This window comes from Anopheles stephensi, chromosome X (assembly GCF_013141755.1).
Source record: "Anopheles stephensi strain Indian chromosome X, UCI_ANSTEP_V1.0, whole genome shotgun sequence".
Classification (NCBI taxonomy): domain Eukaryota; kingdom Metazoa; phylum Arthropoda; class Insecta; order Diptera; family Culicidae; genus Anopheles; species Anopheles stephensi.
In genome coordinates, this window is record NC_050201.1 from 11,724,424 (window position 1) to 11,865,822 (window position 141,399).

Sequence of the window (141,399 nt, forward strand, 5' to 3'; positions counted from 1 at the left end):
GCAGAAGCTTATCAAAAGATCGAGCGTGCCGCACAGAATCTCCAGCCCTGCAAATTAACACTGATTTACGCAGGGGTGATGTACAGATAGGTGACCGCACCTGCGAAGCCGTCCAAAACTCAAAAAGGTCAAAAATCAGCACCGACAACATCGATGTTGAGTTACGCGCACGGGTGTTTACGCTAGCGTCATACTACAGCCTGAGGAAACTTCTCCACTCTAAATACCTGTCGCGACGAAGGAAGTTGGGACTGTGCAGAACATTTATAGTCCCAATAATCACATACGCCTCTGAGACATAGACTCTGTCCAAAACTGACGAAGCCCTCTTAGCCGCGTTCGAGAGGAAGATGCTCAGAAGCATTTATGGATGGAGGAGCCGGTACAATGACGATCTTACCATCCTGCAGAGAATTAGACTCGCCAGGCTCTGCTGAGCTGCTCATTGCCGTGAGAATCATCGTCATCCACACGGACAGACGAGGCGTGATTAGTCCAAACTTAGATGGAGTGATGGTGTTGATGGGTCTGCCAGAATGGCCGGGATAATCGATTGGCAGACGAAGGAGTTGGACCGTGAGTGGTATCGAGGATTGTTGCAGTAGGCCACGACCGCAAAGCGGTTGTAGCGCCGGATAAATAAATAAGCTGGACTATGCTGGTGGAGAACACCAATGGAGGACGCCATTTTCGAGCGACATCCTGACGGTTGCCACAGCCGGAAGGATACGCTAGTTGGGGCACGTGATGAGGATGCTGGGAGCTCGCCAGCGACCCCGTTCCGTACGAGGTTTAAATGAAGTCAGACCTGAGGGAGATCAGATGCAGCCGGGGTGGTGGATGAGTGCAGCCATGAAGACCATGTCCATGACCATGACCAAGACATTGGACACCAGGCCATGTCTTTAAGCCGTGCTCCATAAGAGCAGAGCAAGTTTACCTCGAATACTTCCAACCCACCAAAGACAAAAAATCATTTAACAAAAAAACGTGTTATTTTTTCACATCGTTTCTTCTTCATCTTATTACATTTATTTCTCTTCTTCTGCGTGTGTGTGTGTGTCTATTTTTATGCCATTAAATACTTTCCTAATATCGCTTGATTGTAAAGTGGGATTTTGGGCTTCATTCCAGGCATTCCATGTAAAATGGCCGGTGAACCTGGCGCTGCTCTAAGGTGGTCTACACCTTCTTGATATATATCTATTTTTTATAATACACAAAGAAAAGAAAGAAAAAAAACCAAATCAACCATGTAAAGAGTGTGTGTGTGTGTGTGTGTGTGTGTGTGTGTGTTTAAGGTCTCACAGATATATCAGTCTTCCACTCCAAGCACCGGCAGCCAATTGCTGTTGCTCAGCCCACCTATTCACAGTTCACAGTTTTTCACAAGTGGCGCATTGCTTCCGGTAGGGTATTTTAAAAGCAACCATTAGAAGCAGTTAATGGGATTTTTCCCATCAACCACCTCCCCCCATCCCCCAAACGATCAAATCAAAATTTAAAAAATTTCATAATTTTCCCATTGACCATTACATTTTTTCCTTTTCCGTACTAAAAAAGTGGCTTAAAACAAATGGACTATGCAATTCAAAGTAGAAAACAATTGTTTAAAAAAAAAGTTCAACCACTCATCGGGGGGTGTTTTCATCCCTTCTATTGCTCATTACAATGGGGACGGAACATGCTCATCGTGGGGCGGGTGTGGAAAATTAGGAAAACGAAACAACGAGTGGTGCGCTAGTATTGGTGGTAGCAGTAGCAGCAGAAGTAGCGTGGGATGGATGTGTGAAGATGTGTGAGAGTAGTGTGTATACATCAATATATATTAGCCGATTTTTTTAAAGATTAGCTTAAATTTCATAGGAACCAAATGTTGACAATATATGTATATATGTGTGTGTATTGTAAATTTCTGTGTATTACACATTGTTATGCATTTTTCGTATCTGTGTGTGTGTTGGTTTTTCGATTTCATTTCTTTTTTCTGTAAATGACGATTGCTTGGCGTGATAAAATACATGCATTTTTTATATATAATAGAGGTTGTATATTTCATAAAATTTTGATCATCTTTTCCCAACGGTGACCACACACACACACACACACGCGGTCACCAATAATAAAAAGAAAGGCACCAACAACTCTCCTCTTTTGCCAGTAATAAATAGTATTCCCCGTCTGCTTCAAGCGTCGTTGCTTTTTTGTTTCCTTTTTCGCCCTATGCCCTATGTGTGTGTGTGTATGGGGGAGAGGATTGGCGTGGAAATTGGGGTAGTTCACCACCCCACTCTACCTATCTCTCCCACTGTCATTTGTTCGCTTTTTTTGTTTGCTTCTCTTCCCGTTAAGCGTTTCGTGTTCTTCTCTTACATCTAACCTTGTTCATACAGTGCGCCATCTCATTTGTTCATAATCGCTTTTAAAAAAAATATGTCTTTTCGCAAAACGATTTTATTTTTCGTTCGGTTTTTTCCCCCCCCGTTAACATTACGTAAGGCGTGCGTGTTTTCTTTTTTCTTTTTGTTCCTTCTTCGTTAATCCATATGAGATAATTTTTCGGGTACCGCGATTCCCCTTTTTCTTTCCTCTGATTTGCGTATTACAAAAATGTCAGTTCTGTTTCGTTATGCGGAAGCGTTTCTCTTGGAATCTTTTTTCCCAGCTTTGAAGAGCATAAGCTAGGAAAATTTTTATATAATAGTAAACGCGTTTTTCCCCCCATCAGCTACAACACTTGCCTCTCCCGCGCAACGCATAATCAGTGTATACAAAAATAATCGTTAGCTCATTACAACACAGAACACAGTTTTAATAATGCCAGCATAATATAATATCTGTTTATATATAAAGGATAATATAACTATTCGTTTTCCGCTTTCTTTTTAAAGGCGTAATTTAACTCACGGGTCCGCTTTATCGTTCTAATCGATTTTCCCTCGGCGTTGTTTTCGACTCCTCATCCTCCATCCTCCTTTTTACGTAAGTGTGTGCATGTACGTGGGTAAGTATTTAAAAAAAAAGTATACAAAACAACAACAAATAAAGAACATATCCAAACGAATATAGAATTATCGCACATTATGGCATTTGATATACCGCTAATAGAGAGTGAGAGTGAAAGGCCTTTCTGCTTGCTGCATTGTATAGAAAGTGTCGAAACGTCTTTTCTTTTTTTTTAGCTATTACTATTACTTTTTCTTTACGATCGCTTTTGTTTTTTGATCGCAGTTAGATACATTTTTTCTTCCCCCATAAATCTCTCACTCTCTCTCTCTGTCTCTCCAGTCTTTTTCGTGTTTTTTGCTTGTTTGTTTGTAATTTTTTCGGTCGGTTCAAGTCACGTTTGGTGCGATAATTCGAATAAAATAAGGTTTCCTCTGCCTATACGCGATGTAAGGGTTACTATATTAAGGAGATGTGTGTCTGTGTGTGTGTGTTTCACTATCTTCGTATATTCGTTTCTATACGTTCTCTTCGTTCACGATGCGTTGTTTTGTTTTACGAGTGTTTAATATTGTGTCTGTGAATAATACTGATGCTTGGAACATACATATCGCCCCGCCGTCCCACTTTCTTATTAACCCTCCTTTTCAACATACTTCCTCCCTTTCTTTAAACCTATAAAAAGTGTTCTACCCCGCTTTTATTAACATATTTTGGATGGAATATTAAAAAAAAAATGCGGGAAAACTTTAAAATTCGTTGCTGCTTTCAATACCGGAAGATTTCCCGCGCGCCGCGTTTTTGTTTCCTCTCTCTCCTTTTCCCCTTCTCTTCTTAATACTGGACCCATCGCGTGTAAGTAAAAGAAGAAAAAAAAACTTCGTTCCCGCGTTCGCATATGGGGACTTTTTAATTGTACTCTAAGCCTGTAATTTTGGTCCAACATCGTGTCGTGTATGCGGCAGTTTGGAATGGTTTGTTTGTTTTCGTTTTTGCTAAATAATACGCCCCAAAACAGGCTGGACCTACTACTGCGGCCGAAAGAAGTTGAGCACAATTTTTGAGCTTGTTTGTTTGGTTTTTTTTTGTATAACAAAAAGAGATTAATAAAATTTGGCGAAATCCTTACACACGCAGCATTTGTTTCGTTGCATGTATGCATTTGTTTGCCCTTTTGCTCGGTGAAGGAAGACATACAGTGCGTGTGGATTACAACCTGGACGACGACGCTTAACGACCAACGCGGTACCTATAACCCTAAAGAGAGCACACAATCTAGGCCAAACAAACAAAAAAAAGAAGTACTAAAACGTACTTTAAAACATTGCAAAGAAAAATGAAAATATTTGAGAGTTTCTGTCACGATGTCTATACCCATCGGACAGACAGAGGGGTGCGTATATACGAGAGATTTGCTACTTTGCTATTTGCTTAAATTTTCTCTTCCACATTAAACAGCTTCACTTTCACCGGCGCGCACACACACACACACCCAATCTTCTTCTTCTTCTTCCTTGGCACTACAACCTCGTGAGGTCTCGGGCCTGCCAATTTCTGGCTTTCTGTGACTTAATTTTACCCGTAGCAAAGTAGTCAGGTACTGTGTACGGGGAGGTGGTCTGGATGGGATTTGAACCCCGGTCCTGCCGTTATCGCCTCGGCCACCGAACAGCTCCAACACCCAATAGTTGACACCAAAAAAAAAACTCCTAATGGCCTATGCAAACTCTAACCAATCACACCAATCGAAGTCAGGAAATGGCTGGTGGTGGTCCCTGATGGTTATTTACGGTTGTATGTGTTGCACTCAATTGTTCAAATTACATTTTTATTATTTTCCTCCAGTTTACAATTCTTTTTCAACACGTGATTTTGTTGGAAAATGCAAGAAAAAAAAAAGAAAGAAAACGAAAAAGCAAATTTTTGTTTCATACGGATCACAATTTCAAAGCTAATGTGTGTATGTGTTTGTGGTTTCTGTTTGTCTCTGTGTGTGTGTGTGTGTGTGTGTTTCACAGAGTGCTATTGTAATAAGAGGCACTACTGCTGCCGTTTTGTAAACGTTCGTTGTATATACTGTTAGGCACTCGTTATGGTGGTTGCAATGTGAGAGTATATGTGTGTTTGTGTGTGTCTTTTTTTTTAAATGTGAGCATTATTTTACATTATTTAAGCGTCATTTTAGTAATGAAATGTGTGTGTTTTTTTTTCACTGGACGTTGTACGACATTCGAGCTTCGGTAGTTTAAATCGTTTCACACACACACACACACAATATGAATGAGTTCATTATGGGGACACATTATGAGTTCAAAATTATAACCTCAAGGACACTTTATCTCCCCCCTCTTTTCGCCTTAATAAATTGTTCTGTTGTAAGTACTTTTATTTTTCAAGCATAAAACAATTGTTTGAAAAAATTAAACAAACAAAAAACCAACCCACAATTTAGCTGGTTTCCTCCAGGCACTGCTTTACCGGTAATTTCCCTACTGTTCCATATATTGTTTATATAGGTGTTGAAAATCAAAAATATTATTTCATGAATTGTGGTATGCATTTTGAGACACTGAATGCAGTATCAAGTTTTCTATAAAACATACACTCACACACGCAACCAACCATCGTTTTAGTCAGATATTTGTTCAGAAATTCGTTTCGTTCTCGTATTGGTGTGTAGGTGTGCAGCACGATTTGCAGCATGACTGTATTTTTGTTCTTGTTTTGCATCCTATTACAACCACGTCTAGATGTGTGTAGTGGGTGAGTGGGTACAGATTTGTCATAGAGGTGTACGTGTGGGTGCGTGTGCGTGTGCTGCAGTAGTTGTCATTTGTCTCTGTGTTTGCGCATTCCGTCTGTTCCGTACTATGCATTAATACTATATATCCTAACCTACTACACAAGCGCCTAAATCACACTCGTTCGTATTTTACAGTTCGCATTGACGCTCAATGATGCCGGTTAGATGTGTTATTTACATTAGGAAGAGATTAGCATAAAAAAAAAATTGGGGTGTATGTATAAGAAAAGATAAACCTAGATCAGATCCTGTTTTGCTGCGCATCCCCCCCATCATGCTCTTCCTTCCTGCTTTCCTTCGTGTTATAAGTATATATATTCTTTAAGACTGGATCCTCTCTAACTGCTTCGGTTAGGAGACCTTAATTAAACGTATTTTTCTTCCAGCTTTTTTTCTTCTCTCTTTTCCATATGTTCACAGCTGCTGGCGCTTATGTTTTGTGTAGCGCAGTTAGGTGGGAGAAGAAAAAACAAAATACTACTTAAGGGGTAAGGAATTGTAATTGAGAATACGTTACGCGTGTGCGTAACCCTGCATTTGAGCACGATAATCGAAGTCACGCGCATCATCCTCCCCACTCTCTCTCTCTCTCCTCTCTTTCTCACTCTGTCACTCGATATATTTGTTTGTTTAAAAAAAAAATTAATAAAGATCAACTTAAGTGTATTCGAATCGAAACATTCGAACCGTTTTGCTATGCGCTGTGTTTCGAACGTGCAGGGCAAACGCTCCACCACATCTCGTACCACAGAACGGTGCTGCGCTTGACGGTAAGGGTGGTGGTGCGCTGGCACCCCGGCACGCTCTAGCCCCTGTTCAGACACGCCAAACCATTACCAGTGTTTGGCCCGGGATGGTGATGGGTTTGGTCTGAACGTGAATCCAAGATCGGATCGGTAATTGAAACGCTTGTTTGGGGTAGGATGGGACATACCAATTACGGGGTTTGGCTCCACTATTGACGCTGGTCCGAACCGACCCCGGGCGGTGGTGTCGGGCACCGGGATGAGACGTCCCGGGTCCCGCTACCGTCGCCCCGGATCACTGGTGTCGCCGCCGACGCCGTCGACGTTACCGTCGCCGCCGCCAGCGCCGCCGCCATCCGCGTTCGCTAGCGGCAATGGTTGAGCCAGTGCAGATAGTAGAACACAGCCAGCACTACCATCATGGCAAGAAATGCCCCGTAATACATGCTCGCCGTTTCGATGTGTATCTTCGGCTTGCGCATGCTCAGGTAGGTCCCATCCAGGTACTTTGACTCACATCGTTCACCCATGAAACCGTCCGCACACTCGCACGTGGGCATGGTTGAGTTCGCGATCGTGAAGTTGTAACACTTGCCACCGTTCAGGCAGTAGTTCTCCTCGAACAGCTGCGAACACTTGCCCATCCGCATCAGCAGCTGATCCTTCTCGTTGCCGACGCGCCCACCGCCGCCGCCGCCGCCCGCATCCTGCCGGCCCGGTGGTATGCCGCCACCGTGCCGTTGCGACGGTTGCTGTTCGCCACCGTTCGCTTTCGTTGCCGCGCTGCCGGTGCTGCTGATACCACGGCCGAGACTGCCAGCGCCCGTGCCACCACTGCCACCGGTCAGGCGCGAGTCCGTCCCCGTCGAAACTGTGTCGGGCGGTTCCCGGTTCGACGACGAGGTCGCGTCCGGCCGGATCACCGTTAAGGTGGTGGTGGCGGACGTCATCACACCGCGAAAGTGTGACACTGGCCTAGGTCTTGATTTTGGCATCGATCTGCTAGAACAGCAGTCTAGGGTTGGGGGAAGTGAAGAGAAAGAACGTGTTAATATCAGTAGGCTTAAATCGGATTCCGTAAATATAGGATAAACTACAGAAGCATGGAGCATCGCGCCACCACGGGAAAAGGCTCTCTTTTCGGGAAAAACACGATTTTTTCCAGCCGTTTTAATACGGATGACCAAAATGTAACAACAATTAACCACCTTGGATACGTTTTCCTATCCGTTAATTTCATAAATATGATCAATATAGACCTGTTTGGAGCGGCACGGTAGTAGAAACGAAAACGGCCTTCATAGACAGGACTCGGGGTTCAAATCCCATCCGGACCGTTCCCCCGTAGTGAGGATTGACTCTCCAACTTCGTGGCATCAGTAAGTCTAGTAAGCCAGAAATGGTATCCATGACCCTAAGAAGCCTTATGTGAATCTGATAAATAAATGTTCAATGTAACATTTGCTGTCAAAAAAATAATTAGAATGTTTTCTGAGGATTCAAACAGAAAGATTATTTGGGGCACAAACGAACGAACTTATAGAGTAGTATAAAATCTTCCCTCAGCGTATTCACCGTAGTAGTGGAAGCCATGGATGTCATGGATGAGTCCGATCCGATTCCGAAAGAATGATCTGAGCAATCATTTTGATTCCGGAATCGATTTTGATTCCGGACGCTTTTTATTCCTGGCTCGTTTTGATTCCGGAATCGTTTTTGATTGTAGAATTGTTTTTCATTCCGCAATCGTTTTTGAATCCGAACTCGTGCTGATTCCGGACTCGTTTTTGAATCCGGATTCGTTTTGATTCCGAACTCGTGTTGATTCCGGACTCCAGATTCTCGTTTAAGTTGCAAATCAATCTCGAACACATTGTTCCATGTTCGGTGCAGCAATCTAACCTTTGGGTTTGGAGGCGATCCGGTAGGCGTTAGTGGCATCGATCTTCACACGTCTGGTCCGGGGATCAAATCCCATCCAGACCCATCCCCCATTCGTGTTCAACTCTTGAAGTTAGTTAACCCTTTCACATTGTTGTCGAAGAGAAAGCGAGGTGTTCTTTGACTGCTTTATTGCTCTTCAACAAACTTTATAAACAGTAAATTTTTTTTTTTGATTTAAACCAAAATCTGTGCAAAAATTACATTCATTGACTGTGAGAAGCCAACGCGCAGGGGTTCATCATTCCGGAGCGCGGATGCGTGGGCCGGACTCGACTCAGACGGGCAGATCAGATTCAACAAATGGTTGATGGATGGATGTTGATGGATGAGCAAATTCGATCTTTACTCCAGATGCTACTTCTTTTTCTTCTTCCTTGGCTCTACAACCTCGAGAGGTCTCGGCCTGCCATTTCTGGCTTTTTGTGACTTAATTTTACCAGTAGTAAAGTATTCACCCTTACGTACGGGGAGGCGCGGTCTGGATGGGATTTGAACTTAGGCCCTGCCGTGTGAAAACCGGCGCCACTGTCGCCTCGGCCACCGGACCGCCCCTCCAGAATCGGAAAAACTGGCTTAAAGGAGGTGCTATGACTATTTTTCATGCATCTCAAATAATGCCGAAAACCGATTAAAATTTCGATTTCTTGATTAAAGATTAAAAACTGTGGCCCCCCAAAAAAACTTATCAGACTCGGCGCCCATTTAGTCTGCTATTGCACAGATATTTTTCTGCAAAAACTGGAGCATGTTGCACCCATACGTGTTACTGTGTTAATTGAATCACACTTTGAAATCATTGATTTCCATACGATAGAACAACACGGCAAACATATAATCAAACATTTTGCGTGTTAAACGTTTTTCTAATAAATCAAATCAACCTTCGGTTATTGCTCGATTAACGATAGAGAAGAAAAAAAAAAGCTCGTAACACGCACACTGAAACGCATTGTGCACCACTAAACAAACCCACACGCTGGCTGTAAAGCGACTCACAATCCCACTGTCTGCCGCTCTTTTTTTCCCACGATTTCTTTCGCTCCGTTTATGCAGTTTGTCATGGAGAGAAGAATTAAATAAAAAAAAGAAGCAGCGTAGCACGATTGAAAACTCCCACCCCCAAAGAACTACCCTGTGCGTTTCTCTGTGGTCACTGCTTCCTCTTCTTCTGGCGCGAAATTTCGGCCAGCGTTTCGATTTTGGGGCGTGTGATAAAGTAACAGTGATGGCGCGCGCGCGCGCTCAGATCCCCAAATGGATTGTTTCTGCTGCCAGGTCGCTAATTATGTTGATTGCAAGTCTGCCAATTGGGTTGGTTCGGTGGAGCACAACACTGTGTCACCCCCCTCCCCCTCCCAAACTGTTTTCTTCATTTTCGCGACTTCATAAGCCGCCGGACAATTTCTTCCTTTAACCGTCCAAATTTATTCCGACGACCAATCTTTCCGAAACCTCCGAAAAAAAAAAAACAATTGCCCACAGATGATGGCGGGATAATTAGTCTTAGCCCCCACCCCACCCCCCTCATTTTAGTAGCACCAAATTACGGCAACAAAAAAAAACTTCCCCCGGCACGCCACACCAACGACAAACAATTTGGTTGTGAACACACCAAACCATTGTTCACACAAAATGAAACCAACAAGAGAAAAAAAAAGATGAACCAAGCAACCAAACATCCAAATACAGCGCGTACCGATTTCTTCCAATTAAAATCTTGCTCCATCATTGCTCGGCAGCGTTAAAAAATATAGGTGTATTTATACATCGGCATATTCGGGGAGCTTTCGGTGCGGCGGCAGGATTATCCCTTCCCACATTGTAACCCAGTGACATTATACATGCTGTGCATTCACAGTTTCTATTGTGCCTTGGCCTCCAAAAGTACAACATCGCCCCCCTCCCTTTGGTGAGGTGGGTCGATACTTCTTTCACCGCTCGCCGGCAGCAGCATAACAACTGCAGACAGCTTCCTATTCTTCCGTACTTTCTATCGTTAATTAATCTGCAAGATCAATGGCAACCGGGAAACAAACGGACGGGAATCAAAAGCGAACCTCCGTGTGTCTGTCTGCCGGTGTGTGCTTCTATGTGTTCAGCCAACCGTTACAAACACGCTGCCCATCGGAATGGTTGACGGGCTGGGACGGAAGAAAAAGCGCTTCTTAATACATCGCCACAGATTCCACGAGAGTCCCGCGGTCAGCTCAGCGTGTTTTTTTTTTAATCGATCTTTGGATTTATATTTTTAACATTTAATAAGCAAAAATGCAAACAATTAATTAGCAATCGAGCGGCTAAGGAGTGGAATACGCTCACGAGTTGTAACTGCATGTGTATGAGCATGTAGGACACAAAAGTAATATTTAAACTAACCGTTAATTATGTAGCTAAAATATATTAAAAGTTATTTTAGTTTGTCACGAAAACTTGTTAAAGTAATCATTAGACATTTTAGATTAGAATCATTAGACTGTTGCAATGTTTTCAATACGTTGCTGTCATTTTTAATAGTTTAAAAATATTAATCAATTTTGTATTTGGATATGTTTTAACTAAATAGTTTATAAAATTGTTAGAACAGTTCAAAAACTTGATGAAATAGCAATTTGTTGGATTTATAAAAAATATTCATATAAATTTGCTTAATCACAAAATAGTTAAATATCAATAATTTGAGTTCAAAATTTCTATAAAATTGCATTCAAAACCATTACTACATTCCACAACGCCAAATGAGAATGATTTACATAATTTAGATATAAATTTAACTGTGAGTTTAAATTACATTATTTTGTCCTATCTCATCCTGTTCTCTTTCCACAGTGCACTCCCCCACGAACGCTTGCGTACGACTGTGTTCCATGCAACCTGTCGGTCGTTTCCTACTCCTTAGCGCCATCCGAAGCTCCGATTACAAATAGCCGTGATTGCCTTACCTGTGTGAACCACAACTGATGACAGCATTATTAGTAGTATAGCACAAAATTTTACTGCACTTGATTTCATTGCTTCCAAGTGTGTTGGTGCCGCGGATGTATCATGCACGGGAGACCGGTCCCTCTTTCCCTTCTTCTCTCCCTCTCTCGCTCTCTTCACTCTCCTGGAGTCCGTACGTCCGAGTGTTGCTGCTTACGTTGCTGCTGGGTGGGTTGGAAGTTCCAATCGTAGATACCTAGAGAGAAAAAAAAAAGCACAAACGCAGGGAATTAGCTGGCAGAATGGAAATGTCATTGCATTCCGGTTCGGTGAGTGGGATTTGCGGAGGAACTAAATCGTTCGAATGGGAATTCTAATTTGCAAACCCGTATGCAAATCCCTGCGCACCGACACCATGGCCTTTTTTTTATTGCACAATTATGCACACAATGCGTTTAACACCGTGCGCCATACGTATATGGGGAGCTTAAAATTGCTGATAATCTGCGGTCAGAAAGTAAACAGTTTGCATAAGCGCGCGCCGGGTAATTTTATGCGCGTAAACAAAGCAATAAAATTTTCAATTTCTTAATTGGCAAGCTTAAAGCGCTAAAGACAAATTTTATGGGCGACAGTAAAAGAGCGTGGATATTAGCAAACAGACAGACGGACGCAAAGGATTAAAATTTGCGTTCATCCTGCGATGGCCTTCGTCGGCACTTTCAAACTGCAGATGAACAATTTAATTTTGCCTTTATTGCACAGCTTCCACAGCTGGTGCATTTGGCAATTATTCGCAAAACTCTTCCGCCAATTTGGCCCATGCTTTGGGCGTCGCTCTGTCACGATAGCATCAAACGCGATGCGCTTAATTTGCCTGGTCTGCTTTATCTGCTGCACATTCTCCGCTCGCATCGAATGCTGGGCCGAAAGCTTACCAAAGAAAAAAGCATCATTTATTTTTAAATCTCCAACCATCACAACAACGTTGTAAAAGTCGTTGTAAAAATCAAATTAACGTGCACCATCTCTCGCAAGAACGCTCCGACGTGACCGGTTCCGTGTTAGGGTCAGCACACTGCACCTCAAAACACTTTGGTCCCGACAGGCAGGGCACCCCGAAACGGCCAGCTTGGAGCCCATCGGGTCGATCGTAAAAACCCTTACGAACAGCAATATTCCACCAAGCGCATCATAAAAATAAAACCCGGCCAGAGTTCGAACCCGAAGAACACTGCGGAGAACTCAGATTTTATTTATAATTATTCGGTTGTGGTTCGGACCGTTCGGTTTAATGATTTTGCAATCAAAGGTTCTGAACTCTCCCCGCTGAACGATTTATTGTTCCCAACGTCGCTTCATAAAACTTGGATATGACTGATGGGTTGGCAACCTCCAACACACACACACACATCATACATCAAACCGACCGGCGAAAGGAATGGTGTTTTAACGGAAAAAAAGCTTTTGGTTTATAATTTCTGGCTTTTTTTTGGTGTTGTTGTTGTGCAGCAAGTCACGATATAATTAAAGTTTCTCACAGCTTTGATGCCGTTGTTGTTTTGGGGATTTTTTTTTTTATAAAACAAGCGTCCGCATAATTAACATTTTAACGTTCGTTATTTCGCACGTCGCCGGCTAGCCGGTTGCTCAGCTCAATTCGTTTAATGATTTTTAATAATTTAATGTCCAAAAACTCACAATTGTGTGATCGATTCTCTCAATAAAATATGCGGGCCATTACATCACTGTAATCGACCGTCTAAAATTGTTAAAACACAGTGTTCGGCCTCGAGAACACTGAAGCTCGTAGATGGTTATGACTTTTGTTTTATCCGGATTGTTTTAGCTATATGGACGTTTGTTTGGAATTAAATCAATCACACTATTATGCCTTGCAAAAATGTCTAGAAGTGCATTATTACTAGTGCAATCCCCCAACATTCGTAACAGATGTCAGTCAAATGTCCGTAATCTTGAATGTTATCTTATGTTTAAAAAACGCTTTGATTGCTTATTCGCATTCATATCTGCAAGAATTGATACCTTATGATGTCCCTCAACCGTCAGGCCGTTGGGCGGCCCCGGTGGAAGAGGCGACAAGGACGCTGATCTTCATTCGGCAGGACTTGGACGGTTCAAATCCCATCCGGGTCCGTTTCCCCCGTAGTGAGGAGGACTTGAGTATCCAACTACTACGTGATAGCCAGAAATGGCAGACATGAACGTAAAAGAGGTCATTAGACCGAGAAGAAAGAGAGAGAGAGAGATGTCCCTCAACAAGTCTGCGGGGGCTGACAACTCATAGTCAAACAAAAAACAAAAAAGTACAATATTCCCTCTATCCATTTGAAACATTCCCCTAAGTGATTCTAAAATTCTATTCATCGGATCAAAATCCTGTAAATCCCATCCCCGGTGGATGGAGTAATGGACTATTCATTTAGGGATAAAATAAATCGAACAGGAATGACTGATCAAATAAGAAAGATTTCCTGAGGTGTTGGATATGGTGCACAGAGGATTATCCGACGACTGATGTGATGTGTACCTCAGCAAATTTGAAGTTTATACAGGGTTTTCGGGATAAACTAGCAAGTGTACTCTCCGTACAAGATGAAGCGGAACATTTTTAGGGTAGAATTGGATTTTCACAACACTTTTCAAGCTACTCCGTACAAAGATCAAGCAGAATCTTTTCAGCAAATCCCGTAATTGCGGTTGCTAATCTATGGCGATTTTAAACGATTTAAATCTTTCCCCTTTTTAATCTTATCAGAGAACAATTTTGATTGCATATTCTCTTTGCCGTGCTCTCGTTCTATGAGCTTCTTCAACATCGAGAGGTCTTGCCCTTGGACATCACAGGCTATACTTGACTAGATAGTCAGTTCTGTCTTACCGGGGCACGGTCCCCGGACGGGTTCTACCTCATAAAGATAGGTTACGCCCTCGCGGTTTACTATTACCGGCCCTCGTCCCTAAGCTACAAATAAAATTTGCAGTGTTACGTTGTCTATTGTCCAGTCTTATTTAGCTTAAAACGCATCTTACCTCCAAAACGGAAAACGACGATTGCTGATGGATGTGTCGGAAGTGGTGGTGGTGGTGGCGGTGTTGTGTGCACACACAAAACCCCACACGCACGACGCACCTGTGTTGATCGACGAAGCGCACAGCTCCTTTTGACCGATTGATATTGGTTGATCGAGCTAAGGGGTCAAGAAGCGGAACAGCTAAACGAGCCGTTCTCTAAACGCCTTTAGTGTCCTTCTTTCGCACGTGTGTATCCTGACGATGTGATGGGTGAGGAAGGTGTTAAGGCACCACAGCTAGAATAAGGTAAGGCACACGACTCTGGCTCCTGGTGGCTCACCTGCTGCTGCTGTATTTGATTGGGAGTGGTTGAATTGATGCAACAAGCACCTGGTCGGGTAGAACGTACGTATACACCAAATGCACACACACACACGCGTCACTACAGGACACAGCACACGCGCGTTTCGAATGACCGGAATCGAGAGCTGTGTTGCCGTGTGTCGCCGACGTTGTTCCCGTCAGTCACACCACCTGGTGCAGAGAGGAGACAGCACCAGGGGACAGGCACACAGAATGCTACTACACACGCACGCTTGCTTCTCCCTTTTTTCTCCTTGCTTTCGTTTCGCGGAACAGGCAGCGAGCAACCACGGACGTTTGTGCGTGGTCAAGGAACACACACGATCTAGGCGCGTTCAACACACGCACGGCGCACTTCACTTATAACCGAACAGAACACGATTTGAAAAACCGCGCAAATTCCTTCACCAAAAAGAACAATAATAATCGATTGCCTTGGAAACAAAACTGTCTGTTTCCTCACTGAGGGATAAAGAGTCACTACTGAATTTGCTCGCACTTTGCCCCGTTTTCTTTATACAATACCCACCAACGAAGGAGGGGGGGGCGGAGGGGGCATGGGGACAATCACACAGAGAGCCACAAAACTACATGCACACAAACATTCGCACAGAGAAACACACACACACACATGGATGTATATGGTAAGCCGGGTGGGGGTTGGTTTGCCCGGCAGAACCCGGGCGCTTCGTAGAACGCACACACGGCCGGCTGCTTCTGTGCTGTTGCTGCTTCCTGCTCGGGCACACTAGAGTAAAGCCCGTTTTATGGACGGGACGTTTCGCAACCGACAGCTGCTGCTGTGCGTGCCGTGGGCAGCTGGGGGGAGAAGCGGTGGCGATGGCGGTGCCGGACTGCTGCAACCCGATGCAACCAACAGCGGACCGGTGCTGCAACCGACCGCACCGTTTCGGCGTTGTCCTGCGTCCAGCGACGACGATACTGCTGCTGCTGCTGCTCACTGTAGTTGCGTAGCTCCGTCGTCGTCTGGTGGTGTTGGTGGCGATGGTAGTTATGATCGTACAAAACGCTGCTCGTAAACCGTACCCGATGATGGTGTATTTTCATCTTGTTTCTCCGATTCCTTTGCGCTTTCCTATTCTCCTCACTATATGGCCACAACAACCACCACACACGCTTGGCTGCCAAACTCTTAACGCCTACTAAAGGCACGCAAATGATGTCCCTACTAGACCGGTGCTGGTAACAACAAACACGTGTATCATACTGTCCTTAATCCTTGCCAACACGCACACATGCACACAGAAACTGTCACTTTGTTATTCGACTTCCGGGCAGGAGGGGGGGGAACTGGGGGTAAGAAACGCTTATGTCTTTTCGAACGCTTGACGCACTGTCACTGCCATCGAGGATGATACTGCCATCACTGCCGGGACGTTGAGTGACTCACGGTCCGGCTCCGGGTGCATATTCGGGACCGTGAGAACGCGGCTCAAGACGCTTTCCGGTGAAAAGACGACACGCCACCCAACAACAACAAAAACGGCGGCGCACACACGAAACAGAAGAAAAAAACGAGGTAAAACAATACCGAACGAGTTAGGTGGCGCTGTATGCGTGCGATGTATATGTTGGTGGAGACGACAAAACGCACTCGGCTCGCGATGGCTGGAAGATACGTAGTTCCGTCTCGTTCGCACGCTCTGTACCTCTCTCTATCTCTCCTGCCTTCTGTGTAAAAGGGGTATTGTGTTTTGTTGCGCCCAGGCTGTTGTTGCTACTTTCCAGTTCCGTTCGCTTGCCGAGAAAAACCAAAAATTTTCAACCTCTGGTCGGTGTTCTTCGCCCCTACTGCTGCTTCTTGGCTTCTCACTCACACCTCACACCACCGAATCAGCAATCCCGACCAAACAGCACAGAGAAATGCCGAGACGCAAAACCATATGCACACACAGGCAATGCCTTCAAGGGGTTCGTCGCTTGCGGTGTCGGGCCGGTCTACTGTTTGCGAGCGCGGGCTCAACTGTCACAGCGTACGAAATGGTGCAGGTTCGGGCTCCGCAACACTACTAACCACGGGGCGCGCTGCCGTTCTGCCAAAATGTCAGGCCGAACTATGGGTTCGCCGCGTTGAACTGCTGCCGTCTTTCGTTTCCTTTTTTTTTCTCTCTCTCCTTTCGAACGGCTGTTTCGCCCTTGTTGTTTTGCTGCCGCCCGCTCACCACTGTCGCTGACCGAGAAAGAAGGAACCAACGAAAAAAAAAAAACGCAAGCGAGGAGCGCGAGCTTTTTTCTTCTCAAATTCCGCCTTTTCGGTTTTTGATCTTCCCTTTTCTGCCCTGCTCTGTCTGCACGTCGAGACCCCGGTGGACCGGCGGATGACGACGCTCTGCCTGGGAGCGCGCGCGCGCTCGCGTGCACACACACACTCGATCCTCGGTTGACGATCGTAATCTTGTGCGCCCCCTCGTCTTCAAATGGGGGTGGGGGGAGGGGGGGTATATGATGCGTTGGAAATGCGTCCCGCTTCTTCCGTCTTGCGCCCGACAAGGTTCACTGTGCTTTGTTGTGTGTGCCCTTTGCCATCGAGAGATGTAGTCGGTTCGACGTCGCTTGCACTCCTCGCTACGTGTGTGTATGTGTGCGTCTTTTGCTCGCACAGCTCCGCAACACACAACACAACCCGGTAGTGCGGCTTCTTCTATTTTTCCACCTTAGCGAATCCGGCCGCCGCCGTTGCTTTCACCGCCCGTCCGTCCGCGCGGGCTTCCCTTCGCCTGCCGTCTCTAGCTTTTATGACCTTCTCTCTTCGCTCTCCGAGGAGGTCCCGCAAACCGGCCTGGACACCCCGGGGGTCGCGCGTTTTGTACGTGACGTTGTCTGACTAGCCACCCTCTGCTAGGGGTTTTTTTTTTGCTTCTACCAGAGCCTTCGCCTTGCTATCGCTGTCCGTCGCACGTACCTAGTCCTCTTTCGCCTGACTCTCTCTCTCGCTCTCGGTCTCGCCGATATACACGCTGATCTTCCCCTTGATGGCCAGTAGTAGGCTTCGTTTGTGCCCCCTTGTTTGCCTTTGCTCTCCCACGCACCCTAGGCAGTGTGTTTCCAACTGCACCAACACTCGCGTTCCGTATTTGCAACCCCACACACAGGCACACAGTCAGTCATACGCACACACACACCTCTCTCGGGGGTTGGTTTCGCCGTCGACTGGATATATATCGTTCTCCGTTCGTCGTCCGCTCGACAGAAAACTGCACCACACAAAGCGAAGTTCCTTTCTCCCTTTTTTTTTCAGGAGCAGCAGCACATTTGCCTTTAAATCAACTTCCACACACAACTCGACTTGCTGCTGCCTGCTAGGCGGGCGGTCTTGATGAAGCTGCTGCTGCTGTGCTTTTACGTCGGCATGAACCTGCTGCTGCTGCGCTCATGCATCCCACCGTGTACCGGCATGGTCCACTTCTTCCGTTGCTGTGCGCTCCTTCCTAGTTCCTTCTTCCTGAGGGATCGGGGGCCGATACTTTACTGTACTTTTTTTTCTGTCTTGTTCCGATGCTCTCTCCGTTTTGTGCTTCCTCTTCGCTCGTCGTCCGTTTTCTGCTCTCGCCCGTAGATTCGCCTCCTCTGGTGGTCCGACGTCGGTTTTTTTTTTGGGGAAGAAACATAGTTGTGTGTGCGCGACCATGTAAAAGGCAAGAGATAGAAGAGAAGAAAACGGGAGAGAAAGAGAGAGAGAGACAAAACAAATGGAATGAAAATAACGAACGAAGGTAACAGAGCCAGGTCAAGAAAAAGAGCACGTTAAGGTGTAACGCCAAACCAATAATAGCAACGGCAACATAAAGCCCAAGAAGGAGAAGCAAAATAGTATACCATAGAAAAAAAAAGAAAGAATGATCAAAACGCGCACGAACGTGAGACCCGAATTCGAACCAGAAAACCGGGCCCAAACGCAGAATAATGGTTAGGGGGCAAAGGTGGGATGGGGGTGGGTGGGTAGGTGGTAAACCAGGGAGAATGATATTGAAATGAAGAAAAGGCAGGAGGAGAAAACAAAAACGCATAAAACAAAACTAAAGAACCGAAAAATAAAACAAGACCTCCAACAACAACAAAAAAGACAACAACCCCCGACGCCGACGCCGCGGATGAGCTTTTGTGGCGATCTCTTCTGGGCGGTGGAGGTGGAGGAGAGGAGGTTTGGGATATTCGTGGGGAGCCAAGACGCACCAGCATCATACACACAACCCTACACCAAAAAAAGAAGGTGTCTTAGAGCGTAGGAGAGTCGAGGAAACACCACAAAAAAACACTGGTTCCATGTGAAGTCACGGGAAGGAATCGGGAAGCAAAAGCTCGAAAAACAGTACACCCAACCTGCTCTGCCAATGACATGATGAAGTTGGATGGAGAAAGAAAAGAGGGGAAGGATAATAGAGGGGACAGGTGTGTTGGTGTCTGCGAGGGAGTTATGCGCCTGTGAGCCTTGCACCTGGGCGGACCGGTGGCCGAGGCGATAACGGCGCCGATCTTCACACGACAGGACCGGGGTTCAAATCCCATCTAAACCGCCTCCCACATACGCGCTACGGTTAAAATCAAGTCACAGAAAGCCAGAAATGGCAGGCCGAGACCTCTCTCGAGGTTTAAGTGCCAGGGAGCAAACAGAAGAAGAAGAGCCTTGCGCCTTGCGAGAACGAGCGCGTACGAAGACCTCCACCAAGAAAGTCACTGTGACGTTCCGCAAAAGTCCGAAAACTTTAGAGCAAAACCGGGCAGAAAAAAAGGCTAAAGCTTAACGCCAAAGCAAATCAACACAAACCCCGCGCTTCGCCTCCAGCACATCTCTTCCGCCTCTTCCCTCACCTCACCCCCTTGGTGTGCATTCGCCTGGCTCCATCAACCCACATCGACGATCGCCGCGAAAAAGGTGAGAAAAAGGGTTAAAAAAGGCCCAAAACATCGCTCTCTTTCTGGTTCCGTCCCCGTCTTCCTTGTGCCGTTTGGTTTCTTCCCACTCCCACCGTGAACCCCCGTTTTTTTTTTCAACCCTTTTCAACCCCCGCTCACTTGGGTTGGTAGGATGATCTCTTGGGAACAACAGCAACAACAAAAAAACACCAGAGCCAAGTGAATAAACTCTTTCACGTTGGAGAAGTTGTGCACTGTTGTGGTGGTGGCGCGAGATATTATCTGGCAATTTTTCGGGCAACCTGGAACGCCAAAAACATTATGTGAAAAACTGTTGCACGAAAGCAACAGCATTCGCGGAGTGTTGGAGTGAGTCGGTAGAAAAAGAAAAACCCACCACCACCACCACCACCATCAAGATGAATTTTGGCTTCAGCACAGCCAAGCAAAAGCCGTGCCAGCGAAACAAGGGAATGCCACCACCAAATCGATCACAATCAACCTAATTACGCTAACTAGCGGGGGCCCGATAAGTTTAAACAACTTATGCCGCAAATAGCGCATCACAAAACCCGCGCGCAGGAAAATTGGCCGGAGGGGGGAGAGGGTTGAAAATAAGTGAAAGAGAGCGAGAAAGAATGAGGCTGAAACGTGGAGGGCGGGGAGGGGAGGCGTTGTTTTAGTGGCGTTAAACTTCCTGCAGTACGACTATGGCTTAATCCGGCGGCTGGTGTGTGAGAATGCGCAACAGAGACCGAAACATCCGCTCTTCGGGGGATGCTCTCTTGGGAACGATGCAATTAACAATATTTTCTACCATTCCGAGGCCATATTTAGACCAACACACTTGGGCTGGTGGGATGGACGTAGGAATGGGACGAGCGCGCGGTGGTTGCTGGTGAAGGTGAAGAAAAGCTCGGTGAGAAGTTACATGATCAATCAGTGTGACACAATTGATGGGGATTTTTTTTTTGGAAAACGCGCTCTGTTGATACAAAAAAAAATCAAACTTTCTTCCTCTAATGACATTTTGACAGATGTCAAAGCATAACTTTCGCCAAATGGGCACATTTTTCCCCTAGAAAGTTAAGTAAAACTAGAATTTTTTTCAAATACAGTAAAGTTTGTATTTTGACAGATGACCTAAGCTTCAACCTCGACATATGTGTATTTAGTGTTTTCATACTATTTTGATAGATGTCTTAAGCCATCGATTTCTACAAATGACACCATATGCCACCAGGATATAATTTTGATAGGTGCCAGTAGCTGCAAAAAAAAAAATACCACTAAAATGCAATTTTGACAGATATCTAGAAGAATTAGTGTAGCTAGACTGTCATTTTGACAGATATCTTGAACTATCCGTTTCAAAATGATTTTGCCAGATACTACTAGAATTTGTGATTTTTACAGATTTTTACTGAATTTCTAACAAAGTTTGAACTAATCACGAAATGTCATTTTGAAAAATGTTTAACAAACTTTAAGTTACTGCTACTAGAATGCTATTCCGGCAGATGTCTTTAGCTTCAGAATCCAACAAACTTCGAATTACTACATTATCTTCACGATTTCTTTTTGACAGATGTCAAAAACAAAGTAAGCCATCAAATCAAAGCAGCTTTCTTTTCAATGTCACACTGTCACGTTCTAAAATCGCTGCCCAATCAATGTGTCAAACAAACAGCATGGTACACCTTAATAATAATGTAATCTTAATGAACCGCTTCCTGGTCTGTAGGTAACAGGAGATAAAATGGAGGATACACCGAATTGAAAAAGAAACCCCTCCATCCCCCGCCGGCGTTGCGTCGCTTTCACGCCCACCCACATATTATTCAATCTCGCGTTCCCAAACACCCCACAGTGGTGAGCATGAAATATCTGAACGAAATTAAAAACGATAGAATATGAATAGAACGGATAATGAAGACCGACCCCGCAAGGAAGTCGCCAGGCGGCCGGTCGGTTCGTTGGTGAGGGAGAAAGTAAAAACGTATGTGCGTTAGCTAGGCGGCATGCGTGTGCAAGGATGTGCTGCACAGGTTGAGGAAACAACAGGCAGAAGAAAAATCTTGCCCAAAGAAAACTAAGGCGCAAACTTTAGAGGAACACACGATTAAAATCAGTATGAAACACAGCAACTACTGGAGGAAGGAAAAGTAATGCGCAAATGGACTGGTGTGTGTGTGTGTGTGTGTTTCCTTTGCCAGGGTTTGGTGGGGTGTTTTTCTTTTCGGGCTCTCTCATTGCTCCTGCTACTACTACACATCATATACCAGCGCTAAAATGAAGCTAGCCACCCGCGTGTGCATCGGCCAACCGCGCCCGCTTGCTGTTAACACGAATTAAAGCCGAAAAACCGGACCCAGAAGAGCGCACACAATTTTCTTCCGTCCTGTGGCGTCGACCGTCGGGTGGGCTCTCGATACATATGCCCATTTCCGATTCCAAACCCCCTGGAATCGGTTGCTGGCTGCTGGGCGAGATGTGTGATGGTGTGGTGCGGATGGATGCGGATGGTGTGTGGGAATAGGTTTCCCTTTCATCCACCCGCATATGAATGCATGGCCGCCTTGGTGAAGGTACGCCGCAAATTACACACCATCATCATCGCCGCCGCTTGCTACCCTCTGAGAGGTGGTTTTTGTGTGTGTGCGCGGCCTCTGCACCAGAAGAGGCCGCTTCTCACGACGCATCAACAGGTCATCCCGCAGCACCACCAACACCGAATATATACAGAGGGAGAGAGAGAGAAAAAAGAAGGAGAGGAGGGACCCGATAAGGGAACGGGGAGCAGGGAGCTACACCAAAATGCTTAGGAGAGTCTTGGATCGGACACGTCGGACGTTCGTTAGCCGCGCGCGTTCAGTTTTAGAGGGGCTTAACAACGAAAGCAGCAACAACAGCAAAAAAAAAAAACGAAGCATCTTTAACCATTGCGCGGCTTCTTCCCTTTACGACCCGACGCCGCCACCGCACCAACTACCAACCCCACACCTCCCCACCACTTCCACCTCCCTTCCCTGTTTTCCCGCATCGCATTATTGCGCCGAGGTCAGGCCGAGCGAAGTTTTGGTTTCCCACGGTTGCGGCCAGCCAGAGCCTGCCTCTAACCCGAAGCCCGAAACAACACACACACACGAGCGAGCGAGTTGTACGCCAGCAACACCAACAACAACGAGCCAGCCACAGACACAGCCTCCCATGGATAAATATTGGATGGTGGTTTTTAGGTGCAGAAGTAAGTTTTCTTGCTATTTCACATGTGCCGCCGCGCGCACGTATGGGCCCCTTTCGGTTGTCCGGCCACATTTCGCCCGCCAGCTTCTTTCCCCGTTTGCCGCCTGCACCCCCCCCCCCCACCCCTTTTATACGTACAATTGTATCATTCCATTAGATGGCCCGCTGGAACGGTGGTAGAACCTCCGATCGAAGGAAGATTTTTACTCATTTACGACCCTGCACTGTGGTTGGTTTTACAGTCTTCAGGCGGGGTCTTTACGCGATCGAGAAGTCAATAAAAACGGACGGATCCCTAATCCTGGCAAAATTATTTCAAACCCGTACGGGGGTGAGAGGTGCGGCTCTAAAAACATTGAGTTACCGAGAAGCTTGGGTTGATTTACAGCCCAGCAAACGATCGGATTGGACAATACGGCGTCAAGCCGTAATCCTAAAAATATAAAGAAATAAATAATAAACGATCGGATTCGATTTGCCATTTGATGGTCAGCATCATTTCGCAATCGTAAATTTAGCCCGAGTCGGCAAATGTTATTATCCAGTTCTGCGTTTTGATGCAAATGGCGTTGGGCGATGTGTCCGCAAAATTTGCACGATGTTTTGCAAAAGTTGTTAGGCGCTAGGCAAGATGAAAAAGAGGATATAGTTTATCGCGGGACCTGTAGAGCTGGGGTCCAGCATGGCGAAACACAAATAGACCTGGTATCGAATCTCTTTCAATCAAGTCTTAAATCTCTGGACAGTGAAGTAATTTAAATCTCTCGAGTGATCCTGACTCCATATAGTAGCGGTGACACGATCTTTCACATGACAAAAGGCAGAATTAACTATCCAAGCTTCGGTCAACTAGGTTAAGGAAGTCTTGTATGCCAAATCCATCTGCAGCTGCAGTGGATATAAAGGTAACGTAGCCTATCCAGGGGACTAGCAATTTAAGTCAAAGGAGTCATAAATTGCTAGCCTGGAGTGGGTGTAGGACTTTTAGCAGACTCTCCTGAAGGATTAAACCTTCGGAGGTTCAAGTGCCCATAGAGGTGGATGGAAACGATATTATATTACTTCTTCTTGCTGAGCGTTACGACCTCTAAAGGTCTCGGCCTGTCACCATTTCTGGCCCTCTGTGACTTGATTCTATCCGTAGCTGGATACTCAGTCCTGTGTGTACGGGGAGTGGTCCGCATGGGATTTGATCGTCCTACATGACCACGAATATAAGAATCCGAACGTAAACGATCAAACTTGCGCACACACCCAATTCAACCAATACACCCGCACTGACCCGCAACACTGATGGGTGTAAAATCAATCGATCCCACTTTACTAGTTGACATTTGGATTGTACGTCTTTGCCCGCTTCTCATCGCTCTCTCGAACTGATTTCATGTGTGCAATCTCATTCAGCTAGTTGCGCTGTGGTTGTGGTTTTGTTGTTGACTGCAAAACTATAACGATGCCATGCAGATTAACAACAGCTCTGCTCCGGCGCATAACAACGAGCTTGTAACCTTGGATGGAGTTCGGAGAGACCCTCCGCCGAGCCGCGCATCGCTATTCCGCGAGATGCGTTGCATTGTATAAATTCTTCCGCCTCACGCCTATCCCCCTTCTCTCTCTCTCTCTCTCTCTCTCTCTCTCTCTCTCTCTTTCACTTTCCATCCCTTTCCCACACTTTGGTTGTAATTATTGATGAGCATTGGATGAGCATTTTCCTCCACCATCATCATAGCTACTACTTGAACTGGGGTGAATGTTTTGTGCGCGGTAGAAAAAAATAGAATGGTGTTTGCGAATTCAAACCGAAAAAAATGAAAAGCCTTTCGTCGGCGATTAGTGGCGCAAGATAGCAAATACTGTCGAACTATAAAAGTAATTTGGCATCTCATTAAGCAAACTGTAAACCATATACATCCGCGTAAAGTGATAGTATCGCGCAGCTTTTCGGCGAAACAGTCGTTTCGTCGATCTGCGTCGCCGGAGATACTGCTCCTACCCCGGGGTACGGGGTACAGCAAAGAAAACTGTTATGTGGCTCATTTTCTTGATTAAAATTTAGTCAATTTGTATGTACTTTTTTAAGCGATAGTATGCGCTTTGGAGTACGTTCGCTGAAAGATATTTTTGCCTCTTTTTCTTCTGCTCTACAATCTTCATACAGGGGGCTTGACCTGCCTTTGCTGGCTTCTTAGACATCCGTAGCTGATTAGTTAGTCCTGCGTTTAGGGTTAGCTTCTCTCGTTTGAAGGCTGGCCCCGACTTGGTATTTAATTCCCCATCGGAATCGATCGGGGGTTTTCCATGCACAGGTGTTTTTACTTTCGCCCCCCTACTTTATTTGTGGGATACATCCTGGTTAACTATGGGAGAGTTCAGAGTCCAGAGAAGTAGATGGAAACGATATTATATCTCTTCTTCTTCTTGAGCACTACAACCTCGAGATGTCTCGGCATGCCATTTCTGGCTTTTTTTGATTTGAATTTTCTCGTAGCTAAATAGTCAGTCTTGCGTACGAGGAAGAGTAGTATGCACAGAATACTATTTGTCATATCTCCTAAGGCAGAACTTTAAATTACTGTCCTTGTATCGTTTCCAAGCGATAAATGAAGCAGAAGCCGAAGAAGAAGATGCGCATTAGATGAGTAAAGCATCTTCTCCTATCTAGGTACAACTCAGTTCGGTAAGGGAGAGGACCTGAAATTCTTGCGGCCTCCTATATCTGTGCGCGATATTGATATCACGCCCTTCAATGATCGTCTAAGTAGAAGAATTGGACCGGCTACTGGTGGTTACCTATCCTAAGGCAGGGTTTTAAATCACAGGACTTTAATTGTTTCCGAATCATAAATAAAATCAAGGCATCCTGAAATTCCATCATTCGACCAAGACCTCCTGTGGATTGCAGTTCCAGAGAAGAAACGTATTAGATAAATAAACTCCTATTCTCTTTGTGAGGATATATCCGGGTATGGACGATGCCACGATCTAAATAATCATCCAGTAATATTGGGACTGGCTAGTATTGGCCACACATCCCTGCATTGAGGTCTTTATGCATTCCTGAATGCAGTTTTAAAGAAAACGAAGATATAAAAAAGGGTATCAGAAAAGAATATATAGGATTTTAAAGAATCCTGAAGCCTCCGATATAAGTCCACAAAAGGTTCTTCCAACTCTCAAGTAATATTGGAGGCCTGGCTAGAGTTGATCACAATGTCCTTGGAAAGGGTTTGTGACTCACCGAACGTCAGACAATTCCGGGTGGGGTAAATGAAGTCAAACCGTCCAGAAATTCAATCATTCTGCTAGGACGTCCTGAGGTTTGCCGTTTCAAAGAAATAGGACAAGGACAAGTAGAAAAGGAAGAGCGTGTCAAGATCAGTAAAACGGATATAGAAAGGATAATTATGTGGTATGATGACAGCCTTCTTTCACCCATGTTTCAAGCCCAAAAATGTTTGTCGTTCGAAACATTACAGGGTTTTGCGAGTCATTTTGTGCTCTCAATAGCATATTTCGTCGGTCTTTACACGTATTTCTATTCCATCCGGATGTATTTCGATGGCTTCCATAGGACTTTCAAACGAACTCAAATGAAATGTAAACCAACCAAATTTTGTGGAGGTACTGCTTTTAGGAATTTCGTATTTTAATAGATTCATTGTAGTAAATTCATACCTTAAACATTACACTCAATTTTCAACGATTGCAAACTATTGGGTTCTGCGCGCTTGCGGGATTGCCGAGAAAACATATGGATGGAAAATAGATTCGGATGGAGTGGAATTATTCGACAAAAATGGAAACACAAATCAAGACCGACGAACTGTACCGTTCAAATCGCAACGTGACTAGGTAAACCCTGTATTGAGAAGATGCACCCACCAACAAATTTCTGCACACACACATCTTTCCTGTGTACAAATCCTCCTTTATGTCAGCTCTCCTCTCCATAAATCATCCTTCTTTTTCTTTGGTTTGGTTTCTCTGTGGGTTGGCTGTGGTGAACGATGTCTGGACTCCGGAATCGGAACGAAAAATCGAATGACCTCATGAGTAGAAGAGCATGAGCCGAACAATGGACTTTGGAAATATACTTGGAAACATTCCCTTCACGCACGTGCGTTAATTTTCGGCCGAAAACCGAACACAGGACACGCACGCACACACAGCGATCGTTTCCCTTGGTTTTCTTGTTTTTTTTTTTGGGGCGGCGTGCAAGTATCCGTTTGCTGCTATATTCTGCCAATTTCTTCTTTCGTTCCTTTCCCCCTCCCTTCCGCACACACCCTTTTTGGCGTGCGTGTTTCTGTGTTTACGTGCGTTGTTCATTGTACGGAATGTTGCATAAAATATTGAAAAATCTTTTACTCTTGCAAAAAGAAAAACACACCTCCCCGATGATCGTTGCGCACGTAGCAAACAACTCGATTACACATATCCGATGGTGTTTTGGAATCAAACGCACACACACACGCATACAACCATTTCCATTCCGCTTTGTGCGTGTGCACTTTCTCGGATGCAGCAACATCGCACGGCGCACAAAACGCCATCCCAACAGCAGCCAGCCGTCTCGGGCCGGTCGTGTTGAATTTTGCTGTTACAGCACATTTCTCTTCCCTTCCCTTCTTCAGCCTCCCTTTTCTGCCCCCAACCCATTACAATCGCTCGTGCAAGCTTTTGTGTGTATGTGTTTAAAACGTGGTATCCCGTTTCATGATCATATGCTCATCCTCGCGCTGCTGGTGTGCGGAAAGGCATGCGCGCGTGCGCACACACCGAGATTTAAGGAGCTTTTTAAGCGGCGAAACACTACTTACCACACACAGCAAGCGGCGATGACGGCGATGTGTGCAATTTGATGGCTGTCAGTTTCCGGTGTGCTCTCCGCCTGACTGACTGATCGATCGGTGCGCGGTGGTATTGGTTTACCGTACGGTGGCTGCTGCACACTTAGCGCTACCAACGTCGCCAATCGTGCTTTGCATTGCCAGCATGACGTCACTACTGGAGATCCGAGCCCGAAGAAAACTCTTCACCGGAAATTGGGCAACGGAGGGAAAGCAACAACAACAACAACAAAAAACGTTCGGCGATTGTTGTGTGTGCTGAGACATGCACGCACACACTCACACACCCAGGCTCGAGTGCAGAACTTTCTGACGCGTGCCTCAGCCGTCTGTATACGTATGGATGTGTACGCGCGCGTGTGTGTGTGTGGACGAGAGAAGCAAATTTGTAGTTGATCGTTCGCGGGTACTGGGAAAGTTGAGGGTAGGCCCTTACGCGAAGGAAAGCAGCAACAAAAAAACACACACAAGACGGCTGACTTCGCTTCGACGAAAGCGATGGCGTAGTGGGAGCGAAATCGCACTATTACAACGCTGGCTTGACCAATCCGTTTGGATGTAGAGTGTGGCGGCGATCACCGCCAATCGGTTTACGATGAAAACAATAGCAGCGGCGGTTGATGGTCTCGCACGACGTTGGACACGCACACGTACGCACACACATACAGACACACATCGAACGACAGAAGAAAAAGAAATACACACTCAAATACGCACACCACACGTACGGTCCAGGGTCCAGGAGGACGCGGCAAGAATGCAGATCGGAAAACGTTTCTACCAATAATAATTACACGGCGAGAATAGGACACAAAAAAACACACTTACACACTTACACACTCACTAGACCTCACAGTGTTCTTTGAGGCCACCGTTGCTCGTGCTGTAGCATAACGGTAACACGTTTTCGGGTACGATTGGACGGGACAAGTAAATTTCGCCTTCCAAAGGTACTGTGGATTGTGACGCAGACCGTGAATCACAACTGGTGGCCGCAAGAAGGCGCTGCGCTGCGTTTAAGCTGGCGCTCTGCTTAATTTTTCCAGCACAAGATTGAAGGCACGACCGTCTGAGCAATGCAGGGACATGCTTATGGATGGTGCTTTTGTATGCTCTTGTGCATATCTTCCACCGCTGCCGTTCTCTTTCCAACACGTACGCGCGTGTGGTGTTAGTATGAGTGTGTGGCTAATTGAACGGCAGTCTCGTACAAGTAGCGCTTCCCAAACTTGACATACCACCATGGCTGTTTCCGAAACGCTTGAAACGCTTAATAGTTTCAGCTGGTGATTGTTTTGGTTTTTTGATTTTTTATTCTAATGTTCATTATTTTAAGCAATTTCAAGAAGGATTTTACTTGCTTATTTAAATTATTTATTTATTTATTTATTTATTAAATATGACGGACCGACGCCGTATTGTCACCACCGCATGTGGTGACTGTGTATTACATTCACGCAAAGAACAATTAAAAAAATAACTTTACTAAATTAACCAAATTAACTAGGCATTTCCTCCTAGTTATTTGCCATATCCCGGGCATGCTCGGTTTACTTATTTAAACTATATTTATGATAATTTATATATACAATAAATAAATAATTATTTGCAGCAGACTCGTTGACGTTATTATTGTACAGTATCCTACAAACCTATTTTTTTGTTATTCTGTTTTCATACGCGAATATAAATACGCAGTTCAAGTCAACGGAGGATCGCTTAAAGTTTCAAATTGAGATCTACTGGTGGGGAACAGTCTTTCACTGTTTTTAAGGGTTTGTAAGTGTGATATTGTGGCCATATTGCTATTTTTTTCTTTTATTACACTATACAAAATTTGACTGAAACTATTATGAAAGCAGCGATGCATCAGTACTCAGATACACCTCTGGGACAGGTTCTCTGTCCAAAACAAACTTTCTCTTAGACGTGTTGAAGTTAGAAGTTGAAAATCGGACAGGACGTTTGACCCTGCATGTGTGGAAGGACAAAAGAGGACCCACGACAACGACGAGTTCTCTACGATCTCACCATCGTACAGCGAATTAGGCTCGTGAGATTCAGATGGGTTGGTCATGAAACTGGCACCGGGCGATACAGTAGAGTGTTTTTAGGCCGTCCTCTTATCTTAAGCAGCCAATTTCAGCACGCTAAAGATCGCTGATCTAATACTTCTTTTGCAGTAGATAAGCAGCGTCATAGTTCCTCGAACTTTTAACCGGGCCTTAAGCAGCTTTCGTTTATCGAGCTGTTAAAGAAAGTTTTTATGTGCTATTTATTTTCATGCAAGGCATCGGTTTGGGGATTTTAATCTGCTGATCATCTTCCGAACTAGAATTGTCGGATATATCGATTGGAATATCGATTATCTCGCAGTCGTCTTCTTTCTCAAATATTTCACGCATAATTTAAGCACGCTTTATATAAAATTTTCCCGATTTTTTTACACACATTCAACACATCTTTCCACACAATGTTTTTCTGACGACGTATGGCAGATAGAAAACAAACAACTTGAAGGGTCATCTTTCACTCTTAAATGGGCATAAAGTTCCATGAAGTACCGCATGCTTCTTAACAAGCCGCATAGTTCGGATGAACACTATGCATGGTTTCTAAATAAGCCTCATAGTTCCATCGAGTTCCAAGTGCAAGCAGAAAAGCTTCATAGTTCCATCAAGCTCCACGGTCTTTTTAACTTACCTCTTACCTCGGCGGTGGTACCTTTTTTTCTTTAAGCAGCCCTCTAGCAGCACGATAGTTTGATTTCATTATCTTTGGCTATTTGGGAGGAGTCGTGGTAGATGCAGTAGTAGAGTGATTGTATTGATACGATCGTCAGAAAGGCCAGGATATTCGATTGGAAGGTATCGAGGAATTCTGCAGCAGACCAAGACTACGAAGCAAACGTATAATTTGATGATTGGATGTAATCTCATGCGAGAACCATTCACTGTGATACAAGTTTCGGCTTAAAAATTGTTCTTGCTAACTGTGAATTTAAAATTTTAATTATTCGCAGCCATCGAAACGCTTCACACGGGCAAACGCTTCCGAACGGCTCGCACACACGCCCTCTAGCGGCCGGTACCGCAACCCACTGCTGCCAAGCAGCTGAAGCGTCAAGCGTTGCGACATCTACCCCAAAACGTCAATCGTCGGCTAGGTGAAGTCATTTAACAAGGTAATAAAACAAGCTAGAAAGGTGAAAAACATAATATAAGTTTATTAAAACCATCATCCAAACGATAACGAGTGCGGTGGTGGTTGTACAGACCGTAACCAAGCAGTGTACAGTGAAACAATAAAGCCATCCCCGAGACACCGACCGACACAGGAATCGATTGCTTGCTCACGGGCGATGCGCTTTCCACACAAGGCATCTATCAACAATCTGCCGTGAACATTCTGTCTGTGACTGGTCTTCTCCTGCTCTATCAGCCACCGCCACATCCGGGCACAAAGACGCTCCTTTCCCCGCAGGTTTCGGTGTCATCCATCATACATTCAGCCCGAAACCGTGTTGTGTTCTTTGCGACCGTCCCGTGCCGTGCGTGTGTGTGTGTGTGTACCAATCACGATCAAAACAATAGAATGAGTCAAGGGGAAAATCAAACAATCAAACAAATTTTACATTAATCATCAACGCAGACGGAAAGTTGTTTGCTTAGCCGAGTGACAATCTTCCCTCCGGCACTGCCGTTCGGTTGGTTTCGGTGGGTGGGTTGAACCGCGTCCCGAGCGACGGCTGGCATGCCCTTGCCCGCGCTGGTGCGCAATATGTGCCGTGCAACAGCAAACACCGGAACTATTGGCGTTTGTTTTCACAAGTAACACATTTGCTCGTTACGGGTGTTAAAGGTTCTCTCAACAGGTGGGTTTGCAGCGCGATAGATTCGTTAGAAAACCGGAAAAATAGTTTCCTGCTGCAACGATGCCTCGCATATCGTGTGATTTTGTAAATTGACTATAAAAATTAAAAAGAACCACAATGGAACGAATAACCTGAGTGTAAAGTTAATCACAACAAACTCTACTTCTTTTTAGACACACCAACCGGTTGTTCCCGCCCGCCTCACCTAGCCTCTCAACGCCTCACGGGGTACGCTTGCCGCCTGACGCTGGTACCGAGCGTTGGCATCACCGCATGCGTCAGCACAGCTAGCCGCCTTCGCCGCCGTTGCGTTTGCTATACCCGTGCGAACCAGTAAACCCACCCGTGTGCCTACCCGCCCATTGCTGGTATTGCGATATTTATGGTGCTTCGAACCCAAGTTCGAACCGATCGTAAAAACCGATATAAATAGTACGCTGCCGGGTGAGTACACGGCCGAACGTCTACTCGTTGCTCGTTTTGTTTTTTGTTGCTTTGTATCTTCCCCGTTTGTTTGCCGATACCTGACCGAGAGGTTGGCGCAGAATGCACCCGTGATAAATGTGAGATGAAGCGTACGACACAAAGACAAAGCAAAAAAGACTCATCACACTCAATCACACCACCCGCCCACGTACACCCGTCCGATCGGATGCAGTTTTGCTGATACGCAACGAGCGCGCGGGTGCATTGAACTCGATACTCGTCACTCGCGGTGCGGAATCTGAAATTGCAGTGCGCCCGGTGCCGGTGATCGTTTTTCGGGTGGTACCACAGCGATGGATAACTTACGACGGCTCATTCATCTTTCCAGGGACGAAACGGTAGTGGAGGCCGGGAATAACCGGACACCGGACAGTACCGTACGCTGCCGTAGCTCCCCGCCGGGTGCGGCGAGCGTTGCCAGCACGAGTGTAGCTGCTGCACCGGTTACGTCCGGGTCCGGATTTGTGGCACCGAAGGTGACGCGAACGGCGGGAATAGCCGACGAAACAGGCGACCAAACGCGCCGGCAAACGCAAACCGAGCAACGGTTACGGCCCGGCACGCTACGCACCATGTCCGGCACGACAGGGAAGCGCAAGGAGATCTACAAATATCTCGCCCCATGGCCGCTCTACTCGATGAACTGGTCCGTGCGGCCGGACAAACGGTTCCGGCTCGCGCTCGGCAGCTTCGTCGAGGAGTACAACAACAAGGTGCAGATCATCAGCCTCGACGAGGATACCAGCGAGTTCAGTGCTAAAAGGTATGTATCTTTCTTGCGGGTTAGTCGAAGAGTTTGTGAACGGCCAATCAAACATCGTTGGTAAAAAGTTGTTTAAAATTGTATCTTATGATTGGCGAAATGGTTTCCGTGTTGTGAGTAAAAATTCGTGAAAGTCTCTAGTATATAGCATTTCCGATTTCCTTGTAGCAAAGCTGACTATTGGGCTATGTTGATACGTAGAAGTGGTTGACATTGGCTTTGAAAGGTCGCTTGTTCATGATTGGTAATTGGTTGTGGATTATTCTCCCGACTAAAGGTGTCGTAAAGCAATTGTTCTGAAGCCCTCCATAAACGTGTTTTTACCGAGCCAAACATGCTCATTATCGGTCGATAAAACCTGTTTAACGCACAGTAAACAACTCAATAACCATAAAACTTTTTTTTTATTACAAACATAAAATGTCCGACTTCAACGCTACGTATATTCCATGCGGATTAAGACTTTTAATTGGGTCTTTTCAGATTGAAAATCTTTGATTTATAATTTGGTGTAGCCGGTAAAGTAACAGATTTATTTATTTATTTCTAATCATTGCTACGAGCATATCGTATTATAAATTACCCTTTCCTGACTGCATCAACTCAAGGCATTTTCCATAGGCGAGTTGGATTTTACGAAGTTGAAAGTCTGTTTTCCTATGTTGAAAAAGGTTAACAAGGTTAAATTGCATATCTTCTTCTTCCTTGGCACTACAACCTCGAGATCTCTCGGCCTTCCATTTCTGGCTTTCTGTGACTTAATTTTACCCGTAGTAAAGTAGTCCGCCTTACGTACGGAGAAGCGGTCTGGCTGGGATTTTAACCCCAGCCCTGCCTTGTGAAGAACGGCGCCGCTGTCGCCTCGGCCACCGGACCGTTTTAACCACAAATGAATAAAAAAAAAACTTTGCGGTGTGTCTTATCGCAAAACCCTGTTTTTTCATATAAAATGATCTGGTCGTATTGCAAAAAACAAAAAACGTGTAAAAGGCGAGCTTAACGCCGAAAAGATATCGTTAACAGCTAGTTGATTAAATTACTTCCACCTCCTTTTCAGCACCTTCGACCATCCCTATCCAACCACGAAGATCATGTGGATTCCGGACTCGAAGGGCGTGTATCCGGATCTGCTCGCCACCAGCGGCGACTATTTGCGGCTGTGGCGTGCCGGCGAACCTGACACACGGCTCGAGTGCGTGCTGAACAACAACAAAAACAGCGACTTCTGTGCACCGCTTACCTCGTTCGACTGGAACGAGGTGGACCTAAATCTCGTCGGCACATCCTCGATCGATACGACCTGCACGATCTGGGGCCTGGAAACGAGTCAACCGCTCGGGCGCGTCAATCTCGTGTCCGGCCACGTCAAAACGCAACTGATCGCCCACGACAAGGAGGTGTACGATATAGCGTTTTCGCGTGCGGGCGGTGGTCGCGACATGTTCGCGTCGGTCGGTGCGGACGGTAGCGTGCGCATGTTCGATCTGCGCCATCTCGAACACTCCACCATCATCTACGAGGATCCGGCCCACACGCCGCTGCTGCGGTTGGCGTGGAACAAGCAGGACCCGAACTATCTCGCGACCGTCGCGATGGATAGCTGCGAGGTGATCATACTGGACGTGCGCGTACCGTGCACACCGGTCGCCCGGCTCAGCAATCACCGTGCGTGCGTGAACGGTATTGCGTGGGCACCGCACAGCTCCTGCCACATCTGTACGGCGGGCGACGACCATCAGGCACTGATCTGGGACATCCAGCAGATGCCGCGGCCTATCGAAGATCCGATCCTCGCGTACACCGCGGCCGAGGGTGAGGTGAACCAGATACAGTGGGGCGCCACGCAACCGGACTGGATTGCCATCTGCTACAAGACGGCGTGCGAAATTTTGCGCGTCTAAGCGTGGTAAACGGTTCTGCACGGGGGCATCCTGTGTGCACACCTGGGACCGCCCCGTCATACATTGAGTAACGTTAGGTTATTTTACTTTCTTGAACTTCAGTTGTATAAGTTCAAGACGGTTGTACATTTTTTAGGTAGAAAGCGAAAATGATGCGTTTAGCCCATTTTTATATACCTTTTTTTTTTTTTGGTTTCTTTAATCGAAAGCTTTTTGATGCTTGATATTACACTAATGCATTTTTCTTATTTTCAAGCTCTTTTGTTCTTCAACTCTGCACTGATACTTACAAAACCGACCGACCTCCGTCGTAGCGAATTATTATCCTTTGTTCTTTTCTTCTGCTTTTTTGTTACGTTAAATGCAAGATTTGTTAATTTATTTACAATATATACACACATTCACATACTCAAAAAGGGAGGGTCCTCCTAATAATGGATAAACTAAAATACAAACACACATGCAGAACGGTGATAGGGTTCACTCAACACGTTTTGTTTCTGTCTTCGGCTACACATTAGCAAATTAGCCTAATTTTTAATTTAATCCTTAGTTAAATGACCTCCTAAAATACACTCACACACACACACACACCCACGTACAGTAGGTGTGTACGATATTTTGTACCATTGATTTATGGGGTTCACGCTACCTTCCTTTTGTTTAACGCATTAGGTAAGCCCTCTACTTACTCTGCAATGCACCGATTCCCCGCAACAACAACAAAATACTTAGTTTTGTAAAAATAAGGGAAGTAATATAGCTATTGCTTGTTTATTCGCAAATTATAACAAAAAAAGAAAACCATTATTTATACAACCGTGCGTGGTGTAAGGTCAGGATTGTAATGTTAAAACTTCCGGGCACAAGTATAAAATTTGCGCTTACGTTCGAGATTAACCGTATCATAAAACGCCGGCCTGAAGGTAAACGTAAAGACGGGGAAATCACGTTTCCGTTTTACGGCTTCAAATGAACGGCCTACAACAAGCAAAGGTGTCTGTGTGTGCGTATATCAGCATGTGGCGTTATACTCCGTTCAACTCATATTTGTGTGGAATTTTCAATTTTTATTGCGCAATTTCGATCGAGACAAAAAACAAATCGCACACAGACTTAGACGATTGGTTGCTAACCCACTCACAAGCCACTGCGCCATCCTGCCTGTGTAACATGAGATTATGATGTTTTAAGTTGTACTGTTGGTTGTGTTTGACGCTTCATCGGTGTAGCATCGTCTTGCAGCAGCAAAACATCGCAATTAAAGATTAGTTTTGCAACATAATTAGCATATCAATAGGAAGGATGAGAACGTGCGCCGGAACAGCACCGAACCGAATCACAAACAAAAGTCAGTAAGTTTTGCTCGAAACAAAAATGCAAGGAAAAAACAGAACAAACACTATTGTAAACGAGCCGCGTAAAGGACCGAAGATTGAGGGCGATCGAGCATATAGCAAAGGGTAAGCGAACGCGTTGTAAAGAAAGCGAGTAGACAAAAACAAACAAAAAAAAAAAAACGTTAAGGCGCGCACCAGACGCGCTTTGAGCCTTAAAATGTATAGCAATGGAAGCTGTTTTTCTTTTTGTTTCTCGGAAGGGATGTAGAACACATTTTGATCAACAAACCAAATGTATAAAAAAGAAAACAAAAAAGGCGAACATTTATATGGTCGGGCAGTAGTTAGCTTGGCGGGAAATTCATTTTCAAATCATTTCCACACACCATTTCAGAACGCATCTCCTATCAACGTTAACTGGGGCTAATCACTCCAACACACGAACCAAAAACATCAACTACCGAGCGCATTTGATGCATTTGATTTTGAGTTAGCCAATGGTATCGAGCTGACAGTGTTTTTTAGGCGGGTAGTATAACAAGTGTCCACAGAAAGTCCTTGGAAAGTGGAAAACAAAGGCTCGCCAGATTCCAGACACAGCGGACTCGGCCTGCCGGAAGTTACGCCGGCCGTCTAATGGCTTACTAGACTCACTGATAATCACGCAGTTGGCTAGTCAGTCCTTAATACGGGGCGACGGACTCTCTGGTGGGCTTATGGCATGTCATGAGAATGACACTGGCTGACGCAAAGACTTAAAATCTAGGGCACAACGTGAGGATGGGCGTTGATCCGTTTGCCGCGATATTAAATCGGTATTTAACCTAAAAAGGCGCTAGACCGTGATGCGGTTCAGAGCCCTTTACAGGTAGCTAGACCTTTTTCAGGTCGTATAACAAGTGTCCACACGTTTAAAACAATGCAGGGCTGCAAAGGCTGCAAAGGAATGCAAAGGCTCACCAGATTTTAGACTGACCAGACCTTTCTTCTTCTTCTTCTTTTTGGCTTAACGACCTGCCAGAGGTTACGCCGGCCGTCTAATGGCTTACTAGACTCACTGATAATGACGCAGTTGGCTAGTCAGTCCTTAATACGGGGCGACGGACTCTCTGGTGGGCTTATGGCATGTCATGAGAATGACACTGGCTGACACAAAGACTTAAAATCTAAGGCTCAACGTGAGGATGGGCGTCGATCCGTTCGCGGGGATATTAAAAAGGTAGCCAAAGGCGCTAGACCTTGATGGGGTTCAGAGTCCTTTATAGGTAGCTAGACCTTTTTCAGGTCGTATAACAAGTGTCCACACGTTTAAAACAATGTAGGGAAAATTTCTTAGAAAATGGAGTGCAAAGGCTCACCAGATTTTAGACACACCGGACTCGGCCTGCCGGAGGTTACGCCGGCCGTCTAATGGCTTACTAGACTCACTGATAATCACGCAGTTGGCTAGTCAGTCCTTAATACGGGGCGCCGGACTCTCTGGTGGGCTTATGGCATGTCATGAGAATGACACGGGATGATACAAAGACTTTGAAATCTAAGGCACAACGTGAGGATAGGCGTCGATCCGTTCACCGGGATATTAAATCGGTATGCTAAAAAGGCGCTAGACCGTGATGGGGTTCTTCCGAGTACTTTATTGGTAGGTCTTGCGAACTGCGATTTCAAAACGGTGCATTATTTAAAACATGTGGAAGCTTGTATTATTGGCCTTCGGGAAACACTGTACATTTCACCGATCACCACTTTTCCGTTCTACGTTTTTACAATCGTTAGGATGTAAGTTTAGGCCTCAGAAAATACCTCACAATTATTTAAATTCCCTCATTTGTCTCGGGACTTTATCCTGGGCAACGGAATTGGGCGTTTAGGGTGGGATATGCGGGATATATATTAGCATTTTACGCTCTTACCTCTTCTCACCAACACCCACAAACCTAAACGATTCGGAGCAATTTGTTAAATGAATTGTCTACAGATAGCGCACGGTGATGTGACGGTCCCACCATTCTACCTACTTCTGTTACCTACCAAGTAACAGCTAGAACTGCAGAGGCGGTGCGTAATCAGCCACTGCTTGGACATTTTTGACGAGAATTCGCTTGATTTATAATGAGTTACAGATACTGCACTGGTGCAGATTGTTTTAAGACATAACCCTTATCTAGTCTAGTCTACCGCATAGTTGTCAGTATAGGAAAGATGGCTATGTTTTTTTTTTTATTCTTTTGGATAACCATCCAAGTCGCGTTCGTCATCAATCAAGCGAGAAAAGGAGGAAAGAAAAAGGAAACCCAAAACCATTATCACACCATACGTTGAGGAGAAAGCAACACAGGGAATTCAGTTTTGCAGTATCGCCTAACGTATTTTTCAATAGTAAAACCACACCACATAAGAAGCTCTGGTACAGCTCGGAACAGACTTTCAACTAGCTCAGTAGTACGGATAGCAATAAGACTTAATGTATGGACGAAAGCAACAACAACAACAACAAAAAAACATGAATGGAAAAAACACAGGCAAGCCAATAATATTTAATAAAAAAAGAAAACATCAACAAAAAAAAACAACATATAAAATCATATTGAGGTAAGGTAATTGATAACAAAACAGAAAAAGAAGAAGAGAAAAAGAGATTTGTTAAAACACACACACACACAAAAATGGAAACAACCTAACAAACAATACTAACAACATAAACCAACGCAATAAAAAAAAAACATCAAAGAAACATACACAACACAAAAGGTGAATTAACAAAAAAAAGAGGTGAAAAGAAAAAAGAAACGAGTAGGGTATGCATTCTAAAACAAACAAAAAAGTTTAGAAATAAAACAAACAAGCAAACAAAGCGTACATGAAACAATTTACGATTATAATAAAGATTTTCTTAATGCACCAACATGTGTTTGCTACCGACGTAACTGTCGCTTCCCGACATCGGCAAGCCGGTATCGCGAAAGCAATCGTTTAAAAAGTTTGACAGGCGATCGTTAAATTTAAGACAGTCGTTTACAGCGAGCACCGGCTACTTCGTGAATTGGTGAATGTTGGTTGTCCTCTTTCAATGCGGGTTTCTAGGCAATGAGAAAGCAGACCGATTCACTCGGCTTTTCCTGCCGCTCACAGGGCCATGTATACCTCAAAGTCTCTCTGCGTGGCTCGGTGGCAGAGTATGTGGGACATAGAAAATCTGAGAGATTTTTATATCCAATCCCTCCTTAAGTGTGCTTCAAGCCTTAGAGCTATGGCGCGCATCTTCAGTGTATAGGGCAGGTTGACTCTAAAGTATGTGAAGCAGTTACCTCGGATAGCACGATCGTCAGACCATCTTTGAAGTCTTTTGTGAAGAACAAGTGATTGGCCTTTCTGGACGTAGTTGAAGGCATTGGAAGGTTGCCAAACGATCGAGCTGCGGGATCTAATGGTAGACGAAAACGAGGCATACCTGAGCTGTTTTTTTTTTAATTTTTGTCCAGATTCTTAATTCTTGAGGCCCCCAGGATCCACAACCAGCGTGTATATTTACAGAGCTCTCCATGACTGCTACGTGCGATTAAATCCGCTATTTCTAACGACTGTGATAGGAGTTGAAGTTATTTGCAGTTATTTGAGTCTAATGTACTACCTCCTATCCTAAATAAAAACAGAACGTATCGGTGACTCTGACAAGTCTAAGTTCGATTGGAGTTAAAATTGAATCTAAGGATAGACAAAAAGACAATCCTCCAATGACCATTAAAGAAATTATTTTTTGTCTCGACGATAGCGCGAGTTGCAACACAGACGGGAACATCTTTCAGGCATACATTTCTGTCTGGTATTGTAAGTCTTCCCCTTTCTTGGCACTACAACCTCGAGAGGTCTCGGCCTGCCATTTTTTTTCTTTCTGTGACTTAATTTCATCCGAAGTAAAGCAGTTAGTCCTACGTACGTGGAGCCGGTCTGGATGGGATTTGAACCCATTCCCCACTCGCCGGTTCTGACGTGTGAAGACTGGCGCCGTTATCGCCTCGGCCACCGGACCGCCTGGTTTTTTTTTCATTCGTGGGAACGGCCTGGCCGTATTGCTCCCTCAGTCCTAGCTCCCTCCGCTCCTCCAGGTACCACTCAAGCTACTGCGATATACTTTTCCAGCTTTATCGATGTAGAAGAAGTGGAAAAACGGTTTGCCGTCCTTAAAAACCTCTTACTCTCCCGGTCCGGACGGAATCATTCGTCCTCACTCCTCAAAAAATCAATGTACATTACTAGCCCCCATTCTCGTTAAATCATTCCGCTTGTCCTTGTCCTCGTCTACATACCCCTCATTGTGGAAACGTGCCTGGCTTGTCCCCATTCCCGAGAAAAGTAATCTCACGTGCGTCAGTAATTACCGCGGTTATCTCACGATATCCAAGGTATTTGAGTCAATTATGCATTCCTATCTCCTCAACTCATCCCAGTCTTTGATTATTCCTCAACAACATGGGTTTATTCCATGTGTCGTTTATCTCGTCCCAACTCGAGGTGGCATTGCAAGTCGATGCCATCTACACAGATGTTAAATCCGCCTTCGACCGTGTTCCCTACCGTCTCCTCCCGGGATAAATTATCCAAAATCGGCATACAGCCATCTTTTATTTGTTGGCTTTGTTCCTTCCTGTCCCACCGTTATTATAGTGTCAAGATTAATGCCTTCAGGCTCTGGCATACTACAGGGTAGTGTCCTTAGTCCCCTCCTGTTTGTCTTGTTTATTAACGATGTTAGTACTGTATTACTCCCTGACTGCTTCCTATGACTGCGACCTTAAAATATGTTATCCCATCTCCTCTTCTAATGACTGTTTTAACCTTCAATGTATCATTAATCCTTTTTCCTCTTGGTCCTTTCCGTCGTCAAGGATCTTGGTGTTTGGCTGGACACAGGTCTGACCTTCATTTACCATATAGAGCGGCTAATGTCTAGTGCAGTTAGGATTCTTGGTGTTTTCAGCGTGTAGCCCGTGATTTTAGCAACCCCAGATGCGTTAAAACCTTATTTTGCGCCTTGATCAGATCATCGTTGAAATACTGCTCAGAGATCTGATCTCCTAACGCCAGGACCCACATTGACCGCATTTGCAAGTCTCCTGGTGGTTGGTCTACTGGCTTGCCTTGGTATGAGGATAGATGTCGGTTACTTGGCCTGCAGTCGCTTGAAGTTCGCTTATCCTTTTCACAGTCCACCTTTGTTGCAGCGGTACTATTAAACACTATTGATGCACCTGTCCTATGCTCTCCGATTCCCTAATATGTTCCTTCGCGATTGCTCCGTTCACGTCCCCCTGTGTTTATACCCCCTCGTCGTACATCAGTGGGTAGGAGCGATCCGCTTCGTCAATTCCTTTTCCCATTTTTTTGATTACCACCTCTCGTTATCCTCTTTCCGTTCCCGTATATTTTCCTCGTCATAACACTTTCCCTTCTTCACCTGGTCTACTAGGTGATATCAAGTTAATTAAGTTTAGGTCGAGGTACTTGGGTAGGTTTGATTAGGTTATTTAGCATGTAAGGGAGCTTTTGTTAAGCCTTTAAGGCAAACAATAAAAGCAAATACATACATAAAAAAATACTACACCTGGTTGAAAAAAAAATCGTTGGAAATTAACAGAGTAGAATGATTGATGCTATGACGATCGCTAATTTTAACCGAAATGAACACCAGATGAATTTGATTGAACAAAAATGAACATTTAACGACTGGTTAAAATCTGTTAACTGCTTCGCGATACCGGCTACAGTTCAGTAGGGTTTTTTTTCATTCTTTGGCTGTTGGTGTATCTATAAGTTGTGTTTTTGCGTGAAGTGAAAAGAGAAACGGCTACGTATATTTTTAGACGCTATAACAGCGCTGTATAAGCCGCACCGGATCTGGTGCAACCCTCGGGGAGAACTTTCGTTCATCGTTTATTCCCGTTTACGACGCGAGTTTGCGGTTTTTGTTTTCGATTCCACGCTGTGTTGTGGTTTTGCTGTGACTTCCTTCGATGCGTTGCAGTGTGCGCTTTCTTCATCACTTTTTATTCTGTTACTTACAAACATTTGATTACGATAAGCTTCGGTATACTGTTTTCACACGTCTGCACTGTGAATTCTCACGCGTTAGAATTCGTATGCCCGGCGGCTTGAGAGTGGAGATCGTTGCGCCGCGATACGGCGTTGTTCTTGGTGGAGTTGGCTGCACGTTATCTGAGTCGGCTGACGATGAGAAGGTTGGTGGCGATTGTTTGTTGCCCGAGAGTGGATTATCATTTGTTTAACAAGTCAACGAGGCGAGAGTGGATAATCACTGGCCATGTTGTTGGGCGAGGGCTTTTGGAGTTGGAGGAGCTGTGGAAATGGCAATTTAGGATATGGGTTTTTGTGGCAGATGAGGTACGGGGTTTTGCATTCCTATCCTCTGCGCGCTGGGCTTTAAAACCAGAGGTTGTGATAAGCCACCGCAAGAAGCCTAGCCAGCCTGCAGGAAGAAGATTTTGTAAGTGATGTGATAAAGTGACTTTGCATTACGTTTGTTTGCTTTAGAAACAGATTTATCTTCAACGTGAATTAACGCACTACCAAGTTTGTATGAAATATTGTGACTGAGGTCCTCATACGACATCGCCAGTATGGTGGTTCACACGTGAAGAGCAGAACACTCTGTTTACTACCGCAAATTACAGCAAAGAATACATTCAACTTTTGGTTGAAAAAGGTTACTTTTTTAAGGAATTTCAGAATCCTCAGATTTTTTTCGTTTCCAATTTCTAGATTCTTGACTTATTACTTCCTTAGATAGTCGTGCTCCTGCTGTATTGATACAACTCAGTTCCAAGTAAAATACACTGATAAGTACAGGACCTATCCTGGTACCTATCAGGACAATACGCCTATAACGTCTCCTAAACAAATCCTCCAAGTTCATCGCCTCCAGATTCTAGAGTTCCTGGACTTATTACATCTGGATATTTGTAGTCCCTCTGTACTGGTTGGATGCTCCAGATGGGATTTGATCCCAATCCCAAATGAAATACACTGCTAAGTATAGCAGAAACAATATCAGAATATTTCGCATATAATGTCTCCTGAACAAATCCTCCGTAGTTCTTGGTCTCCAGATTCTAGATTTTCTTTACTTATTACATCTGCACCTGAATATTCGTAGTCCCTCTATACTGCTTAGGCACTCCAGACGGGATTTGACCCCAGTCCCAAATTAAATACACTGATGAGTACAGCTAAAGCAATATCAGGATATTTCGTCTATAACGTGTCCTTAACAAATACTCCGTAGTTCTTGGTCTTTGACTCAAAATTCTAGACTTCCTGGACTTATTACATCTGGATATTTGTTGTCACTCTGTACCGGTTAGACACTCCAAACGGGATTTGACCCCAGTCCCAAATTAAACACACTGATAAGTACAGCAAAACCAGAATCAGAATATTTCGTCTATAACGTATCCTAAACAAATCCTCCGTAGTTCTTGGTCTTAAATTTCTAGACTTTCTGGACTTTTAACATCCGCATCTGGATATTCGTAGTCCCTCTGTACTGGTTGGACGCTCCAGACGGGATTGAACCCGAGTCCGGCCAAAACAAACTAATTGCACTGATAAGTACAGTAAAAGCAAAATTAAGCTATACCTCCAACAACTCTTGCACCGGTCAGGTCTACAATGTCAAGGACTGGTTATGGAAATTCGCATCCATAATAAGAGCCGGCTTTCTCTTATGCCCCATCCAAAAGATATCCATCATTATTTCCCCTTTCATTTGCAGCGTCCAGAAAGCCGGAAGAAATTTGACAGTTCAGTATCGTTGTCGCAAGCCCAACGGAGCAGTTGTATTCGTAACGTGCTGTGCCAACAACTCCAGATGCCGACCCTATAAAAATGGGAAGATAAAGAGAGATCACGGACAAGATACGGGCTGTTGAGCCGCTGCAGCAAGCAACAAGAAGAAGAGATATGTGAGCGGCTGTCCCGAGGTTCGCCAACACAGAGTGGTTGCACACGGTACCCACACGGTGACGTGGTACCGACGTCTGAACGATCCCCGGTACTTGTTTAAACATCTTCTACCTTCTACCGCGAATAGAATACTCCTGGACTCTTGGCCAGGCATTCAGCCATCCAGGCATAGTGTTTCTCAAAAATGTTAACGATAACTTTACCATGATAACGAAATCTTGCCGTACGGCTCAGATCTCTCACATATGTCTCTACACCCACTCGATGCTTGGGGGGAGCGAGCAAACGGCAAGCCAGCTGTAATGTGTGAGTGAGTGAAAGAGGTGCCATGTTGGTTGGTATGGGAACGGTTGGGCTTGCCGTTGGCCATGCTTAGCACTAACGAGATAACAACCGATGCACGCTGCGTTAAATAAAATGCTTTGCTTCGTCAAGATTCGTTTGCAGTGTCCTCTCAGTTCTGATAGCGGTCTGACCTGACGGTGAGCATCGCACCCGTCAATTTTTCCCACAAGTGGATGGTGGATGTCTGGTGTCTATTAATAATCTGCGCACAGTGAGACAACGTTTACCAGCAAGAAGAATTGCCATCAAACAACTTCGATCAACCAAACACCTCGCGAGAGCTCACAGATATTTCCGAAAGTACTGAAAGGTGTCTTCAGCATCTCCAGCATCCCCAGCATCATCCGTACGATGTGTGAGCAGGGTTCGGAGTGTAACGCGAAGTATCAGGAATGGGAGGCGAACGAGGAAATTCAAATTTTCCGCGAATATCTGCGCATCCCAACGGTGCATCCGAATGTGAACTACGGTAATGGGCCTTGGGGGACTCCACACGATCTGCATTCCGTAATCCGAGCAGCAACAGCAACAAATTGACATAAATTGAGTCTAATTCGTTGACCGTTTGCCGGATGTTGAACGTGCCGGGTTTTTCGAATGCAGCCGCTCTCGTGTCCGATTCAATCGCAACCAATTAACTTCTTGCCGCTTGTTGTTTCTAGATGATTGTGTCGAGTTTCTGAAGCGTCAGGCGGCAGCGCTCGATCTTCCGGTGCGCGTGATCGAGGTTAATCCACGGAAACCGATCGTCATCATCACGTGGGAGGGTACGGATCCGCAGGAGAAATCCATCATCCTGAACTCGCACATGGATGTGGTGCCGGTGTACGAGTCCCACTGGACGCATGCACCGTTCGGTGCGGAGATGGACCACGAAGGACGCATCTATGCCCGGGGCGCCCAGGACATGAAGTGCGTGGGGATGCAGTTTCTGGCTGCGATTCGTGCGCTGCGTCGTGATGGGGTGCGGCTGAAGCGCACCATCCATGCGACGTTCGTGCCGGACGAGGAGATTGGTGGCAAGCTCGGGATGATGGAATGGGTGCACAAGGAATCGTTCCGGGAGCTGAACGCGGGCTTTTCGATCGACGAGGGTATTGCTGGGGAGGGCGAAACCTATCCGCTGTTCTACGGGGAGCGTAGTGTTTGGCGTAAGTCGATGTGGTGGAGGTTGAATAGTCTCAGAGGAGGACCGTTTTCGTTTCTGACCCTGTGCCGTTTGTAGATGTGTATTTCAACATTTCGGGAACTCCGGGACACGGTTCGTTGTTGCTGAAGGATACGGCAGGCCAGAAGGCACACTACATCATCGACAAGCTGATGCGATTCCGTGAGAATGAGGTGCAGCGGTTGGAAAACAATCCGGAGTTTACGATCGGTGATGTGACCACGGTTAACATCACGATCATGAAGGTAGGTGGTACTTCATACTCGGTATGATTTGATTCCCGATCGCTTAACTCAAACGTTCCTGTTTGCAGGGTGGTGTACAGGAAAACGTGGTACCACCGGAGCTGTCGGTTTGCTTCGACATTCGTCTGGCGGTCGATGTAAACCATCTGGAGTTTGAAAACCAGCTGCTCGACTGGTGCCGTGAAGCGGGCGGCGGTATTGAGCTCGAGTACGACCAGAAGTGTCCGTACGTAAAGCCGACCAAGCTGGACAGCTCCAACATCTACTGGGTCGCGTTCAAGGACGCACTGGACGAGATGGGCCTAAAGGTGCGGCCTCAGATCTTCCCGGGTGGTACGGACAGCCGGTACATCCGTGGTATCGGCATCCCGGCGATCGGATTTTCGCCGATGAATCACACCCCGGTGCGGCTCCACGATCACGACGAGTTTCTGAAAGCGGAAACATTCCTGGACGGCATTCGAATCTATCGTAAGATTATTGCTAACGTAGCGAACGCTTAGGGGGCGCATATCACCTGTTTTTCTACGAAAGATATTTCATACATGCAATGGATAAGAATAAACCAACCTTCAACTCAACTGTATCCACAAGGCTTTATACATCTTACAGTTGGCTTCGTTTTATTTCACCTTCCGGGAAGAAACAGACCAGCGTTCCTTTTTTCAGGTTAGGATGCTGGACACATCATCGCTAGTCTATGCAGGAACCAGCTTATCAATGTAAGCACCGGACATTAAATCTTCATCCGCAATTTCGAACAAACGCTTCATTTCCGCCACCACCGTCTGTCCATCCTCAATCGTTTGGTCGGGCGTCAGCACTACCTCGAACTCGAGGAAATGTCCCAGACCCTCAACAACGTCCAGGTGTATGCGTGTTTGACCGGCCAGGAACAGCAACCGCTTCTTGGCGACCGTGCCTCGCACACCGACCGTTTCCGCGAGTATTTGCTCCAACAGTTCCGGCTGATCGACGTCCAGTTTGGAGTAGAGCGATAGTTTCGGTCCCGCCACATCCGGCCGATCGTAACTGATGAGCTCGGATTTTTTCTCCTATTGGGAAGAGATCAGATTTACTGTTCAATCAACATCTTCTACATGGCTTATAACTGTGTGAACCTTACCGTAAGATACCGCAGCTTTAGACGTCCTTGGGAAGCTTTGAAAAACACATCCTTCTGCACGATTACCACACCATCCGTACCGGTAAGCTGCTTGGCAATGGACACACGATGGGCAAACGCATCCTCGTCGGCAATTTTCGCTTTTAGCTCAATATTTCGAAGCTTGTCCGAGTTGCTGCCGTCCGCTTCCATTGTGTGATGCGAGCTGGAGCTGTACAGCGGAATGTAAGTTACTGCCGCCTGTCCGGATTTGGCGCCAAAACATCCATCTGCCCCGTGCCGTCTTTTCGCGATTGTTTGTACGGTCAGTTCTCGAGATACGCATAGATTTCCGTAAGTTTGACAATTATAGGTAATTGTGTTCACAATAGTGATGGGCGAACCGGAGCGGACTTCATCCCGGAGCCGGCGTGTTGAGGTCTATGATGATCTAAGCCAGTTTTTTTTCTTGGTATGACTCACCTTCCCCTCCACATCTCCTGATCGTACGTTGTCGGAGTGGTGCCGGCGCCGGAGCCGTCGGAGCTAGCTTCAGTTTTTACTGGAGCCGATCGGAGCCAGCTCCGGCTGTTGAGCCGATTTTTTCATTAATTGTGTAGAAAGAGGGCCGTATTGGAGCGGAAATATGCTTCGTGGCTGCTTCGTTCTTGTGTTCCTGGGACAATCCCGATTCCAGCCACTTCCAACGAGACCTTTCCCGCCTTCGCATTGGTCACACCCACCTGACACACTCCTACCTTCTCGACGGATCCAGTCTTCCACTTTGCAGCTTCTGTGGCCTCGACATTACCGTCCGCCCTGCCAACTTGATACCGAACTAACCATCATACTATGCCGGCAAACAACAGCAGAACCGCCTCATACGATTTCTACACAGCAGCAACCTGTACAGAGAGATAGAATGTTCATAGCGCAATAGTTTTTACATTAGACGAACCATATTAGTTAAGCTAAACAATGTATGGCTTAACATTCAGTTAAAGTCTGAATAGATGCCCCCCCCCCCCCCACTCCCTTTCTCACGGCACTCACTCTATGAGCCGTATGACCTGTGAGGTAGGCAAAAATGCACCATTACCGAAGGCTCTATTGCTTGCATTACCAAAGCCGAAAAATCATTATCAGCCCATGCTTTCACCTCTTCACAATAAATCAGTAAAAACTTTTGTATCAAAAATAAAGTATCAATTAGAGAATCAAGAAAAAAAATTTAGCATCAAAACAAACTCCGGATTCGTTTTTGATTGCGGACTCGTTTTGATTCCGGACTCGTTTTGGTTCCGGACTCGTTTTGATTCCGGACTCGTTTTGATTCCGGACTCATTTTGGTTCCGGACTCGTTTCTGATCCCGCGCTCCGGATTCCCGTTCTGCTGCAAATGTATGCCGTGTACATTGTTCTGCGTTATCTCCTCTCTTCTTTGTCCTTGCCAGACGGTTGCTTGGTGATATAATTTAAGGGGAAGAATTTTGGAGGTGACGGAGGTTTCCTCTTCTTTTTTAACTTTTGCTTACTGTGTTTCTTTTTCATTACGCAGCGGCTACTTACTCCTATTTGGCAAATTTTTTTGGGTGTATAAATTCACACCTTCAAATGATTTTAAGTCCATGCCATTTTATAGCTCAACCAAAACGGAACCAAAACGAGTCTGGAATCAAAATGACTCCGGAACCAAAACGAGTCCGGAAACAAAACGAATCGAAAACGATTCCGGAACTGGTCGGAATCATTCTTTCGAATCGGATCGGAATCGTGATTCCGGACCGGAGCGCCCATCCCTACCACACATGTAACAATGGACAGGAAAGAGGCAAATGAGGTCTCAAAGACCCAAAGCCTCTATAAATAAACGATTAAATCAAGTTCCAACGTTCCGTGGGACCAGTATTCAGGACAACTCGCAGGACATCAAAATCTTCTCCAGCCGTACGCTGAGTCCTAGCCAGAGCCTCGAGCTAGCGATCCTGATTCTCTCAATTTACCGAAAAGTTGCAGTAGTTCGAGGTTCGTGCTTCTCCTCCAATCCCTATCCGTTTGGATTTCTGCAGATCACCGGTGTATCTAGACTTCTCCGGAACATATTATCCGCGAACGTTGAGACCTGACTGTACTTCACGCCCGTCGTGGAAAGCAAAACAAACTTGCTTTGATATTTGGAAACGTCAAAACATAACCTTAAAAACGGACCAAATAAGCAAACTTTCTATCAGCAGAAGATCGTAGAACCGTGATCGAAGCACGTCCGGAAATTGGTAAAGCAAGTTAAAAAAAAATGGGTGACACCGGGCAGGCAACCGAGCCCGACAGCAAAAAACCGAAACTCCAATCAACCGAACCGCCGGTAAGATGTAAACACTTCGTGCAGCGTAAGAAACGATACTGCAAAATGACGGTCGGCACCGGAAAGGAATACTGCGGTGAGCACGAACCGACTACCGGCAGCACCACCGAATCGCCCGCCAGCGATCGGATACCATGCCCGCTCGACCCGAAGCACACTATATCGGCCGCCAAGTTGGAGAAGCATCTGAAAATTTGTAACGCACGTCCACCGGCGGAACAGCAACCGTACATCGTGCCCGGAATTAATTGTACCTCGGACGGGGAAGAGCAACCATCGCCGGAGGACGGTTCCGGTTTGAAGCTATCGGACATACCGGCAGATAAGCTAACCGCACTGATAGCCAAAGTGAACGAGCTGTACGACGGTACGGTAGAACCGCTGCTGAAGGAACAATCACCACGGCACAGCATTCTAGCGCAGGAACTAACGATGGACCAGTACGGTCCGCAAACGCTCAAACACTTGACCCAGTCGTCGGCGCTGCTCGGTTTGCTGGAGCAGTACACGTTCCTAGTGAACGATACCGCGTTCGTCGAGTTCGGTGCCGGCAAGGGACAGGTGGCGTACTGGCTGGCGCGTATCGTTGAAACGCAGCTACAAAACTGCAAGGTGCTGCTCGTGGACCGTGCCTCCCACCGGCACAAGAAGGATAACAAAATCGAGACGCGCGAAATTGTGCAACGGGTCCGGGCGGACATAGCGGATCTGAAGCTGACGCAGGTTGAGCTGCTGGGTGCGAGCAAGCAGATCGTCGGCATCGGGAAGCATCTTTGCGGTAGCGCTACCGATCTGGCGTTACGATGTTTGGTGCGCAGTGGCAAGGGTGAATCGTCGTCCGTCCGTGCGAAAGGTTGCCTATTCGCTCTGTGCTGCCATCATCGGTGTGAGTGGCGAACGTTCGCCGGCAAACCGTTCCTACTGGCGAACGGGATTAATCGGACCGATTTTGAGTGTATCGTGCGGATGGTGAGCTGGGCGGTTTGTGGTACTGGGAGGAGTCGTGAGCGGCAACAAACCGGACCGGATGACGGTGACAAACAGGACCGGTGTGGATTGACACGATTGGCGCGTGAAACGGTTGGCCGGAAGTGCAAACGTGTGCTGGATGCTGCACGGCTGAACTATATGGCGCAGAATGGGTACGAAGCGCACCTGAGGTACTACGTGCCGAGTGAGATAACGCCGGAAAATGTTTGTCTTGTTTGTGTGGACAAATAAACGGGGATGCAAGCGGCAGGTATTATAACCCGGACAGGTTACGCAGGCATGTTCTTTTGCTTTGGCTCTACAATCTCAAGAGGACTTGGACTTCCATTAATGGCATCCTTGACTTGTTTGGCAAGGCTTCCCGTAGCTGAGCTAACCGGACTGCCTCTTACAGACCTACCTGCTAGGTCAAGCCGGCCATCTAATGGTTTAATAGACTCTCTGATACCACGTAGCTTGATCAGATAGATCGCCTTAATGCATGGAGTGTTCTTCTTTCTCTGCCAAACGGTCTCTTAGGTCATGCCTGCCATTTCTTGCTTACTGGACTTAATGATACCACGTAGTTGGATGGTCAGTCCTCGCTACAGGGAAACGGCTCCCAGATGCGATTTGAACCCCGGTGTGAAGACCGCTGCCGCTACCACCGTGTCGCCCTAAATGCAAAGCAGTATGATGATTAATTCTTTTGTAGTTAACCCCAACCGGCCACGTAGAATATTATCTATTCTGCTTTGTGCTATACATATACGTAAACATAAACCATTTCAATAGTACCTTTCCCCCACTAGATTTCCCTCCCACGGCATAACATAATGGCTAACGCGGTTCCAGAAGAACGTGATAATGAATTTAAAACAAAAAATCATTGCACAACGTAATAGTCGATCCAACAGGGTTGAGTGATTCGACTATGAAGCTAACCGGAAAGAAGAAGAAAATTATAACTACCGAATCCAGCGGTGTTAAGTCGTGGCGCTTGGCCCACGAATCAATTCATATCCCGGGCGCTAACCATATCCTGCGCCACCTCCGCCGTAATGTTGGCGGTAATGTGGGCCAGCATCCGGTTCACCACATCCCGCAGCAGGTGCGGCTTACAGTGTTCCTCCAGCCACGGTATAACGCCGGACGTCAGCTCGGCAAAATCGTTCATCGGCAGCTGCTCGAACGTGACGAACATTTCGTCCATAATCGCTTTAAACACCTGAAACTTGATGTCGTCGCTAAGTCTTGCCTCCGTCCGGCCGGGGGATGCTTGCTGGTGCTGCAGCATGTTTTCGTAATTCTTCTGTATGATGCGCAGCGCCATCACCTCCTTCTGCAGCGAGGCTCGTTCCTCCTCGAGCTTCTTTTTGCTCTGAAGCAGATAGCCGATGTAGTCGATCGATTTCTGGAGCACGGACGCTTTGCTTAGCTTGTAGCCGGATGCGTCGGTTTGCTGGCAGGTCGGTACCAGTTCCTGCAGCGAGTCGTAACCCTTCTTGATTGCGTCGCGCCGCTTCTGTTCCGCCTGGGTGTGTGCCTCCCGTCGCCGCTCCTTGTAGCTCATCGTGCTGCTTTTATTGTCGCCCGAATCTTCCTCATCCTCTGTCGATTGGTGGGGGGCGAAAAAAACACCCGAATGAGTGCGAATGTATGCATGTGTGGGTGCATGTCGGTGTCGCTTACCGGAATTGTGCGCGGATGACGTCGGTGTGTGTATGCTGCCCGCGCTCGAACACCGCGAGTACATGGTACGGTCCTTTTCCGGTGGGCTGGAAGGTTCCATCTTCATGTCCATCTCGTACTTGATGCCTGCAAGGGAAAGGAAATCGGTGTAAAGACAACAACAAAAAGGTTGCAGTCCTGCAGACCCATCCGTAACCTTACTGTCGTTCATTTGGTCCGTTCTTGTGTACGTGTGTGACTAAACGAAGGATCTGTTTTTCACCACCACCACAATGTTCCAGCTGCTTCCGAGTTTTCAGTCCGCTCTCGCTAGTATGGGTTGGAGTAGTTCACAAAGCAATGATCTCACTGATTTGATTATTAGCGCTGCGATGACGAACGGCTACGAGGGTAAAACGTCCCCACAGACGGCGTGTTGACGGCGCCTTAAGCTGATAAGACAAACCCACTGAACGAGAAGAAAAAGGTGCTTAGTTGTAGCACAATTAAGGACTGATAAATGCTACCCTCCCCCCCTCGTATCACCACCACCCCACCTCATCTTTCCCTTCACACTCACATGCCGTAGTATGCGGAACAGCTGTCGCGGGGACACTGGACCTCTCGATACTTCCTGCTAACCGCTGCTGCTGTTGCTACTGAGCGGTTCACCGTCGGAGTAGAAACCACGGGAAAAACTCGACATATGGTTTTGCTCGAACCCGTCCCTAATTCTTTATGATTCGGAAATCGTCAACAGGCCAGAACAAACAAAAAAAAAAAATAGTATGCAAATTTAGAATCGCAATGAAGCGAGGAAAGAAAAATAAACAAATGGAAAAAGGTTCTCTGGCGCCTTTGTTTTGCATCGCACGCATGTGACAGCTGATCGCAATTGCACAACGTGTAGCACAACTTTTATTTACATTATATGCTGCACATTAAGGCTGCTGCGTTAAAGATTTGGTGTGTCAAATAGGGATAATTTCTTTATTTCTTATTAGCATAAATTTAGAGAAAAAAAACAAACGTTTTTGTAAATAGAAATTTTGCAAAGGAAAAGTAAAATCCTTCCTTGCACAAGGTTTTTAAATGGTAAGGTGTGCTCATTTTAAAAAGGCCTTTTCGTGTTGCCATGTTTGATTTGAAGGAAAGTGCGGTTTTGCAGGGCTTTTCTGGTGATATTGCAATACCAGAGCATGATATGTTAGCAACCGGTAGCCGAGGTGATAGCGGTGCCGGCACACGGCAGAACCGGTGTTAAAACCCCCTCCAGACCGTCTCCCCGTACGCAGGACTGACTATCTAGTTACGGGTAAAATCAAGTCAAAGAAAGCCAGAAATGGCCAGAGACCTTTCAAGGTTGTAGTACCAAAGAATAAGAAGAAAAAGAAGTCTTTGATAAGTCGTTTCCGACTAGTCGTTCAAACATAGAATGGAATTTGACGAATAAGTTCAAATGACAGGTTTGGTTATACGATAGAAATCAAATTTGAAAAACCAAACCGAGCAATGTCATCAGTTTGAGTGAGATGCACAGTCCAGTCGCTCTTCGTGGAAGATAAATGTCAGAGATAGTAGAACAGCTTCCATAAGAAAAATATGGCACAAGCTGTTGTTCACATCAAATAGTACGGAGAGAAGCTGCTGATCGAATGTGCGATACACACTCCTTCAGGCTGAAGTCATTACTCGTGTAATCAAACTGTCATCCGACCTAATTTGTTAAATCGCATCTAAAGTTCATACTACTAGTCGTAAACGAGTAAGGAATGACACCAACCTCAAATTCCAACATAATGGTCGTATTGCTAACATATAATGTTGACCGACATGCAACTGCCTGGAAACCACTGTACATTCGAACCGCCATATAGACACCTCGGTTCCGTACAGGCCTTCGCGCCGGACCGTTTTCATCAGGCAACACACAAAAAGCTTCACCCCACGGGAAAGCCTTTTCCTTTGGCACACCAATCACACGAACACACACGCACACAGCTACATGAATACGCACGAAACGAAGAAGCGAACGAACGCTGCGAGGGAATGGTTGCTCACTAGGAAAATCGTACAGCATCATCATCACACGCGTCTTTTCGGCTAGATGCGAACAAACGACCGCGTCATGACACGGACCGTGCCACTGTAAACGTTGTGCATCGATATACGTACATCTATTCTGTAATTCAACCAAGTGCGTGTTTTGCGTCTTTTAGCTAGGTTAAGTGTTTTTCCCCGCTGTGTGTGTGTGTGCGTGTATGTGTGTGGCGCGCGTCAGTGTTTTCGTTGTTCGGTGGTAAAACATTGCGAAAACGGCGCTAGCGTGTTGCATCGCCACACAAGATCGAACAGGCACCGTGAAAGGATAGCACGCAGTTTCTTAGCAGTGTTTTTTCGTACGTGCGTGTGAGCGTGTATACGTGCGTGCGTTTTTTTGTGTGTTATTTTTGTGTGAATGCTGGAATCATCGCCACTGGAGGATACGCTACGAGGTGGTTTCCGTTTCGGTCCGTGTTGCTCCGTGTAAATCTGTTGTGTGTCCGAAACAGCGCGTAGGGGCGTTCCGATTGACCGTGTGTGTGTGAGTGTGTGTGCGCGCGCGGCTGCATTACACACGGGGGACAACACAACACAACAAAAAAGTGAGCACAGAAGGTATCTTTTTTGTTGTTGTTGTAATGCTCGCTGGGATGTTGATGATATGGTGGCGATGATGAGTTTGGTGTGCTGCGGCCGTCTGCTGTTCAACGCTCCGATGTGACAAAGAAGTGCGACGATTGTTGTTAGGAGAAGCAGCATTAGAAGAAGTGGAAGAAGCAGCAGCAGAAGTTGCGACGACGAGTGTGTTGTTGTGGTGTGCGTGCGTGTTGTCAGCGCTGCGAGTCAATAGAGAGGCACAAACGCACAAGTGTGTTTTCCTCCCCTCCCATCAACTCTCCCCACACCCCCACCCTCCCCGGCAATTCCTCCGACTTCCCCTTCTCGTCCGCCCCTCCCTCCTTCTAATCCCTCCCGTGTGGAGGGTTTGCTGGAGGCGTAGAAACGTGTAAAACGCAATACTGTGGTGTGTATTCGCATGTGTGACGATGCGCTAGTCATAGAGACACTGCGTTCCCGCGTGCGACGAAGCAACAGCAAACATTTGCAACAAAGCAACAACAAAACAGGCAACCGCACCGTATAAACAAACCGTAAAAAAAAATGGCGTCAACCGATCCATCGAAATCATTGTTTACCACGCAAACGGAAAAACCGAACCATTATACGTAAGTATCGAGGGACGAAACCCTCGGGAAAACAGCGTCTAGGCGAGATGCGCGTGTGTGATCACCCACACACAAGGCACACGGGTAGATGGTGGGCTGGTGGAGGTGCATGTGTGTGTGTGTGTGTGTGTGCGCGGTGGAGGGAATGGTGGAGATGTCGATAATGGCGACCACACGCGCGCATCCCGTTGCAACATACAAATGTACACATACACACACACACATACACATACATCTATGAGCAAGAGACACAAAGCGCCAAAATGTGTGCAAAATGAAGAGGATGCATTCCCATCCACCCATGCACATGCACAAACATGCAAGCTTCATGATCATATCTCCACTACCCCCCCCCCCCCCCCCCCCCAACACATACATACCACCCGCTTCGTGTGTTTTAGCGACCGCAAAACCGGAATTTGTAATCTTTTCTGCATAAAATGTGTGTTCCCGGTTTTAGTCACCAAACTAATGACGCTTCTTTCTATACCTTCCTTTTCCATTTTCCGACCTTCTGCAGCTACCTGAAGGAATTTCGCGTCGAACAGTGCCCATCGTTCCTGCAGCACAAATGCAACCAGCATCGGCCATTCGTCTGCTTTAACTGGCACTTTATGAATCAGCGGCGGCGGCGCCCGGTACGCCGACGGGACGGTTCCTTCAACTACAGTGCGGACAATTACTGTCCGAAGTATGACGAAACGACCGGTATCTGTCCGGACGGGGACGAGTAAGTAGAACGGAGCCGTAAGAGAAACGTTTTGCGTTAAACGTACAAGGCAGCCAGCGTGTCTTTACATTACAACACATACACAACAGTATCAAACAAAAAACTCCCAAAACGAAACAAAGCATTGCTTTAGACGTATAAAAGAACAAGCAGTAGCAGTTAACACGGAAAAGGGCCAGAGTACAGTAAAGCAGTAAAGCAACACTTCTCGTGAGGTTAAAATGACAGAGTAGAGTGTAGCTTGTAACAGCAAAAAATGTAACCAGTTGCTGAAGTACGTAGGAAGAGGAGAGCTCTAGAGGATGTGTATTGAAAATGAGTAATCCAATGTATATTAGCTAGTAAGAAACGAGGCAATGATGTTGTACTGTGTAATGCAGGGTATCGTATAGTGGGGAACCTATGAATCACTCTGTGGAATTGGTTAATACAATGTTGTACATTATATGATTCAAATCTCTGTAATCAAGCAATGTAGCGGTGTTGATAGTCCCGGAGCGGTCCAGCATACGCCTGGGGACCGTTTCGGACTATCTCAGCCTCAGGGTCGGAATCAGGTCAAAGGAAACCAGTAAATGGCGGGCCTCTCGAGGCTTTGTACCTCGTACTTCCAAACGCCTCAACATTTTTGCGCTACTTCTGGCAATGGGAATGATTCACCTGGCATGACAAACCCGTTATAAAATAGTTGTAAGACGATATTCGTAAGCAAAAATATCTATTCACCGACTGGGTTAGTGCTTGTTGTCGCGCACACCCGGTGGAGGAGATTTCTTTGCACCATGGAAATTTTCTTTCCCCCCATGAAGTGTGTGGAAAATTTTACCGAACTCATTGCCAAATCAACTCGCAAAAAAAAAACGAAACGTTTTGTGTTGAAGGTTGGTGCAGGTTGTTGTTGTTTTGATTGTAATAGGTGTTTGCCAACCATATGGTTATTAGGAGCGACTAGGGCAGTGTACGGTTTTCCAACGAAAAAAAAAACAGCATCTGTTTTTCAATCAAACAACAAAAAACGCTGACCAGCAGTAGGGTGTGTAGGGGGATCAAAGGTGAGAAAACAAATGGTTGACCATTTGGTGTGTGATGCTGTAATACCAAATAAACAACAAACTGTTTCTTGGCTGCTAGAGTGAATCGTCGTCCAACAAATACCCCACCACACACACACACACACACACACACGCATAACCTTCTGGTGACGAATCAATGCGCAGTACGTTTTTCGGTTGGCTACAATGCGAAAGGAAAGGGCGGAATAAGAGGATGGGTGGGGTGAGGCAAAAAATTTCCACGCGCAGTAAGAAATGGCTTTGTTTCTTTGTTATTGTTCACCAAAAATTTTGGCACCTACTTTTTACGTCCAATTGCCCTTCTTTATGTGGAACAAGCTGGAGAAAAGCGGTGTGTGCCTCTAGGTGTATATGTGTGTGTGTGTGTGCTGATCAAGAACAGTCAGTAAATAGCATGGAATCGTTCCTTCAGGTTTTTCTTTTCGTTTATTGCGTCGCTAGCAACGCGAACATCAATCCCTCCCCCCCCTCCCCTCCTTGCCACCACCTTCACTGCGCGGCATTTTCACAAAGTAACAGTATGTCAAATGCGTGTGCGCCATCTTTGTTATTTGTAAATTTATAATCTTTTTTTGTTGTTTTTTGTTTTGTGGGCTGGAGGAGGAGGGGGGGGGGGGTGGGCTTTGATTTAATCTTTTCCCCTTTTTCCATCTGTGTATGCACACGCACGTATGCTCGCGGCTCCCTTAAAACACACGTGCACATGCACAAACACCGTGCTGTTTGGATGTGTGTGTGTGTTTATGTATGCGTGTGCGCGCAGCTGTAAAGTTCCCAGTGTGACGAAACGAAACGGTGTAACGATGTGTGCGTAAATGGCGTATCAGAGAATGTGCCACGTAAAGGTGTGTGTGTGTGTATGCGTGTGTTGTAATCGACACAAAGTAAAGTACACAGTGCAATTGTTTGTTGGCATGTTGTTTGGAGGAAAACATTACTGCGTGCGAGTAAGTGTGTGTGTGTGTGCGCGTGCCCTTTCGGGAAAGTGCAGTTTCAAGAGCAAACATGTTTTATCCATGTTTACATCAAGGTTAACATAATAATAAACAAATGAAAAAAAAAACTAACAAACGAGGGTAGAAACACTCTACCTTACAATCAGGAAAAATTTAATGCAGTTTTCACTAAAGAATTACAAAATTAATACAAAAAAATAGTTAAAATGTGCAAAACAAAAAAAAACAACCCCAATGACATGCTAATTCAACAATCAAACTGAGGATTCTTGATATGGGGAAGCGTTCGGTGTGTCGAAGACCGTCGACAAGTGTTGCACACTTGTTGCCCTGCTAACTAGTAACGCGTCTGGTGTGTGTCATTCCGGTCGGTAGTTTAGTTAAGAGTTTGCAAAGCGCGGCACACAAATCTCAAACATTATCGCAATCAATCAACCGTAAATGGAATTTCATCAACAATCAACCCAAACAGCGTAGCAATGGTGTCCTATGCTTCCCTTGCAAAACACAATCAGACCCGTCGAGAGGACACTGTGCTGCTGTGGGTCAGTGGAGATTTCTGCATTACATGATAAGCGCGAACAAGCTAAGCAGTAGTGCGCGTTGCGATCACCGGCCCTATTGGAGTGAATCCGCGCAAGCTCGTTCCTTGTGTGCGCTTGCCTGCCGTCAATCAACCTATGCCAACGTTACGGAAGCTCCGGATGATTTTGCGCGTGAATCAGCGTGAAGCTGTAAAGTTCCGTGTGAGACGAACGTCGACGAAATGACTCAATGTATAATCTCAAAGTTTCAACCAACCAGCCAACATTTTCCCCTTCTCGTCGTGAGTCATCACAAGTCCCATCCGTATCGACCCGCGCCAACTCACACGTACTTCGCAGATTGACTTTACAGACGATTATCTTCTCTCTTGTTGGTCTGGTGCAACCGAGGTTTAGTGGCTTAAGTTATCTTAAACAACTCTAAAACACTTGGTCCCTCCCTATTCCTATTGTGCTTTAAGTTTCACCTACATTCTCTCCAAGTACACAAACAAAAAACAATAACAAGAATAATAGGAAAAATCGACAAAAAATAAGACATCTACAGAAATCTCTGGCCGTCGAGTGTCATTCTCATGACATGATAAGTAGTAACCCGCCAGACTCATCAATGTAAGGTCAGCACGAAGAACTGACTTTCTAGTTAAGGGTGAAATTATAAAACAAAAATGAGGGAAGCCAGTAACGGGATTGCAAGCGACAATAACCCCCCGCATTTATTGTCCCTTCGAAGTCCTAAGCGGAATGGACTTAGAGGGCTTCTATCATATCGATTTTGCTGATCGAAAGCGAGATCTTTGTACGTTCGTGGTCTCTCAAGATATCCCGAGGTAAAGGTCCAGGAAGACCATCTTCTTCTTCTTCTTTGTCGAGATAAATCCTCGGTACCGCAAAGGAATCCAGCTTCCAGGGGCTCCCCCAGTTACTTCGAGGTTCACTAGTGGTTTATGGCCCGGCTGCTGAGGTCATATTTACGCTGGAAGATCATCAACCACTCGAACTGAGACTAAGACATAAGTGCTTGTCTTGTAAGGATAAGGATATGGCTATCTGTTTTACTGGCCTGCGCCAATCAGTATGCAGTATCAGTAGCATCAGGCTGCTGATATGCTAAGAATTGGATAGGCTTAAAGGAGATGCTGTATACATTTACACCTTCGTGAGTCGTTGGTGGCATCATAAGTCTCACAGGCCCTAACTGATCAGGTCACCTTCACCAGGATTTCTAGAATGCTCATGGTGTCGTTTAGTTTAACTCTGGAGGTTCTAGTTATTATCTCATGTGTGAGATTTTAAAAAGAAGACATCGTAGGAAAGTCTTTGCCATCTTTTTCAACAATAGCAAGCGTTCTGGAAAAAAAATTAAGGGTGCAAGAAATCAAGTTCCAGTCCTGAGATCTGTAATGGCATTCAGCCTTATGAGGTTCCGATCCGGTGAAGAATAACCTAAGTAAAGAAAGAGATACATGACAGACACTGAAATCCTAAGGATCGGTTGTACAAGAACAAGAGTATCTAGCAATGTGAGCTCAGCGCGTGAAAGCGTGTTAATAGAGAAAAACGATTCGTAGAGCGCTTAGAAAGCAGGCTAGATCCTACGATAGAAGCGACACAATCGCAGTTCAAACAGAGTCACGGTAAAAAATGCGCGAACTCCATCCATCGCTCACACACCTTGATTCTCGTTTTAGCTGCCCATTCCTTCACCGTACGGCGGGCGATACCGAGCGGCGGTACCATCTGCGCTACTACAAAACATGCATGTGCGTGCACGATACTGATGCGCGCGGTTACTGCGTAAAGAATGGGCATCACTGTGCGTTTGCGCACGGCATCCATGACCAGCGGCCACCCGTGTACGATATCAAGGAGCTGGAAGCGCTCCAGAACGTGGAAGACCCGGGCGAAGGCCTTAACGGCCCGAACGTGCTCGACAAGGAGCGCAATCTGATGAACGAGGACCCGAAATGGCAGGACACGAACTATGTGCTGGCCCACTACAAGACGGAGCCGTGCAAACGTCCGCCCCGTCTATGCCGGCAGGGTTACGCCTGCCCGCAGTTCCACAACAGCAAGGATAAACGGCGCAGTCCGAGAAAGTTCAAGTATCGGTAGGTGGTGTTTTTTTTTACTGGTGCTGCTAATAAGCCGGGGTTTCTTAGAGCACTGTGAAGGAAGTTGAGACATTAACGCGTTTGGGGGGTGTTTTTTTTTCTTCTCAGATCTACACCGTGCCCGAACGTGAAGCATGGTGAGGAGTGGGGTGAACCGGCAAACTGTGAGGCCGGCGATAACTGTCAGTACTGTCATACGCGCACGGAGCAGCAATTTCATCCGGAAATCTACAAATCGACCAAGTGTAACGATGTGCAGCAGGCAGGCTACTGTCCCCGATCGGTGTTCTGTGCGTTCGCGCATGTTGAGCGTAAGTTCCGGACGGCATTCCCCCTGTTTGTGTGATCACAAGTGTAACCGTAACCTCCATACATTTGAACCTTACAGCGTACATCGTAATGGAGGAAGATTCGCAGGCAATCGCCCTGTCGGACATGCGCTCGTCCGTACTGTCGTCGGGCGATGGTGGTGGTGGTGGTGGTGGCGGCGGTGGTGGTGGACCACCCGGCGGAGGCGGTGGTAATGGTGGCGGTGGTGGCAACGGTGGCAATGTGCCGGGTGGTGGTGTCATTGCGCCGGGCGTTCTCGGCGGAAATGGTGCCGGTGTTCCCGGTGGCCCACTCGTGTCGGCTGTAGTCGGTTCCGGCAGTAAAAAGGATGCCCATGATTTAACGGTAAGCCGACGATTGTTTGCTTCCCAGTCGGGACCGTGTGTCTAATTCGAGCAGAACTTCTCCTACTTCCAGCTACTGCCGAATGGCAGTGCCGAGAGCAGCGAATCCGCTAGCACTAGCAGCCTCGGCTCGAACAACAGCTCGCACAACAAGGCGCCCGGTTCGCATCTACAGCAGCAGAAGCACAACGCCGCCCTGATCGGCAACGGCCACAACAATGCAGGCAACCCGCTCGGCGGGTTGGGTTTGCTGAGCAATGGTGGACCGACCGGCGTCAACAGTGGCAGCGCTAACACAGGCTCAATATTGTCCAGCCTGGACTTTAGTCAGGATCTACCGAAACAGGTATACTAGAGGGGATATCATTACTATAGCTTTAACCATTGTAGCTTTAGTGAGAGCTGCGTTACCTTCTTCTCTTACCTTCATCCTTGGCACTGCAACCCTGAAAAGTCCAGGCCTGCCGCTTCTGGCTCTCGGTGACTTGATTTACCCACAGCACGGTAGTCAGCCCTGATAGCTCCATCAACTAGGAAGTTACCATTGTCGAGTTGGAATTTTACGTAGTTGAAAGCCTGTATTCTGATGTTGAAAAGTGGTAACAAGGTTGAATTGCACATACGATGTCGGATAAGCGTTTTATGCTGTTGACATATGGCCTTAGAAACCCTGCAAGCCGATGGTGTAATGGCGATGCTAGCTAGTCTAAAGTCTTCCTTCACACTATAGATGATTTAATTGTGAGCAGTGAGCGGGTAACATTTAAATATTAAACCATATTTCTCTTTCTTCTCGCAGATGGTTGCCATGGACCATGAGCTCTCAATACATCCCCTCGAACGCGAACATCAGAAACGCGTTGCGTGCTTGACATTCAATATGTTCGGTGTAGAATCTCCTCTCGATGGTGGAATGTGTAAGTAGCAGAGCAAACACCGTGCTTTAGACCTTCACCGGGCCGGTTAATTCCAATTTTACTTCCTTTATGTGTTTCATTAGACGATCTGGCCAGACGTCAGGACAATATGCACGGTCTGGAAAGTTCGATGACCGGTCTGATGTCATCGGGACTGCTACCCAGCAGCTCGGCACCCGTGAACATTCCAGGCTCATCGATGGGTAATTCAATTTCCGGTAAGCAGCCGACGGGCTCGATTATCTTTGCGGCCTTTTAATGCATTCTGCTTCACTGCCCTCACACGCGTAGGCATCCTGCAAGGCACATCCGCACCGGTAAACATTCCTGGCAGCTCTCTCGGTCACAACTTTAGTCCGTCGTCCCATTCGAACCTGTTCGGTTTGCACGACCCGTTCGGGACGCACCATATAGGGAGCGGTTCGGCACCGAAGCTTAGCAACAACTCGTACGGCCACAACCATACCGACAACTTCTTCTTCCATTCGAACAACATCATCTCGCCCGTGCTCGGTGACGGACTATCCGCTAGCCCCGAAATAAGGTCCGTTGGGGAAAAAAATGGTGTCTTTTCACTGTTGTTTTTTTTTATTGCTTGCTAACGTTTCGCGCTACTGTCATTTTTCGGTTTTTGTAGACGAATGTCGGATCTGAATCCGCTCAGTAGTGAGCTAAGCAGTAACACAACGAATCTGCTGTTTGCCGATAATCAACATCACCAAGCACAGCAGCAGGCGCAACAGCCACAGCAGCAGCAGCAGCAGCAGCAACAGCAGCAACAGCATCATCTACATCACCAGGCGCAACAGGCACAACAGCAGCAACCTCCTTCCCAGCAGCAGCAACAGCAACAGCAAGCTCAAAAACAGCAAGTTCCACAGCAGCAGCAGCAGCAAGTGATCAATTGGGAGGAGCGTGTCCTGCAGGCAACAACTGCCTGCGAAGCATGGAAAGCACAAATGGAGGAAAGTAATCGCAAGGTAAGGTTGGGTGTGCTTTGGATCTGTGGATGTACTGAGACAAGCCGCCATTTTCTTTATTTTTCTCCCCGCCTACCTAGACGGCTATTGCGGAGCAGCAACGCGATGAAGCGCTCTCGCACGTGAAAGCCCTGACGGAAAAGCTGGAACAGATTAAAATGTCCGGCAACGGCTGTCCAACGAACTATCGTTCGTGCGATCTGCGCGGTATGCCGCTGGCCAAATTGAAAAGCATTCAGGTGGGATATACTTTATGGCGCTGCGTTTGTCTTTCCTCGGCAATAACTAATCCTTATCTTGCTCTCACCTACCAGGCAAAACTGCGGGAGGAAATCGAAGAGGTGGAAATAGTATTATACCAAGAGACGGCCAACAAGTGCATGAAGTGCGAGGAGAAGAATCGCTCGGTAACGCTCGTACCGTGCAATCACTATGTCGTCTGTGATACGTGCGCCACAACACAGCGCGAGTGTCCTTACTGTCAGACGCCTGTAACGCCGAAGGCGTAAAATGGCGGCGGACACCGGGGGACACCGTGCTTTTAGTGTGGAGCGGACAGAGATCAGTCCCATCCGGTGGGCCATACATTGGCAGACAAGACTTATGTTCACTACCAGTGTAGTCAGTCTCCGTAGGCTACGCAGACACAGGGACGGGAGACTGGGAAGATGGGTTGGGTGGAAGGGAGAGATGGCGAAGGGGATGAGAAAGGGTATCAGTCTTGCAGCACACACATTCACATACTATTTACAGGGTTTTACCGATGATAATGTAAATGCATTGATCGTTTTTAAAAATTATTTACATTAAATGGTAAACACAGCTAGATGACATTGGAAGGGCTTCATAACAGAGGAATCAAATACCTTTTATCGTGAAGTTACCAGATGATATTATAATCGAAGCACACCTTTTTTTCAGCGCTCGGTGAAATTCATAATTGACAGGTATAAACGCGGGTTGTGATTGCAATTTAGCAGCCCATGTTTGTTCCCCGTAGGTTATGCACTTACGCGAGTGCCGACTGGCTTCGATTACAATATCATCTGGTAACATCACAATACAAGATAATTGATTCGCCTGTCATCTGAAACCGTTTCCATGTCAATTAGCATTGTTTACCATTACAACGTAACGTGCTTATAAAAAAAAAAATGGATCAATGCTGCTAAATTATCAGCAGAAAAACCCTGTAAATTATTGTGTCTCAGAAATTCGTGTAAATGTTCTACCACCTGTTGAGGGGTTATTGTTTTTAACCAATTTATTTTCGAACTGTTTTAATTTGTCGTTTGCCTTATACACAAACATGTGTGTGTCTTTTTATATTTATTTCTGTGTTTTTGTGTTCATCAGTTTTAATATTTTTACTACTCCTTTGGGGGCAAACATTTGCCCCCATTTTTTTTATTGGTTTTAACATTGCTGCATCTCAACGCCCCTGTGGGATGGTGAATGTAGTTGCAGCTTTTGTGTGTGATAAACTCCTTCATTTTCTTGGCGTCGAATCGAACGTCTTCGCCCCCTCAGTCCTTCGCACCGTCCTCCGGTGCGCCCAACCTAACCTACCCACCTACTACAGAACCTCCCGAATGACAGAAAGGGTAGAAAACTAAAATGGCCGACTCAAGGTGCCGGGCATCCACTACGAGCAAAACAAAAAACAACCCAGAAGTACACCGAATCAGATAATTAAAAAGAAGAAGAAAAGGGAAAAATCCGGCATTGATATATGACGTAGATGTTTTAAAAACAAAACAAAAAAATATTCCAGTATAATACTTTAAGTGGGTCAGCTAAGATATATACGCTATATATATATATATATACATATATTTACCTTACCGAGTTTATTGACGAAAACTATCGTGCAACTATGACAAGAAACAAAAGTAGCATTACACAGCGGATAGTGTGCGTGAGTGGAAGAAGGCGAGCGATCGCCAGGCAGCATGAAAGCGATAGATAGAGAGCGAGATAGTTTTGTATGAGTGGGGAGCGAACGCGTACTAATTTCCAATCGGGGTTTTGTTTATCCTAAGTAAATGTGTGTTCTAAATGTTTTGCGATTTGCGACCGGCTAATCGGACATCTGTGGTATACAGCAGAGTAGTAGCAACAAAAAAGAAATAATAAAAAAAACAAACCCCGGGATAACTATAGCGATAGTGAACAAACAAAATCAGGAATTCAAACAAAAAACCCGGGCAGAATAGCATGGTAGCTAGTGGAGTGTGTATGTGTGTGTGTATGTAGTAGCTGCGACAGCGTATCATTTGATATAGGCACGCTGTTAAATTTAAACTCTAATGCAACCGCTTTTTAGCCACACGCTTTTTTGCAACCTTCGAAACCGTTAGTATATGCTCGAATATAAATCCATCTGCCGGAAACCCGCGAGTACCGTCAGTGTACAGTAAGAGTTGGACATGAGCAAACCGGAAATAAGTTCCAGCAAAAGAAGAAAAAAAAAGCGAACAAGAGAGAGAGTGTAAGGCAAAAGATATTTAGCGCTTAAGCGAAAAACTAAAAAAGGAACAAAGCCGGAAAATAATCCGCTGGTAGAAGGAAAAACGGGGGTATTAAAAAAACAGGCGAAGCAAAATTAATGCCGTAACAAATTTCGATGCGTCTGTGCGTGGTGTACTGTAACGATATATTTATATGTGTATGCGACGATGAACAATCACACGAATAATTCTTAATTTATGAAGTAGCAAACAAACAAAACAAAAATTCCGCAAGTTTATGCGAAGAAGCGGAGCAGCGATTTTCGGTTGTCGCCGTACCGCACTCTATGGTTACTGTGCGTACTACTGCTGGTTTTTAAAATTATTTAAATTCTATATAGCATAATCGATATTATAACTACAAGCCCTTTTGTTTTAGTCTTTCCTCGTGCGTCTTGGATTCTTATTTGGATTTTGTTTTTTTTTTAAATCTTATCTATGCTAATGCTCGGCGTGCGCGCTTTTTGGTTTTAGAATGCAATGCATAAAAGGTGCATTTGTGCGACAGACAGACTGTTAAATTGGTGACCCGATTATTTAAAAAAGCACTGATTTCTTGTACACGAAACGAAAAATTTAAACGAAACAAACGGGGGCAACAAATGAAAAGAAACCACAAGCCAGGCATGATCTCTCTGCTAGTTTTTGAGTCTACAAAAAGGTTCCCACAAACGTGTGTCAATTCGGATCTCATCGTTCACGCAAGCATCACACACCGAGTTGTGCTTTACCGAGCTCACCAATTACCGTTTGGCCGGCGGGCGGGAAAGCATAGAATCGAAGCAATAGCGACCACAGGTATATGTGTTGTGAAAATTGATAGGAAAATTTACCATTCGTACGCTTTAGTAGGTACACACCTGTGCTTTTTGTTTTTTGGTTTATCCTGATATGATTTTACCTTCCTAGTTAGGCTTTCACATGATATTCACTGATGTATGTAAAGCGATTAAAAAAAAAAGCTGGTGGGCAATATTTGTAACCCCTGTTTTTTTTTCTATGCAATTGTATTATTCCCTTTAGCTGGGTGCCGGATGAAGTGCATTTCGTAACGGAATTTGAAACAGAATGCATAACACGCTGAATCAAGTACTCTTCGGTGAGTGTAAATTAAAATCCCGCGTTTGTAAGAGAACATACTCCCCGTGTCTTGGAAGGTTTTCGGAACGGCACAAAACAATTGTCCACATGTTTGAAAGTATGCGCAATTTGAGACTGCTTTCCAAAAATGTGCGACATGTAAACAATGTAAACATGGGAACAGTTTTGTTATGAGCCGGAAAACCCTGTATGTCAACATTACAACGGGCAACCTGTACAGCAGCAGGTAGAGCCGGAATCGATTTGGAATGGATAGCTTAATTCTGTAATATTATAACTGGTTTACAAATTTACATTTATTATAAATCTTATTCTTATCATATTTTTTTCATCTCCTGCGTATTGTGACAACAGTGTTAGGAAGTGTAGTGATAATTTCTTCTTTTTGATATATGAGATAGCTATTACAACAACAAAACAAATAAGCAAGCACATTACATTCTTCTTACATTTGTACGTCCCAAGAGAAAAAAAGAAAGCGAAAGAAAGAGAGAGAGAGAGAGTAGCGACGCGCTAGCAAGTGGTTCAATAATAAACAGTGTTGATCAACTCGATGGCGATGAGACACATTCATTTAATAGGTATTTAAAGAAAAAAAATATTATTCCAAATTCATACCACTACGAGAAGAAAAAAAAAGAAAGTGATGCGACAATGATGAGAAACAGCATTAAGTGTAAATGTTACGCAAATCCACGATCCAAGCTTTATATTTATGAAAGGTATGCATGCGCACTTCTTTTTTCCATTTTTCATGTTCAACATTCGGTCGATCGACATGTAATGTGCAGTACGACGAAAAAACTATTTTTCTTTTGAGATCTTTCACAAAAAATCAAACAAAACAAAACAAGAAAGGTTAAAAAAAAAACCAAACGCAATAGGAAGAATAGCAATGCAGAGATGCGCAAATGATAAAGAACCCCGCAAATGGATAACAATAAAATCAACAGGAAAGATGCAACTAAATTACAAACCAGAAGAGCGAAAAGGAAACTATACCAATACTCAAACTACGCAGCAATTGCACTCTAATTTATTAAATAAGGAGATAACAACAACAAAAACAAAATACAAACTAACAACTGAATGTTAAAGAAATGACGTATATTTTCGATAACCTTTTTACTGAGCAAACTTTATCTACAGTGTAATAGTGTGCAAAACATAATACAAAAGTGGCGAAAAGCAGTGCAGCCGAAGGCAGAGAACAAATTTACTAGGGCGAAAGATGGAGAGTGGAGTGTAAAGCGTGTGTAACCCGGTAAGAAAACAAGCAAACTTAAGGTAAAATAGTAATCTATAGCCAGAAACAATATACTGGGCGCGCAAATGAAATCATAACGGTAAAAAGAAAAAAAAAAAACAACCACACAGTTTTCCATACAGTACGTAACAAAAGTCTTTGGCACAAAGGAAAAAGCTAACAGAGCAAAACCAAATACGTATTCAGCTAACCTCCCTTGTAAGCAACAAAACAAAGAGCGAGTGGAAAAAAAAACATTATATCAGGAACGTCGTGAAACATTTTTTTCTCTCTTCTGTGGATTAAATGAATAATTTATTTCAGGATTAAAAAAAACATTGGGTTTTTTTATTTGATATTTTTTAAATGCTTTTTATCGGAAATTTTCAGTTTAAATATTTTGTGTTTTTAGTCCCTGTAAAATGTATTATATTTTATTATATTTATTATTTTATTACATTTTATTATACTTTCTCTTTTATTTTATTTCAGTGCTTCACAAGGCGCCAAGAACAACTGTTTAGATGAACAACTGTTTATATTTCTACCGGGAAAAAAAAAGTCTCATACACACAAGAGGATAGTACCGTGTTTTTTTTTGTGTTTTGCTACCTATTTATAGCCATATCGCGTGTTGCTTTACGCCTCGGTTCTGGCTACTACTATTACTACTACTACTACTACAACAACTACTACTACTACTACCGAATAAAAAAGGTACAGTTCTGCGAAACCAATCACACCCGAGAAAGTCGGCATCAGAAACGAGAGTAGAAATCAACAGTGTACGTATGTAAAAGTAGACATTTTTGCCTCTTATATGTAAGCGAGTAAACGCTCCCGCCTGTAAGTGAACCGAAATTCTGAACTGGTGTGTGAAAACGAAAAATCGATTGGCCAGACTCTCCCATCCAAACCGGCTCTATCAACCTTCCCAGACGCACAAATGTCACAGCACCGTTGAACGGATTGAGCGGATTGAAATTTTCCTACACAAAAAAAAGAATCAAACCTTAAAAAAGATAACCCACCGTTTTGTGAAATTGTTACAACCCCAAAACCACTTCCCCCCAAGACAAGAGTAAAACAGGACGGTTTAATCAGGATTATAGAGAAGGTTGAAGAAGGAAAAAAACAAAACTAATTAGAAAAAAACAAAACAACAACAAATCAGGTATTATGTAAGTAAGAAGAATATTTAAAGAGAGGTGAAAGGAAAAGTGAATGGAAGGTAGTGCTTGCGTGTAACAGCCTGATTCAATTCAAATTGTGTGTGTTTTTGCATTCCTACGTACGACTAATAGCGCAACCCAATTGAAAGACACAGAAGCGAATTAGAAGCGTTTAAGCGAACGAACGTCACTTGGATGTCTATCTAGACGAAAAACCTTAAAAAACACACATTATATACAGACGCGAAGTTTTGGTTTCTCACCCCTGTACGCTTGTTTACTGTACACAAGTTCAATACTAATTGCACCGACTGCATTCTTTCGCGCAGTAGGCTTTGTGCTGTCAAAACATGTTAGTGGTAGTAGTGCACAGTGGTGTGCCACCTTTGGTCAATTATTGCTACACTGACAGATGGTTCAATCACTAGAACACTGGGGAAAAAAAACCTCATTGCGCAATTTTTGGTTTAGTTTCTTAGCTGTATGGATGAAGCACCACCATCGGCCATATTGTTGACTTCATTACAAGAAAAAATCATACAAACAAAGTAAAACCAATCTAGGTCATAAAGCAAGTAGAAGGCGCGGAAGGTTAGAAATAGGTTGGCAAAAGTGACTGATTCTCCTAAAATCCCCCATTTATCTCTCTCTCTCCATCCCCGCCTCATCACCCTAGAAGTGCTAGTTGAACTACATACACGCGCTAGTTGGCGTACATGTCTATTTAAATGCAGAAGAAGAAAAGAACATGGGAGCGTTTATTGAATCCTTAGAAGCAAACAACAAATTGATCTCTACTGTTAATAAGTGGAGCATATATGAACATATATATATTAGCTTTATCTGTACCATATTGATCATTTATGCAAGCATTCTCATATTTGTAAAAAAAAACAAAACAAATGTTTGTGGTTCTCTCACCTATTAGAATTGTATCTTTATATATATACATATATATTATGAAGAGATAAAATAAATTACATCATAATAATAGTTATGAACAAAACAAAAGAATAACAAAACACATACACACAAGTAAACATGCAATACAAAGATAGGAGAACAAATTCTGAGTGATCAGCATACTGTTGGTATTATACATATTATATATATTATATATAAATAGAAACCGAGAAAACTATAACAAATCAGCGCAGGGTCCGTACGTGCGTCTGTTGGGCGAGTATATCGATGTGTACTTTTTGGTTTAAAAAATTAGCAGCTTTTGATCCTGTAGTTAATGCTACAGTATTTAAATGAACAAAAAAAAGAACAGTAAAACATTAAAAGCACGCACACACACAAAAACCATAGTGAGCAAAAAAACTAACACTAATTCCATGGTATTAAATGCTAATTTAACGCACTTAGTAATAAATTGCATAAAAACCTCAATCCTCATCAGGTTCAGTATGGTAACGAGACCGTAGTAAGCATTCATATAGTATCGCTATGTTGGTAGTGCCGCGCGACTAGAGGGTTTCAAACTTTATTAGCTATTTATTTTTTTGAATTTAGCAAAAACAAAAAAAAAAACAAAACAAATACAATGTAATGTCATTTTGCACATCGGTTCTCTTCCTCTTTTTCCTGCTTTGAACATTCTCATTACAAAACCCTCGAGAACTGGTGGAAGACTTAAGACAATGGAACATGAAGAAGGTGGAGAAAAATCATAGGTGAAGAAGAACTGGAGAATAGAAAAAAAATTAAAACATTACAAAGAAAGAAGAAAAAACCCTATATTCTTACAAAAATTTAAAAGAAAAATAAAATCATATAAATGTAATTTAAAATGCTGACAGTGGGAGAAAATAATGAACGACACACAAAAAAGAAGGAAGATAAACCCAATTAGAATATGAAATTATATGATTGAACACATTTCCATTACATCTATTACATTATATATTTAAATCACGGGTGAGCAAGTGAAACAATGCAAAAGAAACAGAAAAACAAACGACATCACATACAGTAAAAGAAAAGAAAACAATCAAGAAATGTTAAAGTGCAGAACTAAAAATCAAGTAAGTAAAACAAAACCAGTAACAAAAGCAAAAACTTAACTGATTAACAAAAAAGAAAATACTAACAAATACTTCTTAGTAACGGCCGATTCGATTAAAAACATTGTCAAACTGATATGAAAGTGCAACGAGTATGAATGTAACATACGGGTGTGTATGTGTGTGTATGGAGAAGTTGTAGTTTTGCCTAAATCATAAGTAGGAACAGTAAACAAATGAAAGAAAACAAAAGAAAACAAACAAACGATGAGTAGGGGTTATGAAACAAATGGGAATGGAAGAAGAAACAATCTAAAATGACAAACCAGTTAGCATTATCTACCCGGTGTGATGGACGATATGAATGAAGGCCACATATACAGATGGGAGGTAGAGAACGTTATAATACTACAAAGAATAACAGAAGATATTTAAGACAAATAAAAGATATATATACACTAAATAGCTTTCAAATTTGGGTGTGGACGAATACATTTGCAATAATAAGAGGAATAGTACTAAAAAAGAGAACAGCATTTGTTTAGTTCTTTCTACGTGTGTGTGTATATTTTGGTGATCTAGTAACACTTAACTACTTTACAACATGCCTTTTTTTTAAGAATTGCTTAGTTTGGTTTGTTTTTTTTTTATTTTGCAATAAATGTTACGATTTGGCTAAATACTAAATGAATAATTAATTTTTTTATTAAGTAATATTCAAAAAAGCCTTTATAAAGAGATAAGTTTAACGGAAAAAAGCATTTTACTTTTAAAGTTTGTTTTTTTTGTTTTGGTTTAATTTAACAATCCAATCACGATTCTAACCCAGATACGGTATTAAGAGCTACTATATGACTACGTTGAGCTTCACGTATTTTAAAAGAAAGGAAACAATTCAACGTAAACTTAATGTCACGTTCACGCCAGTCTCAAGAAAAGATATCCCGACACTATATGCAATAGATATGAAAAGCTAACAAAAAGATTCTTATACTGAAACCGTTTAGCAGAAGAAGTATGGAACAAAATTATACACAAGCAGAAAACACACACAAACACTCTTACAAAACAAAAGTAGGGGGAAAAGAGAAAGTGAAACAAGAAGGCAAGAAAAAAGAAAGATGTGGAAGTAAGACAAACACTGAAATGAAACACAAATGGGAACGTTAACAAATAAAAAAAGGAATGAAGGAGAAGAAACAAATAAACACACACACACAGAAGGCAAGAACAATTGAAATATTTTATGTAGATATTGTAACAAATTCAAGAGAGTAGAAAGCGAACAATTTAAGCGCAAAACTATAATAGCAAAGCCACGAACCAAGGGGTATCGAGTACAGGCCAGGCAAGGAACGGTTGATAAAAGCTGAGTGAGAAGCTTAAGAAGGTACAACGGATGTGTGTGTGCGTTTATACAGCAAGTGTCTACATGGTTATAACAATGGGCGTGATTTGATATAACACTGGCAATCGTAAGCAATCCACGTCTTGTTGTTGTTATATTTCAAATCGTCTTTTTTTTAAACAAGAAGACCGTTGTTTTACGACCTGAGAAACCCTGCATTTTTTGCAAGATACGTAAGTTTTGATTTTTTGGAACAAAAGATTGCCTTGATTTCTAAAAAAAATTGTTTAATTTTCCTATCTTGATTTCTCCAAGTGTAACCTATTGCTGCAATCAATCATAATGGACTCTCTTTATGCGAGTGGAAGAAAAGGGAAATTGTTAATTGTTTCGTTACGGTAACAAATTGTAAACGCTCAGTTTATGTTGCCATATCAAGTGTAAAATGCATGACAAAGAAAGAGAGAGAGAAAAGAAAGAAAGAAGAAGGGTACAGAGAAAAAGAGAAAGCAAATAGATAGGAAGAAATGTTTGAAAGACACACTCCAAAAACTAAACTACAAACCTTTCCTGGTCGCTGCAAGATAGCGGAGAAAAGTACATAGCGTGCGTTGAGAGATGAGATGCGGCAAATTAGGCAGAGATAGGACAGAATTATTATAATATTCATTGCACACACTTAACAGACATTTTTATCCATTTCCTGTACATAACCATAAAACGACCCGGCGTTCAGATGACAGCAAATAAGAACAAAAAAACAACAACAAATCAATAATGATACAGGCGAATACTTCCTGAGGCGAGTGACGAATGAATGAATGCAGGTGTAGGCAAGCTAGAGCACAAATAATTGAAGAAAACAGTATTTAGGTTTTTGCAACAGGTCCTCCCAACAAAATCCATAAAGAAAGGAAACAAAATGCTACCCTAAGTACTAATGCTACAACTACTACTAATATTACTAAAATACTACTAGTTTTCTACCAAAATCCCATCCCTGCCTATGTTCATTCGTACATTTGATGAGTGCGTGGGCCGTACGCATGTCGGTGGGCTAAAGACAATTAATTGAAGTTGAGAATGATTGGCTCGGAATAGAAAAACAAAACTACTTTGAATTAGTGAAACTTTCCAACCCCCAAAATATAAACAAAAACTGCGCATTTATTATGCAAAGAGAGGTGTGCGTGTGTGTGTATGCTTGAAACAAAACTGAGATGGATTAAGATGGAAGGGTGATAATACTATATCTTGTAGAATAAACAAAACAACAACAAACAACAAAAAAACAAACAAACAAAAACACAAACGGAATTAAACGAACAGGTTATTCACTTGAACAAAATGTGTCATCGGGTTTTTTTTTTCCTTTCTTTCTTTGTGTGTAGTAAAGATGAGAATAACAATTTTTTTCAGTGAAATAATTCATTTTTACTCCTTCACCGTCGGGATTTGAATCTTTTAACAACTCTCTTTTGAGAGTCGTGTTATAATGAAACTCACTCTGAGTGAGTTGTTGAAAATCTCTGCGATTCGAATCTCAAACGAGTTCCAAAAAATCTTTGCAAAGAGTTGATGCAAATCATTCTTTAGAAAGCATTAACTCACTCTTTCACTCACTCTTACTCAGTACGCACAAAACTAGTGTGAAGTGTTCTATAAATATGTGTTGTTTTTATTGTATTTGTATTTGCATATTGTATCTCTAGCCTAGTCTCATGCTACTCTGCGTCACTTACTCACTAGAAACACTCATCGAACGGTGTCCAGTGACCGTTCGATTGACAGGTGATATCCACCGTGTGTTGATGACACCGCACCTTGAGTGAATCACCGTACAGGAATGAAGTACCCGCCAGTATATTCCCCATGGCTAAGTTTTTCGGTCGTCCACAAGAAATGCCTGCGAAGAAATAATGGTTTAGGTAAGGCTGCTGTCAACCTGAACAACTACATCAGAATACGTACGTGTGCAGCGTGCCATCATTGGCGTCCAGCGTCCATTAGGTTGACACTTCACGATCGGATGACCCTTGATCGTGTAGCCCGGCTCACACCGATACTCGATCTCATCGTCCACGTAGTACTGTCTGTCCCGGGATTCAGGCGCAATCAGCATATAAGGTCTGCTGGGTGGATTCTCGCATACCGCACCCTCACAGAACCCTTCCACCAAGTTCCACCGGCCATCCGTACCACACTCCGTCACGCCGGAACCACGCATACTGAAACCAGCATCACATCCATATTGGATGCGATCACCAGGATCTGCCTGCAGTCCACTGTATACCAAGCTCTCAAACCGCCATTCTTCCTGTTGGCGTTGGAAAGCCGTACGCAACTCAACCACCATGACGTGACTATCGATCGGAGGGCTTGGTAGCTGACTTAACGGGCAACGTTGCGGTGTCGCTGCAGTAGTTGTGGTGGTAGCGATCTTCGAACTACTCGTCCCCGCCGGCATTAAACCATCTGCCAGCTCGATGATCTTTTTCAGTGCCGCAGACTCTCGTGCATTGCGCTCTTCCAGCAGATGATGATACTGCTGGTAGACAACCTGCGCCACGTTTTTAAGCAAATGCTTAATCTTCGTGTTGGTGTTCTCCTCCTGCCGTATGTCCACCACCAGCTCGTCATCGTAGTTAAGCTCCCGATCCATCAGTATGATGTCGATAAACTGGCAGATGACGTACCGATACGCATTCTCGATATGTACCGGGTAGCGCATTTCCGGTGCTATCGGTTCAACCGTACCGTACAGTATGTAGTGGAGCAGATTTTCTGGCACCAGCCGACTCACGTCCGGTTTGACGGTGCGCATCAGAAACCCGAGCAGCTTCACGTCAATGTTTGTAACGGCTGGCGCATCCTTCTGCAGCGTAAAGCCGCTCAGATCCGTCCAGTTGTTGCCGGCAATGGTGCCGGAAGAGGAATAGCAAAACAGTGACAGCTGCCGTCCTGGTACGTTGGAAGGTATACAGCCGTGGAAGAGATAGTCTCGCAGGTGCTTCCAGAACTGTACGTCCGGTCGTCGGTTAACGCGTATGATTAGATTCGATTGGCGCTCGTTTGGTGGTGATGTGGTCGTCGGCGGAACTGGAACACACTCTGGTAGTGGCAGATCCCACTGGCCACTCTCCAGACACGTCAGAAGGTTATCATCGGTTAGGGCAAACTGTGGCAAGCATCGTACTTCTGCCAGCACGCCTACATCGTAGCTGGCGAGCGGACGTGGAATGGCTCCACGTTCGGTTGCGTAGATGATCGGTGCTCTGCCATCATTCTCCTCCAGCACCAATGGTGAACACTTGACGATGCTTATACACTCGGGGACAGAACCCGACCAGGTGCCTCGTGCTGTGCAGTGCAGAATATCTGGTCCATCTAGCAGGAAGCCTTCATCGCAGGTAAAGCGAGCCTCACCACCGAAACTGGTCTTCGATAGTATGACTTGCCCGTTCAGTGGAGCATTAATAGTACCACAGCGAGTTACTACAGAAGAGCAAAAAACTAGCTTAATCACACAAGAAGACTATATTTGCCTGACAGCATACTTACGCTTACAAAACGGTACACCAGCAGTCCACTGGGAGGTGCGTAAACATTCTACGAACGACGGTCCAATAAGTTCGTACCCTTCGTTACACCAGAACCGTGCCTTCATCCCTTCGTACCTAACCGAACCATTCGGCAGGGAATGGTTGCGTGGACAATCACGACAAAAACCTGAACTTACTACGCGTACCTGTCCAACGGTTTGCAGTCGCAAGTCTAGCCATCGTATCAGATTCCCACTGTAAGGCTCACAGGTTCGATAGTAGCGGCGGACTTCGATCAGCTCAAGCGGTCGGTTCCAGAGATCTACGTACGCCATGCGGCCTCGGAATGATTCCGTCTCACTGAAACCTCCTCCAAGTACATCTTGCTCCTGTCCGAACACGTACAGTCCTCCATGTTGGATCGGAACACCGTCGCTTAGATTCGATCCCTGTGCACTTAGCTCTCCGTCGAGGTAGAGTGTGTAGCGTCCTCCATCGCTTGTCCAGCTAACGCAAACAAAGTGCCAATCACCATCGTTTAGAGAGACGTTTGTGACGACATGTGCACCGTTCACGTACAGTACTAGTCCACTATAATCCGTCACTGTGAATGCATTGTCTGCTGTAGCTGTAGCGTAGGATAGTAGTGTACCGTAGTTGAAATCATCATCCGTCCGGTACCATCCACACATACCGATCGATCTCAGCGCCCCGTCTTGTTTCGTGTGTGCCGGCAGCCTAACGTAGGCATGTACACCACTACGCGGAAAGTCAAACTCAAAGGCGGCGGATAGCAAGAGATCACACCTGTTACCGTGGTACCCTGGTGGACAATGGCAGCGTACCGAGCGATAGCTCTCGTCGTCGTAGTCATCGGCAGTACTTTCGGTGAGATTACGCAGCTTGACAGCTTCACACGTTGCTCCATTTCGACAGTAATGTCGCTTTACCGTTTCACACGGATTGTCGATCTGAGTGCAGTTGTTGCCTCGCAGACCTATCGGACAAACGCACACGTAGCTTAGCGAGTACTGCATCGAGCTTTGCTGCTGTGTTTGCAGCACTACCGCGAACCTGTCATGGTGTCTGGTGTCAGTATCGTTCGCACCGTTCAAACACAACGCTCCGGTCGGGCAGGGTAAGTAGTCGCACGGTTCCAGATGGCAACGACGTCCTGTCTTTCCTCGTGGACACGCACAACTGTAACCCTCGTCGACGTTTACGCACACACCCTGGAACTCGCACGGATTGGGCGTACAAAAGTCCTTGGACCATTCGCATCGATCACCCTCGTAGCCTAGTGGACATTCGCAGAATGGGCTACCATCCGCTTCGACGCAGGTACCACCATGCAGGCAGTAGTCGGACCGACACGGATCAACGTAATACTCGCATAGGGGACCTCCGGTGTAGGGAGGCTGACAGTGACACACAAACCCCCCACTACTGTTGGCAGTAATGCACTGTCCTCCATTAAAACATGGTGCCGAACCGCAAGGATTCAACGCAATTTCGCAATGTTCACCAACAAAGTTCTCCTCGCAGACGCAACGGTAACCGAGCGGAGAGGCAGGTTCGGCGATACATCTCCCATATGCGCCACACACCTTGGAGCCACTATCGTTGCAAAGCTGCCCGCCGATAGGGAAACAGTCGACGGGTGACTTCGAACCACGTGGTGAGCTGTGATTAGCCGGACAAGGATGACATTGGGCCCGGTTATACTGCTCCTGATACTCTCCCGGTTCACAAGCCCGACAGAAGGGCATGAGGGTTTTGTGATACTTGATCGTCCCGGCGGCACCGCCGTTCGATTTCGACTTCTTCAACAGCTTCAACCGGGCCACCGTACCAGGCGGACACTGAGGTTTACATTCGTGGGCATGCTTGGCATTCAGCTTGCGTGTGGAATGATGCTCCGGACATGGCTGACACACTGTTTGGCCCGTTTGATCGTTGTACGAACCGATCGGACAGCTGACGCAGATGTTGGTGGTGTAGTTGTGATACGTTCCTCTAGGGCAGTGTACTGTAAGAAGAGCTCTAAATTGATTAAGATGTCCAGAAATTAGGAGCATGCAACATCCACTTACCACAAACGAGTTTCTTTGAGATACTCCCATTTGCACAGCGTATCTTCTCGTCCAGCTTCAGTACGCTGAGATCCAAATTGAGGGATCCCAGTCGACGGCGCAGTTTTTTCTTGCCATTAATCTTCTCAAGCTCCTCTTTTATACGCTACAGAAAAAAAGGAGACAGATTGAAGATGGACTACAGTCACACTGGAGTGTTCGATCTAAAGAAGCGGTCCTTACTTTAATGTTTTCCGATTGTTTCCCATCCGATCTCCACAGGCCAAGTTCCTGCGAGACGCGTTTGTAGACGATTATCTTCACCAACGCCCGATCGTTCGCGCGAACCGGTTCGGGCGTTGAGTAGCTTTGTGACTCTACGCTACGCTTCACGATACTGTACCGGACAGACTCGTCTGTATCAGTTTGTGATAAACTTTTGCCAGGCAAACAGGTCGGTAAGGTTGTCATGAGTGTGCAGTCCTGCTGCGCTCCGCACAGCTCCTCGCGCAGTCCGTCACTGAACGTTTCCGATACCTCGTTGATGGCGTCCGTATCGTTACAGAGCGCTGGATCCATATCGTCATCCAGCCGGATTGTGAGGATCTTTTCCACACCGGACGAACTGATCACCTTACTGCATTCCGGTACGTCTAGCTGTTCGCCCCACGTTGGCCGTGCACGGTCACAAACCATGCGGATAGTTTCCTCTGGCTGAAGGCTAAACATGTAGTCCTCCTTGCAGCCAATCTCACACCACACGTGCGAGACATTGTACGCACAGATCGAGAACCCGTTGCGAGGTTCCGGTATGTCATCGCAGGTGTACTGTTTAACCTCGACCGTCAGTACACATTCGGCTTCATTGCCGGAGAGATCTACTGCACGGTACTGTACCGCGTGTTTACCCGCTGGAAGATAGCCGAACGTAACGTTCTGCGTGATCGTAATGTTGCGCCCCGCATTATCGTACACCATCGGTTCCTCCCAGCGGACAAACGTTTCCTGTGGATTGCTTTTATCGCTGACGTAGTGTAGGGGAGCGTCTAGACAATTCTCGATGACGGGTGGTGTTTTATCGATCACGGTAACGGTAAAGCTACAGCGAGCCTTATTCTTGAACGCATCCATCGCTATATAGCTAAACTCGTGATCCCCTAGCCCGAGTCGGGTGCCCTCCTCTTTGATGCCGGGCTTCGACCAGTACGTGTAGTTGTCGCCACTGTTGTCGAACACGTACGGTTGCTGCAGTCGGCGTACAATGGCGTACGGGTAATCGTCGTCCATCAGTACGGTATAGTTGCCGGGACATTCGATGTACGGTGGCGCTATGTCGATGCACCGTGGCGTCTTCAGTTTGCTCCACGTGCCCGTCCTTTTGCCGGCGCACTGTTTGGTCGAGGGTCCTCCCTTCATCTCGAAGCCAAAGTCACAGATCAGTGTGCAGTTCGTACCGAAGGCTGACTTGGTATCGGCACAGTCGGTGGGGTCGTACGTCGCGAATGCTACCTTAGGTAATGCTGGACATAGGATCTCTTCAAGAGGAGAGTATAGAACGGATAGTGATTTTGTTGATATAGCTTGATAAAGATCCCTATTCTCAGAGGTATGACACTTACGTTTACAAGTCGTTTGTAAGCCATCCCACTTGGACAGTGGCAAACAGTTCCGGTTGTGTGATCCTTTCAGATAGAATCCCGGACCACAGGTAAACGAGCACTCGGTGTCGATTGGCATCTCTTCGGTAAAGCGTTCCGCTGACATACTGTAGTTTTGGAGAAAAGATTTGTTGCGTGGCGTGTAGTCGTACAGCAGATCCAGGTCAGGATTACTGCAGACGGCCATACCGTAGTAAGGTATGTTCAGTGGTGGACATTTCTTCACTTCAATCATTATAACCGACGAGATATTTAAAAAAAAAAACGAAAGCGATAGTTCAAGGTGGGCAGATTTGTGCATAATGTCTCCTATACTTACTCGTACACTTTGCCTCTGTGCCGGACCATTCTCCGTTCTCCTGACATAGCCGTATACTACTACCGGTTAGCTCATACCCCGGACGGCAACGCGTACCACAGGCAGCGTTCAGTACCTGACTGCAAGGTTTTGGCTCCATCACAAAGTATCCATTTTCCGGTGCTTGCAGCTCAGCACAGGTAATCGCAACACATCGCCCATCTTCATTCTCTTGGTAGCCGTGTGGACAGACGCACTCCTTCTCTGATGTAGCTGCGAGCGTGAGCGTAATATGACGTGCATGGGGACAGGACTCGCACACACCGTTCGCTGTCCAGTACGTCCCATTCGGACACGGATGACAGTCGCCACGCAAACCCGAACCCGTATATCCTGCCTCACACGAACATCGGTAGTGACCGGAGGTAGTAAGACATGTGCAGGTGGCGTGATCATCGCAACATCCGAGTGCCGCACTATTCTGCTCCTTCAGCTTCGTCTTATCACATAACCGATCACATAACGAAGCATTAGCCACCGGTACGGATGGTCCATGACGATAGTCGAGGTGCAGTGCCTGCCGGACAAGCGTTTCGAACTGCTCGAAGCTTGCCAACAAGTAGCGATGTTCGTTGGACGTTACGATACTTGCCAACTCCTCATCATTACCCGTTTCGATCCCGATGGTGATGATCTGGACGCCGCTACGCTTCAACCTTTGCGCTATCGGTATCGGACTCTGCCCGTTCGAATATCCGTCCGTGATGAGAAAGATGATGCGTTCCAAGCTGCCCGGACGGGATGTGGTGAATCGACTCTCGGTAAAGATTTCTTCCGCCTCCTTCAGTGCACCGTAGGTGTACGTTCCACCGCCACTATACTCGATGCTCGGTAGCTGATAGTTTAGCAGCAGACATTTATCATTCTCGGGCACTGGCCGTGACACTTGGTCCACGTGCCGGATCACCTTTTTGCGCGAACTAAACGTGACCACCGCAATCCGGGTACGGTTCACACTAACGTCAAAGCCAGCGAGAAGCTTTTTCACGAACCGTAGCTCACTTTGAAAATTGTTCGGCCCTACACTCGAGCTGGCATCGATCAGAAACACAATGTCCAGCCGCGCGCTACTATTCTTCATGCTGTGAATGTTGTCCTGAAAGCGTGCATTCACCAACTCGAACCGTCGAACCGTTGCGCTGGTTGTAGGCGATTGATTGAGGTCTTGTCCACTTGATGCCTGATTGATGCCGGCCGTCGTTCCAACATTGTCCAAATCCTGGTACTCTTCACGACCGATCGTGCTGGAGACTTCATCGTACCAAGTGGGCGAACTTTCCGGAGACTCTTCAGTGGTGTCGGACGTTTGTTGCCCGTTGGCTGACAGCAGCAGGACTATTATCACAAGTTTTACCACCCCACAATACATGGCTGGCCACACCGCAAACCAAACGTGTCGGATACTACTTTGCAGACATTACCTTCACCAGCGCAGAACTACACTCTAACTACAGCAGATCGGCGTAACGACGGGGCTATGGTTTTGCTTTGATCTAGTGTCTTACTTCCTGCTTCCTAATCACCCACGCTCTCATTCTCTTAGCACATGGCGTTTGAAAGGGCTTATCGCACGAGCATTGTGCTGCGCTCAGTCTACCCCGTTCTGATGGCCGTACGGCAAACGAACGATGCTCGACTATGTGGGCCACTGTCGCGGGGTACGATCAACCGACATTGTGAAACAACAGCAACCCCTCAAAACGGAACAGAGCATTTATTAGTCACTCTTAGGCCAAACTAGTAGGAACGAGTGAGCTGTGGTTTAAAGAAAACTCTAAGTTCGTTTAGAGTAGTGTAGATGTAGTTTGAAAGATAATCTAATAAGTCAACTCAACACGTGGTCGCTCGAAACGTTAACGTTCATTTTGAAGTAGAGCGATGGCGGTTCATGAGTCATTCGACGAGCGATGACAATTTACAATTTCCTAATTTCGAAGGCTATTTCCAAATTAAAATCTGTTTTATATTTTATAACAAGTTTTATAAGGTGTTGTGCTGTGTGATATAAAATGTGGCAAAATAATACTCGATCTTCAGTTTTTTTTATAGCAAATATAAAATCGCTCATACCGGTGCGCGTATGCGTAAGCGAGAAAGCAGACAGGTGAATAAGCGTCCGCTGTAGTCACCAACACACAGACAGCACCGTTTGACAGGTGCCGTTCACATTGTGCCGCTTGGTTCACGAACACCTTTATGACCTTGAATGTAGGCGTCACCATGGTGATGGTTGTTATGCCCGGAACGTAAACAAAGCCTGCTCACTGATAAACCTGCAAGCTTCACAAAGTTTAACGAAGGTTTGAAACGTAGTTTAGTGTATGAAAAGTTGAAAGTATTGTTAATTGAAACTGTTCGAAAGTGAACCGTAAGGCATGACGCTATACTTCGATACGAAGGTGCAGTTTCTCGACAGCGAGGCAATCAGCACGGTTAGCTCATGGCACCCGGTGGAACCGATATTCGCTGTTGCTTCGTACAGCAACGAACGAGGTGGCTCGGTTACAATATTCGATGATACGGTAAAGCCAGTGGAAGGATTTATCCAACAACCTTAACTTCATTTTTCCTTTGCTTTTAGGGAATTCCACTGAGGGATGTCTCGTTCCCGGTGCATGCCACTTCCCAGGCGACCGTGTTGACGTGGCACCCGGAACGGAAGATACTGCTCACCGGCTGGGAGAATGGAGAAATTCATGCCTGGTTTGAGGGGAAGCGTGATTTCGCCACGATAAACGGTCCACACAAGTCACCGATAATGTTGCTAGAGTTTAGCGAGAAGGGTGGCCGTGTTATTACGGCCGATGCGATGGGTGTGCTGACGGGTTGGCGGTTCGATGGGCAAACACAGTTTCTGACCATGTTTAATCACGATCTGAGGGACCCGTTGCTGCACATCACATTTAGGAAATCGATCCAAAGTGCTAGCAGTAAGGAGCTGACGAATCTGGCACGGTAAGCATGCTACTACGAGCGGTAAGACAGGGCAGCTAAGCAGTGACGTTTTGGTATTGCAGGGCAGCGGTTGCTGGTGATGAGGCGGCCCTGGATCAGTTGACTAGCTGGAGACCGAGGACGGCGGTGCGTAATCTCGCCCATGCAAGCGTACACGACAACTACTGCTTTTACGCGTGCACACAGGCCGGTATACTGTACTACATCAATCAAACTGGAACGTGCACGGAGATCGTGCGTGGTGACAGTATCCCGATCATGCAGATACTGTGGCATCCGAAGCAGTAAGTTGATGCTTTATTGATCGACTAATGTTCAACACTTACAAATCTTCATCCTTCTCGCTCTGATACAGAGACTCGATCGTAATACTGATGGAGGACATTACGATCGGACACTACGAGGTGGACACCAACGGGCAGATCACTGAGCTCGATCGGGTAAAGCTTTCCGGGAAGGTATCCGGTTCCAAGAGCGCTATAACGTGGGTTGCCGGCTGTGCACTCGCCATTCTAACCGGCGATCTGTCCGTGCGCATCTGGGACATTGAGACGAACGATAACTACGTCCTGTCGATGGAGCTATCGGCCGGTTCCGATCGGACCGGTACAGACCGACCCCCGGTAAGTGCTGTTGCGCTGGAAGCATTTACCTGTGTAGCGTACTGTGCGGACACACAGACGCTCAGTGCGGGCACCAGCCAGGGCAATCTCTATACCTGGCGCCGAGCGGCAGCCGGATATGGCCGTTCCTACACAAACTCCGAGAACCAGTGGCAGCTGACGAATGTGACACCGGTGCGAGGAACAATCAAGAGCCTCGTATGGGGCACTACCGAAGCGAACCGGCCCTGCATGATGGTAAACTGTCTGTCGAGTGTGTTCATCCTGAAGGAGCAATCGTTACTATCCGCCCACGCACGGAACGTTTGGGCGACGCAGAAAAAATCGAACGAACTGCTGGTGCGGCATGCCAACGGACGGGAAGTTATACTCCGCACGGACATATCGATCATCCATCTGGCGCTGAACGAACTACACATTGTGGTAACGAATGGGCGAACGATTGCTGTGTATCGGATCGATCAGGCTGGTACGATGCGGAGCAGTACAGGGAGGATGGCAGCTGCCGGTGGAGTGAGCAACGATACCGCGAACGGAGATCCGGACGGGAATACGTTGGTGGTTGCGTTTGTTGATAGTTTTGCCGTCGAGTGTGTGGCCGTTTATCTGTACGAGCAGAGTATTGTGGCGCTTGGGACGGAACAGGTGAAGATTTACTCGCTGAGCGGTATCATTCTGCAGGAGATTGTATTCAACGGTAATGAAGGTAGGTGATGTCCTGACAAAACTTCTCCCTAGGTAGCTTATTAACCTTGTTCATTTTTTGTTTGTGTTGCAGGAAAACCTATCGGGGTGGATCTAGTGGGTCCCTATCTGACCGTGTTCACCTTCCACGGCTACATCCGGCTGTATGACGTGTCCCGGCACGACATCCGCCTACTTCAGCCACCGAAAAATGCGTACGATCTGTTTGAAAAGTTTGGTGAAATCATCATGGCTCGGACGAACGCGAACGGGACGTATGTGGCGCTTACCATCGCCAACGAACAGCTGCTACCGGACGGCAAGCTGTACCTCTGGAACCTGGAGAGTAATGTGCTTAGCTCGCGAGAATTTCACACCCACGAACCGGCAGGACGTGGTCGGTGGTTGAAGGAGGCAGGCGAAAGCTCGACGACGACCGCATCCAGTGGGCATATCTGCTTACCTGTTGGATTTTTCTGGGATGCAGAAGACCCAAGGCTGTTGGCGTGTGAAAGTAAACCCTTACCGAGACAACAAACGTCCGTGAGAGCGTTGCAGCACGAATCACAAATACATGTCCTGTTTGTCGATGGACAGAAGTCGGAGCTGGCCGAGCTGGAGGTGCTGGAACCACGTACGGATGGTCCGGGTGAACAGCTGGAGCTGATTGGGTTGTGTGTGCCGCATCTGATCGTGTTGAGAAGAAATGAAATCGCCCGACTATCGTTGCGTGACTTTAAGGGATTGGATACGTGCGATCTGGCCACCCGGGAGATGGTGCTTAACTTTAGCCTGAATGTAGCGCAGGAGAACATGGACCAAGCGTTTAGCTGCATCCGATCGTTGCGCTCCGACACGGTGTGGGCAAATTTGGCCCGGCTTTGCGTGCAGACGGGTCGGTTGGATGTGGCGAAAGTTTGTCTTGGGCATTTGAGACGTGCCCGGTCGGTGAGGGCGTTGAGACGAGCGACGGAAGATGCAACGCTGGAACCGGAGGCACGCGTTGCCGTGCTGGCAATCGAGCTGGGGATGATGGATGAAGCGGAAGCACTGTACAAGCGGTGCGGTCGGTATGACCTGCTGAACAAGCTGTACCAAGCGTCGGGTAGGTTTGAGGAAGCGTTGGAGGTGGCGGAACACTTCGATCGGGTGCATCTGCGGAACACGTATCATCGGTACGCGGAGTGGTTGAAGGAGTGTGGCAAGACGCAGAAAGCGATACAGTACTACGAGAGGACGAGTAGCTTGATGCACAACATAAGCCAGCTGCTGATGGATGATCCGGCGGCCCTGAAGCAGTACATGCAGGGTACGAGCGATCCGGAACTGTTGCGGTGGTGGGCACAGTACGTCGAGAGCAGCGGTGATATGGAGGGTGCGTTTAAAATCTACCAACGGTCGGGCGATTGGTTCTCGCAGGTGCGCATCCTGTGCTTTATCGGGCAGGTTGGACGGGCGGATGAGATTGCGCGGGCGAGTGGTGATCGGGCCGCATGCTACCATTTGGGCAGATATTACGAGAACAGTGGGAAGTTACAGGAGGCTATACAGTTTTATACCCGCGCCCAAACGTACGGCAATGCGGTGCGCATCTGTAAGGAAAACGATCTGCCCGATGATCTGTGGACGGTGGCGTGTACTGCACGGTCCCGGGATAAAGCATCCGCTGCGGCGTACTTCGAAGAGTCGGGAGACTATAGGCGTGCGGTGGAACTGTACCATCGTGCCGGGATGTTGCACAAAGCGGTTGAGATGGCATTCCGATCACAGCAACCCGAATCACTGCAGGTGATCGCATCCGAGCTGGACGCTTCCTCAGACCCTGATCTGGTGGCGAGATGTGCTGACTTCTTCGTCGGCATCGAGCAACCGTACAAAGCGGTTCAGTTGCTTGCGAACGCCCGACAGCTATCGCGCGCCCTAGCTGTCTGCGCGGAACATCGTGTCCCAGTGACCGAAACGTTGGCAGAACTGTTAACACCCGGCAAGGAAGATCTACCGGAAGGGGAACGCATAGCGCTGCTACTGCGACTCGGCGACATACTGCAGGAGCAGGGCGATTATCATGCGGCGACGAAAAAGTTCACCCAGGCAGGTGATCGTGTGCGGGCGATGAAGAGTCTGCTAAAGTCGGGCGACACGGACAAGATCATCTTCTATGCCGGTATGTCCCGGCAGAAGGATGTTTACGTGATGGCGGCCAACTATCTGCAGGCACTGAACTGGCAGAACGATGCAAAGATCCTGAAGAACATAGTTACGTTCTACACGAAGGGTCAAGCGTACAGCCAGCTGGCAAACTTTTACGCCAACTGTGCCCAGGCCGAGATAGACGAGTTTCGGGACTACGATAAAGCGCTGAATGCGCTGCAGGAAGCGGTCAAGAGTTTATCGCGTGCCGCACCTGCGTCAAACGCTTCGCAACCGGCTGCACTCGACACGCTGCAGGTAGCGATGGCTGAGGTTAGACGGGTGATTGAGCTGCAGGATGCGACGGAACGGCGCGAGTACAGCAATGTGATCAAGCTGATCAAGGTCCGGTTGGAAGAGCGTCAAGATCCACCACCTCCGGTACGTGTATGGGATTTGCTAGCGTTGCTGGTAGAGTGTTTGGTCGCAACTGGACAGCACTCGGAAGCGCTCTACTACGTACGGGAGCTGGCGCAAAGGAAACCCGACTGGTATCATCAGGAACTGTTGGATAAGCCGGTACTCGATCGGTTGGTGGCGGAGACGGGCGTTAATCTCGAACCGTACGTAAACGTTGCGAGGGTGAAGCGCCCTACAACGGCCACCATCTCCACGATGAGTGATGATGAAGAGATTCAGGAGGTGTTTGAGTAGAGCGTCGTTCTTTTGAGATTTTATCTTTAAGTTATTTATGTATTTATTTGGTACTCTAGGACATTGGTGGACTTTGTGTCTCACAAAACCGTACATCAGAAGTTTGGTAGCTCTTATCTCATACCTTTAAAATTGTAAAGACCGCAAGGTCTCTCAAGAGGATAAAGAATTCTTGCCAGTTAAAAGCGAAAGCGAGTTTCCTTTCTAGCAAATGCTACTACATCCTATCGGATACTATTTCTTGGCATGCAGCATTGAAAGTAATTGTAATAAATCCGATATTTTAATTATAGTTCCTAGTAGTGGCCAGATGGTGCGTTTAATTCGAGTGCAAGTGTCAATATAAAGGGCCTTTTCTCACCTCATCCATAGCGAGCTAACGACAGGCAACTTCACTGATGAGCCAGTATTAGGTATTCAGTTTGCCCTTTCCTTTCAGTGAAAATGGGCCAACGAGTGTCGTGTTTGGAATGTCAAAACCTGTTGAGTGCAGTCCAGTGCAGCGGCAGGTCTTGCTGGTCGCAACAATAGTTAAAAGGTACTGCCGTACGTACTTTGATTCTTAAGATCAGTATCACCAGTCTGTCGGTGTGCCACCCCAGACAAGCGAGTGACGCCCCCGGGTTCCGTTGAAGTTGGGATGGAAATTATCGTCCGAATTCTTCGTACCAGCAGGAGCGGTCGTAGCTGAAGCCTGATGCCGACAGCTGGTGCCAGCCTCGCTCGCTCCGGCAATCATGGACGGGAGCATCACAAACACTTGCAAACAAACACGTACGTCTCACCAGCGCATTCGTTTGATGTGTGATAATTAAATTTAAACAGTTGTTACTTGTCGAGAATTAACATTCCAACATGCCAGTGGTGGGGTGGTGGGCGGCCCATGCTGCCGTCAACAGCATCGGTACGGGGTATGGGGCTGAGATCGGCTGACGGTACAAAACTTGGGATCGAGATTTTCGGATTTGAGAGCTACTGGGTAAGAGTGGGAGATTCAAGCCCGGAGGAAAAACACTCGACAAAGCAATTGAATTTGTTGAAAAGTTCCAGGAAGAAGGTGTTGTTCAAAAAGAAAACTCTTATTAGCTTGGTTTTTGGCTCGATTTAAGAGTAAAGTGTTGAAGTTTTATATTAAACTAACCTTCTCACTTGCGTACTTCCATAATCTCACTAACCCTGCTTTACAGCTAGCAAGCCGACCATTATAGGACCTTAGCCTCAGCAAGGCAAGGCGGATGCTACTGAGCTGCGGTATTTTTGGAGACCGGCAAAAAGTATGTACACCCTTCACGTTCAGCGGCACACCTTTTCAGTTTGATGTTGTTTGTTTAATCTTCTGCACGGGACCATTTATCGACCCGGGATGACGTGTCTTAGGCATAGGCCCGGTCGAGCTCGCTCCAGGCACAGGTGAGGTTTCGGGTCTCGAAAAAGCCCATCCGAAGAATCTACCCTACCACCCTTCGTGGTTGTCTAATCCTGACGTTGTCCTGGTTCCTTCTGCCACACAGCACTCAACAACCGCACCTGTCTGTGGTTGGCACACGTTTACGGTCCTTTTGTCCTTTCGGACGCACCCGTTCCCCGCCAAGAACAAGATGGACGAAGTAGCACTAGCAAGAAGAAGAAAAAAAACGAACCATGACATATAGTAAACTGCTTTTTGATAGAGTAGCATGAAACAGGACCAACCGGTGCATTGGACGACATGGGTTCTCCCACGGCCAACCACAACGCAAACTAAAGCACGGAGGTCTTCTCTAAGACGAACCTTCGGGCTACCGGTGACAAATCGGATACGAGCGAGTGAATGTGGGAAATCTGTTTTTATTTGACTAACAGCTTGAAGTTTACTCTGGATATAAGTATGGGTGAGTGTGTGTGTGAGAGATTTCTTTTGGTGTTATTGTTCTGTTCGTGTGCTGCTTCACACTCAACATTAGCACAACGTCACAAGGGAAACTATCTACCCGAATGCCTTGGTGGCGTGGTTATACTTCCGACAAGTTCGCCGGGATGAGGGCGTCAGTTGCTGACGTTCCCACCGTATCTTACAGGGCACGCGTTGATGAGCGTCCAGAGCGTAAGAAGCTGCGTCCCCGATATCTTCCAACACTGACGGACACACAGCGAAGGTGTGGTTGTTGCAGGCAACTTTTTAAGCACCCTCGGTGTGAGGCATCGCTGAGTATAAGTAGCCGTAAACTGGCCATTATTTGCGTGTTTAGCCAACCTTGCTTTGGTGGGAGTTAGGTTTTTTGTTCCTCAACCTCAGCCCAGGAGTTGGGGGACTGTACCTCAAACAAACAAACAGTCGCACACATACATATTATTGCAAATTAGTGAGCGTTATACAGACAGACGGGGCACAAAAGTTTTGCCGTTGGACGATTCTCGCCCAGTCTCGGCGAATGTTAGCTGATGGCTGGACTCTAATTTACATCGGCCAGAAATTAACCAACCGAGTGCTATGCACGTGTGCTCGCCGTTCCCCCAATCGATTACCGGGGATGAAGCATAACCATCGAGTCCATTACCGTTGGGTTAGCCGTTTGACGAACCAGGGGGAAGGCTCATAATCGTCGGTCATCTTGGTAGGCAAAATAATCCTTCGTGCTTGTGCCGTAACGACCCGTTCTGAGTTTGCTCTTCCAGCGCCACAGAAATAGACAGAAGAAATAGTGCAATGAACATCGGCCTGGGGTACTATTGATGAAGATGCACTGTGGCTGTAGGGCGTTAATGCGCGTGGTAATAATATATTTTAACATACCAATTTATTGTTAAGAGCTTTCAATGCTTTACTTATAATGTATGTATTAAAAGATATTGAGGGATATTAACGATTTTCCTTCGGACGATCCTGTGCACTAGCAAGTCTTCAATATTTGGTCTATCACATATTGCCTTTCGTTCATGCAGGACGGTCTGGCCGTAGTGCTATTGTGGACACATTTGATCTTCTTCTTCTTATTTTTGGCCTAACGACTCTTATTAGGTCATGCCTGCCATTTTTGGCTTACTAGACTTGTTGATACCGCATAGTTGGATAGTCAGTCCTCCCTATGGGGGAACGGCCCCCATACCGGCGCCGCTGTCGCATCTACCACCGGATCCACACATCCTGTTCACTTCTTCTAAATTTACATTATATTCCACGCTTGAGTTGAAGTCTTCAACAACTGAAGTTAGAGATGAAACTAAGACAGTATTATGCTGCAGATACCTAATGATTCCCATCTTTGACTATAAAGTCTGCTGGCAATATCATTAAGAAATTTTGCCCCAAAGGATAGAGCATCCGTCTGAACGATAAAGGAAATCCAGGATGAGATAGGCATTTTTATTACAAACTCTCCGTCTATGTTAGAGACAAATTAAATAAATCCACCAAGTGAAATTAAGAAGCTAGAATATCTACGATCTTAGCTAGCCAAAAGCGGATCATACTATAAGAATACTAAACCCATCCTTAGGGGCCCTAAGCTCATATTGACAGAGCCGTATTTTCCTATAAGTTACATATGGTCCTTGAAGCCTTGATCATTTAGAGGAGAACCATAAAGGGTCTCGTATAATATCTCTGCTTGAACACTGACTATGGCCCAGCCAGTAGATTCGATGTATGAAGGGCCTCCCACTTTTGTTCTGCTTAGGGCCTCCAAGAGTCTTGCCATCTGTCACTGCAGCTTGCTGTCGATAATAATTTACAGATAGAGAAGGTTTTATTTTTGAACACTACTTCTTGGATGTAGGATTTGGGCAAGATTGAATTCTTAGAGCAGTAATTTTATTTTGATTGCCATCCGTAACTTGTGTATAATGTTTTCTACTGCCAACCGCCAAGGATTAAAACCAACTTGTTATGCCTTATGAATGGTTTCGACCTGATAGAGACAGTTTACCAAATGATTAAGTTCGAGTTTCTTAAATGTAGGCTGTACTTCACGAACCATAAAAACATTGAAACAAATGTTGTCCACCAATCGGTTCACTATCCACTGCTACTTTAGCTGTGTGTCTAAGAATTCAAATGGAAAGCAAATGGGGGTGTAGTGGTAGTAGTAGCAGCCTAGCAGCATCACCTTGGCCGATTGTCCGATGTGAGTTGTGCACGAACCATTGTACTGTACGTTAGTCTACTTTCAGGCGTAACACGCCCACACACCGACGCACCGCCCGTAATGGTGTGTTGTTTTATGTTTTCCGGGAAAAAAGTAATTCCTATTACGACTTAATGAACTCTCTCGTTGCAACGTACATGCTCGTCCGTCGGTACGCAACCGGTGTGGCCGGCGGTGCTGTAAAACAACCGTATGAGTAAGATTTTTGATTTAATCTTCTCCTTCCCACACTCACACACACGCAGGCGGATACCCATTACAGCTAGTCTAAATCGTACGGTAGATTTATTCAGTAGCCACAGTGTACTATTACGTACCGGGCTGTATTGGTATCTGTCCGTGTCTTGGGCCAAATCTTGACAGTCCCGGACCGGTTGAGAGATTACGTCTTAAGCGGCTTATCGAGTATAGGTTGAAGAACTGATGACGTGTGCGTGCGTGCGTGTGTGTGTGTTTTTTTGTCAATTTTCTCGTAAAGTCTCTAAAATGAATAGGTTAATTGGCAGGCGGGTTGCAGTGCGTTATGAAAGGTTCCGCATTTTTTGACCTCAACAACCACTTGCCGCACAAGTGAGGTTAGTTTATAAGACAGAGGTCGGATTTTTGGTCCGGCAGGGTTTAAGCCGGCATTGGCAATCGAACGCAGCGTTTTCCATGCACGGGAGGTGGAGTTTTTCCCCCCGACTGGTCGAAATTGGCTGACCCGGCTAAAGCCAACAAAAAGTTTGGGAAGCAAATAAGCAGTGCACAATGTGCTTTCCTCGTGTGCGAAACCTCACCGATATCCCACCAATTCGGAACCGACAAAACTCCACAGAACTCGAAACGCAATTCCGATACCGAAGCATCCTTGAGAGTGCACCCGTTCGCATCAATAGTCAATCGAGTGGGCCTCAGCTTTCTCACTCGGTTTCAGCCCCCCAAAAGTTGGACCGACTGGAGGGGGTGATGGAGATGGTTTTTGGCCGAAACCCAGAATCTGCCAGCAAGATTCGGTTCATTCAAATGCGTAGTAATTGGTTCGGGTGGTTTCATCTAGAAATACCACCGTGGGGTAGGTAGGGGAAGAATGCTGGTGTTGGTAGCCGATCCCGGCTGGTGGGTTGGGAAAACTTTTTCCCCATCCCTGCAGTTGGTGGTCTTTGGCGTTCTGTGGCATTCGGCCTGCCTGCCCGATTCGGCAGAAGGATCGATTGAGTTCTCCTCTGCTCCATCTCCATAGTAATCAAGCGATTGGGCTTCGAACCGGTTCATGGAACCGTATTATAGTTGGGGGGGGGGGGGGGGAGGGGGGGGGAGCAGTGAGCAAGAAAAGCGCGGACAGCACAAAACCGGGGAAAACACACAAATTAGAAGCAAACAAAAAAATCAGTAACCCACCCAACTAGTGGATGGGTGTTGTTTCTGCTCCAAATCTGAATAGAATTAAGCAGCACGGCTAAGTCGAACTTCCGGGTTTCCGGCATTTTTTTGTTTTGTTCTGTTGTTCTAGTTGTCGAACTCCTCTCCTTCGACTACGTCGAGATGAGTTGCCTGCGCTGCTGTACAAACGCAACGTGGTAATGGCTATCCGTACCTGTGGGGGGAGTGGTGAAAAGATTTTACCAAAAGTTTTCCATTTTCTGGAACTGGTTGGCCAGACGGACGGGTTGGCTGGGAGTGAGTGAGTGAACAGTTGTGTACCTGCTTAAAGATGCAGAAAAATCCAACCGATTTCTATTAGTTGTGTTCAATTCTACTACCTTAGCATGGTGTGTATGATAATTTCCTGCACCTTTTCCCATACGTATGTCCTCTGGTAGTCCAGAGAATTACTCAGGAAAAGAAAGCACCCAACATTCGATGGTACCATATTGGCGGAGGTAATTCCAGTAGTTGGACCAGATGGTTCCTGCAAGTGTGTAAAGCGAGTCTGTTTGGTTTTCCTTTTTTTTCTCTTTCACCTAGACGCGAAATTCAAGAGCTTTGGCCATCCAATCTGAGGTCCTGCGTTTCTCAACTACTGATTAGATTTTTTAATTCATTTTAAATTTCTCGAAAAGAGTCGATGAGAGCAACTAGGAATCATGTACTGCGAGCTCTCATAACGTAATTAAAATTACTTCAGTTAATACTTTTTAATAAAGGCGTGTGGAAATTTCCAGGAGCCTAGAAGAATGACGAAGGGATAGCATAGTATCAATGTTAGCAGATAGCCAAAGGTGATGGCTTGGTCACTAATCTTAGACCTACACTTAGAAATCTGTAATAAATAAAGCAACATCAAGGATTTACTGGGAGTCGGCTTAGAGCTAACAAGACGAAGGAGTCATAGTGTTCTTTTTTATCGAGACGTTAAGTGTTTCTAGCTCGGAAACAATCAAGCTAAATCGATTTTAAATACTCATATTCTAATATTGAAGTGCCTCTAAGATCGCAGAAATTAATTGTCAATATTATTGTACCTTCTTAGAGGTACATTAATATTAACAATTGTCTGCAATTCGGAAGCGTCTGTCGCACTTGTTAGTTTGTTTTGAAAATATATTATCACCAAGCATTGTTGTGACCTCCAGTCACTAAACCATGAATTAATGTGGGACTACCGCGAAAGCAAAATCCAAATAAACTTAAATCTGGATTTGGGTAGAAATGGATCGTTTTTAAGCCTAGGTTCTTATTAGTTTCATATGATTTATGCTAGCGGTTTCCGAAGAAATGGCATGACTTCGCACATAATCAGCAACTTGTATAGTAGAGATGTGAATTACTTCTCTTTTCCGTGAGTTGAATCAGAGTCGACGAGTGTGTTGGAAGATATCGCCTCTTCGTAATCAGCACTAATCATCCAACCTATTCAAGCTAGTCTAGTCTATTGCATCCTGTTGAAGGAAGCCAGTAATGGCAGAGCAAGACATGTTGAGGTTGTAAAACCAAAGAGGAAGAGAAAAAGAGTCGCGATAGCAATTCGAATCATTGACTCACTTAGATATTTTTTTAATTCATGAAGGACATTCATGGCTGTATGCTAACGTGCTATGATATGACTCTTTAAAAACAACTATACGAATTTTTGGACTTATTCTTTGCGATACTAATGAACATACTCTCTTGCTTTCGAAATGAATCTCACTCTTCACTGATTTCCGATTCACTGTATAGCGATTCAAATCTTTGAATTGATTGGTTTTGGTGATTTCCGAATTTGGTGTTAAAGTTTTTGTTTAATTTTAAATCCCAAATTTTACATCTGCCATAACTATTCACCCTAATAGAGTATGAAAACAGTTTTTAGAATTAGGAATCACTCTGATTCAGTGCGTAGAATCCTAAAAAAAGTAAAACGATGAATGGTGACTCAAAAGAGCGAGTCGATTTGCAGGAAGATTTGCGTGAAACAGTAGTCCATGGGGCGGACCGGTGGCCGAGCCGACAACGGCGCCGGTCTTCACACAGCAGGACCGGGATTCAAATCCCATCCACACCGCCTCCCAGTACGCAGGGTTGACTACTTTGCTACGAGTAAAATCAAGTCAGAGGAAGACAGAAATGGTAGACCGAAACCTCTCGATGTTTGTAGTGCCAAAGAAGAAGAAGAAGAAGAAGAAGTCCATAAGTATTGATTCCATGTATTCTATCTACAGGATTCAACTCATTCACTCCTATTCATCTCGGGCGTTTCGAAATTAGTATTATCATTATTGTTATTAAATAATCCTTAAAGAATGTGATTGTATTGTAAGTAAACAATTAAATTTTAAACATTAAATTCGATTTACCATACGGCTTCAAGCCGTCATAATTGAAAATAAATAAAATAAATAATTAAATTCGATTTCATCATCGTACTTCAGAAACACTGACCCTCATCCTTGTGTGTCGATGGTGTTCGAACGCAGGACGCAACAAAAAAAGCCACGTATTCTTGTAGTAGTTAGCGTTAAAGGAAGACGAAAAAAAGCAACTACCCCCCAAAACTAACAAACAAGATATTCACCGAATAGCCATCTGTGCTTTCTCCCTTTAGCATAGTGCCTGTCTCTCTCTCTCTCTCTCACTCGTTCTCTTTATCCAAGTGCAAAGTGATTTCCCATTCCCAGGAAGCGTTAAGACTAAGTGAATTGAGATGTGTCATCAACAACGGGGGCCACATACTAACGCGCTCGTCTTTCTGTGTCTTGCGCTCGCTCTGGGGTATGCATGTAGTACGGCGCTGGCTAAAACTGATCGGTCCTGGTGGTGATGTACCCTGTGCGGACACCGGACGACACCTGACCTGGAACAAATGGGTTCTAATGTTTTCACTTTACCTTTAGCCGTTGCCGAAATCTAAACAAAAGATATTTTAAGTCCATTATGTAAATTACGCTTGTTCACGGTTTGCCGACCGTGCTTCCTTTCGGCTTCCAGCTTCCATGCCATTAAGCGTGCGGGACTGCGCTTAAAGGATGTGTGCTTGCAGCGGCGGTAGCCCTAGCAACAGCACCACGTGTACGTGAGTATGTGGATCGGTGATGGGCATGTAATTGAATGGTTTGGGAATGTTTTTCGGGGCCAAGTGGCCAACGGTACTGCCGAAAACGGGCATCCTCACCGTGTGACCTCATTCTTGTGGCCAACGAGGGGGGGCAGCATTTCAACGCAATGACATTCCTTGCCCGAATCTTCGGCTGGTGGCGCTACGGTAGACATGCCTGGAGGCCTGATTGAATTCCATTTTTGTGGTTTGGAGTTGGTCAATAGGGGGAAGTTGCTATTTAGCTAGCAGTAAAACATACTCCACCGCGTAGTCAATCCTTTTTCGTCTGGTTGTTTCGAGTGTGCGGGACTACACTGGCAGCAGAAAGGCACACGGGGCACATGTACTTCGCTCCATATGTTCTTACCGAACGATGGGAGGGAAGATATTCGTTTTTATCCCCCATACAGATAACTGAGTTAATCCAAATCTATTTGCCATGTTCAGAGCATTATTCGATGGGTGGTTTCGGTACCCAGCGTCCCTGGCAAAATGCGTGGAAACGTTTGCAACTGCAACGTTCGCCATGTTATTCGGTTCGCCTCCGGGCGGGGCGAACAAGATGTATTGTTAGTGAGCCTTTGGAGGACACACGTCGTGATGTGTCCTGACGGGCGCGCATGTTGCAGGAGACCATTTTAAACTCTCTTGCCACCTGGGACGCGGGCTAATAGCGATGTTGGTGTTATTTTTTTTCATCTACTGTTTCAATGTTGCTGCCGCTAACAAAAAAAAAACCTAAATGCACGTTACAGCAAAAGGATATTTTGTTTTTGTACCGAACAGTTGTATCAGGTGGGTGCAGTGGGATGCAGAGATGCTGCGTATTGTTAGAAAATAATGAGGCACTACGAGCGGCTAACAAATGTACCAACTAGCCTTTTGAAGAGTGGGAGTAAATTATAGGTAGATCTTTGAACCGGTTGGGACGGTCCAGGCGATAGCGGCGATAGCGACGCCAGTTTTCACGCGGCAGGAAGGGGTTTAAAAATTCCATCGAGACCGTATCCCCGTACGCGCACTATTCAGCTAGGAATAAAGTCAAGTCCTTTTGAGGTTGAAGAGCTAAATAAGAAGAATTTGAATATCTCTGATTGGTACTTGTATGGAGTCATGCTACCAATTTTATAGCTAACTATAAAACCTCGTTTTAAAAGGCTTTTTGGAAGAAAAGTTGCATTGTTTACCAATACGCGTTGTATTGGTTAACATTTTATTTTTGGTTGCATACATTTAGGCGCTAGAGAGTTGTCATGGTACAAACTCTATTATTTTGGTATGGCGTTACCTAACTTCAAATTTCACCTCCGAATAACAGCAGATTAATACATCTATCATCTATCATACATCATCAGAGGTCTATGATGACCAACTTTGTGGCTTAAATGATGTTTACTCTTCATGCATTATGATAAGCCGTCGTAGACTATAATACATATTTCTATACGTGTTACAACATTATTCGAACGTGAGGTTATATTATTCAGTGAGAGATGCACATGACTTTCGGATACTAAAATAAACCTAGAATACCTTCAATAGAGAAATGAGGATATGAATGAGAGAGAATCGAGATAAAGATAAGAGAGAATCGAATGAGAAATGGGAAAGGAATGATAGAGAAATGGGAGCGAAATGGGAGAGGAGTGACAGAAAATTGAGAGGAAATCGAGAGAGAATTCTCTGCCATAATGGAGAGAGAAATGAAAGAGAATCGAGAGTGAGTTAAAAGAGGATCGAAATAAAAATGACAGAGAATTGAGAAAAAACCGATGGAGAGAAATGAGACAGAGAAAAGAGAGAATGAAAGCAAAATTTAAACACAATTAAGAGATAATAGAGAGAGAAATGAGAGAGAACACACAGCAAAATGAGAGAGAATCATGAGAAATTAATTTGGAAAAAATTGACTGTGAAACTGGAGAGAATCGAGAGAGAGAATTGAGAGAGAAACGAGCGCAAAATGAGAGAAAGAGAGTTGCAAAAGATAATCTAGAGAGAAATGAGCGAGGAATGACAGTGAATGGAAAGAGAAAAATGAGAGATAGTTGAGAGAGGAATAACAGAGAACCGAGAGAGAAATTACTCTCGCGATTCTCTTTATTTCTCTATCAGTTCTCTCTCATTTATCTCTCGATTCTCGCTCATAAAAATGATCGATACTCGATATTCTCTAGATTTGCTCTCATTTCTCTGTCGAATTTCTCTTGATTTTCTCTAATTGCTCTTTCGATTCCTTCGGTACGTTCTCGATTCTCTTTCGATTCGTTGAAATTTTTCTTTCGATTCTCTCCTAATTTTCTGTCGCTTTTCTCTCATTTCTCTCTCTCATTTCTCACTCTCTCTCTAATTTTTCTCTCGATTCTCTGTCGATTTCTATTTCGACTCTTTCTCATTTCTCTCTTTTGTCGTGTTTATTTCTCTCGCAATTCTCTATAATTTCGATTCGCTCTCATTTATGTATCGATCCTCTTTTATTCTACTTCATTGTTCTCTCATTTCTTTCTCATTTCTTTTTCACTACTCTTTCACTTTTCTGTCATTTTCCTGTTGATTCTCTCTCATCTGTGTTTCGTTTCTCTCTCTTTTTTATGTAATTTTTTCCGTCACTTAATACAGCCGTCACCTTCTACAGTAATTTGTCAAAATTTTGGCAAAATTATTAACTAAAAAGGGGAAACGCAGTACGTGAACGATCTGTCACTTTTGATTATTTAATACAGGCTTGGGGTGACAGTAGTCACATAAACTCCATTGATGGTACGAGTTAAAGTAAAATATTTTCAGAAAATGTTAAATTTTCCACCCTGACCACACGGAACACTGGACCACCGTTTATTGCTAACCGTTTAATAATAAAACCCCCCGTAGCGTACTTGCGCCTAAATGTATGCAAACGGGCTACCTCCGCAGCTCCCATCAATGGCCGATTTCCGTAGGCGGAAAATAATGCTAATGACTTGGCCGGCTTTGTGCAGAGTTTGCCCGTCGCTAGGCGGTGAGGAAGAGGAGGAATGGAGGATGGGGTGGCGATGGTTTTGAACGCATAACCGGAAATAGCGCCTTTTCTACTGCTGTATGAAATGTATCTTATTTAGAGTGTCCGAAAAAAAAACCAAAAAAAAACCTTCCCAAAGCATCCTCCTTTTGCGAAACGATTTACAATCAGACAGACACAGACACATTCGTGCTGGAAAAACTATCCACGTAGAGGGGTATCGGGTGATGGAAGGGTGAGGTGCACTGTGAGGCACCGGTTCCTGGCATGCAGCATGATTGCTTTCATCTTGCCCTGAACCTTGCCATCCAAGGGGGGGCCAGAAGGAGTGGGGGTGGGAAGGGGGGTCGGTTGGGAGGCCACGTGACCGTTTTGTGACGCGCTAATCTTACGGCCAAAAAGCGAGCAATTAGCTAATTACTCAACCGTATGCAGCGCTCGGTTTGGCGTTCCCGCGCTGCAGAGCTGACGATAATTTGCAGCAGTAGTCGCTGATGGAAAGCTGCGAGGGGGAAAAACGGAAAACGAGGGGCGGGTAGGGGCAAGCGGAAAAGTCGTTTTCTTTTTGTCGCTGCAGCTGAGCTGTGCATTGCGAACGGTGACCCCATCAGTATAAGTGTGTACATATTCGCTGCAAAGGGGGGCAGGTAGGATGAGGAAGGAAGAGAAGGAGGAAAGCAAACAACAACAGGAGAAAAATAAAAGAAAAACTCCAACGAGCGAGCGAGTAGTTTTACTTGGTAGAGGGGAAAAATGGAAGGAAAATCGCCTTCGAATAACTTTGATCATCCCGAAGCGCCGGCCCCCCCCAGCTAGGAAAGGAGCTTGGGCGTTTCGTCCCGTTCCGTTAATCCTTCCCACTTCCACCAGTCCATTCCTCCGATTTTCCACCCTTCGAAATGGCGTCTCACTCGTTTAAGGATTTTCATTTCTATAAATAAAACTTTTTAGAAGCTAAAAACTCTTCGCTCGTACACGTTTTTACGTACACACGCTTTTTTTTGGCCAGCTCCGAATTTTCTCTCTCTCTCTCTCTCTCTCTCTGTCTCTCTCGCTCGATCTGCGTATCCTTTTACGTTGAATTTTCTCCAGCTTTCCTTCGCACACTAAGCGAGGGAACGAAACCGGTTTTCGTCCGGATGCCTGAGCATTGCGGTCTTCTTTCCGGTCGTCGTTTTACTACTGTGTTGTGGGGAGGGGAGGGGGGTGGTGGGCTTGCTTGAGGGTGGTAGAAGGGGGCGGGGGCTGGGGAGTGTTTTGGGGGTGTAACATTTCGTCTCTCGTAAAACTTGTCGCTAGCCAACGCGCCCCCCTCCCCGCCTCACTTTACCCCACCTACTCGTCCTCCATTCTCACCCAGCCCACCGACGCAAAATGGCGCGGGAAAACTCTCACTCCCATCTCGGACGGCGCGATAGTGGCACTAGGCCATTCGCACGACCGGTGACTATTTCGGTTTACTGGTTTCGCTTTAAACGTGAAATCTCATTTCCTTCCCAGAGCGTTACACACGCGCGTGTGTATGTGTGTGTGTTAAAAATGATTTTTTTTTATGTAGGGTGGCACTTTACCTCCTTACTTCCTGTTAATCTCATTTCGGTTTTTTTTGATAAGCACAAGAGCTGGAACGGTGAACTAAAATAGTTTCGTTTTCATGTTTGAAATATAAAAAAGCCAATATTTTGTGGTGATATTTAAATTACTTCTTTATTATACACTTTAATCTTAAATTTTTGTAAGAATTTTCCTGCTCAAAAAGATGAATCTATCGCCTAGAGATCACACGCCTAAAGGTATGCAAACTATGTTAAACTGTCTCTTAATATTTCTCAGTTCAGCAAATTGTATTTTTAAGTAATGATGTTTGCATACTTTTAGGGGAGGCTGCAAAAATTACTAAAGGGATCCTAGTTTCCGTCGCTGAAACTACTTGCTTACCTATCCGACGCTACAATTGCTTTGAGATCTTGGCCTGCTGCAACAATCCTCGATAACGCTCTCGGTCTAGCGATGTCGTTGGACAATCCAATAACATGGTTCAACGCCATCATTCCATTTCAGTGTGAACCAATTAAGGTTCTTCTGTTCATGTGGACGGTCTGGAAGAGACTTTACTAGCTAGGTCGTCCGGTGCCATTCTCATGACATGACTACCAGAGCCTGGAAAGTCTGATTCGCTGGGTGATAGTCACTCAAATGGAGGCATAAATCATTCTGAGGATGTTCCTTTCGAATGTGGCTAAGAAGAGTTCGTCGGTTTTGGAGTCTAGGTCTCAGAAGCGTATGTGAGTACAGGTGTTGTCTATCGAAGCAGGTATTTTAATCGGCGAAGTTTTCTTAGGCTGTAGTACACCCGATTTACAGCTAACCTCCTTGCACGTATCTCCATATTTATGATATTGTCGGCAGTCTGATAGCGAAGCGTTTCGGGTTGGCCCCTGTCATAGGAGACAGCTGCTGGAAGGTTCTAAAAGAAACAGATGGCTATACAATCACACGGTTAAAGTTTCTTTCGGGTAGTCTCAAGAGTCAGATTTTTGGTTTCTGTCTAGGGTTTCTGACCATGCTACGGAACTGGTTATAGGTGCTGATTTTTTAGCCTGATAGTTACAGTTGCACGACCTTAAGGAGTCAAATTCAAAATCTTGCGTAAATCAGTGCTTACGCGACTGGGTGTGAGTAGAAGGTGAGTAGAGTCTAGCAGAGAGATGTCACCACATTTTGATTTGAGCATCGTTATTCTGGGTAAGCTTCTGCTACATAAGAGAGCCTTTGAATCAATGATATCCAATGTCTTTAACGGGTACCAGGACTCTGGATTGACTTATAGAAGATGGTTCCGGAAGCCTCCTCCTCAGAGTCTCGGATGACCCTCTCTAGCCCCAGATCGAAGAGCAGATAGGCCCATCTCCTTGGTGTAGGCTCTTGGTGGTAGCAAAGTACCTTGAAAGTGTTCCCTCTAACTTAATCTCAGGATTCGCATAGGTCATGGTCATTCTTACAAGCCTGCTATGCTTGGACGAAATTCCAAGTGAGCTCATTGCGTTGCGCTGTTTTATCCTGGTTATGTTGTCATACGCGGTTCGTTGAATATCCTTCAACCTCATCAGTCCTAAACCATGTTTTACTTTTTCAAAACTTTTGTTTGTTTTGTTCGAAATAGATAAATTAGTTTTTTTTCTTTTCTAAAAAGATTATTTCTACCTTGGAAGATTTGCTTAATTTATAGCAACTTGACTGCTGACGCCTAAAGGTATGCAACATATGTTTTAAAGCTACAGTATTGCTGCGATCGATTGTCACGGCTCAATGCCTGTAATGTCTTTCGTACGATTTCGTAGGCTACCAAAAAGGAGTTTCTAGCATCAACTGCATACTTTTAGGGGTAGAATTTTAATAAAACACAACCATCTCTTCATAAACAAAAAGAAATTTTGTAAAAAATATATTTTCTGTTTGTCATTCATTTTCTTTCAAAAAATAACCCAGTGTGCTGTATAATATTTACAATCCACAGGACGGACATTGGTCGGACTAAAGCGTAAAATAAGAGAAATGAAACGAGAGAGAGAGAGTGACTTCGAGATTTTCGAGATTCATATTCGCTTACACCGATGACCGGTTCGACCGGTTGTGGATATGGGCTACCAGCAGCCAACTTTGTCAACTAATTCCGCAACATTGGATCCGGCAAATGTGCTGCCGATTCCCCTGCACGAATTGGAGAAATTTTATTTCTCCGTAAAATGAGCGCATGATGATGAACTGTAAACTGTTGCCCGCAAGCTGTCTGCACGGCGTAAAGAACTCTAAAAATGAAGACATTCAGTAAAGTACGTCCGAAAAAGCTCAAACGCGATGGGAAAACGAAGGCAAGAAATGTAAATATTTAAAAACAAAATGTTGAGAGGGAGAAATTAAAAAAAAACAAACAAGCAAAAAGTATATAGCATACATTAAGGCGCATAGTAAAAAGTTGTAAATTTCGTTTCGTTTTGGAAGAAAATAAAAATTCTGAAGGAGGTAAAGAGAGAAGAAAAACGCATTCCAATTTTCAATCGCTTCGAGCCTGCTGGATTATTAAAGGCAGTTCATTGCAGTTTTCACTCCGCTGTTCCCTCGTTCCTCCTTCCCACCTAATCCCCGTTTTCTCTTGTCGCTAGTGCTGGTGGTTTATTTGATACGGGAGCAGGAATAATTTTTCTAATGAGGCTTTGGTTGAAGTTTCTGCCAGGCGGCAAGTCCACCCGGTCCAGTGTTTGACTATTTTGTGGGCCATGCCGCACATTTTTGCACCGGAAGGTTGCGGAGTGGCGACGGTTGATCAACAGAAACTTAACAACCTCCCCAAAAAAAAAAGCCGTCCGCGCCTTCCAGCATCTTAGGTAGCGATGGGTTTTGTGCATGTATTTATTTACTACTTTTCTTTTTTCGTCCAGATTACTACTCGGATAGTGCAACCGGTTTTTTCCTTTATTTTCTCGCCCGAGAAAATTAAAGCAAGTATCGAGAGGATAAAGGGAAAATGAGTCAAGATCCGGGTTTTTTTTTGCTGTGAGGCGAATTTTCGCCCGAGCATCCAAAGTAAGTAGAAACGAACGCGGACTCAAAAACCGTGGTGCGGATAAAAGTTTGGAGCCAGGGACAGGAAGCGAAAATTCTCCAGGGCTGGCAAATACGAAATGGAGTCGGTGTTGTTGTTTTTTTCTTTTCGCTCCTCCCTTCACTTCATGAAGTTATTTTTAGGTTTGCTTGGTGTCTTTTTTTAATTTATTTTTTTTTGCTCTTCGAAAACAAAAAAAGCAGCCGTCCCTGGCCCTCGAGGGAACGTTTAAACAAATTAGTTTAAGACACTGTTTTAAGGGGGAGGATGTACTTGGTGACAAAGTAAGCCACAGCTAAAGTTCGCCCCGTAGTTTCGCCCGATTCCATCATCGCATCGACGTGCGTTGCCTACCTCTAGGCGCGTACTTAGTGTTCAGTGAATAGCGATAGTAGTAGTAGCAGCTACTTGTTAATTAATTTATGATTTCCAATTTGTTTTTAGCATTCTAGACGTGGAGGTAGGGCTTACACCAATCAATCGGATGGATTTTAATGCAAAAGCCGAAAATGGGTGACGTGGTGCAACGGGAATGAAAGGAAAGGGAGGAAAGGGGTTAAAAAATTAACTTTGATAGAGTTTTGTGTAAGTCAGGCAAAGTTTCTCCTGCTCGATGCACTTGAAACGGTTATTCAAACACACACACACACATACAAGTAAATGTTACCCTGCAGTGGGTGCTATTAGATGCAAACTCACCGGGCAAAAAGAGTGTTGCAGCAGGCAAGTCTTGTGAGTAATTTAGGATTGCGACATTACAGTTTGGTCGCTCCGAGTACCCGCCAAGAGTACTTTCGGGGAAGGAGATGCTTTATATCTACACACACACACAAACAGGGCTTTGGAAGTACACTTTTTTGTATCATTCTAGAGCTTCTCCCGAACCATGAGCACTTTTTTCGTCACTTCGTCCTTAGCAGAAGGGCAAGTTTTTCCCTGGAGAGTAGTACACAGCGAGCGATAGTTTTCGGGGGCGCTTCTGTTTCATGGACTGAATACATCTATTTTTCCATTAGACGCTTTAGATGTTCGCCCTACAGCTCCAACGATCGAACGGGCCTTGTTGGTGCCCCCGCTCCGTATCCTCGAATTCCCGAAGTTCGCTGCAAGTAGTGTTTGCCTACCTTCAGGCGCTTCATTACTGATTGTTGCAGTTGCAGTAAAACACTAGCTGAGGGGTGGGAGATTGTACAAAAAAACCCAACCAAATAAAGTTGAAAGAAAGAAGACACAGAAAACAGGGAAGAAGAAGAGGAAAAAAAACCCTGCTCTCGAACTCTCGAACCGTTTGCCGAACCCGAGTGTGTTCCTATTCGTTTTAATTAAATGCATTTGACGCACTCCACCAGTCTGCCTGTCCGTGTCCTTGGAGACGTTACGAGTGGGAGGGTTTTCAAAAGCGAAGACCCATCGGAAACGCCCAGCCGAACCGTACCGGTACCGCATCTCGACAAAGCAATAAATTCCAAGAGGGTTCGATTTATCTACGGCGACTTATTGCTGCTGCAAAACGGGAAACTGAGCATCCCCACCCCCGGGTTTGCCACTTCAGCCGGGCGTTTGTCGTCTCACGCGTCTCCCACCATTCTGCGACGGCGACGTGCTTTCGCCCAAACTTCCAACCTTGAGGTTCGGTAAATATTGGTGCTCTTTTGAAGTTGCCTCGATATCCAACTGGCAGCTTGGTACTTGGTTCGGCCCTGGTTGGGAATGGATTTTTCTCACAAGATTTTCTCGAGTGTTTTGCCAGTTAGTGGCCGATGCTGCGTGCTGGTGAAGCTGGACATACACTGCCTGCCTGTGAACGAGGGAATGAAGGGGGGGGGGGGGGGGGTGTAATATATATACATTTAGAAGATGTGTCTATACTTGGCTCCCTATGACTCGGAATGGTTTGCAGCGGCGATGTAGGTCTAATTGTAATGCCATCAGTTCAATGGTAATCGATTGAAGGTTTCTAATGTGAGGGTTGAGTACACGGTAAAGATCGGAAGTTGCAACATGAAACAGTTTAGGTTACGGTTTTAATTAACCGGCTTCGAGAAGATACTGTAAAGAGTTGGTGAGATTATCCCGATGAGAGGCTTTACGGCTGGGAGTTTTAATTTAAGATTGATTATAAGTTACTTGAATGTTACGCCTAAAGGTAGGCAAACAGTATGACATATGAATGATAAAAAGATCATTAAACATTGGAAGTATTTTAGTTTTGAAAATTGGGGCAAAATGAAATGGTTCTCCAAATGAATTAAAGAAGGTTCTGGTGGTGGAAAGGGGCGATAGTGGCCCTAGTCTTAGCAGGACCGGGTATCGAACTTCATCTGGAACATTATCCCGTACGAAGGACTGACTGTCTAACTCTGGGTAAATTAAAACAAGATAGCCAGTAATGCATCAACCAAAATCCTCTTGAAGCCGTAGAACGTAGACAAAAATAAAAAAAGGATGAGTTTTTCAAATAACTCCATGAAATGTATTTGTGGATTCGAAAGAATATTCTTAAAGAGAACATAATCACCTGACGATTTTACTTTTCTGATACAGCAATAAGAATTTATATGTAACGCTTAAAGGTATGCAAGCAACATGACTCATGAGTATTTATTAACTTAAACAACATTTAATATTGCGGATTTCTACAGAATGGTTTCTATTTTAAGTGGACATAATATTCTTGATGAGAGCACTGTCATCTTGAGTATGTCATCGAGAAACCATGATATCAAGAATACAGAAAGAAACATTAGACAGTTCCGTCTAGTAGAAGAATTAGAAGAAAGAATAGCTTTGCTGAGAACTTTTGGTAAAAGACTCAAGAAGGCCCCCCCTGACAAGGCAATGTAGGATTTACGACTAAATGTATGCAATCCGCAGTACACGTTGCGAAAACTTTACTATGTGCTTCCAGTGTGGTCAAAAATGGTTTAATAAAGTCGAATTAAATATTGCTCATTACTCGATTAAATTCCCCTCCCTCTATCCTGACCATTTATATTGGCTTACAGGAGCTACGTAATAATTTTTGGTCACGCTAGGAGGGATCAATCAGGCTAACAACATACACGGTGTTCACGGACTGTAACGGAACATTGGTTCGATGGATGCTTGTTATCGGGCATAGATATTCAGAAAAGGAGGAGAAATAAGAATAATAAAATTTAAAAGCACTTCTTACAATGCATATTATTATGCTCTACTCGCTGTCCTGGAACAGTATTAAGGAACAATGCACAATGTTTATATCAAACGAGTTATGACCATACAAAAATCCCTCTGTGCAATAAAAATGACAGGACACAGTGCTGCACACATAAGATTCTAGGGGGGGCCTTCTCGAGTCTTTTACCGAACTTATTCTTCTAAATAGTTAAAGTTTCTGATAGGATTTTAAGTTTTATGTTATTTCTAAAGGAATTCAAACAGTATGACATAGGAGGGTTAAAATGACTCAATGCAATTACTAATATTCTGTTGTTGTTTTGTTAAATTAGGCTGAAAGAACTCCTAGAAGATTCTATATGGAGTAGACATCACAGCCTGGATGAGAATACACTCCACTGGAGTTCTTAGAATCAGATAGACTTCTTCGCGCCTAATAATACGCCTAAAGTTATGCAAATATCTTGACCTAATGACACTATTAATTATATTGTTTTTAAAATTGTAAGGGACAGAACAGGACAAAAGCAGAAATAGTAAACTTGAAGAGACATTTTTCCCCGGGAGCTTAACGTTTCAGAGAGACACATTAAGTATTCGCGCCTAAGGCTATGCAAATAGCATGACATACGAATTTTAATAAATATAAAAAAACAAGCAATTTATGTAAAAAAGATTGCAGCGCATTAGGTGACAAAATGCAAGATTTAAATAAGCAAGACAACGTAAGGGTAACGGGAACAAACACAATCAGCTGTAACGCAAGATGATGCATACCGCACACGGCACGTTTGACACCGTTCTTCATCCCATACGGTGCTCGCAATCACACATCACCGCTCACCCACTAGTTAGCTGGAAAGTTGGCATGAAATCCGAGCGTAATTTGTCATCAAATATATCCAATTTGTTATCGAGGTGAAAAGGCGAAGACATATTGTGACGCTCGTATGGGCTGGTCGGACGACGGCGAAGCCAGTTGGGGCAACGAGAAAGGCACTCTCGGTTTTTCGGTTCACGGTTGTGTGTAGCTCACCTGTTAGGTGGATGGGTGAGTGCGGAAGATGTGCTTTACTTTGTCGCATTTTTTTTTCCATCCACCAACAAGATACGCGCACATCTTTTATTCATCATAAGCCCAATTGTCATCCGGGGAAGACTTCCGAAGACGAATGGAGCGCTAGCGAGCATCTAAATATAGTGCTTGGTGTGGTGCTCGTATTTTTTTTGCACACTTCAACAAAAACCGAGCATCCAGATAAAACCCCGTCCATTCATGGGGGACTACAAAGTCCAAAGTGGAGGAGTGACCTTGACGAGTCGGCGACACACTGTGACGTGCTGTGTGGGGAGACTCCAAGCATTCTGTTTTTTTTTGCTCGTTGGATGGGAGTCACGGGGTGTGTGCCCAATCATTGAACACCCGCTGACAGAGCGGTGATTGTGATGTAATGACGTTTTGCCTCGTTTACCTGACATAACCTCAATAATGCGATATTGCATACATGGCCCGTGGGTAGCGCCCGAAAGGCGGCAACCGGAAGCACGCATCGGATACGCGTGTTACGCGTGTTTGGCAGTCTATTTATCATATCACCTCATTGCCCAAGATTATACAAAAAAAACCCCGCATTCCAACGGTACGGAAACCACTTAACGCCACCTCCGTGCACCCTGAGAATTTTCTCCGCTTTCCGTATGCGACTCATCGTTTTTTTTGCTTCATCCTTAGGCACGCGTCAATGTGTGAAGGATATAGAAATATCATCATGAATAAAATATTACCAAGGGTAAGGAACTTGGTGAGGAACTTGATTGATATGTCTCCGGAGGGAAAGCGCGGAACTCCTTTTTTTTTCGCTTCACCGTGTGACTCTCGCATGGCTGCGTCTAGCGTTGGTGAGAGAATGAGGTTAAGAGCACGCTGCAAATGGACCGATCGTAAAACAATTCGTACCTAACTGGACCGACGCGTTACGTTCGCCGTCGTTGCAATCCTTTTTGCTCCGTTTTGTCACTTTGTAGCAGTGTTTGGAAGGCTTTGAAGGCGCCAGCAGAAGCAACTCTTCGCCCCTACTGCCTGTCGGGCAGGCACCGAAACTAATACTAGCCAAAGTTAAAGTAGTTCGCTTTTACGGTCTAGCGAAAGCTTCCCATGCCGCTGATCCATAAAATTCCTTCTCACCAGCTTTACGACCCAAACACGGTGCTTAGAGTGGCGTTGTCTTCTGGTGCGTTCTCGCTGCGATGGGGTGTGGCTTGATGCTGGTGGTGTGAAAGCCGCCCTCGGTCGGAAAACCCCAATTTGATTTTCGTCAACGTCGAATAAAGTCATCAAAGATCATGTCACGGTGCCGCGTCGTCCTGGCGTCGGTAAGGCCCTGACGCGCCGCCAAATGATTGGGTTCGATTGTAATGGCGACGGCATGGTGTCTAGGTTTTTGGAGCTATGGTTTTTTTTGTCGTCCTCCTTATGTCACTCTCATCTGGAGGCTGAAGCTATCGGGCTAAAAACGGTCGGCGTGAAGGCGAGGTGGACGAACAAAAAAAAAAAAAACACATAGAAATACTTGCACCTCTCTATGTCCCTGCTGGTTGTTCACACGCGGGCGCGCTTATATCTGACGACTTCCGGGGCCGCCCGGTTACGGTTCGACGCGCATCGACACGCTTTTGCTTCCCCTTCATTTCACCGTCGTTAGTACCTGGGTTTCCTGGTTTTCTGGTTCCGGAGTTCCGACCTCCCCATCCCATCCTCACCTTCCCCTCCCCCTGCAATAATCTCTAGCTTTTAACCCCCGAAGGGTAAAACCGACGCCGGTGTAATCAAATTAAGAAGATTAAAGGAATTGATAAGGATATGGAGGGAAAAGTGTTTTTCACCGTTTTTGCCTTCGCCCGATTGTGATCGGCCAAAAAGGAGATGAGATGGAAGTTCCGGGCTTTGGAGGAGGAAGGCAGGAAGGGTGGGGGAAAAAGAGGGGAAAGAAAGATGGGATGAGGCTGGAAGTAAAAGAAAATTGAACGAGTAGCGAACGTGTGGAACGCTGGAGAATAAGAAGGTAGCTAAGGCTCAAGGAGCTCCAAGCAAAAAAAGCTGCTATAAAAAGTGCTATAAAAGTACATCAAAATACATATGCAGACAAACCTCCGGACATGTGTTTGTTTGATTTTCTTTTCCCGTTTTCCTTTCTTACTCTTCTCGCTTTGTTATTGTTGTGTGGAATGGTCTTCTATCCCTCCTCCTCATTTTTTTCTTCGTCCGCCCAAAAATAGGTGACAAACTTCATTTATACCCCAAAAAACAGCTTCATCCTCTCTGCTGTGTTTGGTGGGGGTTTTTTTTTTGTCCTTTTTTCAGAGTTTTCTTCACACCTTGATCCTCGAGTGGCCTTTATTTCCTGGGGTTGGTAGCATTTCATTTTACTTTGCTTTTTTCACCTACCCACCTTCCTCTTCCCAGCTTTAACAAGCCACTTCCAACCTTTCCCATCGGTACGATAAATATCCTAGCATGAAGCGAAGGAATGGAAGAGAAAAGATGGAAGAAAAACCTCACGTAACACACGCACACCGTGCTGTGGGCTGAAGGGGGCCGCTGAGGCAAACAACGGACGGCTTGCCACATTATCTGATTCTACCACGGCACGACGCTTTGTTTTCCTCTTGGTACGGTGAGAGATGCGTGGAACAAATTAAGTTAAAAAATAAAAAATAAAAAGAATAATTAATTCGATTAAAATAAAATGCACTAAATGATGTTTTGTGTTTAAAAGTTGCATACATTTAGGCGTTAGAAAAAAAAGAAATATTAAAATAAAATCTTGCTAATTGTATGCCTTTTGGAGTTTATGTTGATGGTCTCATAGCATTGGACGTGTGCTTATAAATCTGCTGTTGGGCGCCGGGTTGCCTCAAGGGGTTTCTTTCTGATTGGAGAAGGAAGTGGTCGATTCCTTTACTTCGTAGTAGTACGATATTTGTACTTTATCGTTTGGCTGGTGGTCTCCAACTGAAGTCTACGGCGATCCTCGCGCTCTTTTATACGCGAGGAAGTGCTACCTGCAAAATATTTAGAACATTCCAGAAAGATCTGCGAGCGTCGCTTTTTAGAACATTCCAGAAAGATTCTGCGAGTGTCACTTCTCAATCCTCGTGTTTCGATGATAGTTGATGATAACGATGATGATAGTTTGCGCTCGGGTGTTTCTCTCTCGGCCTTGCTTGCAGCGCGTTCGGCTATCCTCGTCGCCGCTACTCTCTCTCGTTGCCTCGTTAGCGTCGGTGATCACGCACATCTGCTGCACTAGTAACCGGAGCTAGCGTGTCGGTAGCGAACATCTGCCATCAACAATTTTTGTTCAAAAGCTTTACCTATCATGTTGAAAAGTCAACACAGATCTACTACACTAGAACAGTCGCCGAGAAACGGTAGCCCGAGAAGCAATTACCTGTACTTGTACTCCAGAGGACAGCCCCAAACCTGAAGAGCGTGTTGTGATGCCCGACATTGGCTATATGCCATTTATACTATGGCAATCGTTGAAGGAAATCATTCTGCTCTACTCCGGCGGCGATTGAATCAATGAGCCAGGGGTCACGAAGCCTACTCGTCATCTTCATGAGTCATGATCTTTCATGAATCTCCTAGCCTTTTTTAAATCTTTTCATCCCGAAGATCTGTCTGTGTAAGGATAGTTAACTCATACTGTGATGCCAGGCGTACGGGCTTGATAGAAGATTTTTGCATCCTTCACATAAATGAAGTTATCATCAGACTAACTAACTTATTGATCTTCTTCTTCTTATTTGGCCTTATGAACTGCTGGGTCATGTCTGCCATTTCTTGCTTACTAGACTTAATAATACCAAGTAGTTGGATAGTCAGTCCTTACTAGAGGGGAATGGTCCGGATGGGATTTGAACCCCGGACTGATATCTAGCGTTATTAGAAGCGATCCGATAGTGCTGCCCTAACGAAAGCCGGAAGATGAACAAAGGGATCTTGACTGAGGTGAGCTCAGCCTCACTGAGCTTGATCGACCGATCAGATGTGACGCGGTTCCGGAGCCTTGGTAAACCTAACAAATCGAGCTTGAAGAGCAGAAAAGTGTGATACACACAACATAAAGTTGTATTAATCTAGATGCAACCTAGAGCGTCTCAATAAACATATAAAGCAATGATATTTTAATCAATAACCAAAACCAGATCCTTCAGAAATATAAAGGAGCCAATACAAATATAGATCATGATGTTGGACTCTGCAATTATTGGTTACCGAAAAATATTACCAAAAACTTATTAAAATCTACCCAAATCCGAGGAATCATTTTGGTACAGCAATTTTATTGAACGCACTTGTAAATTGCATACATTTAGGCGTTGAGTGAAAGCAACACCGAATGTCCACTGTACATCCCACTGTGCACTGCGAGTGTTGAACCGGAATATTGCCATCAGGTGGAAATGGCATTGAATTGTGTGGAGAAGCTACCGGAACAACCCAACCCGACAAAAAAAAAAAGACATATAATAAAATGAATCCCAAAAATCAGCTTTTTTTCGTTCCCTCACAGCACACACACGTTAAAGCTAACCGTTTGACGTCTCCGATCATCTACTGTCTCACTCTTGCTGTCTACCAACTCAAGTAGCGAAAGCACGTACCCGCTCCCCATCACTATAGTATATGTAGGTGTGTGTGTGTGTGTGTGTGTGTGTGTGTGTGTGTGTGTGTGTGTGTGTGCGTTGTCGTCTCTCAAGATATTGATTGATAAAAATCGCAACACTGGGAAGGAAGGAACTTCAACTCCCACACCTTAAGCCACACCAGATTGTGAAGCACTGATCTTCACTTTTCAACCTTAGATTCGATTTGCTTCGTTTAGTTTGGGGCGTGTGTGTGTGTGTGTGTGCTCGCCTTTTACCTTATGTCCTTGTGTTGTCCCGCAGCACGCCCGGGATGATACCGAAGTGAATTAGGTTGATTGAGTCAAGGAATGTTGTTTTCCTTTGGTTTATGTTTTATTCCGTTCCGCCGAAATTCTTTCACCGAAAAAGAGAGGTTTGGGGCGAAAAGCAAAAAAAAAAAAAAAACTGAAGAAAACGTTGGTCCGTGAAGGACCATCACCGTCCTTATCGTTTGATGGGTAGTTTCATGTCCCATGTTCCGGTACTTCTCGTTCATTCTAAATATATCGCTCTCTTTCGGTCTAGCTATCTTGAAGCTCTTATCCTGTGTTGTCGAGCCGCAATCGAGTAGCGTAAAATTGGACAAAAACCTTACCTTGCCGCCGAGAATCCGAGTTATCGAGCTCTAAGAGGGTAAAGGTACGTGTGTGTGTGTGCACGCTTTATCCTATCATTCTCCATCTTTGGCGAAGTAAAGCAAAAAAAAACAAAATGGGGACATTATCGTATTGTAGGCTTGGGTTAGTGCGATGCTCTTAGCCGGATTGTGTTGACTCTTCCAACCTTCAGACCAACTACTATTGTTGGCCTTTCGCGCCCGGCCCTGCTTCGCCGTTTCCCGAAATTGGCCCGTTGTGGCGGACCGTAATGGCGTAATAGTAATGGCCGCTTGGCACGCTGACGTTCGACGGGTGTTGATTAAGCTTGTTACTTTCCGCTTGGCTTTTCGCTCCGAACGTACACCACAACCACACTCACACACACACACACACATAGACGGACAAGGTCACTCGTCAGTAGTCGGGGCTTTAAAGTTCGAGTTCGATTGTGCACTCCATCTTGAAATAGCTTGGCGCGTGCCGACGCCGTAAACGTGCCGCTAGGTGTGTGCGTTAATAGAAGCACGGCAAGCAGCGAGACTGAGAAAATGGCGCGGAAGCGCTCTCGGGTGATATAGAGCACTGGCAAACTGCTGGAACTTACCGGTTCTCCCGGCGGCGCACACGGAGCACGAAGAGTTCGGATTATTTACTACCGACTCGTTTGCAGGTAATTCGAGTGGAAAGTTTACCTACCCACGCACACACACACACACACACACACACGTAGACATACTGATGCAAGTTGCAGTGTGAGTTGCAGCCGTGTTACAGCTGCTGGCAGAATGGGGCGAAATTTGGGAAGGATTAAAGTACCTTACCGTACAGGGGTTGGAGAAAAATCTTGAACTTTCCAAACCCCGGGCTTGGCGGTGGGCGTCATCACAGGAAGGACCTGTTGGCAGGAACTAAAGAGAGGGAGAGAGAGAGAGAGAGAGAGAGAGAGAGAGAGAGAGAGCGAGAAATATCCTTGGCCATACAGTTCTGAGGTGGAGGATGAGGTCTTTTGGAGGTTTTTCTCGGTGCAATGTTAATGGTACGGCAGGCCAATAAAATGGTAAACCATTCTGGGTCTGGCTCTCGCACAGACCGCGCACATGCCGGGAAGCGATATAAATTTGCATCGTGAACGGTACACATTTTAACCCTAAAACATTAATTAACGCGTTGCCGCCCTTGCGTTTCCCGCGGTACCGGTCCCGTTCGGGCTATTCTGGTGCGAGTTCCGCACACTGACATTCAACTCCGATTTGCTGTGCGATTTCGGCTAAAAAGCGAGCCCAACATCACATACCCACATGGAAAGGTATTCGTTGGTTGCTGTGCACAAAACCACGTAATGTCTAATGTTTTGTTAGATGATGTAAACTCACCCCCTTTGCACAGTGTTTGACCTCCGCCACCAGAGCTTACCGAAACGGGCCACGGCCAAAGGTTCACGTTTCGAGGGAAAATTATGGTAAAGTGATATTCGAAGGAACGTGTAACTAACGCAGTTGCATACTGGCATTGCTTCTGCCTGCCGGAAACGATGTAAATGCCAGGAACGTGCCCAACCATCGATACACTTGCAGTGTGCATGACTCGAAGGAGCAGACCGAGAGATGGACCCAAGGGAGAGAGAGAGAGAGAGCAGGGTTGATGTTGTGAGGAGAAGCAGAGAAGCAGAGCAGAAACCATTACAGCACGTCAACCCTCCCTAAACACGGACGGTAATGGGCCTGCTCTGCATCATTGCAAACACAACATTGCATACATGCGGGCGCGCTAAAAGCGAACGCAGTGCACCGGTTGATGCAACGGTACGATACCAAAAGCGGCTCACCTTTGGCAAATGGCACCGAGGTAGGTGATAGTGATGATGATGATGATGATGTCGCTTGGTCGCAGTTGATGAGGTCCAAGGTCACGCGGCGTAGGCAAGCAAAGTCGAAACCATGCCTAATTGCTTTCGGCCCACCAGAAGCGTTCGGCAGCATGTGATGATTAATGGGCGAACGATTACTATCGGGTGGACAGATTTAAGCGCTTGCTAAATGCTGCGCTAATCTGGTTAGCATCAGCCGATGGTTTGTCTAGCGTAGAAGAATACGTACTCTAGCGCATAAGATATACGTTGTGTGTATGTGTGTGTGTGTCTTTCAGTTCAGACGGAAAGAGAAAAGAAATCGAGGGACAAGTGCCTCGTCCCGTCTAGTGGGCAGACAACAATAAGGCGCTCTACTTACTGCTCCAATTTTCCTACACCCCATCCGAATGTCCACCGCTATCCCGGGTGCTTAATCACGATCATAAACGTGGTCTATCGATGAAAGCGATTTTATGTTTCATAGCTATTTTCTTGTCTCTCTGAACTTATCGTAGCGATTCTTGTCAAACAATCGACCGATGAGATGAAGATGGTACGGATGGACTTGTGACCGGGACTCAAGTACGGGAGATAAAAAGTAGATCTGAATACGGGGGTCGGAGATACTGTTATCGTTTGGCGTCAGCAAAACTATGGCGGCGTGCTGACGGTTGAGCGATAAAGCAGCGCTAGATATATACGTGGTTTGACGGATGTTGGGGTTTATTGAGGGTAAAATGATTGAATTTGAGAAATTAGTTTCCTATTAATTTCAAGTTAATTTACCTTCTAAGAAAAAAAAAATATAAAAAACGCCTAGATGTATGCAACTCTCGTATCAAATGTGGTTGTTAAAGCTCATTTGGTGAAAACTTAATGCTGGTGATAGTAGTTGTAACTGCAAGAGGCAAATTATGCAGAGTATCGCTTCAAATGTTTGATTTTCTGTTACAGCCTCTCGGGAGGCTGGAACTTAGATGGTTGGAGTTAGATTTTTTCGCTTTATGTGTGGAGGCTTTGGATCTCATACATAGTTTGGGGCAGTTGGATATAGATTCTCAAACATCAGGCAGGTCACAAGGTCTTCCATTTAAGTCTGTGTGCCTTAGAGTTAGATTGTCATCTACCGATGATTATTCTGGTCGATCAAGTCGACATCAACGAGATTCAACTCGACTTTCATTTATCCAACTTATAAGAAGAAGAACACTTATCTGGTACCCACATACTATTCATATATTTATCCATGTGGCTCGCGGAAGCTCCGTGCGTTTCATACAGTCCGCGAATAAATGAGTTGTATATCACTGCATTAGCTGTAGAAAAGGTTTGATGTGTATTATTGAGAGCAACATGATTGAATAAGAAGTATGATTAAGATTTCATACGATTATTTTTCCGGTTAATTTGACCTCTATAAAAATAACCAAAAGTCTCCTAGATGTATGCAACTCGTTCATCAAAAGAGTTTTTTTTTTAGAGCCCAGTATAAATGTAGGTGAAGTCTAAATTTAGGCGCATATTTTTAGAGTTGGATTTTTGTGGAATTGATTTTGTGTCCAACAGAATAAATGTCAAAGTTTATTTAAATAGTTAGACATTGTTGCAAGGTCTTAAAAAAAAGAAACATTAAAAACCCCTGCAAATAGGCAACACCAAACAGCCGTCAACGTATTTCAAAATTGAGCCCTATTACATCCACTTTCAAAATGGATCGGCAAACGTGTTTACGGAATCATAGCAGCAAGCTGGTAGGAATTGAAAAAAAAGTGTTTCAAATAAAAATTAAAACCTCACTGCGAGACACGAAGCATCGCCCAACAAAAAGCAGCAAAAAATAACCCCCCCCCCCCAAAAAAAAAACCCGAAACATCAACCAGTCTCCAGAGCAGAAATTAGATTCGTTTTAACCAACCTCGGTGAGCTTACCGCATCAAAACCCCACGCCAGAGTTGCACTCTGGAACGTTTCGGGCGCGCTGCTGGGTCAAGCTAAAATTCATCAACTGCCACTGCAACTTGCGACTTGCGAGTCGTTCGCCCGTCATGAAGTGACGACGAATATCAAAACTAATCCCTTACGCTTCCATCATTCGGCGGGTTTTTCGGGTCAGTGTCAGTGTTTCGTCTTCCTTTTTTTTTGCTCGCCTCCCGGTGTCTGTCTGTCAGCTAGCCAAGCGAACCGGTCACCGGGAGTTTTTTTTTGTTTAGTCAAAATGCCAGCTTATAAATCAGTGGTTTTTATTTTATATTTTACGAACCGAGTATTTTTGTGTCCAGTGGCTCGCGCGCGCGTGGGAGAAAGAGCGAGCGAGCGAGCTGGTTAGGGATTTCGGGGGAATAGCTGGAATGAGTCTTGTGGTACGGTACGGAGCATCTTCCTACCGAAGAAGGATGCTAGACAGCAAACGCCCAAAACCCGGCACAGAGTGAAATATGCAATTGAAATATTCAAATCATTTCTGCACATTGACACCCGGCTTTTCGTTTGGGAAGGGTGGGGGCTTACGGGAGATGAAGCTTTCAATCCCAAAAATTGGATAAAAGCGATGAAGAATGGGTGGCTGCAGCATGGTAAACGAGTGTGGCAACAGTTACGTGCTGCAATTGATTAAACGCTGGCGAAAAATATTCCGTAAGTTAAATGAATTACGAAACCACGTTGAATTTAGCATTGTGAGCGCCTAAAGGTATGCTTGAAGCATTACAAAATACATTGCAACCAAACATTGCGTCGGGTTTTTTTTCGTGTTTTAGAATCAATAACCGCATTATTCAGCTCAGATGCAAGGTTCAGCATAAAGAATAATCTTAAATCTGATTTCCCAGCTTTCCGTAGTTGCTATAAAAAATCTGTCACACTAACGGAAGCAAATAAGAAAATCGAGTCAACGGAGGGACCAAAAAAAAAAAAGGCGCAAAAATCTCTTAACTCCAACATGGACCATGGCGCTTCAGTTCCACACCGCCCGGTCCGGGTCCAATTTCCCGTCCATTTCCGGACGCACAAGCCAACCGCAAGGATCTTTCTCTGCCCACGGGACGGAAGCATAAAACTTTATGAAGATTACATGGTAACAAGTGTACCCCGTTGCCCACTGCTGCCCACTGCCAAGGGGTTTTCCTTGATAGCCGTTTTCTCCAGCTTGCTTTTTTTTTTGTCGTTGCTTTGCATGCTGTCCGGCATTTGCTGTCCGGGAGGTTTTGCTGGATAGTTTGATTTTCCGTTGATGTGTGTGTGTGTGTGTTCACGTAGTTGTACTGATTGTAGATTGTGTGATAATACCGACAAACACTTTTCCAAAAGTCCGGGAAAATGATAGATAGAGCAAGTCAGACGGGAATGTTCGTTTTGAAGCGAGATTATACACACATTCTGCCTGAAATGGTAATAAAAATCGTTACAAATAAATGTTTTGGGGTTTGTTGAAATTTCCGCGCCTAAAGTTATGCAATTGGCGGTACAAAATTCATTGGAAGTGCTTAATTGAAGGTGTCAAGTTGATTTTTATCGAATGTTGTGATTGAGTTAGCTTTTCCCCAGTATAAAAATTCGTTTATAGTTAATGTTAAAATAAAACCAATTATTCATTCCAAAAATCAATTTCCACGAACTGAAGTTAAATTAACATTCAAACAAGGTGTGTTTGTGTGATTTCATGGTCATGTTGTTAGCCATCCCCGGTAAACACCAACGGCTCGATGTGTGGTTAAAGAAATAAAACAACGACTATAAACACACCAATCACATATGGGCGCGAACCCATTAGTAATGTGTGAAAAATAGATATAAATTGCTGTTTTCAGGTTCAGCAAGTGTGACGGTAATTAATTAATTCCCGTGCACCCAAAGCACAACACGCACACACACACATCCACGCATGGTTAGGTCACTGTATTGCATCCCGTTAGCACCGTCTGGTTCTGGTGAAGAGTTCAACAGTGTTAAATAAAAAGGAAACAAACAGGCGAAAACAACAACAAGAGAAAAACATAAAATAAAAACACGTCGGCGTAAGGTTTAAGCAAGTAATTTATTTCATTTTGACAAATAAATTTTGATCAATTTGAACGTCGGTGCAAAATTCCAAAATGTTACGGTACAAAGAAACGTAAAAAAGGGGGTGAAAAAGAGGAACACAGCAAGAGCAACAAGCAACACACGGTTTACACGTTTACATGCGAGTGGCCCGGGTTCGGATCGATCCCTGTACACTTGTAATGGGCGTGAATTGGACGGAAGGAATCGAAAGGAATCGACGCTCGATATATTGCTGATGCGCTATTCTATTTTCACTACCTGGTTTTCGTTGACGGTTGGGCCCCGTGGGGGGAATGGTGGGTTGGATGATTAATCTTTCGGTCATAATTTTGGGAGGGAAATGGGGTGGGAATTTTTGCATCACCACCTCTGATTGTGTGATTGGTGTATTTTTCCATCCGCAGCACATTGGGCTTGAAGTGGTCAAAATACGATCACAATAAATTCATCAAGCTTGTAACTGAATCAAGCATTGTATTCAGAATTTTAAAGTTAAAATTAAATCTAATACCAGATGGTGAATTGTTTTATTTTTTGGTCTGAAATTATTTAATGGTAAGGCAAAATATATATATATATAAAAAAAAATAAAAAAAATTTAAGCATCAATGTAGGAAGGTTATTTGACGTAGACTGTTTAAAATGAAAAAGCTGTGTGTGTAAAAATGTGTTACCTATTAAAAAGATTGACCTAAATTTGTCTTTACTTACAGTAAAATATATTTTATGTTATGAACTCTCTTTCCTGAGTCTTTTTAGGAAAAAAAAAACAGAATGAAAATCTTTCAATTGAAAATAAAACGGTATAGCATTTCCAGGCTTGACCATTTAATTTCATCAAGACAGACATCAAGGTCCAAGTCAAATTCCTTTTAGAAGAGCCTTTCTATTTGTATCTCTTTCTCTCCTTTTCTCTCTCTTCTTGGCCTGACGCCCTCCCTTAGCTTATGTTAGCCATTTTTGGTTTACTAGACTTAATGATACTGCCTAGTTCGATTGTCAGCCCTCAATTCGGGAGAACGGCCCAGATGGCATTTGAACCATGGTCCTGCCGTATTAACACTGGCCCTGTTGACGCCTCTACCACCGGGCCGTCACTTAATAGATTGTATAGAACACATAAAGTAACTGCTCCCCAACGATTAATTTCATTTATTTATATGGGATTTTACTAAAATAAATTTATAAACAAAGCTTGGATAAAAAACACAAAAAATATTTAGTAATTTTAGCTTAAAAATCCATTAATTTGTGAGTAAAAGCTCACTGTGCACAGCATAAAGTTAATTTTAAGTGCGCCTAGAGTTATGAATTTTTAAATATTCTATTTTCATTCTTTTTTATATAGATTAGCGATTACTGCATGGTGTTAATTACTTAAGTTAAACAGATCATGCAGACAATCAATTTAGTAAATAAACTTATGGTCAATTTTTTGTCTTAACTTTCATAGATTGATGTTAGCTTTTATTATTATTGTCACAACCTCTCGATGCCCGTTCGTTCCGTCGATACAGTTTATTTAAAATTAAGACAGGCAAACCACTTACACACATCCCGCCACACATCGGCCACCACGGTTGGCAAAGCCTGCTTAAACTTAATTAAATTGTTACCAACTTTTTCCTTCGCCTGTCCGTTTCCGTCGGGCTTTCCTTCAAACCACGGCTGGTTCGGCTGTCCCCGATCGAAACGTCACGCGAATCACCCCGAATGTGATGGTCGGGCAGGAGTTTTTAGGATTTAACCGGCAAGCAGAATCCTCCGCTTGCGAGCTCATTTTGCAGTCGGAAAGATTTAATTAAAAACCGGTTCACACACTATTTTCCTCCGCTTCGGACGGAATGTGTGACAATGTTGTGTTTTGTGGAGGGCGGAAAATCGGAGCCCAACCGAGGCGCCTATATCGTTCGAAGGGGGGGGGGGGGGAAAGCCGTGCCATGGCTTCCGTCTTGGGCAACGAGATTATCGTACATCACATGAAAATGAGCTGGCAATGACGACCGCGACCGGTTGGAAAATGTGGAAACAATGGACGGGGACAAAAGCAATCCCCGGTTCATTCTTTGCTGCTTCTGCCACTGCCGCCGGGAGGAGGGGGGTTCTCTTTTCTGAGGCACGGAAAATACACGGGAAGCTGGCAAAGTGTGAGCAAAAAGTGCATTTTTATTGTGTGCGTGAGTGCGGTGCTGAAGGATGTTTTGCCGCTGAAACGTACCGGCATGCCGAATGCCGGAAACACAGCGTACGTTTCATGTGCAGTAAATGTGCGCCCGGTTAAGAAGCTTTATAGTGTGTAACGGGAAAATGTAGTGCCAAACACAGTGTAAAGTTTTTGTTTCCTTTTTGTTTTGCTTCGAGCGAGTGTTGTACAATGGAAAGGATTTCTTCGGGCACATCTGGAATCGGATAGGGCGAGCATGGGTTTAAAGGAAGATGCTTCTGCGAGAGAAGATTTGCAATGGATTTATAAGAAGACGAATTAAATAATCTAGTACAGTAGCGTTGGGGAGCATTTGAAATGTTGGTGTCGTGCGTAATGCTAACATTTAGGCGTATTTTTGTTAATGAAGCTGGTACCCAAGTAACAACGTTCTAAGTTTTTTTTTTATAGTTCTTGTACTTTCATATTTGTTATATGATTAGGTCAAATTTAGGACAAAGAATAAAAGAAAATGATTCTGAATCATTTAAAAGTTGCAACAATTAAGTACATTTAGGTTAAAATTACAAATAACGAGTTCTCATATCAAAATACAAATATGAATGATAAATAATAAATCGCATTCAAGGGCTTAGTATAGACTCCTTTTCGGATTATTATTATTACTTTGAAATTAGTTGATCTTTAGTTGCAAATATTTTATTTCAATATATTAGTAAGATATGCTTTTAAATGCACCTAATAGAGCTATGGGATGGTGGTGATAACGGCGCCGGTATTCACACAGCAGAACCGGAGTTAAATTCCTATCCAAGACCGCCTCCCCGGGTAAAATTAAGTCACAGAAAGCCAGAAATGGCAGGCCGAGACCTTTAGTTGTAGTACCAAGGAATAAGAAGAATAGAGTTTTTAATGTTTGATATTAAGATGTAAGCTAGAATATATTCTATATGGTGAATATTGTGGGTAAAAATCGAGTTTTTTAGTAGTATATATTCCTTTTTATATCCAACATGCCTCAAGGATTCTAACAATATTGAAAAAAACTCTAGTAAAACCATAAAAGTTTTCAAGAAAAGAAATGTTTCTTGGGCGATTATCACCAAATTGCGCGAAACTTGGATGGATAATGAATCTGTTTGTGTTCGGCTGACAGAGGCACCAGCACGGCCAAACAAGGGCAGAATCAAAATAATCTCCACTAACAAGTGCACACTAATGATTAATCTTCCCGGAAATGAATCAATATACGTTTGCCGACTACCGAATCACATTACAATACAAATTTTGTACACAAACACACTCACAACGGTGGGCCCTGCAAGAACAGCTGTGAAGCCCACCGAACAACGAATCCGCAGTTGTTCCACGGGATGAACCACGCTTCAAAGACCATACGAAGCGTGCAGGACTCATCGGTGTGGTTGATGATTTTATTTTCCTTCCAATTTGCCACTTATCCATTTTACTTTGTTGGTAGCCCTTGCCCTCTCTTCCCGTTTGTTTGCTTTTTCTTTTTCTTGTGCGTAGATGCGTGTCTTTTTTCTTCACAGGGGGGGGGGGGGGGGGGGGAGCGTTTGTCCCCCTACACTCCTTACCAATTTTCCTTTAATGGACAAACACTTTGTGTGTTTCGATGTGAGTGTGTGCGTGTGTCTGAAGAATGATTTCCACATTCCGTTGTCCGCTGGTTGGTGAAAGGATTCATCCCGGGACATGATGGAAGAGGGAGGTCGCACGAGGGGAAATGAGCTGAGGAAAAGCTGGGGAAAAAGGTTAGCGCCAAAAGTTCTCATTTCGGGATCCGTCCGGTACGGTTGTTGGGGTGACCGGCGAAAGATCCTTGTTCCACTTGTTCTATGAGAATCCCTTGTTTTTCTGTCCCTTTTTTCTGTTGGGCGATGCTGGTGCTGTTGGTGGGAGGGGAAAGGGAGAAGAATGCGTTACCCTTTCCAAAGGCAACCACTTTGCAAGGGGCTCCGTGTGTGGGTAAGCGTGAATATATTATCATTAGTATTCTTCTCGCAATGGCCTTCTCTATTGCTCTTTGTGGGAAATGTGGCAGGATGAAGAGGAGCACAGACACACACAGACACACACGAACGTCCTTGTTGGGCAGTTGGAAATTGTTATTCTAGATATCCACATTCGCAACGGTCAACTTCATCTGCTACCCTGCGCCATCTCCCCTGAAACCTCACGCTCCGGGAGCCTCCCCGAAGTGGAAGTTGGTGGCATACTTTCACCATCGATTCGGTATCAAGAATTATGAGGTGGTGGTGTTTTCTGCTTGGTGAAAATCGTTTGTGAAGTTTTGCTCGACCCTCACACCAGCCATTCTTTCGGCAAGTCCGGCGAGAGACCAGCCACCAGGAGGCTTAAGAAGCAGGCTTCGCCAATGCAAGTTTTTGGCCCGGAGTCCTCCGCTATTGTGGCAGACTGATTCCGAGTGATTGACTGTCCCTTGGCCGGGTATGGATGGTAGCAACACTCGGGGAGTGGTAACGCTGGCCTGGGTGTGTCGAATTTCGATCTTCAAAAGAAAAGAATGTAGTTGGCGGACGTATGCTGCGCCTGAAAGTTTGCAACCCGGGATGCTGGATTGCCTTCAGGATTTACCCACCACAGGTTGAAGAGTTTGCTTTAGGCTCAACGTTGCATTGTTTCAGTTTCCCGTGGGAGAGGGGGAAGGGGAAAGAGAAGGTGGAACAAATGAGTCACACACACACACACATAGAAAGGGAAAAAGAAGAAAGAAACGAAAAAAAACGGACCGTTCTGGTTGAACTCCGACCTCCGTTTGCAGCATCCAGAACTAATGAGTGCGGATGGAAGGAGGGAGCGAGGCGAGACAGGAAAGGTACGGGAAAGGGCAGGGAAAGCAACTCAAACAAACCTTAACCTCAAACAACTATACACGTGAGTCAATTTATCATTTCGATTGCTTCTTTGGTTGTTTGGATTCGCTCCCAACCGAATAGAATAAAATGGTGAACAGTGGGGAAGGAAGAGAGGAGGAGGTGGGGGAGAAGGGAGAGAAGAGGACAAGAAGGATGTGATTAGATGGCTGGCAAATTTTCTGGTGTCGTGCCTATCTTTAGGCGCTTCGGTTAAAGTTCGGGGTACCGTTTCCCCGTGGTGGTGTTGTCGCTGTGCGTTTTGTCCTGCTGTTTTGCAGCGTTTCAGGGGTAATTGATGTGCACAGGCAGAACTAACAAGCAGAATAGATCGTGTGTCAGTCTGTGATGCTCTGTATTGCTTTATATTGTAATATATTTAGTCGCGCGTGTGTATGTATGTGTGTGTGTTTCCTTCTTTTTTATTCTCAATCGGTGAAAGTTTGTAGACCAGCTAGAGACACATTCTTCGATTATCCACCCACTCTACACTTGACATTTTATTTCCGGGCTAGTGTGCTCGATTCATTTTACCAGGAAAGACTACTAGAAACTCTCCACTCCAATAAAACGAATCGAATGGGGGAGAGCAATAGGAAAAAAAGAAAACAACGACAACAAGCTCACACACACACACACACACAAAATGGAAAACCGACCCACCAAAGTAGACGTTTGACTTTTCAATTTATTGTCCCAAGTCAAGCAACAAACCACAGCAAACCGGCGCGCGGTCTGCACAACAAAAATCGAACGACACACTCGAACGCGTACTTACGGGCGAAGCGCGGAATAATAGATGTGCCGTTCGTTTCGCTTTGACTGGCAGGTTTTTGCCGGTGTGTTGTTTTGGCCGGTGTGTTTGCCTCCCGAGACTTCCCCCGAGACTTGCCGCGTTATCTCCTGCCTGCTCCGGTCGGGCACCGGTGAGCAGTCGAGAATGAAATCAATCCAAATGCTGTGGAGTAGCCGGCAGAAGCTCCAGACGACGCTCGAACGGAAAATGACTATTATTTTATTCCATTGAGAAAACACTCGTTTTCGTAACTCCCGCTCACCATTTGCCCGTAATCACTGCGATCGAGGACCGTGGAGATGGCAGCAGCAGCACACATACACACACAAAAAAACTGCTCAGGACATTGAGATGCTTATAGCCAAACGGAGCATAATAGAGGAGTCCGGACTCTGGCACACACACACACAGACAAAAGTGCGCATCGAGTATTTTAATCAAGCTGTGCAGCTGGAGTGGTTGCATCGGATAACCCAAACTGTTGGCTGTTATTGGCTGTCTCAATTGTTCCAACCCTTTAAAGCGAATATTGATGGTTGTTCGGTAGAATACTGACCTACGGCGCTGTATCGAGCATCAGCGAGTCTACCTTTAGGCGCTACCAGCTGGTGGTAAGGTGAAAATTTATTTTGCAGGCTTGCGGAACGAACTTTTTAACATTTGTGCTAGAAAACTAATCCTCACGGTTGACTTAAAGACACTATTCTACGTGTCCGATTGGATGTGTTCCCGGTGTGTATGTGTGTTTGTGATGTGCGCGACAACCGTACCGAATCCGTTATGGGGAAAGTTTTTCTATTTCAGGGCATCCCGGTTGCGGCTGGTTGCAGTTGCGTCTTCAGTAACGCCGTAACTGCAACACGAGAAACCTTGGTAGCTGGACGTAGGAACTCCCAACCCCCGGGTGTGTATGATTTTTTTTTTCTCTCTCTCTCTCTCTCTCTTTCTCTCTCTCTCTCTCTTTCGGTCAGCCCAATTGTACGGACATTACACGGGGAAACTCTGGCGCCAGTCATCCGGACAAGAAGAAACTCTCTTACATCAAATTAGGATCGGCTTTCCGGGGGTTTGGCTTTTCCGGGCCAAAGTTTTCCGTGGTGAAGGAAGGAGGAAGAAAGTTTGGCCCCCAAAACCGCGAGCGAGACCATTCACCGGCTTTGATTTACACAATGCAGCTTACACGAGTGCCGGCGGGGTTTTGTGATAATGGCAAAAAAGTGCGAGGGAAATTAACCGATTCTGAGTTCCGTGGTTCAACTTTACGCCCTTCAGCAGTACAGTGAGGAATAGTTGTGGTGCGTCGGATTTTATTTTGCGCCTTTCTCCTCGCTTTTCTTTCGCTGCTCGGTTTTTTTTCCTGGGTGAACTTCGGGGACAGAATTCAATATTTGTTTTGGTGACTTGGGGATCGGTACCGATCGATCGAATCGGACTCGGGATCGGGCTGGAATCGAAAATGGAAAGAAATAACCGCCGTAATGTTTGCTCTCCCGTCACCGGACAACGAATCGACTCTGTTTGTGTGTGTGTGTGTGTGTGTTTGGTTGGGCAAAAGTTTCGACCGAGCTGGACCAAAAGTCTCAATGTGCCGTGTAATGTTCGACCACGGGTTCGATGTTGGCTAATGGAACCGAAACCAATAACAGTTGATGAGCACGATGTTGTTTGGCGCCCTGTGGGTCTTCTCGTGGTACACACACACACACACACACACACACACACACACACACACACACACACACACACACACACACCAAACTAAAGGATTCTGGAGGAAGTGTGAGGGCACCGTTTCTTGGCCGAGTTCAAACGAGCAAATGCAAAAAGTAACAAGAATTGTTTAGTAACTCATCGTTTGCTTCTATCCCACTGGAGTGTTTGCCGGGCAGAACGGAAAAGACAAATAGCAGTTAGCTGAGTGAGTGAGTCTTCGGTGTGTGTGTGTGTGTTTGTGTTTTCCAAGAAGTATCTAGATTCTATTCAATTTTACGGCAGAATTGTAAGTTTGCGTTTTTTTTTATGATGTGCCAATCTTCTGCCAACCGGATTACCCATGGGGAAGCAAAGAATGGGGCGTTAGTTGGAAATTCTTGCTCTGGCCGTTTATCGAAACAAAGGGGGTGAACACAATTGGGGAAAACGAATTAAAAAGCTGTGAATAAGATATTAGGATGATTGTTTTATGGTGCACATTGCATACTTTTAGGCGGGCTTGGACATTTGATTTGAAGTTATGGTTGCCTGGAAAACAATTCCGGTACTTTCCAAGATCCAAGTCTTTTTTTAACTAATTAATACGGATTTATTCTGTGTAGAACTTGTGAGGTCAAGGACACTTGAGCAGTTTTGATGGCGTGAATGAAGCTGAAATTTAAACAAATCTTTTACGGACTTGAAAGTGAACTCCGGGGTTTGTTGATAACAGCAATAAAGTCAAGGATGGATAGCGTCCATCAGCAACGCAGTTAAACCTTTACTGTAATATCTAAACCTAGCTCGAACAACTCTGCCATTCGAGCTCGGATAAGGAAACATTGAGACTCGATCCGATGCTCAGGGTGGATCTCAGCACTCAGCGATTGTACTTTGGGCTGTGATGGGAGCTGTGATTTGATTTTTAACCTGTAATGCTCCCATAACATGAAGTTACTGCCATCCAAATGAAATCTCTGCCATCTACTGCCCCCCCCCCCACCCCCCGCCAAAGGTATTCCAAGTATTTAAACATTCAACCTTTTAAAACGTGATGAGTGGCTGCCAACGGTAAATATTGATGCATTTGCTGCGCTGTTACACTTAGTTGAGTTGATTATTTACTCAAGTGCTTGGTCGACCGGATAGGAGGGGAAGTCTTTCACCGCGGTGAAAGCCGATTGATCTGGCTTGGTTCCCGTGACCGAGGAACGTTTAGCTGGAACATTTATGCAGGTGAGTGGATGAGATAGATAAAAACGGCACCAGGAAGCAAAAAAACAAAACACTCACAGCTCAGGAAAGAAGTCGTCTTGTCTGTTAAGATTCTTTCCGGTGCTTGAAGGCTGAACCACGGTGATGCCACTGATTCGTGTTGACACGACATCATGATTATCAAACATAATTTCAAAAATACACATTTACTTTTGCTTTCGCTCCGCCGTTACTTTTTAGCTACGGTTAAAGGAATTATGCGCATTGCGAATAGCGTGGATATGGCAGAAGCTTCCTTTTTTTTCGGGGGAACCGTTTCAGTTCCAGGATGGCAGATCTAGTTGTCTGTATACTTTTGATTTTTGCTTTCATTTCCATGTTTTTTTCTTTAATGTTGAATTTAGAATCCGGAACATTGCGAAGGTACCGGTATAGCACATATTTAATATGAAATTAAACGTAACGTAGAGCGAATCATATATCTGTGGAATAATAAGTAGTGTTCGCTTTAGTTTATTCGATTTTAGTAGACGCGCCTAGAGGTATGCAAATTTTTGTCTTACTTCGCTACAAGTACTTGGCAGTCGGGTTAAACTTGACAATTTCATGGTTAAATTTAATTGGCAACACAAATAATGCAGGAAGAGTAATTTACAATATTATCTTCCTCTTCTTCCTTTGTACTACAACCTAGAGAGGTCTGCCATATTTTTGGCTTTCTGTGACATGATTTTATCCGTAGCAAAGTAGTAAGCCCTGCGTACGGTCTGAATGGGACTTGAACTTTGGTCCTGCCGTGTGAAGGCCGGCACCATTATCGCCTCGGCTACCAGACTACCTCTACAATATTATCAGTAAGCCAGGCCAGGCTGTTCTTGATGAATAAAATAAAACTCTACTAGCATCGTTCTCGAGTCCAACCCTGCTTTGGACCCTCGAACTCGAAGCTGATGCTATAGTTTTCATGGGAAGAACCAGACCAATTGTTTCAATTTCATCCATTGACTAGACTTTTGAGTAACTGGAACTGAGATTGTTGTGTTGCTGAACTGCGGCGCATACAACATAATTCACCTCTAGCCTAATGTTTGGGGAGTGTGGAGATCAAACATTTGAACACGTGAAGTCGTAGAAATTTTCAGACATTCTATTTAGACTATTCACGGTGTTGTATCCCCGCGATCATATATCTCAAGCCATCATATGGCTTGCCACTGTCTACCTTTGTTATAAAAGACATGATTACAGAGTTAGGCAACTTAGCACACTCTTGAAGTTATCCTGAGAACTCCTTTGAAAAATGGCGATTTAGATAGTTTTGACAGGATCCGAAAAACAATCACAGTTTTTGAAAACTTAGACTACATTACATGGCACACTAATCCAAGATCGTTCAGGAAATACGCCAATAGACAATGTGGCTCCTCTGGCATTCCATTCCCCATGTCTTTGGGCAACTGTTCCGCTTTCTCTCGTAATGAGATAAGTAATTAGTATGCGCATCACTTTGGTGGTCTTTTTGTTGATCCAGCCCACTCTACTACGTCTCTTTTATCAGGGCTTTCGAGTGTTTCTCAGGATTCCATTAATACGCACTCGGTGCACATCGGTGAGCCGTCGGTACTCGCTGCACTTGGCCTGCTGAAGCATTTCTCCTCCTGGGGGGTCCTGATGGCATCCCTTCTTCGGTACTTATTGACGCCAAGGAGGCAATTGCTCCTGTGCTAACCCGCCTATTTACTAGATCAGTGGTAACAGTAGTCTTTAGAGATCAGCTTGATTGATTCCTGTGTTTAAGAAGGGTTGTCGGACATCCTCCACTAATTATCGAGGCATAACTATCCTTTGTGCAGTGTCTAAAGTCCTCGAATCCGTTATCTGTTCTGATATCCTCCCAGCATGGTTTTATGCCTAGACGCTTCACCCTGACGTACCTCATGTCGTTGATGCTCGATCTGTTTCCTCACACAGTATGTGGTGGGCAGGTCGACGTCATCTACACCGATTTCAAAGCTGCGTTCGATTGATTGTCGCATCAACAGCTCATGGCAAAGCTCAAGCAAATGGGTTTTGGTGGACCCCGCCTCCTCTGCCTCTGTTCCTATTTGGAGGACCGTTCATGTAGGGTAAGGGTTGAGGGGGTTCTCTCTGACCTGTTCATCAGCAAATTAGTGGTTCCTCAGAGGAGCGTCTTGAGTCCTTTGTTGTTTTCTGCTTTCATCGCCAACTGTATCAGATCGCTACCTCCAAATGGTTGTCTGTTGTACGCTGATGATGTCAAGTTTTATCTTCCTGTGTCTTCAACCCGCGATTCCCACTCCCTCCAATTCTTTGCCGATACTTTTGCAGACTGGTGCATCTCGAACTCATTCTTTGTGCCTCGAAGTGCTGTGTAATCTCGTTTGTTCGTTCATCCACCAAATATTTGCACCAGTACCAGCTCTAAGGCTCAACACTTCCGCGGGTTTTCTTGGCCCAGGACGTTGGGGTGACAACCTATCCTTCGTGCTTCATCTCAACAAGGTTTTAGGATCATCACACGTATGGCTACTCAGATTCGTGACTCGTCGTGTCGTGACCATTATTGTATGGTCACCCGCCAGCGTCACCGCTATGAACAGGTTGGAGAGGGCGCAGAGGAAGTTCAATGGAATAGCCGTCAGACGTTTATTGAACGACTCCAGCGCTACCTTGCCTTCTCATTATATGCGGTGTCAGCTGCTGGGTTTGGTTAGACTTGTGGATCGTCTCCCCCGCCCTTCTGGCACGTATCCCTTTATATGTCCCTTCCCACCGCTTACGCGTACGTCCACCTTTGCATATCCCTTTGCGTCGTAAGCGGTTCACCCAGCGCGATCCATGGACGCATGCGTTATTGGCTTTCAACTCGGTTGGTGATCTGTTTGATCACCATATTTCTGTTGATTGTTTCCGCTCTCGTCCCTTGTCAACCTCATCCTAAAGTTTTGTCTTGCATTCCCACATTCCCACTCCCACACCCGCTCCTTTTACTTATGTGTTTCCGTTTTACTACTAAGTGTTTATATGTTTTTAATTTGCAATTGACTTTGTATAGCCCTTGAGGCAAACAATTTTAATAAATAATAATAATAAAAATAACGAGGAATGTTCTAGCTAGTCTGTAGTTCTTACCTGATTGTTTTTAATGTATTCAGGAAGCATTGGGTAGCTGTCATAATATCCCTATTTTGATGGCTCGTGCGAATCACCATGATGCAAGTTATTCTCTTCCATAACCCAACTGGCTTCCAGTCATCCCAGATTCAATAATAGTAAGTCGACAACGGCTCAAACCCCAACAGATATCTTAATGGTGTTTCTAAAAATAGTGTTTGCATACTTTCAGGTGTTACGAGTTAAAGCATCCAACGAAGCCTCCTATAACCTTGTTGTGGGGGTGTTTTACACAGTTTTCTCGTTGCGATTATGCTAAAACTCTCCAGCTGTGACGAATGCCGAAGGTCATTTCAAACTTCGGAGGTGTTTTTTTGTTGTTGGGAAAACTTCCTTGAGTATGCTCTTAAAACGCTTTGACGCACACAAAAAAAACCTAGTCTGGATTTGGTTTAAACACGTTCCACCACCTCAAAAAAAGCGTTAGGGCATCATCGACTCAATGTTGTCATTTTGCAATCACTGCATAACGTCGATATTAGCCGCACCGGTGCCTTGTCAGACGGCGTTCGGAAATACGTTTCGTAGGTGTCCACAAAAACACACACACACACACAGTTGAAAACTCAAACAACCAAACTCGATTTTTCGGTGGCGGCAGGTGCGAATGTGACATTATGCGGCAGCAAACTAAACACAAATCTTTGCATCCCGTACGCCGTCATCGAAGTTCGACAGAATGTGGAAAACTCACCGGCACCAGATGGTCGGACGGAGTTTTTGGGTGGTTTGTTTTTTTTTTTTTTTGGAGGTACTTGTACTTCCTCCGAATCTCCCGGTAAGGGTAGAAGACCGGTAGAAGATACATACTCGAGGTATCGTGTTTGGTCCGAGGGACACACGGGACACATGTGTCAAAACTTCCAACAAGTACCTCACCGAAAGCAAGCAACAGCACAAACAAACAAAAAACGCACACCCCGGGAACATCAAAAAAGTTTAGCCGAAAGCTGGAAATTTTGCAGTTAGACGAAAACCAACTTGTTAGACATTAACATGATTACTTCCGGGATAGCGTTCGCCTGCGTTTGCCCGATAGGTTGTCACTTGTCGCTGTCGTACGGTGCAAACCACAAAGCACCATTTACTGCACTGTCAGTTGCATGATGTGAAGCACGCGTCCAGCCGTGCGCAATTGAGCGCCCCGGATGCTTCGAAGGTATTCGGCATGCATGCCGCAATGTAATAATATGTCTCCGCATCGCGCTCCACCACCAAAAACCAGACATCCTCGGACGAACGAGTCTTCGCCGATCCATCCCTCGCCCAAACCGGTGGGAGCACCACAAGTCACTAGTTTTGCGGTTAACCGTGGATGAATAAATTGAAATATCCCTCTCCTTGTCGCCGGGTGCTGCCTTGCCAATCATTCGCTTCATTGGAGAGGCGTGCACAGCTCCCGGAGGCTTGCGGTGATTAGATCCGATCCGACTACCCGTGCTTCTTGATCCGGATGAAAGGACCCGTGGTCCCGGTGCGAAGAGAGTAAAGCGTGAGAGATAACGAGTGGAGGAGAGATAAAAACAACGAAACACGTAATAGATTTTTGCGGTTTCGACTGATACCATACCTGTGTGTCTGTGTGCGTGTGGTGAACTGTAGCACCGCGTGCTATCGGTTTGGGTATGTAGGTATAAGACCCAGGTTACCGCCTGTTGCCCTTAGAGACCCGGCTCACATCATTCGATCCGGTCGCATCAACTGACCAAAAGATCATCGTAACTCATCGCCAACCAACAAAAAAAAAAAAAAGCAGGGGATATTGTACCTGTGTCTTCTACGATGAAGTATTTGTTTGTGTGTTGCTCAGGTTCTTCAGCACTTTTTTCACCGTTCTACTTCACTTCACTCTAGCTGGGCTGGCGCAAGGGGGTTATAAGGATAAAAAAGTAGTCATTAGTGGCGAAGGGCAATTAATCAACACAAACTCCGTTTTCCGCCTGTCGAACAATTGCGGTGCGGAAAGGGTGTGAAAAAAAAGCGGCCAAGAAAAAAGGCTGGAAAACATGCCAACATGGAAAAAAGGTGAGAGCTTAAACAAAAACGGTGTCCATTTGGTGCACCTACAAAACAAAGCAACAGCGAATGGGGGAAAAAATGAAACCGAAGTCCTTTAATCCGAATCGGTTTTCTTTTCAGCTCAGATACACAAACACCGAAACTGCTGATAGAGAAAGAGACAGGAGAGAGAAAGAGAGAGAGAGAGAGAGAGAGAGAGGGGGAAAGAGAAGGGTAATTTCGTTTGTTCTAAAACACTTTTGTGTAGAGTAGTGATGGGAGTATTACATATTTTTCGGGACGGAATGGAATCAGTTTCTTTTACGGGTAGGAGAAAAGAATGGAATAAGAAGGTTTGATGAATCGAGAAGAAATGAGAGAGAATCGTGAGAAATGAGAGAGAATCAAGAGAGAAATGAGAGAAAATGGAGAAAGAATTGAGAGAGAATCGAGAAAGAAACGAGAAAGAAATGAGAGAGAAATGATTAGGAATAAACAAGAATTGAGAAAGAAATGAGCGAGAATCGAGCGAAAAATGAGAGAGAATCCAGAAGGAAGCGAGAACCAAGAGAGAACTTGGAAGCATTGAGAGAGAAGCAAGCAATAATCGAGAGTGGAGTGTGAGAGAAATGAGAGAGAAAATCTCATTTCTCTCCTAGCTTATATTTTAACTCTCTCTTATTTCTCTCCCATTTTTCTCTAATTTCTTTCACCATTCTCTCTCATTTTTCTCTCGATTTTTTTTTAACCATACTCTCCTTTCTCTGTAAATTGGCCCTCATTTTTTCGATTTTCTCTTTTTTCCCTCCCCCTTTTCTGTCTCTATTCACTCTCAAAATTCTCATTTCTCTTGCATTTCTCAATCGATACTCTCTTGAATTTTTATTTTTTTCTTTATTCGCTCTCCATTCTCTCTCATTTCAATCTCAATCTGCTCGCATTTCTCTTTCATTTCTCTCCCAATTCCCGCTCATGTCGTGCTTATTTCTTTCTGAATTCTCTCCCTCATTTCTCTCTCATTTCTTTTTAGATTCCCTCCTGTTTCTCTTTCAATTTTCTGCCATTTTTTCTCTCTCTTTTTCCTTCTTTCGCTTTCTCTCTTTTCTTTTTTGTTTCTCTCTAACGTTGCACTCATTTCTCTCTCCATTATCACCCATTTCTCTCAATGCTTTCATGATTCTATCTCACTTCTAAGTTGGCTCTCACTTTTTTCACCTCATTTCTTTATTATTATCGCTCGATTCTCTCTAATTTCACTTTCATTAATCTTTCAATTCTCTCTGGATTCTCTTTCTATTTCGATAATCTCTCAATATGTTCTCATTTCTCTCTCGATCCTTACTAATTGTTCTCTCATTTCTATCGAAACTGCAAACCAGAGAGAAGAAGGTTTAATATTCTGTACATAACAATGGTTCTTTTTTAAATCAACCTCTCGTATGCATCTACGCTATTTAAAGACTCAGGATGTCAAATTACAGGTTTATGGCGGTAATATGAAATTTAGGGAAACATTCAGGCATTTTAGAATGACTGGTTGGCTGAGTAAACCCTGTACCAAGGAACAAAGACAGTCGTTTTTCTAAAGACGGGAAGTTTAAAGTACCAGGAGTTCCCTAAAAATCGTTTGAGGCAGATAAAAAAATACAAATGGATTGTTATAATCGTCTAGAGTGCGCATTTTAATTAACATTTTTGTATAGAACCGTCAATCCGTGTTGTTACGTTTTCACTTTCTGATCGACAACAAGATGCGGGTGCAAAAAAAACCTACTTTGGAATTGTATTTGTACCTAGGTTCAAGCGTTCCATTGCAAGAACGGAACGTTCCAAGCAGGTTCGTAATGAAATTCCCATCGCTAGGGTAGCAGCAAATAAATATGGAAGAAAGCAAACTAACACCCACACACACACAGAAAGAAAAAGAGTAAATAGCTCCACACGATTCCAGTGGGACACGTAGGTGCAGGTGCGCACGGTGGTTTAATGGAGTGTTCGGCAGTTTGGTCCCTCTGCACTACCAAAAGAAAAAAAGAAGAATCAAATGAAGAAATAGCAGCAGCAAAAAGTACTGCACCCTCTCTCTCCCCCCACCCCCGGATAATGGTGAGGCCGGTCAAACTGGTGAAGAAAAAACATTAAGTCCACCGACGTAACCGACCGAAGCAATCGCCGTGCTCCGGGGCGTCCAGAACGCGAAAGGCACAGAATAAAACCTCCACCCAGTTTTCCGGGAGCCTCTGGTAACCGGATTTCCGTCGCGTCCGGCCCGAAGCGCCCGGAGCGCCCGGTGTTGTGGGTTGTGGGCAAAGCGGAAAAGCGATCATTAATTTGCAGCTTCCGGTTGGCTGGGATGACGGTGCGGATTCCTATTCCTACCCCTTCCTCCCTTTTCCCCCTCTTTTTCTCCAGCTTCCGCCCACCTCGGACACCTGGTCCGCGAGTTCTTGGGGCGTGAGTTCTCGTGGCGTGGGATATGATTTTGGTGTAAACGTCACCCGGCACCCTTGCAGAGCGCCACCAGGAACGGTCCCAGGGGTGTTAGGGGATATAGAGATAAATCTTACTCTATGCCCTCGGAAAGTTGTCTCATTCGCTTTCGCTCATTTGGTCGAAGAGTTCTTCCCTTCCTGAAGCCCCGTGACGCGACACCGAACCAAATGTCATCGAAGGTGTTTTGCAGAAGGTTAGGGTGGTGTCTTTTGCGCCCTGTTTTTTTATTCTTCTTTGTACGTGTACGGAAGACATCAGGACATCTTTTAACCCCTACGTACGTCGGTGTCGGCGTTACACCCAAACCTCCCCCGGGTACCCATTAACGCCACGCCATCTTGATGACACTCGGTTTCGGTTCCAGGTGCTTGGATCCCTCATCGCGAGCGGCTCCCGGGTCGGATGAGTACCTTAAACCGACCTAACCCCCAGACCTTGATTAACGACAACCGAACCGAAACTTCCCGGAAACCTTAGGGCCTGAACCCGGCGAAACGGGTGGAAAACAAAACTATTCCCGCACCGTTTTGACGCTGTACGCATATTTATACGCTTATTGAGTAAAGTTTAGCGCACTTCGGGTGCAGCACTGCCGGTTGTACGAGCGTCGGCCCGGGGTTGGGTAGAAAACTATAAATTTTAATATCTCGTTAGTGCGCGAACCCGTAAAACATGAAAGAGGCCGGCACTAAATTTATGCCTCCGATGAGACGAAGTTGAAAACTCCCTGCCAATGGGGACGCGTCGGTGGTACCGTCCGGTAGGTGGGGGTTGTTGTTACCAGCAAGAGTCTCTCGGAAGAATTTGGGTTTATATTTACAAACATCAGCCACCGTCGTTGGTCGCTGGCAGATGAAAGTTCAACTTTCCTCCAAGGAATAGCAGCCTCGAAAAGAGTTTAGCCTTTTGGGTTGAGGAGTCAAGCTCGTTTGGAAGTCCCTGGGAAGGTAACGATAGTTTGGAAGGTTAGGCTAGAAGGAAAAAAAAGGACGTCAAATTGCTTGCTAGAACTGTTGGATACTCCTTACCTCTGTCTTTAATTGGCGCGAAGAAACGTCATTGCCGGTTTTCGTCAAACGTTTGGGTGAGTTCTCAGCATTCCAGATCGCTGATACTTGGTCACCATCGATACTCACCGCAGTGAATAGTTTAGCGGTTGCGATAGTAACGTTTGCGGCCCCGGGGCCGTTCAGCTAGCTTTTAAGCACCCTTATCCTTTGATGGTTTCTTCCCATTTAACTTCTGGATGAGTGACGCGATGTTTTCCGCTTCCCGGGGCAACGTCAAACGTCTTCCGCCTGATGACGTCCCGGAAATGGTGTTACGCGGTTTGTCGCGGCCATAATTGGGAGCGTCAAGGTCTTCAAGGGATCAAGGAATGATGATGGTTTACGTAAGACCATCCGCCACAGATGGTGTGTGTGGACATCCGAAAGCCGTCGTCCCTTAATGTTAGAATGTTGGAAGTCTTCCTAAGTGTCATATTAAGACCTGCTGCTCTAAATAGTCGTCTAAAGGGAGAGAGAGAGAGAGAGAGAGAAAAAAAGCTGGAAGATAACACCCTTCGTAAAGATTTTGGCGTGATTCTAACGTGCTACTACTTACGCGCACGTTTGCAAGTCAATAAGAAGAAATTATTTCTTCGCCCTCCCCCCCCCCCCCCCCCCCCAAACGTTGCGTTCCCCAGCGTCCTTCAGTTGTGAGTTGACATACAAAGGACATGCTCGGTGGCTTTATCCGGACGCGGCGTACGCTAAATAATGGAAACAGGCCCGACGTAGCAAACAGGCTGGAAAATCCGTGTTTTTGCGTGGTGGAAGCTGGAGTTGAGGAAAACGGTAATAAAATTGTTTGTATGCAAATTTCGATTAATAAACTCCACGTTAAACGGGGGACAGAAGCGTGCCCTAGCGGATACCTATCCACCTTCGATAAGCTCCGGTAAGGATACGGGCTGCCATCCACGCTCACGGGAAGCTGTGGAAGCGAATAGTGGTGAATCTCGCCCAGAAGCCGGCAGCGTTCGTGCGAGTAGAATTCTTAATAGGACCGTTTTGCTTCGCTTCCTTCCATCCAAGGTGTTGGTGTGAGTATATTGTGTGGGTGCTTTTCGATATCTCAGACTATGGCACAGCGTTCACGTCAATCCATTATGACTACGTTTGCAAAAAAAAAAAAAGGAAAACAAAAACACAAACTGTCAGGCAGCAGCAAATGGTGGTGTGAAGTTGACAGAAACCCGAACGGTGTTCACTATCACTACACGTGTTGTTTTGGCCCATGTTTGTACCTGATCCCGTTTCGCCGACACTGGATACTAGGATTCTGCGACCGGTAAAGGTAAGCGCATCGTGCACAGAGAGGAAAAAAATCTCTTCTTCCACTGTCGTTCCGTATCCTGTATCCGGTACCCGGTGCTTACCAACTTTGGGTGTAATTGTGTCATATATATTTACATAATCAGATTGTATTATGCGCTAATTTTAATCTATTTTACTTCCTGCTCTCCCATGCGCTCGGAGCTCGGAGCCCCGGTGCGAGACGCTATTGTAGGGTTGGTTTGTTTATCCACCAATTTTTTTTTCTATCCACGCTACTGTCATTGCATTGCACGGGACGAATGACAGTACTGGTGCATTTTATTACCCTTCTGGCTCAAACGGTGGACATTTTTTTTCTGGAGTGTGTCATGGTGGAACTTGTGGAAGAGCACCGGTGCTTAGAAGAGTGTAATCTCGTGTGGGTAATCTCGTTTGTTGGTCAGCTTGTGTGGGTGGTCGAATGAGGTGTACGAGGTGTAAAGCTTATTATCTGTAGGTTTTTGTTTGTTGTTCCTCATGCATCCGGGTTGTCATTTGTATCTGGTCATATGAGACGGGCATTTTAATGACATTGGATTGACGTTTATAGTTGAGGATTTATTAACAAGGACTCTTGTCTAAGGCATTATTTTACTCGTTTGAACGTGTTAAGGAATTGCGTAGGGCTTCTGGGTGTCTTCGTGCATCTTAAAAGCTCTTCACGAATGTATCAGGAACTCTTATTCCGTAAACTACTAGCTCCGGTGGATTGGATTCGAAGAAGGGTTTGAACTTAAATTTCTCAACTGAAATCTCAATGGTTTGGCAGATGCTTTTTCAAAGCAAATATTGGTAGCTTTTCTAAAGATTTTTTTGGAGTTGCCAGGTGGACCACAAGGAGACTTTTCCAAATTTTAAATATAGTTTTTCTAAGGACCAATCTAGGAGATAATTGTCGATGGCACTGAAGAATATTCTCAATTTGAAAGAACAAGAGGATCACACCCAGGGGAAATATATTTCAAAGAGGCACTGAGTCTTGTCGTTGTCTTGTCGGCCGGCCCGGTGGTAGAGGCGACAACGGCGTTGGTCTTCATACGGCAGGACCGGGTTTCAAATCCCATCCGGATCGTTCTCCGATAGTGAGGACTGACTATCCAACTAAGCGGTATCAATAAGTCTCGTAAGCCAGAAATGGCAGACATGACTTAAGAGGTCGTTAGACCAAAGAAGAAGTTCTGTCGTTCCTGTCATATTGGTAATTTAGAATCTTGAGTCCTTATACGGTGACAACAAGTTCAGTATGTATTTACATCTCCTTTGAACCCCCTTGTACCCAGCGAACAGGGTCTTACAGTTCCGAGTTATCTAAGGCACAATCCGATTCTGGCAAGGCTGAGATACCTGCTGTGTCTCCAAAAAATATCTCGTTAATAGCCTTTGGTCTTGCAATGCGAGTAATTCTACCTTTTCGAATCAACCTGAAGGAGCAGTATGGAACTATAACCAGCGGGAAGTTGTTGCTGTATCTTGTTGTGTTGCGATATTTGTTTGGATCAAAATTTTGTTCTGATACAACACTGTCATTACTACCACTGCAATTGGACAACTACTAATGGAAAGGGCCTAATTTTTATCATGATCTAGTCTCAGAATCATATCATAGCATCATATCATATCAGAATCATAGCCTCGCCAGATGAACGTGATATTAGTAAGAAGTCCTCTTTGTATGAAATCTAGAGTCTCTAGTGAAACTTACACCCAAGAGTCTAGCTCAAGCTTTAAAACTTGATTTTGCACTGCGTTTTATATACCTTTAGGAGCGGGACTAAGCATTCCTCCTGATATTCCTTTGTCCTGAAAATTTTTGATGATAAATTTAATATTATCCTCATTATTTTGTCAAGTTCCAATTTTTCTGTTTCGAAGCTAAAATTGAATGAAGTAAAGAAACACCCAAAAACCCACATTTGTTCAAACTTGCTTTCTCCCCATACCCAGCGACCCAGTAAAGAAGCAATCCAATATGTCTTTCTGCCAGTGAAAAGTGCCATGCAATAAAGATCGATTAATGATCTCGGCAGTTTGACTCGAACGACTCGCAAAACCCGGCCCATCCAATCTAAACTGCGGTGGAAAGAAAGCACCAAAAAAAGGGATAACGCGTCCGCTCGGAGCAAAATTCGTCAACGGGATGGGGTCTTGATGTACACATTTTCTCCATTCACGTCATCAGGCGCTACATGGAAATGTTCATCGTTCAACCGCCTACCGTCTCCGGGTGACATGTTCCGTTGCCTGCCAGCCGTATCATCAATCCCGTCGTCGTTCGTCGTTTATCTCACCGGAGTCTCAAGTCCGAGGAACCGGGAGCCCGGTGACTGTGGGCCATTTTAAGACGGAACGCTGCCATCTTGTGACAGGAAATGAAAGCTGATTCATCTTCTCCCTCTACGGGTGAGTATGTGTGTGGAGTTGTTGTTTTTTTTTCGGCTCCACTTTTCTGTGTGATTTTGTTTGGTAGCCATTTTTTGTTGTTTGTTGGTTGGTTGGTGAGGCTTGCATAGCTAAAGGTGGTTTCGTAGCGCCATCCTAGCGACAGCTTCAAATTAAACCGAAGGAACAGACCCGGGGCCGGTTGCGAGCGAGATCCGAAATGTGTCGACAAGTTGTAAAATGGACAAGTTTTCTTGGCTCGGGGTTTTTCTTGCTCGCCTCATTTTTCACCACATCCGCTGTCATGCCTGGACCGTCGGCGTTGACTTTGGATTTGGCAAAGCTAGCTAGCGCAAGGGACAGAGAGAAAAGGGAAGGAAAAGGATGTGGGGCTAGTAGTCAATCTCTCAATTCGGGCTCGGTTTCGGATGCCCGGGAAAGCAGGATGCCCGCGGCGGCAGCTGACATCGTTCATGGTGCCGGAGATAGTTTTTCCGGTGACAAACCAACAGCTCGCTCGTTTCACTGCCGGCTAAACATCGTCGGCCCACAGCCATGCTCCCTCTCTCCCACTCCTCCAAACCTTCTCCATCAATCCGGGATGTTTTTCAAAAAAAAACTCGGGCAGATCGTAAGCGGTATTCGATTTTCATCATTCGCCGTTTTCCCTTTTCATTCGCCCAACTCTACGGGGACAGGTTTTTCTTCCGTATTTATGTGGCTCGTTCGTTTGAAGTTGTGCATGTTTATCTCGTGCTTGGGCGTATCTTTTTTTTGTCGCATTTTAAGTGCCACATTTTTCATCCCGTTCCGGATTCTCGGAATCGGTACCGATACAATGTGATGTTTTATCAATATTTACTTTACTCGGTTAAAGTTGTACCTTAAGCAGCTTACCACATGGTTGGTTTGATGTTTTTTTGTTGGTTTTTAACTATAAAAGGGTTGTAATTATGGTAAGATTGTTGCTTAAAATGATTCGAATTAGTAAAGTTAACTAAATTTGTGACTCAGGTCACATTCTTGCGTATATAGTAATTGTGCCCCTAAAAGTATGCAACTTGGAGCTAATATTAGATATTCACCCTGATTGCGCTTCTCTAACGAGATATTCTCAAGCAAACCTTTTCAAATCAGTATTTCAGTATTATTCTTTCCATACACAAAGTTTCCATCTCCACAACAAGTGTTTTTGACATAGCGCACAAGCATTCTACGTCTTATAGCGATTATATCTCGAACAGCAAAATTGTTTTGAACATCAAGACGCTTGTTTTATGAACCGTGGAACACTGTATTACTTGGAGGTAAAAAAGGACTTCATTTCG

At 45.0% G+C, this 141,399-nt stretch overlaps 9 protein-coding genes and 1 long non-coding RNA gene across 21 annotated transcripts; 5 read left to right on the top strand and 5 right to left on the bottom strand.

Moving 5' to 3' along the window:
- Positions 1–2,033: 2,033 nt before the first annotated feature.
- Positions 2,034–28,906, bottom strand: LOC118507943 (protein gurken-like). 8 transcript variants are annotated; one of them, XM_036047268.1, is made up of 5 exons: positions 28,165–28,901; positions 27,699–28,057; positions 14,413–18,345; positions 11,379–11,614; positions 2,034–7,510 (listed from the first exon to the last, which is right to left on the bottom strand). In XM_036047268.1, the coding sequence occupies exons 4-5, from the start codon at positions 11,446–11,448 to the stop codon at positions 6,861–6,863; spliced, it is 720 nt and encodes a 239-aa protein (XP_035903161.1). In that variant the 5' UTR covers positions 11,449–11,614; positions 14,413–18,345; positions 27,699–28,057; positions 28,165–28,901; the 3' UTR covers positions 2,034–6,860. The 8 variants fall into 8 exon arrangements, with proteins under 8 accessions (XP_035903161.1, XP_035903169.1, XP_035903219.1 ...); XM_036047276.1 differs by having other exon boundaries at positions 14,413–14,649; positions 14,735–18,345; positions 27,699–28,901; XM_036047326.1 differs by having other exon boundaries at positions 27,699–28,906.
- Positions 28,907–30,823: 1,917 nt separating this feature from the next.
- LOC118507830 (DDB1- and CUL4-associated factor 7) lies at positions 30,824–38,993 on the top strand. 3 transcript variants are annotated; one of them, XM_036046957.1, is made up of 4 exons: positions 30,824–30,912; positions 31,776–32,046; positions 32,417–32,851; positions 33,909–38,993. In XM_036046957.1, the coding sequence occupies exons 3-4, from the start codon at positions 32,661–32,663 to the stop codon at positions 34,750–34,752; spliced, it is 1,035 nt and encodes a 344-aa protein (XP_035902850.1). In that variant the 5' UTR covers positions 30,824–30,912; positions 31,776–32,046; positions 32,417–32,660; the 3' UTR covers positions 34,753–38,993. The 3 variants fall into 3 exon arrangements, with proteins under 3 accessions (XP_035902850.1, XP_035902840.1, XP_035902831.1); XM_036046947.1 differs by having other exon boundaries at positions 30,858–31,602; XM_036046938.1 differs by lacking the exon at positions 30,824–30,912 and having other exon boundaries at positions 32,045–32,165.
- A 4,920-nt stretch (positions 38,994–43,913) lies between these two features.
- LOC118507841 (aminoacylase-1A-like) lies at positions 43,914–46,439 on the top strand. Its single transcript, XM_036046972.1, has 5 exons — positions 43,914–44,160; positions 44,508–44,886; positions 45,080–45,568; positions 45,643–45,830; positions 45,899–46,439. The coding sequence occupies exons 2-5, from the start codon at positions 44,769–44,771 to the stop codon at positions 46,331–46,333; spliced, it is 1,230 nt and encodes a 409-aa protein (XP_035902865.1). The 5' UTR covers positions 43,914–44,160; positions 44,508–44,768; the 3' UTR covers positions 46,334–46,439.
- On the bottom strand, positions 46,402–47,260 carry LOC118508051. The gene is made up of 2 exons (XM_036047508.1): positions 46,957–47,260; positions 46,402–46,885 (listed from the first exon to the last, which is right to left on the bottom strand). Exons 1-2 carry the CDS (start codon positions 47,146–47,148, stop codon positions 46,529–46,531), a joined length of 549 nt encoding a protein of 182 aa, XP_035903401.1. The 5' UTR covers positions 47,149–47,260; the 3' UTR covers positions 46,402–46,528.
- A 1,742-nt stretch (positions 47,261–49,002) lies between these two features.
- LOC118507824 (tRNA:m(4)X modification enzyme TRM13 homolog) lies at positions 49,003–50,559 on the top strand. Its single transcript, XM_036046926.1, has one exon. It carries the CDS (start codon positions 49,229–49,231, stop codon positions 50,516–50,518), a length of 1,290 nt encoding a protein of 429 aa, XP_035902819.1. The 5' UTR covers positions 49,003–49,228; the 3' UTR covers positions 50,519–50,559.
- Positions 50,560–50,970: 411 nt separating this feature from the next.
- LOC118507928 (max-like protein X) lies at positions 50,971–53,736 on the bottom strand. 3 transcript variants are annotated; one of them, XM_036047244.1, is made up of 5 exons: positions 53,721–53,736; positions 52,518–52,671; positions 52,160–52,406; positions 51,959–52,084; positions 50,971–51,877 (listed from the first exon to the last, which is right to left on the bottom strand). In XM_036047244.1, the coding sequence occupies exons 3-5, from the start codon at positions 52,167–52,169 to the stop codon at positions 51,279–51,281; spliced, it is 735 nt and encodes a 244-aa protein (XP_035903137.1). In that variant the 5' UTR covers positions 52,170–52,406; positions 52,518–52,671; positions 53,721–53,736; the 3' UTR covers positions 50,971–51,278. The 3 variants fall into 3 exon arrangements, with proteins under 3 accessions (XP_035903137.1, XP_035903128.1, XP_035903146.1); XM_036047235.1 differs by lacking the exon at positions 53,721–53,736 and adding an exon at positions 52,864–52,996; XM_036047253.1 differs by lacking the exon at positions 53,721–53,736 and having other exon boundaries at positions 51,959–52,406; positions 52,518–52,847.
- Positions 53,737–53,925: 189 nt separating this feature from the next.
- LOC118507613 (RING finger protein unkempt homolog) lies at positions 53,926–65,455 on the top strand. The gene is made up of 12 exons (XM_036046324.1): positions 53,926–55,206; positions 55,727–55,936; positions 60,202–60,621; positions 60,733–60,935; positions 61,013–61,299; positions 61,354–61,644; positions 62,098–62,215; positions 62,299–62,433; positions 62,507–62,759; positions 62,853–63,195; positions 63,276–63,434; positions 63,510–65,455. Exons 1-12 carry the CDS (start codon positions 55,142–55,144, stop codon positions 63,702–63,704), a joined length of 2,679 nt encoding a protein of 892 aa, XP_035902217.1. The 5' UTR covers positions 53,926–55,141; the 3' UTR covers positions 63,705–65,455.
- Positions 65,456–73,990: 8,535 nt separating this feature from the next.
- Positions 73,991–81,855, bottom strand: LOC118507384 (sushi, von Willebrand factor type A, EGF and pentraxin domain-containing protein 1-like). The gene is made up of 7 exons (XM_036045841.1): positions 80,173–81,855; positions 79,815–80,078; positions 78,439–79,730; positions 78,217–78,361; positions 76,143–78,152; positions 74,553–76,076; positions 73,991–74,487 (listed from the first exon to the last, which is right to left on the bottom strand). Exons 1-7 carry the CDS (start codon positions 81,578–81,580, stop codon positions 74,327–74,329), a joined length of 6,804 nt encoding a protein of 2,267 aa, XP_035901734.1. The 5' UTR covers positions 81,581–81,855; the 3' UTR covers positions 73,991–74,326.
- Positions 81,856–82,039: 184 nt separating this feature from the next.
- Positions 82,040–87,609, top strand: LOC118507484 (intraflagellar transport protein 140 homolog). Its single transcript, XM_036046005.1, has 5 exons — positions 82,040–82,733; positions 82,793–83,166; positions 83,229–83,450; positions 83,522–84,495; positions 84,568–87,609. Exons 1-5 carry the CDS (start codon positions 82,587–82,589, stop codon positions 87,315–87,317), a joined length of 4,467 nt encoding a protein of 1,488 aa, XP_035901898.1. The 5' UTR covers positions 82,040–82,586; the 3' UTR covers positions 87,318–87,609.
- A 762-nt stretch (positions 87,610–88,371) lies between these two features.
- LOC118508205 lies at positions 88,372–89,975 on the bottom strand. The gene is made up of 2 exons (XR_004905755.1): positions 89,010–89,975; positions 88,372–88,930 (listed from the first exon to the last, which is right to left on the bottom strand). It is a non-coding gene; the product is annotated as an uncharacterized LOC118508205 (long non-coding RNA).
- Positions 89,976–141,399: the final 51,424 nt, after the last annotated feature.

What these genes read in the sequence shown, in the direction of transcription:
- LOC118507943 (XM_036047326.1), bottom strand. Translation starts at nt 11,448, where the DNA reads ATGAAATCAAGTGCAGTAAAATTTTGTGCTATACTACTAATAATGCTG. An exon ending in ATCAGTTGTGGTTCACACAG is followed by an intron (nt 7,511 to 11,378) that starts GTAAGGCAATCA and finishes CCCCAACCCTAG; the next exon opens with ACTGCTGTTCTAGCAGATCG.
- LOC118507830 (XM_036046938.1), top strand. An exon ending in AGCGAGTTCAGTGCTAAAAG is followed by an intron (nt 32,852 to 33,908) that starts GTATGTATCTTT and finishes CCTCCTTTTCAG; the next exon opens with CACCTTCGACCATCCCTATC.
- LOC118507841 (XM_036046972.1), top strand. Translation starts at nt 44,769, where the DNA reads ATGTGTGAGCAGGGTTCGGAGTGTAACGCGAAGTATCAGGAATGGGAG. An exon ending in GCATCCGAATGTGAACTACG is followed by an intron (nt 44,887 to 45,079) that starts GTAATGGGCCTT and finishes TGTTGTTTCTAG; the next exon opens with ATGATTGTGTCGAGTTTCTG. An exon ending in TTAACATCACGATCATGAAG is followed by an intron (nt 45,831 to 45,898) that starts GTAGGTGGTACT and finishes TCCTGTTTGCAG; the next exon opens with GGTGGTGTACAGGAAAACGT.
- LOC118508051 (XM_036047508.1), bottom strand. Translation starts at nt 47,148, where the DNA reads ATGGAAGCGGACGGCAGCAACTCGGACAAGCTTCGAAATATTGAGCTA. An exon ending in TAAAGCTGCGGTATCTTACG is followed by an intron (nt 46,886 to 46,956) that starts GTAAGGTTCACA and finishes TCTTCCCAATAG; the next exon opens with GAGAAAAAATCCGAGCTCAT.
- LOC118507824 (XM_036046926.1), top strand. Translation starts at nt 49,229, where the DNA reads ATGGGTGACACCGGGCAGGCAACCGAGCCCGACAGCAAAAAACCGAAA.
- LOC118507928 (XM_036047253.1), bottom strand. Translation starts at nt 52,169, where the DNA reads ATGAACGACAGTAAGGTTACGGATGGGTCTGCAGGACTGCAACCTTTT. An exon ending in GTCATCCGCGCACAATTCCG is followed by an intron (nt 51,878 to 51,958) that starts GTAAGCGACACC and finishes ACCAATCGACAG; the next exon opens with AGGATGAGGAAGATTCGGGC.
- LOC118507613 (XM_036046324.1), top strand. Translation starts at nt 55,142, where the DNA reads ATGGCGTCAACCGATCCATCGAAATCATTGTTTACCACGCAAACGGAA. An exon ending in TCCTCTCGATGGTGGAATGT is followed by an intron (nt 62,216 to 62,298) that starts GTAAGTAGCAGA and finishes GTGTTTCATTAG; the next exon opens with ACGATCTGGCCAGACGTCAG. An exon ending in CCAAATTGAAAAGCATTCAG is followed by an intron (nt 63,435 to 63,509) that starts GTGGGATATACT and finishes CTCACCTACCAG; the next exon opens with GCAAAACTGCGGGAGGAAAT.
- LOC118507384 (XM_036045841.1), bottom strand. Translation starts at nt 81,580, where the DNA reads ATGTATTGTGGGGTGGTAAAACTTGTGATAATAGTCCTGCTGCTGTCA. An exon ending in CTTACAAACGACTTGTAAAC is followed by an intron (nt 79,731 to 79,814) that starts GTAAGTGTCATA and finishes CTCCTCTTGAAG; the next exon opens with AGATCCTATGTCCAGCATTA. An exon ending in CTCAAAGAAACTCGTTTGTG is followed by an intron (nt 78,153 to 78,216) that starts GTAAGTGGATGT and finishes CTCTTCTTACAG; the next exon opens with TACACTGCCCTAGAGGAACG.
- LOC118507484 (XM_036046005.1), top strand. Translation starts at nt 82,587, where the DNA reads ATGACGCTATACTTCGATACGAAGGTGCAGTTTCTCGACAGCGAGGCA. An exon ending in ATACTGTGGCATCCGAAGCA is followed by an intron (nt 83,451 to 83,521) that starts GTAAGTTGATGC and finishes GCTCTGATACAG; the next exon opens with AGACTCGATCGTAATACTGA. An exon ending in TGTATTCAACGGTAATGAAG is followed by an intron (nt 84,496 to 84,567) that starts GTAGGTGATGTC and finishes TTTGTGTTGCAG; the next exon opens with GAAAACCTATCGGGGTGGAT.